The 144,179-nt window shown below is 42.3% G+C and overlaps 3 protein-coding genes and 1 pseudogene across 9 annotated transcripts in view; 1 reads left to right on the top strand and 3 right to left on the bottom strand.

The window, feature by feature from the left end:
* Positions 1-59,113, bottom strand: part of PRTFDC1 (phosphoribosyl transferase domain containing 1) — a 71,150-nt gene extending 12,037 nt beyond the window's left edge. For both annotated transcript variants that reach the window (XM_058297810.2, XM_058297811.2), the window contains exons 1-3: positions 59,025-59,113; positions 51,284-51,390; positions 43,050-43,233 (exon numbers count right to left, since the gene is read on the bottom strand). In XM_058297810.2, the coding sequence (XP_058153793.1) occupies positions 43,050-43,233; positions 51,284-51,390; positions 59,025-59,072 (339 nt within the window). In that variant the 5' untranslated portion in view covers positions 59,073-59,113. The remainder of the gene's footprint in view (positions 1-43,049; positions 43,234-51,283; positions 51,391-59,024) is intronic.
* Positions 59,114-87,214: 28,101 nt separating this feature from the next.
* ENKUR (enkurin, TRPC channel interacting protein) lies at positions 87,215-113,940 on the bottom strand. The gene is made up of 5 exons (XM_004450189.5): positions 113,355-113,940; positions 104,726-104,871; positions 100,204-100,427; positions 95,979-96,125; positions 87,215-87,631 (listed from the first exon to the last, which is right to left on the bottom strand). Exons 1-5 carry the CDS (start codon positions 113,429-113,431, stop codon positions 87,458-87,460), a joined length of 768 nt encoding a protein of 255 aa, XP_004450246.2. The 5' UTR covers positions 113,432-113,940; the 3' UTR covers positions 87,215-87,457.
* Positions 113,941-114,054: 114 nt separating this feature from the next.
* Positions 114,055-125,085, top strand: THNSL1 (threonine synthase like 1). 6 transcript variants are annotated; one of them, XR_009185953.2, is made up of 3 exons: positions 114,055-114,243; positions 117,686-117,857; positions 119,128-124,089. XR_009185953.2 is itself a non-coding variant. In XM_071215490.1 (2 exons), the coding sequence occupies exon 2, from the start codon at positions 119,164-119,166 to the stop codon at positions 121,402-121,404; it is 2,241 nt and encodes a 746-aa protein (XP_071071591.1). In that variant the 5' UTR covers positions 117,738-117,857; positions 119,124-119,163; the 3' UTR covers positions 121,405-124,089. The 6 variants fall into 6 exon arrangements, 2 of the variants coding, with proteins under 2 accessions (XP_071071591.1, XP_071071592.1); XR_011648928.1 differs by having other exon boundaries at positions 114,076-114,243; positions 119,124-125,085; XR_011648930.1 differs by having other exon boundaries at positions 114,096-114,710; positions 119,128-125,085.
* Positions 125,086-132,052: 6,967 nt separating this feature from the next.
* Positions 132,053-132,903, bottom strand: LOC111762145 (signal peptidase complex catalytic subunit SEC11A pseudogene; annotated as a pseudogene).
* Between the last annotated feature and the right edge of the window lie 11,276 nt (positions 132,904-144,179).

Genomic DNA, 144,179 nt, shown 5'->3' with positions numbered 1-144,179 from the left:
AACCACTTCACACCCGCTAGAATGGCTATGACTCAAACATGGGGAAAAACTGTTGGAGAGACAGAGAGAAATAAGAACACTTACTCGTTCAATGTTGGAGGGAATGTAAAATGGCACAGCCACTGTGCAAGACAGTGTGGCAGTTCCTAGAAAGCCAAGTATAGAACCATGCTATGACCCGGCAAGCCCACTTCCAGGAATATCCCCAAAGAACCGAAAGCAGGGACTTGAACAGATATTTGCACACTGACGTTCCTAGCAGATTTATTCACAAATGCTGAAAGATGCAAGCACCTCAAGTGTCCATCAACTGAGGAATGGATAAAGACAATGTATATACATGCAATGGGATAATATCCAGTCATAAAAAGGATTGAAGTTCTGACACATGCGACAACATGGATGAAGCTTGAAGACATCATGTTGAGTGAAATTAGCTAGACATGAAAGGACAAATATTGTATGATCTCACTGATATGAAATAAATGCATTGAGTCAGACACAGAATGCAGGTTACCCGGGGCCGGGCTGGGGCTCGGGCCACTCTGGGGACAGTGCTTGTCAGCTGAGCACCTCCCCCTAACTCTGGCACAGAGACCTTCCTCCCATAGGTCCAGGTGGGGCCCAGCCTGCCCAACGTCCAACAGCTACACCTGAGGCTGTGTCCAGCATCCACCTTCCAGGGTAAGCCAATGCATTCCCTTGGGAGTCTTCTTGGGCCGGTTTGGATAGGACTCTCACTAGCCAGGGAGAGTCTCCCTCTAGACCTATATACAGTTCCTCTGTCATGGAACTGGTCTTTTGGGAAGAGAAAAAAGAACCATCTGTAGCAGTTTGATATGGTTATGAATTCCAAAAATAGAAATTGGATTATGTTTTTTAATCCGGTCTGTACCTGGGCATGATTAAGTTATGATTACGGCCATGTCATTAGGGTGTTGTGGGGACTCACAGATAAAAGGCATGGCAAAGGACAGAGTTGGGGGTTCTTGAAGTTAGAGTTTTGATGTTGGAGTTTGATGCTGAAGCCTTAAGCTGGAGACCCAGGAAGTAAGCTCAGAGAGGAAATACAAGCAAGCCCCAGAAGAGAGGAACCCAGGAAAGATAAGCAAGCCCCAGAAGAGAGGAACTCTGAGCCCAGGAAGAAGCAAGCCCTGGGAAACCCTGGAAAGAAAGGAACCCTGAGCTCAGAGAGAAGCAAGACTGGGGAAGAGAGGAACCCACAAAGCCTGAACCCTCACAGCCATCGGCAGCCATCTTGCTCCAACACGTGAATATAGACTTTGGTGAGGGAAGTAACTTATGCTTTATGGGCTGGTATCTGTAAGCTCCTACCCCAAATAAATACCCTTTATGAAAACCAACCAATTTCTGTTATTTTGCATCAGTGCCCCTTTGGCTGACTAATACAACATCCAATAGCACAGTTTTCCCTATGAAGTAGTTTTTATTTTTCTACCTTCCTGCTCACCAGGAAAAAAAACAACAGCGAAATGTTCTTCCTTTAATTTGGTAAAGCGGTCACTGCAAAGCACTGGGGAGAACACACGAAGGCCCAGCCTTCCCACAGGAGCTCATCTGGGAAGCAGCCCACTACTTTAGATAAAACTGGTAAATTTCTTTTGATGGGGCTGCTTTCAGAGTCAAAGTATATCCAGAATTGGCTGATCTTTTTGCTGTTGGTGCACTGGCATATACAATCATATATTCATAAGCAGTTGAATTGAGAACTTGCCCAAAATGTCAAAGGAGAACATTTTCCTGTCACTTCTAGAGGTGCTGAGATGTAGGAGAATTTCTGCACATCAGACTCAAATACGTTAAAAGCAGCAGGAAAAAGAAAATTTTCAGTACCTGAGAGGACTGGGCAGCAGAATCAGATACAACTACTAAACCACAATGTTTAAGTAACAAATGAGACCAGTACTCTGGCAGATCAAAGCAAATTTCACGATGATTCTACCCTTCTCATTGCCGTTTTATAGATGAAACGCAAAGACATAAAGCGCTGCGGATCAGGAAGCTGAGCAACGTGCTGAATTCCACAGTTAGCCACTGCGTGCTGGGTCGTCTTGAAGCAGGCCTCGCTTCTTCCAAGTTTCTAAACATGTTTTCAATACCAGCTTTGTCTTTAATCAGTCTGGGATTTATAGCTTCCACGTGCGTATACTGTTCATTGCCCCGACATCACTTACGGAGTTTCTTTCTTCCCTGCTGTCATTTTTATCATACCCTTCCTTCACATAAGTGAAGGACAGTTTCCCCATTCTTCTGTTTCATTAACCTTAGCTGTCCTTCTGCCTCCCTCCCTCCCATTCTTCTTCTGGGAATGGCCACCTCTCCGTCCTCTGCTGGACACTGGAGCCGGGACTCCCCTGGTTTAATAAACCTCTATTTCCTGCTGGGCTGCGGAGGCCACCTTCTCCATGGAGGGGCTTTAGCCAGTCTTGCTGGTTTCAGTCCATTCTTTACTCCACTTTCTAAGGACCTGGTAGCTCCAACTCCTAAGCCTCTTAGGACTTCTGAGGCCCAAATCTTTCTCCCCCCACAGGCATTTCGATTTTTGCCTTCTCTGTTTGGAGCCAGCACTCTTCTGGAAAGCACTGCCATCTCCCGCCCACTGACACCTTTCTTTCCTTAGAGGAATAGGCCTTGTTTATGTCTTTCCTTTCAGCCCAACAGGGTGCAGGAGGGAATGGAGCTCATTTGATGAAGTCCATCACTGTGTTTAACCGTGGTATTTTTCTAATGATTCAAAACCAAACTATAGTCATAGGATTGGTGTACTATTATTTTAGAACATCACTGGTTTTGACTTAATAACATTCTATTTGGGATTGTTCACCTAGGTTCATAAGGAAGAGTGGCCTATCGTTTTCTTTCACCACTCCTGTAGAATTTTAAAGCAAAATTATGGTAGCTTCATAACTCGAGTGGGGAGGCTCTTGAGCGTTTTCCTATGCTCTAGATGAGTTTCTCTAAGGTTCAGTAGAGATCAGGATAGGTATTATCTAAACCCCAATTTACAAATGAGGAAACTGAGGCACTACGTCTAAGGAGCTTGCCTGACGAAGCCCCCCCACCCCCCGCCCCTATATTCTTAGAGGAAGGAAGCCCACAGTGCATGGCTGAGACTCACAGGAAGGAGGGAGAGGCCAGGCATTGAAATTCACATGAATGAAGGACTAGGCTGAGGAAGGCTGGCGAATTCAATGTCTTGATAGAATTGCTGATAGGGAATGCGAGGATTTGCTTACCCTGCAAAGGAAATCTCTGACATTTAATCCAGGCATCCTTGGAAAAAATATTTTGGAAACTCCTGCTGTAGTAACCTGGTCTGCAGGTACTAAACAGCGCACACCCAAACAGCCCAGCAGGGGCTCACACAGAGAATGTGGACTGTTTAGATAACGTTTAGGAAAAAACATAACTGAGAAAGGATAAATATTCTGAATATTCTGTCCTTTTGAGGAACCAGAAGGGGGAAAAGTAAACAACAAATCAAAGAAAGTCTCTCTAGGCCACTCATTTCTAAAGAGAGCAACCTGCTTCGCATCTATGTGTGCAAAAGCTTTCTCTGTCTACGCAGCCTGCACAGATGACAACTTCCCCCCTTTTCGTCCTGATTCTCCCTGTCTACTCTCTGGGCTCAGTGAGGTCGTCGATACCAGAGCATGGGTAGTGCCGCAAAACAGAAGCAGTTCCTTATGAGAAATCTTCGTGACTGACCTGGAGAGTCTCCAATTAAAATGGCACAGATGCGCAAATGAATTTTTTTTTAAAGTTCTGAACATTTGAGACCCAGTCCAAAAACAAGCACAGGTCAATTGGCTCTTCTCTCCCAATTTCTCCTCATTCTTGTAGAATTTGCCAACCAGTGGTTGTAGAATTGTGCACCTCGGCCCTTCTAGCTGCCTGGGGTCAAGGTGGAGGGGACGGGCAGCCCTGCTGATGTGCTCTCCTGCCTGCCCCTCACTGCACCTCGAGGAGTGCAACCCCACCTGGATCTGTTATACTGACTGGATTCCATGGAAAGTCTCATTTAGAAATAAAGTCCTGCAACCAAGGAAAAAAGAAACAAAAAAGCTTGAAAATGATCATGTTCATGTTTTCCTCCCTTGAAATGGACTGACCTTCCTTTTGGTTTCCTGTTCATTTAAAAATATCATTTGCCTCTAGGATCCTTTTTGTTTTGAAACTCACTCTTCCAAACTTTGTGGGGAGAAAGCTGTGAGCTGGAGATGAAGTCAACAGGCTGTGCTGGCATCCCATGGACTCTGGAGAAGACTGCCTGGCTCAGGTCCCAGCTCCTGACCAGTAGAAGATCCCGTTTCCTCACCACTACCATGAGTTTTCAAGAAACTTGCACATCTATGGGAGTTTCCTAATACTGGCTTTTGCGATTTATTCTTATCTGGTTCATTCAACATACTAACACAGGCACGCCACGTGCTCTGGGATCAGCAGTCCCAGCCATGACCTGCCCACGAGGCCGTGGCTAAGGAGGAGCCGTACCTTTCCACTGCCAGGTGAAGGTGCTCCGACGTGGGGCGATCACAGCTAAAAGCGAGCTCATCTGCTGCTACCTGGCAGTTTCTCAGGGACAGCCCTGCGCCTCCAGGTCCCATTGCGGTGTCCGACGCTCTCAAGTGGCCCATTAAGTTCCCCTAACGTCTCTCATTCCCATTTGCTGCTTCCAGCTCCCTGGAGATGACGCTGACTCATTTTTGTCCACATCAGCCCTGGTTGGATTCTGGATGGTAATCCCCCAAAGCCACCTCACCGTCTTTACAGGCAGGAGCCAGCCTTGCTGGAACCGCCTCACGAGATGGCAGGGGAAGATCCACGGGCCAGGAGACTGGACACCGGGCTTGCTAACGTTTTCCAGGCCTGGTGCATTTCCATCTCGGGGATCATCCGACACCCCAGTTCCTTTCTGTAAACCTGCCATTTTAGCTTAAGGTTAATTTAAAATAGAACCCCACTACTTGTGAATAGAAGCCTGGCTGAGAAACTGCTTTAATTCACTGGTAAGCCGCTGTTACCAGCCCTCTGGTAAGTGTCACACGGGGCGCAGCCCACCGCTGGCTGTGATCAGAGGCTCGGCCAGCCGGACTCCACCCTGTGGCATGGACTGGCCGTGGAATGACCACTTCTCCATCTCCCCGATGAGTCTGTCAAGACTCGGTTCCTGCGTCCTCGCTTCTAGGAAGCTCTCCCGAACGCCCTGGCCCTGCTGTGTGCTCTGATAAGACCCTGGCGGCCCGGCACGTTGACAAACCACAGCCAACTGAAGTCTTCTGGGCCTGCAGCGGCTGTCCCCTAGGGAAGCCCCTGCACGCTGCACCTTGCTGTCCTCAGACCCGGGCCCTCAGCTGGAGCGCCGTGGCAGCCAGCATCTGTTGGGCCACGCTGCCGCATCTGAGCCACAAGCTAGCTCCATTCTTAATCCATCCACCCTCCCACTTGAGACATGGGGTTTCTCTCGCTTTAAGCTCTGCCATCAGCTGTATCCTCTCATGAAAGCGCTTATTGTCCAATGCAAGATAGAGAAAAAATTAAAAATATCAACAAACACAAATAAGAACACATCTGTAAAGCTAAGCAGAGAGGGACAGAGCCGTAGCTGGCTGGAGTAACTCAGGAGGGGGGAGGCTGGAAACTCCAGGTGATGCTGGCGTGATTCCCACCAAAGCCATGTCTCTTTATTATCGTGGCTATTATTTAACTAACGCAATCCCCCAACAGCCTCTTCAATATTTTTAAAAAATTTAAATGCAAAACATCCATGTGAATTCCAAACATTAAAAATATAAGAAAAGGAAGCATTAAGATATTTTGATATCAGTAATCCATTTCATGTTCAATAAAGGATACATTTTTTTAAAAACCCAAACTAGCATTTTAACCAGGGGGGAAAAGAAGTTAACTTGTCCAATTTAATGTGTTTGGGAGTAAGTCCCCTTACATTTTGCATTTCCTGACTTTGGTGTGCCTAACTTCACAGCTTTGAGAGGACTCGAGAGAAGACAAAATGGCCTTTTCTATTTAATGACCATGATTTCCTGCCTATTTTTGTGGTTGGTACCCTCTATCCAGGTTCCAAGAGGGGTGCTAGTTAGCTAGGAGTTATCCCCATCCAAGAGAGGAAGGCTCTTTTCTTGATGACAAAAAAAGTGATGTTGGGTCAGAAGGGACCATGACGACGAAAAGTGAAAGGCTAGCAGGAATAATGGAGGGTTAGGAAAACACAGAGGGAGAGAAGGAGACCTTCACTGAGATTCAGTTATATTAGACACTAGGAAAGAGGAAACTCAGATTAAAACAAAACAGTGACTCTGCTTAACATGAACTTTGGTAGAAACCTTGAAGCAGGGTATCTTTCTGTCTGAACCCAAGTATGGACTTGTTTCGGCTTAAATTGTGTTTTTAGGTCACGAAGCAGAAGGACAAATAAGCCAAATGACCCCAAAAGACTCAGTAAAATCTGTTTTAAAAGGTAGGCTACCGTATTTCACCAGTGCTGATTGTTTCTTGAAAGAGCACTTTCTCTACACATGTCTTTTTTTCTAAATATCCCAAGGAAGATTTATAATGATAACTTTAAAAAATAACAACAACAAAAAATACCTGCTGCTCAACAGTAATGCAATCTTGGACCAGCTCTCGTGAACGGGTTTTAAGATTGTCCGGGGCTGGGAGGGCAAGAAGGAAGAGCCCAGGGACAGAAGAGACCAGTGGGCAGGAGTCCCGGGTGTGAGGGATCGAACTCCAGAATACACACAGCTTCCCGGCACCAGGTTGGACCTGGATCCAGGGGTTCACGTCCCGTTGCGTCATTTCTCTGCTCAAAATCTGTCTTAAGATGCCGGTGCCTGCGGAACCAAGTCCGGTGCTGTCCTAGCAATGGGCAGAGCTGCCCCGAGACCCAGGCAAGCTATGGCTGCATATCCCATTTGCCGAAACACCGTGGCATTTGTTTTTTCTTTTGGTCTTACAAGGAAGTTTTTGGAAAGTTCCATAACAGGATGAGGTAACGGGACGTGTGTGCTGATCTGACCCTCTCCACTCAGCAACAGCTGGAGGACGCAGGGCTGTGTGTGGCCGGAGAGGAGGTGGTGGAGAAAAGGACAGCCCTGGGCAGCCAGACAAAGGGGGATTTTCAAGTTGGCCCGTTGCAGATCGAATTGTGTTCCCCGCGAAGGCATGTTCAAGTTCTAAACCCTGGTCCCTTGGGAATGTGACGTTATTTGGAAATTGGGTCACTGGAGATGGACTCGGTTAAGTTAAAAAGCCGCAGGGGGTGGGCCTTAATCCAGTATGACTGCTGTCGTTACAAGAAGGGAGGGAGAGACAGACAGACAGTCATGGACAGAGAGACGCCGCCACGGGACCACAGAGGCAGAGGCTGGGCGTTGCACCTGCAAGCCATGGATGGCCACGGGGGACCAGCCAGCCAGGCTGGAGCAGGCAAGGATGGATCCTGCTACAGGTTTCAGAGCGGCCACGGCTCTGCCACACCTTGATGCTGGACTCGGGGGGCATCCAGTTCCTGTTGCTTTAAGTCACCGAGTTAGCCATGCTCTGTTCCCCCAGCTCGAGGAAACTAAGCCAGCCAACCTCAATTAGCAAAGCAGGTGTCCCAGCCACCCCTGGACCAGGTAACCCCACTTCCCCGCTCCTCTGCTCTTGAGTACAGCCTCGGAGGCATTGGCGTTCAAAAGAAGAAGCCAGAAGGGAGCAACCCAGCCACCTCAGCTCCCTGGGAGCCATGCAGGGTCAGGTGCCTGGGGACTCCCACCAACCTCACCAGAGGCCGCCAGACACTCAGGCGGCCTGCAGGGGGCAGGGCTGGCCCTTTGGCCTCCAGGGCAGGTGGGGGTGTGGGTGAGACCCGAGGCCCAGCACGGACAGAGCTACTCAGTCATAAACTATCAGTCCTTCAGGCAGACGCTGCGTGCCTCTGCATTTCCACTCTCCCGTGGGCTCCGAAAGATTCGCGGCCAGCCTGACTCAGCACCGCTCACGGGGCACTTGTTGAGCGCCAGGCAGGGTGTTGGGTGCTTTGCTCATTGGCCCTAACGATGTCCCACGAGGGGCAGGGACTGTGCGGGCCCCATGGACGTCCCTCTGCCCCCAGTCCCAAGGCTGGAAAGCGGTGGGGCGGGGCCAGCCCCCAGACGGCCCCTGCGCACCGCGCAAGCCTCTCCAGCCCTCCGTTCCGCCTGAGCCCATTCCCTGCCGTCTGTCTGGCTGCCACCTTCCCGCAAGAACTGCACAGGAATCCCGAGGATCTCAGGAAGGTGCAAGTTTGGAGCGTGGAGGTCTGGGGACCCCCCGAAAACCGACCTTTCTATCCTGCTCCCGGCCACGGGCGAGCCCGCGCGGAGGGGCCCGCGCCTCTGCGCACCCTGAGCACCTGCTGGCTCGGCCACGCCACTCCCGGCACCGGAGCATCTCGGGACGTCGGCTCCTGCCAGGTGCCTTTCTGCCACACTTGTGCCCGCCAAAACCACCAGCATCTACTGACATGCAAATTAAGATCTACTAACATTACACACTGTCACCCAAACCTCGCCCACCACTGCCGCCCCCCAGGCCTGCGCCCTGGCGCCGGCTGCTCCCGCTCGCTGCCTCTCACCACAGGTCCCCGAGAGCTGGGCGGGGCCTCGTCTCTAGAAAAGAACCCACCATTCTAGAAAACAGGACCCAGACCACCACGCCCCTTTACTTCCACCCCTGATATTGGCCCCTCTTCTGTAAATGGGGACATAACCCCTGTGCGTCCTTATGACATTGAATTAAATGCGAAATGTGAAGGCTCGGCCCTGGGGAGGTCCCAGGACTGTCCAGAGCGGCTCTTCCTCTGTTTCTGAGCTGTGGGTGAATGACCGTCAAGGCCAGAACTAGCCCCAGGAGTCTTTTATTCAATGCCTTTTCCACTCTTTCAAGCTCTGCTTTTCTTAATTTTAGTCATGAGAATTATCCCCAGTCATCCCTATAATGGAAATGTATCTATTTACAGAAGAAAACTAGAATATTAGTTCCTGGCGCAGTTTTTATACAAGTCACTGGACTTAGGAACAAATGGCCTAGATGTATCCTAACATCTTGGTAAACCTGACTGCAAAGCATCCGTAACGCAGCCCTGTGTCCACAGAATCAAAACAATCAAATTTAAAAGTCAGTAACGGAATTCAGACTAAACATGGTTGTAACAGAACAGAGAAAAGACAGTATTATGATCAGACCTAACAATATTGACTTTACCAATAACTCACTGAGATTCCCTGGCAACTCACCTGATTTCTCATTTACGCCACCTGGAAAAGGCAGGTAAAGTACTATTACTTACTTGCCTTATCTGCTTTGCAGTGTTAACGCAGGGAGCAAAGAGAATGCCATATCTGAGACCCCTCTGAATGGTACAGCAAACTATACAATGAAATTACTATTGAGATCTTTAAGCACAATATATAGTGGGAAGAAAAGGCAGTCGACGTGAAATATACAGAGTGAAAGGCCTGAGGATGGGTGAACATGGACTGTTCCATCCACTGTTACCACCTTTTGGATTTACAGCATTTGCGCACACCTCCCCATGGGTCTAATCAGACGTGAGTAATGTGGGCAGGTCAGAGAGCAGATGCTCTCAGAGCCACCTCCACCTTCCACTTCCCAGAGGAGGTGGGAACAGGTGATGTGACGTGGGCATGCTGACTGGCAGTGCAGGCTGGCAAATGCCTTTGGCCTTGAGTCATGTTTTTTTGACACTGGGTGGGGCACTGAGTTATCAAATTTTTTCTTTTCCTCTGGAGGCCAGGGCTTGGAAGGCACTGGAGACCACGTGGGAAATGAGTTGGGTGGTCTTGGGAAAGTTCTGTGTAAACAGCCTTGCTCTTCTGAAAGCAGCCCCGAACACTGCACATCTGTCCGTGTGTATTAAACAAACAGAATCTGGATTTCATTAATGTGCCTGAGGAAGACAGTATCCCTAATAAATCTTTTTTACAGTCACTTTGGAGAGGACGCTTCAGGACACCACGGGAAAGGAGGCACTGCTGACCAACCTGTGGGTGAAACTGGAGGAGTGGGAGAGGGAGGAGGTCACAGCTCCGGCCACTTGGAAAGGCCGTGCCTCCTTTAGAGGTGGGAACGGGCGATTCGCTGGAAGAGGCTTCTGGAGAATACCTCATTCTGGACTCCAACTAGAACTGTGAAGTCACTCAGGGAGGTGGCCCTGGCTCTGGCTCTGGTTCCTGCAGGATGGTCTAAGGATAATTCCTCCATGGGACATTTGGCTGAGACCTGACGGCCTCTGTGCTCCGCTATCAGGTGCGTCCTCGCGACACGGCTGAACCAGCGACAGTGGCTGGGCAACAGGGCACTGCTCTCCGGTTTGGGATTCAGATATTGCCACCCCCTGCCCCTACCAAATATTGTCGTCATTGGCCAATGGCTCAGGGCCTTTCTTTTCTGGTGTATTAGGGATGAGAGGCAAGGAGGGTGGAGGGCGATACGGGGTCTGCTTACTGGGCTCCTCGGCTGTGCTCGGGCTGATGACCCGGGGACCGTGGTGGGCTGGATGGCCTTTGTCAGAGCGGGTATGATTGTGGCAGGGGACAAAGGCTTGGAGCAGAGTGTGCTCAGAATTGTTTGGGGCCCCAGTGGCAAGACTGAGCCGGCCCCTGCCTCTGAAAAACCAGTCTGGTACCCAAGGTCTGGCAGCTCTGGGAGCATCCGTGGCACAGCGGCAGCCCGCTCACCACGGGCACCTTTAGGGAGTGCCTTGAGAGCGACCCTGTAGGCGACTTTCGGGGCAGAAACAGGTGGAGAACTGGGGCGCGGGGTGCGGGAGTCTGCGGCAGGTGCTGGGGGGTAAAACTGCCCCTGACACGGATTCACGGCTACATAGGAGCACCCACTGCAGACCCTCAGAAATAACTGGAGAATACATTCTGGCTGGGGCAGGTGGGAAAAGGGCCACCCGAGTCAGTGTACTGTGGGCATTTCATAAAGAGGACCCAATTTTGTATTTGCCAACTAGGTTATAGCTAAGGAGAAAATGGCATTTGGGTTTTAGAAATGTCCTTGATTATATAAAATTCACTTCTGGTTTGTGTGATCTTAGGATGGGCAACTGTTTGCTAATATTGCACCTCATATTTTAATTAAAATTGTTTTTAAGAAAAGTGATTTTCATTGTTGCTGCAGAGAAAGGTTGATTTTTATAACTCACTTGTATTTGGCTAAGAGAGACAGAAAGAAGGCACTTTCAAATTCTCTGAAAACCCTGAGATTTAGCTATCAATAGATAATAAAATCTACCCAGACTCTGACCATACAATATCTGTTTTTGTAATGGCACACTGGACTGAAAGGAAAATGGAAGTGGCACATCCCATATTACATAATGGTACATTTCTGAGAAAGAACACTCCCTTGAAATTCAAAGGCAATTCAGAAAGGAAGTATCTAAGATAAAAAAAATTTTTTCCATGGGTCCATCTTTCAATGATTAGATGACCATATATATATTAATAGAGCTTTGGAAACACTGATTCTTATTTTCTTGTAATTAGTAGAATATTTTTCTGTAATTTTCTGTAATTAGTAGGATACGTTTCATTAACGTAAAATAATAATAAAATAATAACGTGATGGGCACCGTCAGGGTATACTGACTTCATCCCATTTTCCGGATGAGAAAATGGAATCCTAAGGAACTGGCCCAAGCCCACCCGGCACGGGCAGAGCCAGCGAGTGAACTGAGGCCCATCCCAGAGCAAAGCTAGCTTCAGGGAAATGGTGCAAATGCACACGAACCAACTCGACAACCTGGAGCCTTTCTCCGCTGCAGAGCTCAGAAATGGGGACCCACAAGCTCCCACCTCTTCACATCTATCAGAAACCTCACGGGGTCGGGACAGAGGAAGTGCCAAAGCGCCATCACTGTGGTCCTCAAAGGACGCATTAAAATAGGGTGGCTGGCCGGCCCCGTGGCTGCTGGTAGCACCGCCCAGGCTGTGGGCCACATGCGTGGACCTCTGGCTCCTGGACACAGAGAGGACAGCCGTGACCATGTGCACTCAGACAGCATGGTGCTTTCTTTCTCCGCTTCAGCGGCTGAGGGTTGAGGGAAAGCACCGGGGCCGACTGAGGGCGTAGACTTGGCAGCACGGGTGAGGCAGCAGGCTCCCATTCTACCTAGCCCAGAGCAGCCCAGCTCCTGAAGTTTTACATAAGACACCATTTTAAAAGCGTAACAAAATGTGAAAGCGAATATTTAGGAGATACCATTGATGACAACCAGAAAGTGGAAACGACCCATGTGTCCATCAACACATGAATGGATCGACAAAATGTGGCAAAGCCATATGGTGGAATGTCGTTCAGCCATAAGAAGAAATGAAATGCTACAACATGGATGGACCTTGAAGACACCATGCCGAGTGAAAGAAGCCAGACTCAAAGGCCATGTGTTACATGATTCCATTCATATGGAATGTCCAGAATAGGGAAATCTATGGAGACAGAAAGTGGTTGATGGTTGCTTAGAACTGGGGTGGAAATGGGGGCATGGAGGGGAATCTTTCTGAGGTGATGAAAATGTCCTGATATTGATAGTGATGATGGCTACACAACTCTGTGAATATCCTATAACCACTGAGTTGTATATTTTAAATTGGTGAACTGTATAGTATTGTTAGTTCTATCCTAGTAGAGTTCTTAAAACAAATGAAAAACCCAGCCTGGCTCAGAGTAGGCTTCCAGAAATGTTCATTGTAAACACTACTATGTGGCCTGATTAGTGGATGCTGAGCTAGAGGGGAAGCACGTTAAAATTCAGAAGAAGGGAAAATGCACAGCAGTTCATGAAAGAAGGATGTGGGCCTGGCTCCACAAACAGGCTTGAAGTAAAGATATTTATTCATGTCTTACCTGCCAATAGCTTCTAAAACCAAAGACCGGATGAGACCTAGAGGAAATTCAATCTTTCTAGGGTTCCGGATTTGAAAACTGAGGTCCAGGGAGGTTGTGGCTTAACCCAAGTTTAAATTAGAAATGTTATCTCCTACAAACCATACTGTTTCTATAACTTTAGATTGTTCTCTTCCTTCTGAAAATCTCTAAACTTTCTTATTCAAATAAAGTATTTTCTCTGCTTTAGTCAGAGAATACAGGGTGTCTGGTGTGAGTACATGGGAGAGGCACAGCACTGGAATAGAAGTGAAAGAAAACTGAAGAAGGATAGAGCTGAAATTAGCTACATATGTATTAAGATTTATTGAAAAAATAGAGGTGGCAGATTTGGCCGGGTGGTTAGGGCGTCCGTCTACCTCATGGGAGGTCCTCAGTTCAAACCCCGGGCCTCCTTGACCCGTGTGGAGCTGGCTCATGCGCAGTGCTGATGTGCACAAGGAGTGCCCTGCCACGCAGGGGTGTCCCCCACGTAGGGGAGCCCCAAGCGCAAGGAGTGCACCCCCTAAGGAGAGCCGCCCAGCGCGAAAGAAACTGCAGCCTGCCCAGGAATGGTGCCGCCCACACGGAGAAATGACACAACAAGATGATGCAGTAAAAAGAAACACAGATTCTTGTGCCGCTGACAACAACAGAAGTGGACAAAAGAAGATGCAGCAAATAGACACAGAGAACAGACAACCAGGGTGGGAGGGGGGGAGGAGTGGGAAATAAATAAATCTTTAAAAAAAAAATAGAGACTGACTTTAATAGAGATAGAATGAAAATCAACATGCCTTAATGCAATCTTTTTCACCCACCAGATGAATAATGATACATTAGTACAGACCCTATTGTATTAAAAAAAAATACACATATAATTTTAAGTCCACTAGAAGTTATGTCAACACATATTTAATCTAAAAATAAAAATAGCTGCTCACCCTCTTCTTTCTTTTCTCTTTTGACGTACACTGAAAAATAAGCAGCAGATTTCGCTGTAGTGAAAAATTAGCTATTGGCTTTGTCACTCTCTTGCCATATACATACATTAGAGGCTTTGGGTACTTGAAAATGGACACAGAAGTCAATCATATGTATTCTAAAGGATGAAAGTTAATCATATATTCTAAAGGATGTTTCCCCAAGCTTTTGATTATAAGAAACAGTCCTTTTTTTTTCTTTTTCACATGGAGCCTCTTGAAGAGAATCCCAGAGTTCACTAAATCTAACTTCTGACAACGTAATGCTAGTTTTAGTCTGTTTCTAATAGAAGGGGAGAAAAAAGATGAGAGCAAATATACCCTATTTGGAACTGCTTCTGAGGAAAGAGAGGAACTGTGTGCCCCCAGGCTGCCAGAAGAGCAGGGTGGACAAGCATCACAGACTCTTCCGACAAGAATGATGTGGGAGAACTGAAAAGTCCCTCTGTGACATCCAAGATCATTCTAATCCCACAGAAAAAGGACAAAAGATGGTGAGCCCATGACAACATGTGAGAGCAATCTAAGTCAGAAGAAAGTCTGGTCAGGGAAAGAGCTTTCCCATGTTCTCTCTGATCTTTAATTCTGAATGGAAACAAAACAAAAATGCTCCTACTACCTGCTATCTTATCTCAGGATGTTTACTAGGGGATTTCTCTTCTCCTCTCTCCAGAACGAAGAAGGTTGTTGGTATTTTGCCTCAAATTTAGGCAATGTAATGTTCTAATAAAACCTTTGGTTGGCAGGAAACTCTGTTAGCATTTTGATAAGAGTGAGTCAGTGCAAAATTGAGGCATGCAGTGGGATGATAAAGTGTAACTCCTGCATGAGGCTCTTGAGGGGGTTGTAAATCCAAGGCTTCACTGTATGACTTGTTCTTCCCAAGAAGTGCAAACTAAAAAACAATGAGTTGGCACATTTTGCCTGTAACATCGAGAAAGATACTAAAGAAATAGAATGACAGTATCCAGAATTGGTGACAACATGGAAAAACAAGATACTTTCATGAACTGCTGTTGGAAATATACATTAAGTACAACTTTTGGGTGGGCAATGTGGCCATAATGTATCAAAAACTTCAAGAGGCATGGCACATGGTTTTAGGATCAAGCCTATTAGAATAATCAGAGATGTGCATATTCATCTTGTGAATATGGATGTTTATCACAGCATTATTTATGATCCAGGAAAACATTAAACAAGTGAAATGTCCAATAACAGAGGACTACTTGAAAAATCTCTAATATTAATATGTGCATGTAATAGGATGTCTATCAGCCATTAAAAATGATTGTTAAGTCCTCCTTTGAATAATGTGTCCAATTCAGGATTTTCTCCAGTGCAAGTGAGTGGAAGCCAATTTGAACTAATTTAAGCAAAAAGGTGATTGATGGAAAAGATATTGAGGTAGCTCACAGATTCCAAGGAAAAGCTGAATAAGCTTAGGAATACAGGGTATGAGAGGAAAGGGTTTCCGCCTCCAAATTCCAGTGTGAAAATTCCAAGGAGGACCTGACTGGTGTGGTCTGGACTGAATGTCAACCCCTGCACCCGTCACAGAGGCCACTTACACGTGAGCTGTGAGAAGTCTACCTGGTGTCAGTATCTACCCTTAGATCAAGAGCTGCCATCAAGGGAACAATCTGGACCCTGCCCCCCACCCCCTCCCCCAGCAGCGCAGCGGGTAGAGCAGTACTTTCAGGGCAGCCGCAGGTCTTCCACACCACGGTGTGTCTCCCAAACTTCAGACGATGGCATTATTTCCCATCACAAAAGCTTTCTTTCCACAATAGTTGAGCCCAGTCTTCTTGTGAGGTTAAAGAACAACTCTGTCTTGCTTTAAGTGGGACAGAAGGACTCCAAACAGGGAATGCCTTAATGGAGCTTTGCACGGCCACCACCGCCATGTTTTCAGAGATGGGCCAAACAGACTGAGCTGCCACCGACAGGCTTCAGATCCACCACGAAACTCAGGAAGTCAGAATCTGAAAGGGCAAACAATTCACCTTTTGCACAGAAATCTAGCAGAGCATTTCTACAACATCTTGATTTCTAACCAGCCAGAAAGTGGACGGTACATTCCATCATGCTCCCATTAGAGATGCCATATTTGAACCACATCCTTCAAGAGACAGAAAATGCAATATGACCCTTTAAAATCCAGCATCTCAAGAAAGAGAAATCGATGACAATGACAAATGATGGGGTCAGGTTAGGCATGTCACCACAACAATAGAAGGCTCTAATTCTGCTAGAGGATAGCCAACAATGTAGCAGGAAGCATCCCATATTAAACAATAATGCTGCTTTTGGGGAGTTTCTCTATTCAGCAGACGTGGCTATCTGTGGACCGTCATCTGCTGGTAGAGGGGGAACGAGGGTACTGGGTAGAAGACAGGAAATGAATGCACAGATTTTATTTATGAAGAAAGTGTTAGATATGTACAGACTGGTAGTGGGTGGAGGGATGAAAACGAATTAAGAAAACCTTTAGCCATTTCATACGCCCCATCAATAGGCAGAATGGCACAGTACACCAATTTCACAGATGCAAACTAATTTTCCTTTTTGAAAACCACACCCCTTATTTTATACTATTGCCCCTTTGGCTAGGTTAGGAGAACTTAGGTACTTGCCTCTTCAGAACTGTTTTCCACACATGAATTCTTGTGAAAACCTAAACCAGTATTGAGACGTGAGGAAGAGAACATCGTATGGGTCAGTCCAGGGTCCCTTCTGGCCGGGGTGTGGATTCCAGGAACTGGGGCGCTGTGGCTCCAGGATCTCACAGCTGAGGAAGGTGTCCTCCTACTCTGGCAAATGAACAGAAAGGCAATCCCTTGGACCCCTCTTAATCTTGAGTGGAGTCAGAGGGGGAAGGAATGTGCTCACTGATTTTGTTTAAGAGTAGCCTAGTGCAAAAGAAAATACGTGTCTGGCAAGCATAGCTCTTTATTCTTTTAAACATTCTCATCAAATCCACTCTTTGAATTTTAAAAAGTCAACTATTTTTCTTACAAACCAAATCATCAAATCTATTTAACATTACTTGCAAGCCAGTTGGTTTAGATTTTTATTGCTAAATTTTCAGGATGTTTATTTTTAGAATTAAAACACAAATAGGTAGGGAAAGTGCTGTTTACAGAGACTCAGGATACACATATAATTAAAAGTGATGCCTAAAGTCTACCTTCAAGAAGAAGAACCCCATTTCTTTTGGGTTCTCTAAGAAGGGAGATTTTTTCGTGACAACTGTCATTAATAGGTGTTTGAAGTAAGAACTGGAAATCTTTAGTCCAAAAGATGAATCTCAAACTACCACAGTAGAAAGCAGTTACAACCCAGAAATCATATTCTAGTACTGGAAATGGGTCTAGTCTTCTGAAATTCTCCAGTGCCACGTGCCTCAGGCATCATCGAAGTATTTGAAGGAACTTGCATTTTGGTTCCTTTATATACATGCTGGTGATTAGGACACAATTAAAATCCCTCCATTGCTCAGTGGCCTTGTCAGGAGCTTGCTTCTTGAACGGCAGAGCAAGGGTACATTCAGTCAGGAAGGAAAGAGGAACCTGCAACTACATAAGAAAGAAACCAGGGGGTGTCTCTCCTGGGGCAATGTCAGCTGCTGGAAGACACGGGCACACTGGCAAGGGGGAGAGAGGCATGTGCTGTCGTCATGACAAAAGGAGAAGTTATGGATGGAAAATTGCTTTTAAGGAAAAATGACTACCATGGCCTGTCCTCTCTAACATACACCAGAATGTGCTTAAAAAACGGGGACACAACTACTTCCTTTCTAATATTTCCCACGTTGTGGTTCTAGCCACAAGTGAATCTCACTGCTGTGTGGCATCTTGGTATTGGCACTGCGTTTCTCTTCCTGAGCGTATATTACTGTCCACCTCCCCAAACAGAGATGGCCTCGAGGTATGGGGTCAAGACCGCAGACTCTCACCTTGATCACAACTGCAATTCCCACCACGTGGGTGGCAGCTGGGTCAGCAGGCAGGGAGCAAAGGAGAAAGGTGTGCCCAGCTTATGGTCCCTGTGCACTCTGTGTTGCCACTGGCAGTGAAAGAGGGTGCAAGTAAGGGGGAAGGGCAAAAGAAACCTGACAGATAGCTTAGAGCAACAGATGAATGGCTCCCCAGTGCTGCCAGTTTAGCCAAATTGGTACAGGGACATGATTGCCCAGGAATGAATTCTAATCTTTATATTCCTCTTTGGCATAGCAATAGGTCACATGCTAGAGTGGCATTCATTTCTGCCTGCTGAGCTTGATTAGAGCCATGGGCCGATGCCAGTGGGCCCCCACTGCTTTGCCCAGATTTGTATTCACCTGCTCCCTGGTCACAGACTGTACCCCTAACTACAGCTGGTCATCTTAAAAGACATGCACCTTTGGAACCTGAGAACAGGAACAAACTAGCAACTGTCCAGTTCCACCCCTTTACAGATGGTAGACCAGTCAACTTCTGTCCAAAACTTCGTGGTCCAGTAGGTCACATCAGAAGAGGACGAGAATTCAGTTCTCATAAATCCAGGCTGGTGAAGACTGCCGCCCTTAGCAACCAGTTTCTGGAAAGCCCCAGGGGAAGTGGACTTTTACAGCTGGGCTTCACATTTGGACCAAAGAGTGACCTATAAGCAGAGAGAGCTTTCTCCTCTTCCCATGCAGTGACATGGTAACAGTAAACAGGTACTCTGAACAAAACGTAACCAGAAGACTGCCGGTAGAGTGCCTTCTTCGCAGTCTTGGAACGCTGCCATAATGACTGGCTGAGACACTCATTCTTTCATTGTTTCAGCTAATAGCTGCTGACTTAACAAGACCATGGAGACAACGACCGTTCAGCACAAATTCCCCATGACAGCTGGAATAACAATGCGTAGAAGCAGTCGTGAGAAAAGACGTCTGGATCATCTGCACATACCAAGTATTAATACATTATTTATTGTGCATACCCTATAAGCCGAAAACGAGTCGCACACAGAGCTGGTAGCGTTCTATTTTTGTGAACTGGGTGATGGCTACACGAGTGTATCCACCCTGGGGAAAATTCACTGAGCTCTCAGGGCACCTTTCTGCATGTATGTCACACTCCATTCAAACGTTTTCAAAAGCTGCAAACAACAGGAAGCAATTACTAGACACAACGCTAGTTCTCAAGGAGATTCTATTTTAGCACCAGCATCCGATTGGAATTATGGACACGGGAGTTCTCCTCCTTCATTTTACGGAGATCAGTGAGGCCCGGGGAGGTCCACGGTTGGCTCTGGCAGAGCCCGGGAGGCGTGGGCCTGCGTTTCCAGGCAAGGCTCTGTCCCCACGGGTGCTGTCCAGCCCAGGCCACTGAGGAAGACGCACGGTTTTACTTCTTCTGGGCCTTGTGCAGTCCTTCTAAACTGTAAACTGAAATTTCTCATCTTTCTTTCGATTTACGGAATTGTCTAAGTCTAATGGCAGTACCTCGTTTTGATGAAGTTCACGGGATGGGAAAAATTGAGGGTTGGCTCGGTGACCCCACGGAGACCACGAACTCACCCTCCCCAAGATTCTCTTTCTTCTGAAATGCTCCTGTTGTCCATTTGCCAGTCTGAGATTCTCCTCATTGCTGAAGTCGACAAGAGACCAGTATGTGGGAACTGCCAGCTTTTCTGAGTCGGGCCACGATGCCATATGTCACCGCTGAGCTCTCCCTCCCCAAAGAAGTTTTCATGCCCCGCCATGCCTTTCCATCCAGGTCCACCAGCCTCCCGCAAGGCTCTGTGCGAGGGCACAGCGTGAGGGTGTCGGGGTGACCGCTCCCAGTTCCACGGAAGGCCCGTGAGGCTGTGCCAGGGTCACCTGCTGTGCCCCTGGGTGCTCTCTTGGGTCCCCACCCAACCTTCTGCTTAAAGAACACAAAAGGCTGTCTTCGGCTATGGATACCCCTGGCATTTCTAAGGGGCCAGTTAACCAGAACATTCTTATTTATCAAGGAAATAAACATGAACTTTCTACAAGACCTCTTTTCACGGGCGCACCCGTGGCCACGGAGCCCGTGTGTGCTCGAGAGCGGGCGTAGGGTCTCCCGGCCACGCTGCCCCATTTGAGCATCGCACGCCGGGTTCTGGAGGGGCGAGAAATGGGCAGGATGTCAGGGGAGCCGGGCACTCTTCTCGGCTTGCTGCACTGCCCTCTCCTGGGAGGGATTTCTTCTGAATCCAGGCATATCATTAGAGGTATAAAGGAGCTCATGGTGTATTTTCCTAAATGTAGAATGCATGTGCTGTGAAATGAATCATGCCTGCAAATGAAGTTCAAGTCCTCACCCCTGGACACCTGTGATGGGAACCTGTTTCTAAATCTTCAACGATCCTATTACGATGAGGCCAAGCTGGATTGGGGTGGGCCTCCCCCCGACATGACGGGAGACCTCAGGAGGAGAGGAAATTGGACAGGAGCTGTGACAAGGAGACAGCAGGTGACAGGAAGAGGCTGAGCGATGTATCACCAGCAAGCGGCCGCCAGATCTCCAGAGCCCACAGGGCGCACAGCCGGCGGACACCCTGAGTTTGCACTTCTGACCCCAAAAACCGTGAGCCAAAAAATTCTTCTCTAAGCAACCAGTCTCTGGTACTTGTTACTGCGGCTCTGGCAAACTAAGACAACATGCGAATAGAAAACTAGAATTGTGTCGCTAAGTATAAAAATGGGAAATTATTCAGGAAATGGAGATGGCAAGATACTGAGTTGTGTGAGTTTAGAATTGCCACAGGATAAAAGAATCAGGCAGGAATCACTTCAAGGCAAATTCTTAAAAAAAAAAAATCACTTCTACAAAAAATTTTAAGGCAATTATATGTCCCCTGATTTCAGAAAACCTGATAAAGTCCACCAAAACAACTGAAGAAGTCATATCCCTTCAAATGTCTTGTCTAGCATGACAAAAAACAATATTTGGAGTGATTGTTTTCTTTCTTTTTCTGTCCTTTTTTACTTAAGACTACAACTGACTACATTTCAAAATGAAGCATTCTAACCCAGTATAAATAGAGAACACAAAATAAAAGACTGTTTCATTCTGGAGCCAGTGACCTTTGTCCTAAGAGTTTGATTTTCAGTAAAATTTCTTTATAGAATTTTCCAGCAACCAAGCATTGTGAACATTTGACATGGGAAAATTTTACTTGAGCAACACTGCTTTCTAGGATATGGTCCAAGGCATTTAAAATGTGTGTTGAATGGGCCTTTTATAATCATGCTTCACTGGGTCTTGCTGGAGCCACCACCCAGTCTAGAGAGGCCCCGAATGCCATCCCGGGCCGGTGGCCCCAGCACGGGCTTCAGGACATTTTTTGCTGAATTGCATTTAATCGGGCATGTTGTCCATCTCTGAAGAACACGACCTTGTATGCAAGACAACACCCTTCATGCCTAACCGATGTCTCTTTACCTCGTTTGATGTTTTTCACCTTCTCAGACGAGAAGAAATACACCACTGAGTGGAGAGTGTTTGCTTTCTGAGGCTGGCTGGCACAGCCAGGACGTAAGGGCCCCAGGGCCGAGTACTGGACTTGCCAGCTGCTGCTGTGCACCACATTCGGCTGAGATCTCCCTCCCTCCAGCCCTGACACCTGCAGCAGGACATGGAGGCAGGTGGTGAATGTTTGGAGTTGGGGGAGCCACGGTAAAGCATCAACTCTCACCCTGGGATGGTCAGCTGAAACAGGTGTCCCTCCTTCCTGAGCTCCATTAAGAGGAGATGATGGTGCCTCCCTCAAAGATTAGAATGAAAGACTGTAAGACTTTGAACAAGTAGCTGGGGTGCAAGCTGTATGTTTATTATTTAAAAACTCGATGACCCTTCCTTCATTGTTCTGCATTCATTTGTTGGCACCTCTGCTTCCTGTCCTACGCTGCAGTCCCCTTTAAGTGAATGGCTTGGATTTTCCTTGAATTCCCAGGATTGAGCAGGGGATGCACTTTAAAATATTGCATAAATTCTTTCTTAATTTTTTCCAATAGTGAAAGACTGATGTGCTATGTTTGGCACAAAATTTGCATCTCAAATGTTCTTTTTCCAAATTTAGCCCCTTTGCCCCATTATATTGAAAAATGCCACTTTGCTTCATCTGACCCACTAATGAAAGTCCTGAGGGCCTTAACACCACCGTGGAATTGGGGGGCTCCTAATTCAGCAGCACAAATGCCTATCTCAGTGCCCAGAAGCCAGACCTCGCTGGTGTGTCTGGGCTCCTGCGCAGATGGGGCTACTGATACTGATCTCATAGGCCGCTAGAAGATCAAGATAAACGAAAACAACATGAAAATGCAGCATATGATCAAGTTAAATACTGTCATCTGTGTTAGCTAAGTGTCAACCAACTAAAAACCAATTTTGAGCGTGCAATCCATTGGGTTTTGCTACCATATAAAGTCCTGCATCCACTGCTACAATTATCTAGAACATTCCATCACCCAATCAGTTTCCTTGTGCCCCTGTGCAGGTGCTTCCCTCCCCTCTGTCAGCCCCTGACAAACACTGTTCTGCTTTCTGCCATTATAGCTTTGTTTTTCTAGAATTATATTTAAACGGAATCACATGGTATGTAGGCTTTGGCGCTGGCTCTTTGACTTTGCATAATGCATTTGAGTTTCACCCATGTTGCTGCACATATCAGTAGTTCATTCTTTTTATTGCCGAGGAGTAGTCCACAATCTGGATGTACCAGTTTATCCATTCGCCAGTTCATGGACATCTGGATGGTTTCCAGTTTTGAGTTATTGTGAACCAAAGTTGCTATGAACACTTGCACACAAGTCTTTGAGTGGACAGGTTTTCAGTTCACTTGGTAATGAACTGGAAGTAGGACTGCTGGATCATGTGGTAAGTGTGTGGTTACCTTTATAAGGAACTGCCAAAATATTTTCTAAAGTGGCTGTACCATTTTACCTTCCCATCAGCAACGCCTGAGAATTCCAGTTCCTCCACATCCTCACCCACACGTGGTACTGTAAGTCATTTTAATTTTAGCCTAGAGTGTATGTAATGGTAAATCATTATGATATTAATTTGTATTTCCCTAATGACTAATGATGGTGCGCATCTTTTCATAGGCTCATCTGCCATTCATATATCATTTTTTGGTAGATTCTGTTCAAATCTTTTGCCTATTTTTTAAAAAATGGGCTGTCTTCTGATTAATGTGTTGTAAGAGTTCTCTATATATTGTGACACAGGTACTTAATCAGGCATATGTTTCATAAACAGTTTCTCCCAGTCAGTACCTAAGCCCCAAGCCTTGGAGTCAACCTTGATTGCTCTCTCTCCCCCTCACCTCATGTCCAGTCCTTCTGGCTCAACCTTGAGATGTACCCAGAATCTGACCATTTCTCCCTGCGTCCGCTGCTACTGCCTAGTCCATCATCTCCCACCTGGATTCCTGGTCTCCCTGATTGTGCTCCTTCCCCTTCATTCTCTTCTAAACTGAGCATCCTTTTAAACTCTCAATCTGATCGTTTCACAACCTTCCAAAGGCTTCCCTTTACTAAGTCAAAACAGATGCCAAAACAGAGAAAATGCCGTTTACATTTTTTTGAAATCAGATATGAAAATAGAGGCTAATACAATCTTTTCACTGAGTAAAATATCAAGGGTTCTGAGTGCAACATCTAGAAGTTCTATTTATGACACCATTTGCCATTGCAATTCCAGCCAAGCTGAACCATTTTAGGAAGAAAACACTGACCTCTCTGGGGGCCGCCCAGCTGTCAAAGCAGAGTCACGTGGTGTAGTCACTGTGCTGAAAACAAGATCGCCCTGCAACCAGTTCCCTTGTTGGGTGGACGCTGGCAGTGCAATGCTGTCAGGGCAGTGCCGGGCACTCCTCATGCTCTTACTGTTCCTTTCAGCTTTGACCCTTTAGGTACTATAAAGGGTCTTTATTAGGCTGATGTGATGAGTAATTATGCAGCTTTTAATTGCAATAAGGTTCTCTTCCGGGTGTACTTACTGACATGCTTGTTACAGCAACTCCAAACACTTTAACCTATTTCAGGCCCAAGCCAACAATGCTTCATGCCCAGAGAATTTGTTAGGTTAAATTCCACTATGAGAAGAACAAAAAAAGGTTAGAGTCAAGTCAGCCTTCCTACAGCTAATCTAAGTATTTAGTAATTGTCAGTTCTGCCAGAGATGACCCTTTTAAGTCAACTTAAGTGACTTTCAACACCACTATTAGAATGTATTTCCATTCAGATTATAGTCTCAAATGCTAATGAGAGTAAGGTGACTTGGGGCAATGATTTTAGAGAAATTTTTAGAATCTGTTTACTTCTAATAGAATCAAGGACTCATGTAAGTGAGGTCAGGAAACAGCATCTGTGGATTCAAGGAGTCCCAGCAAATCCTTTAGAGTCTCATGTGAAGAAATAGGATGGTTATTTTAAACAGCGTTAGGAGATTTTTAAATTTGGGGACTAACGAAACTTTATTTTTTCTCTAGGGAAATTACATGACTTCTGGGAATATCCGTTTTGTTTGAATTTTATCCGTTTTCATCCATTTGAATTTTTTTATGTTGATATATTTAATGACTATGAACTGTAATACAAAAACTGAAATCCAAAACTAGCAATGCCCTAAGAATCTCTTGGCTAAAGTGTTTTAATGCCATGAAGTCTCAGTAAGTCGGCTAGAAAAAACAAACCAGAACTCACAAGTATACATTTAAATAAGAAAGTGAAGTTAATAATAGCTACAGGTAAACAGTGTTTTAGGGCACAACTCATTTGCTAATTTCTAAGTATTTTACTCAAGTGTGAGAAATGTGACTATTTCTACTAGAAATATTTCAACTTGGTCTGAATTACTATGAAAACAAAAAGGAAGTCACAATGTCCTTTCACAAAATTGTTTCTTTAGGCATTTGCTGTCCACTTTTTATTTTCTGAATCAATGAGAATAAAACCAACACCCATTGTGTACACTGCTACAAAGTAAAACTAAGGGTGAGAAGCGAGTCAGAGAGCAAAGGTCATCTCAAGGCCATTTAGTCTCGCCCAAAGATGTGCTTCTTGGCCTGGCAACATTCTTAGCACCCCAAGGGTGTGGTAGGTTAAGAACCTTCACACATATCATGAGCAGGTGTAAAGAGCAAATTTAAGAGGAATCAATGAAAACTGGTTTTGGAATGTATCAAGAAAATATGGCCTTGAGGCCTCCTCTGCTTCCTAAAAAGTGTAGCTCATCATATATGCCTTTTAAGGAATTTTATTAAAACCATGGGCATAGCCAAACTCCCTCTCCAGTTAAGTTCATATCAACAGATGCTTCCATCTTTCTCTACAGCAAAGCAAGTAGCCTCGCCTGCAGTCCTCATGAGGATGTAATGATGACGACGATGATGATGATGATGGCTGTCATTTGTCAAAGACCTGTTGCATGATGCTGTACGAGGGCTTTCCGTGCATCATTAGTTTAGTTAAAAGTCCTCTTAACAATAGTTATGATCAGCTGCATTTTATAGGTGAGAACACTAAGAGACAGAAAGGTTCAGTAACTTGGTATCACAAATTAGTGTGTGATGTTGGGATTTGCATCAGATCTGTCTTCTTTCCAAAGTTTGTGCTATTAGCCTTGCCTTTTCAAAGACCTCTGCCATTTGGAAGGGTCATCTACCTTCCTTGAACATGCATTCAAATAAATAAGCACTTCAGAGAGCGTAAGTGCTCAAACTTCAATGGTAAACCCAGAGCTTCTTGTTTTCCTATAATAACCCTTTCTCACCTCACTGTAGGAGATGTTAGAATTGCACACACCTCCTAGGCAAGGAATTGTCAATGTTCATGCCACCTGCTGGGGCTGGGTGTTTAGACGAGCTGCTCCAGCTGGCACATCGTTCTTTGAACCTGTCCTTCCTAAGGACATAGATTTATTCTAGACTTTGGATTCCCTGGGCCCTTGTCAAGGCTACCCATGAGCTGTATGCATCCTGTTAAACTGGGTAGTGGATTTTAGCTCTTGCCTCACTCGTTCCATCAGTGCATCTGACGGGGAGCAGGGACACTTTTCCTGGCTTCCAGGCCAGGGCTCCCCAGCTGCTCCTTCACAGATGCCTTTGCTAGTTCCTTCTTGTCCTCCCCATCAGTTAACACTGAGATGCCCAGGGCTCAGGCCTCTTCTCCAGCTGTCCTTACTCCCTGGGCTTTCAGTCCCTTCTGGACTTAAGCACTTTGAAACCTGTAGTGTCCTCCTCACCTTCTCCCCTGAACTCCACACTGGTACATCCAAGTGCCTGCTCATCTTGGATGCTGAAGATGAAAAACAGCTGCGAAACAAACTCCTGATTTCCACTTCCAGACTTCTGTTCACTCTCTCCCACATTCTAGTAAACGGCAACCAAGTTCTTACTGTCAGGCCCAAACCCCCGGAGTCATTCTTGACTCCAGACTCTTTTACAACCCACGACGAATTCATGAGGAAGTCCTCTGGCTTTATCTCCAGAATACAGATGGATCCAAAAGCTTCTTCCCACGTCCTCTGCTACTATCGCTTCAAGCCTCCACCATCTCTCACGGCGGTTCCAGCAGTGGCCTTCTACGCCTCTCCCTGCTCCAACCCTTGTGCCCTTCAGTCTATTCTCAACACGGCAGGCACTGCTTCAAATGGTCCCTAATAAGAGCTCATGCACCCTGACCACTCTTCCCACACCCCCTCAAACCCACCCTACCCCTCAGATCCAACTTCAATTTTCTCCATATTTTTTATCAGTATTTGGCATACTTCCCATTTTCCTTTGTGTGTGTGTGTTTAATTTTTAACTTCCTGTCTGTTTTACCTAGAATATAAGCTCCAGAATGGTAGGCAGCTTGTTTTGGCACTCCTGAATCCCTGGCACCTAGAACGGGGCCTGGAGCACTGTATAACTATCTATGGAATGAATGGGCTTTGGCAGCCAGTGTTCATGAGCCCCCACTAGCAGCAGCTCCACTGTCTTGCCAAGGTTGTCTTCTGCACCTGCCCTCTGGCCTTTCTTTACAGCCACGATGTCTTCAAGCCTTCTCCTTGCCCTATAGAGCAGGGACCTCTATTGGAGGAGGCCGCTCAGTAAGTCTCCCTGAACTTTCTCCCACCATATACCTTCTTTTTCATCGTTTACTGCCTCATTTTCCTGAGGTACATCCTCTATTAGCTTTCCAAGAAAAGGCTAGAGGTATAATTTGGGGGTCTAGAAATATTTTATTGTTCCTTCACATCTGTCTACTAGTTAGATGCTAACTATTACACTAATAGTTAGGGTTATAAGTGTAATTTGAGGTTGAAAATGGTTTTTCTTTACAATTTTCAGGCACTGCCTCACTGACCTCTCTAGCTTCTGTTAGAGTTGTTGAGGCCATTATGGTTTATGCTATACTTTGTATGTGAATGTTTTTCCTCCTTGGAAATTTTAGTCTTGCTTTGACATTCTAAAGTTTTACGACGTGTCTTTTTATTCATTGTATGGACCATTAAGTGCTTTCTCTTAATTTCGTGACTGATGTCCTCCAGTTTGGGGAAATGTTGAGATATACTATATGTTTGATAATTTCCTCACTTTTTGCTGTTTTCTGTATTTGCAACTTCAAATAATGGGATGATATATGTCTAGGATTAATGTTCTATGTCACTTATCTTTTTGTTCACATTTTTCTTTTCTTTGTTTTTTGGTCTGTTTTCTGGAAGATTCCCCTGACTTTATCTTCAAACTTTCCTACCGAGTTTTTATTTTGAAAATTTTAGCTATCATATCAGATAGAATGTTTTTGGCTGCGAGTAAAATAAATGACAAGCCATTTCTGTAATGGATTTTAAAACCTCTTTGAGAATAAAGTTTATTATATTAAAAAAGAAACCCAAATGAAAAGTATCTTAAGCAATGAGGAAAGTCTATCACCTAAGCATCAAGTCTGGAAATAAGTGGTACTGGAGTAAGTTTCTTGGCTTGGTGGGGCCATCAAAGACCCAGGCTCTTTCTCTCTTTCTTTTCTGCCAGCCTCAGAAATTAGTTGAGTCCTTGTGCTTCTCTTCTCATGGTCTTAAGAAACTGCTGCAGTTCCAGGGACCACTTTCAGACACAATTACAGCTTGTTAAAAAGAGAGGTATTTTTGAGCAGGGATGCAAACCTTTCCCTCTGGGAAGACCTGCAGCAAGCTTCCCTTATGGAATCAAATGCCCATTTCCTAAGTGCCAGGGAGGCCGGGGCACCACATTGCTGGCATTAGCAGTCTGTCCTGGAAGGCTGAGAAGTTTTGGTGTGGGGTCAGCACAGTTGCTGCAGGCCAACAAGCCTGTCTACTGCAGGGCTCTAATTTTTTTTTTATTTTTTTAATTTCAAGAAAGTTTTCGCCTTCTCTGAATATTCTGTTGCAAAGAGTCTTGTTCTTGCCTTAGAGATGCAATGGGAACATTAAACATAAAACTTTGAAGTTTTTTTCCACTCTCTGCTTTATCTCTATTTTCTTAGAATTCTCTTTTTATGTTTTGGGGTTTTGCTTTTGCTTTGTCTTTCTCTTTCATGTCAGAAAATGTTCTTGTTTGTCTTTTCATATTTAAAAATGAGACACCAACATAGCTGTTTAGGTATGGGGTACATATCTGTCCAGGATCAGGGATGGAGGATGGGTGGACTTTCCTGGAGAGTCCCTGTGGGGAGAGAGCCCCTTTTTCACGAAGGACTCCCAAATGCAATATGTGCTGGTCTTATTTTGGGGACCACTTGGTTTCTTCAGAGAAGGACACTCACTCAGCCTTGATGCCTCACTGATGGGGGTGGGGGTGAGGGTGGTAATGGACCTAGCTGCTCAGGAAGGGGGCTGATGGTCCAAGGAGCTCATACGTAAATTTTACCTTAATCCCCAAAGCCTCTGCTGTGCTTGCTGGCCACAATTTTGGCATCTCTTTGGTTCAATTTTTCTGAAGAATTAATCTTCAGTTTCTTGCTGAAGAGTGGAAAAGGCTGAAGAGAGAAGGCTGGGAGGGAAGATAGCATCACCTGACTTCAAACCGTGGGGTGGGGTCTTCCCAAAGATGTCAGCCAGCGCCGAGCTTCCAAGCACCCTGTAAGGGGATCCCTGGGGGCCATACTGCATGCACCAGGTCCTGCCCCCACCCACCACTTGATGTCAGCAGCACCCTGACGCTCTTTCTCCTCCCCATTTCAGGTCGTCATTTGGGGTAACACATGTTTTTTAACGTCATTTTAGTGGAGAAAGCAAATCAAATACTGTGCGGTCAGTGTGTCAGTTCTCTAACAGACAACCCGGGATTTCATACAGTATATAAATTCAAATCTGCCAGGGAACTTACAGATCCTGGACACTGGTCTCATTGTTTTACAAAGGAAGGGAGTAGAGCCCAGAAAAACAAGGTCCTTGCAAAGGACAGTGATCACGGGCCCCTCTCTTGGGCGGCAGTGTGGGAGGAAGGCTGAGCCTTTGAGCTCTGGGGTGCATGGCCCGGTCTCTGCTCCATTTCAGCCACGTAGGTGACTTGGGGATAGTTCAGTAAATTCACTGTGGCTCAGTTTTCTCGCATGTACAACGGGGATAACAAGTGTTACCATTGTGTTTGGCATTAACGGGTTAATATTTGTAAAGCACTTAAAATAGTACTTGACACACAGTTATCCATCAGTATTATTATTAGTTTGGACAACTAACTCAACTCAAAAATTGTACCTAGTACTATTACGATAGAAAGACTATCTCAATTTAAGACTACCGTATAAAATTATTAGGGCTCGTTTTTTCTGGTATATGTGTTCTGTATATAGAGAGTCATCCAACAGCACTGCCAATGGAGAAAAATGACTGTCCCTGGAAAATTCTACATCAATCCATCCATTTGATATATATCCAAATTTATCCAATAAAAGAAACAAACACTGAATTACACTACTGGTTTTCAAAGTATAATCTATTCATGAGTCTTCTAAAATTACTAAAAAAGTCTAATTCTTACAAGAATGCTACCTTAAAGAAATCTAAAATGTCATTCTTTTTTGGTCCAAATTGATCTGCATTGAGAGGATTTGGCTTTAAAGACAGAAAGAAAATGAGGATAGGTAAGTAGTACCCTGCCACAGAGCAACAGCTGTCCCCAATAACAAAGAAATAAAGCAAGGGGCAGCTAAGGAATATCTTTCTCGTGTCCGGGTTGAGAAAACAGAAGAGAAGGGATGGGCTTAGGTTGTTTTTCACCTTAAATGATCTTACGAGGTGGGTTGGCATGACATGTTTTTCTTGGATCCCTTGAACGCAGGCCACGGTGAACTTGGGAAACTGCTCTTTCCAGGATTCTAGTGTCACCCCCACCTGCCTTTCCGGGTTAGAAGAGGCTCGACACACCAAAACAATGATGTACAGAGATCTTTAGCGCAGCAAAATGACCACAGTAAACGACCCGGGGTTCAGGAAAGATGCAGAGAGGAGGGTTATTTCCTGCTTCCTTGGGTCACACATCCGCAACACCTCCCACCTCTGTCGGTAAACAAAAAAAGAATATTTTCAACCTTATCCTCCAAATGAATACCCAGTTAATAAACTGAGAGTTAATTAACTCTCGTCCTGGAAAGCTATGTATCCTACACATTTTAACATACACTGGAACTATCTGAGTCATGAGCAATAACAGAGCTTTTAGCGATGGCAAAATCATGCCACACAGTCATTCACAGTAGAGTCTCAAACTAGACTAACATTACATTCAAACTGTCTTGTCGTACCACGACCACCACAACCGATTTTTAAAACGATCCTTTCCCCCCCCCCCCGGCCATGTTATTTTACAACCAATGAATTTTTTTCTTCCAAATTCAAATTATTTCATGGTAACCCTCCCAGGATATAAAATCAATGTGTCTTACAAAATACCTATGAAATATGTAATTTCATAAGGATTTTTATGGCTTTCTGCTGGGTTTTATATTCTGCATTAGTTATAAAATGTTGAGACCGAGCATAAACTAAGGGCAGAAATTTTGCTGCCTGTAGTTAATTTTGTGCAGAAGAGGAGAAATGATCTGGACACAGTTCATATAACATAGTATTATATCATTTTTGGAAAAAGTGACCGATGGCCTCCTTCCTCGTATCTGCAGCGTGCTTAAGTTGGAGGGACTAGCACGTGTGGGAGAGGGAAATGGGGCGCACACGGGGGCTCCACTGGAAAGCCAAGCCATCCGATGCAGCCGCTTCTCCCACGTGGACTCCTCTGCCGAGCCAGGCGCCGCCCCGTTCCCAGGCTCTGCGCGGCGGCCCCAGAAGGCTGTCCCTAGACCTCCACCCACACCTGCCGCCACCCCAGCAGCAAACCTGACCCGGGACGGACCGGAACTCTGTGGAGCAGCTGGGCTGGCAACGGCCCCGGCCGTGACGTGGGGTCCCCTCCCGCCCGCTGGCTCGGGCCGCCTGCCTCCTCAGGGGCCAGCGCCCGCCTCATGCCCCAGGTTTGTGCCTGGCCCTCCCTGCGCCCAGAAGAACTGGGGTGCTCCCCTTTCCTGCCTAAGAATCGGAGGCCTTTCCCCCACTGTACTGGCAGGGTTCTCGGAGAAACAGCGCTGCGAGGATATATACATGATTCCTTCTCAGGAAGTGGCTTCTGCAACCACGAGAGCCCCGGGAAGTCCAAACGCCACTGGGCAGGCCGCAAGCTGCAAACTTGAGGAAATTCAGGGTCCTAGTGATTCTGACGTCTGGCAGGTCCAAACTGCCCAGGGGGAGCTGGCTGACTGAACTGCAGAAGACACTTTTTTCTAAACTCGGAAATCCTCAGTTCTAGCTCTCGAGATCTCCAACTGATCGGACAAGGAGACCCCTACATTGCTGAGAGCAATCTTTGTTAATTGTAGATGCAATGAATTGATTATAGGTGCAAATTCATCTATGAAATACCCTCACAGTAACCATCAGGCAAGATCCTGCTTAATCAAACAACTAAACACCGTAACCCAGACAAACCAACACACAAAAGTCACCGTCACACCTACCCACTGCCCCAAGAGGCAGCTGCAGTGCTGCAAGTAAGAGCACTGGTTTGGGAGTCCTACAGACCTCTGCTAGACCAGCTGTGTTGCCTTGGCAATCGAATTAATCCCTCTGGTCTCCATGTCCTCACCTGTTAGGGTAGACTGAGTCATGTACTCCAGGAAAAAGACGTGTTCTTAATCCTCTTCCAGTGAGTGTGAGCCCATTACATAAATAGGACCTTAGGAAGATGCTGCTTTTAGTTAAGATGGGACCAACTGGGTCAGGATGGGTCTTAATCCTATGGCTGAATTCCTTCTAAGGAAAAACCATGGGGTGAGCCAGAAGCCGAGTCAGTGGGAACCCGGAAGAGACAGGAGAGGACATCTCCATGTCAGGTGCGACCCGCCCCGGAGGAAGCCAGCTTCCCGCGCTGGACATGGGGAGCCCGCCCCTCCCTGATACTCAGCCAACCCACTGTGTGACACTTGTCATTGTGAGCAGCAACGACTTCACAGAGGTCTTGTGAGGGTTTAACACCCCTCGTAAAAATAGTGAGCCAAGATAAGAACTCCGCGAATAAGTGGATTTATCCCTGCAGCACCAACTCACAAGCCGGCTGGCGCGGCCTCCGAGCACTGGGCGCTCCGTGGGCTGGACTGCAGCATGGGCAGCCCCCGGCTCACTGCCCTGCGCCAGGGCTGGGGCCCGACCCTTTTCCTGGATTCACCCCTGCCCTGCTGCAGTTAGCCGCGTGAAGCAGCAGGATGCTCCCAGCGGGATGTCTCAAAACTTGGCTGCCTCCTTAATTTAATAATTCCTTCCGCGTTATTCTCTTACTTGCCTTCTCAGTGTTTGCTTCTCATAAGGAAAGACAAAACCCAACAAGCGTCTCTATTAACATACAGAAAACTAAAATCAAATATGAAGCACACACATTAATAAAATGCACAGATGTTTATAAAATTGGAAGAAACTGTAGCACTGATGTGGAGAAAGTGGCCACGGTAGTTGCTGAGGGCAGGGAGAGGGAAGAAGAGATGTGATGTGGGGGCATTTTCGGGACTTGGAGTTGTCCTAAATGATATTGTAGGGACAAGATGTTGGACATTATATATCCTGCCATAACCCAGTGAATGGACTGGCGGAGAGTGTAAACTACAATGTGTAATCCATGCAGTGCAGCAGTGCTCCAAAATCTATTCACCCAAATGCAATGGATGTGCCACAATGATGAAGGAAGTTGTTGATGTGAGAGGAGTGGGGGTGGGGGGAGTACGTGGGAACCTCTGATATTTTTTAATGTAACATTTTTTGTGATCTATGTATCTTCAAAAAATTACAATAAAAAATGCTCATTAAAAAAACACAAAAAACCTCTTAGGAGATGGGAAGCAGATATGGCTCAACTACTTGGGTGCCCTCCTGCCACATGAGAGGTCCCGGGTTCAGGTCCCGGTGCCTCCTAAAAGAAGATGAGCAGATGCTGCCTCCCGCTGCAACAGAGCAAGATGCTGCCACAACAGAGCTAGATGGCAGCCCCGCCACAACAAGCAGAGGCCACAAGACAGCAGCCACCACAGTTGGTCGGGAGCAGATGTGGCTCAGGCCGTTGGGCACCTGCCTCCCATGTGGGAGGTCCTGGGTTCAGTTCCTGGTACCTCCAGCAGAAGGTGACCAGACAGACGAGAGAACCATCTGGGGGCAGGGGCATAAATAAAAGTAAAATTTTTAAAAAATCTTAAAAAATAAAACAACTTCCTGGGACAAAAAAAAAAAAAGGCCAGGAGAATAACTAGAAAGTTTGCTATAAATCCTACATTAACCTTTTTTAAAAAATGGCTTCAATTTGTTAGAATTATACACCTCAAAGTAAACTTGTCCAGGGCAATGCTAACTGATCTCTTTTTAGGCCAAAGGCCACATTTATGTGATGTCAAGTTTCTTTACCCATGCAAGCCAAAACCCAGCAGTAAAGACATCTTGAGAACCAAAGGTCAGAGAAAAACAGGTAATATAAGCACCCTTTGACTCAGTAAACATTTCACCATGACAGCGGTCTCTACACAGAGGGCACACAGAAATTGGTTTTTCATAAATGCTTTTGATTAATTTTAAGGGTGCATGTACAGTGATTCAAACCACCTAGCCCTACCCCAGATTTATTCTCCCTTTAGAATCTGCAAAATTATTTGCAGGATGTTAAAAAATATTTTAGATACTAAGGTGGAAAAATCTGCAGTCTCAAGGGAATATCATGCCATTTGCAAGGGTACTGGTATAATATCATAGGACTCAACGTTTAAGAATGACCAGAGTAAAGACAGGTTTTCTGTTAAATTTCAACTTTTCAAACAGTTGCAAATGGTATGGCTTTTTAAAAAAAAGGGAGTGGAAGGAGAAACTAATGATTTTTATTAATTCCAAACTGCACATTTTTTTCATTGTTTACTATTTCCCAAATCAGGACATATCACATAATCTAAGTCATGTCATGGTTTAATTTATTAACTTTGAGCACTTTTTCTTTCTCAGCGGTACATAAAATAAAGGTGCACTTTACAATCCATGATTCATAAGAGTTCATGAAACACGATAAGTTTGGAATTTCTTTTGTCTCTCATCTTTTCCTTTCCTTTATTTTACCTCCTTGTTCTCACTTAAAAAGAAATACATACCCACACACACAGCTCTATCTCCGACCCATCCAGTACTCCTAAAGAATGGCAGCTGCCTTACTTGGCTGACCATCTCCAAGGAACTGGAGTCCTTTCCTACCCCAAGATGGACTTCCTGTCTCAAAAAGAAAAGGGGCATTCGCTTCAAAGCACTGTAACTCCAGCGGAACGCCTCCCTAAAACGGAAGTGGCTCCATCTGGTTTACCCTCTGTCCCATTTGTTACTAGCGTGGCTTGTCAAGAATTAACTCAAACCCTTTGCTCCGAATGCTGGAAAGGAGGAGAAGAACCTTACATCCAAGGACTGTGTTAGCTTTTTTCTTCCTTGTGGGAGCAGGTCTGTGGCCAATCCGCAGCCCTCGCAAGCTTCTTTGAGCTGCTCTGATAACGGTGCCAGCATCCCGACTGGGCCCCCTTCCCAGCATGGCAAGTTTCAATCCTGCTGCGGTCATACTTTGGACTGTATTTTACCTCCAAAAGCTTTCTCGTGGGGCTGCCCACATCCAGGAATCATTAATTAATCCAAAGCAGTGCACATTCAAACAACACAGGGAATGGATCCAGGGCAACTATAGCCCGCTTGAAATAGAATTCCTCTCCAATTTTTACAGCTGTGATGTTTAATGAAGATTTTACTTTGCTCACAGATTAGCTAGCCAAATTGGTGGGAAACCAAGAAATCAGAGTGTAGCACCCTGAATTGCACTTTCTTCTCACAGTGGATTGTATACAAATTCGTGAACCTTTAAATCAGAGCAATATCTAAGAGTGAATAAGGGGGAAAAAAACCTGGCAAATAATACATCAAGTACAAAAAAAGCTGGCACCTAACAATACTCTCCTCCAGGGTCTCTCAAATGCTTCTGTTTCTCCATTCCCAAATCCCTTAGAATAGGTATCCCCAAGGGCCCCTCGCCCCTACTCCAAGAGCGCTTTCTCACAAGCATGCTGAACTGTGCGGTGCAAGGGGCAGCGGGACTGCGCCACATCTCTTTGATCCAAGCGTCTACATCCTGAGGCACTGCGAGGGGGCTTGGAGCTCCAGGCTCCTTTGCAATTCTGCTGGATTTGGTTTCCCAAGAGCCAGACAGCAAACAGACGGAGTGAAAGTTCAGATCTTCTGGAAATTCTCCATGAGAGAGAGGAGAAGGGTGAAAAGAAAATCAGAGAATCCCACAATTTACAGGGAAACTAATGTCACTGTTTATTGTTTTCTGAGAAGATACTTCTTCATAGTCTTGCAATACAATGTATAAGACATTTCAGAAAAATAAACAATTTTCTATTTATATAGAGAGAAAGGTAACACAGATTCTGTTGGTATTGTAAAACAAGATAAAAGTTCAGCCACTTATGTACAGTAGGAATGTCATGCCAATAAGTTCTTTCTAGTGCAACTTCTAGATTTTCTCAGCTAAGGCCACCGTTTCTTTTTTTTTATTTAATTTTTTTTATTAGAGAAGTTGTAGGTTTACAGAACAATCATGCATAAAATACAGGATTCCCTATTATTAATACCTTGTATTGGTGTGATACCTTTGTTAAAATTGAAAAAAGCACATTTTTTATGGTCATACTATTAACTATAGTCCATGGTTTAACTTACAGGTCACCATTTCTTAAGGCAGATTATTACATAATGATAATAATGCTGTACATATGTACTTACTATTTCTCCTACATATATTTTAGGAGAAAAATATAACCAAATCCTTTATAATTGTTAGCAAACATAAATATTTCACATTAAAGTTTTGTGAAAAACCCTTAGAAAATTCTATGGGAACTTCTGATGTGCCACAAAGGGCACAGGTTTGATAGACGACAGGTCTGGGCTCTGATGCCATCTCTGTATTTACTGGCTGTGTGACATTAGGTGAATCAATTAACCTCTCTGAGCCTATTTCCTCTGCAGTAGAAAAAGAGATGTGAACTATCTGGTAGGGTCTTGGTCAGGCTTAAATGAGATAAGGAATTCATGTAGCAAGTGCTGAATGAACGTAAGTGGAAAAAAGGAAGGAAGGACGGGGGGAGGGGGCAACTCGAAATGTGACGGAATTCAGGCTGCCCGCGCCCCCTCGGTGCGCTGAGGGACGGGAGGGCAGCGGCCGCCCTCTCACGAGGCCGGCAGCGCACTGGCCGGCCCTGGCTGCTCGGTGACGATTTCAGGGAAGGCCTAATGAGAATGTCTTCGCTCCGTTCAAGTCTTCAGGAAAACTTTACACAACAAGGACAAGCAAATGGCCTGGAAGCCTGAGACGTCCGGAGCCACCCCTCCTTAAGGGGGCCCTCAGGACACTGCGGGGGGCCGTTGAGACCCCTCAGGGAAAAGAGCCCCGAGTTCCTCGTGAGCACTGACGGCGGGACAAGGGCAAGCCTGGCCTCCGAGGACACTGCACTTGGGTCTGCTTTGCTCAAAAGGGGATTTTTCAAAGGAATCGCAGTGGGGGGGCGCGGGCAGCAAGCCTGTCTCGTGCTTTCGCCCAGAACCCACAGCAGGGCGGACACACTGCGGAAGGAGCAGACAGCCCCCGTGGTGGCCGCTGCTCAGGTGAGCTGGCCTCAGGCGTCCACTCCCCAGGAACAGGTCTGCAGGTACGCAGGGGCACCACACGCCCCCGGGGGACGGGGCTGGGCCCCTCGCTGGGCGCTGTTCACTAGTGCGTGGCTTCTGTGGTCAGTGACCTGCGGAATGTGTAAAGGGACGAGCGGCCCAGCCTCACCTGGCCGTGGGATGGTGTCGTCCCTGGACAGGCGGCTGTGGAGGTTTCTTGCCCGTCACAGCCCAGACAAGCACGAGGCTCCTCCATCCACCTCCAGGGATATCAAGTGAGAGGCAGGGCCTGCAACGCGCCAGCAGCCAGGTGTGTGGGCAGGTTTGCAGGTGAGGTGGCTGCTCAGGGAGGACGGTGTCCCTGGGTGAGACCAAGAGGGCGCCCATTTCCTGAGCCCGAGGAGACGCCGCATCAGCCTCGCGTCCTCTGGGGGGGATGTGGTGGCCTGACCACGGCCAGAGCCGGTGGACTGCCGGCCTCCCCCACTGGAGCCCAGAACGAACCCCACACCCCAGCCCCGTGGGAAAAAGGCTGGCTTTGAACGATCATTCTAGACACAGCAGTAATGACCACATTTTTACTGAGTTTTAGAAATGCTTAGTGTCACACACACTCGAGTCACAAGGTGTGCAAGGACTAGAGTGTACCTGTAGGTAGGGCCTCGGTGAAAAGAGACGGCTTAGAGAAGAAAGTAGAAAGCAGTGACAGCGTTGTTCAATCTGACATGGATTACCGAACTCTCAGTCTCACCAAGATCTACCACAATCTGGGCCAGAAAACAACGCTCACCAAATTTTAAATAACTGAAATCTAACCAAATATGTTCACCGAAATAAAAGAATTTAACTAGAATTCATAACAGAAAGCTCTCTAAAAATCCCCTAGTATTTGGAACTTAACATTTAACAATGTTAACCTACATTCACAAGGGAAATTAGAAAACAGTTTGAACTGGATAAAAATGAAAACACAATATGTCAATATTTGTGGGCTGCAGCTAAAGAAGTACCTTATAGTAAAGAAGTTCGCTTATAGTGTCAAAAGAAATGTCTCAAATCTAGGGCCTAAGCTTCCATCTTCAGAAACTAGAAATAGAAAAGCAGATTAAACCCCAAACCAGCAGGTGGAAGAAGATAATAAAGATATGAATGTAAACAAATGGAATTGAAAATAGAAAAAAAAAGAGAAAAAATCAAGGAAATCAAAACTAGTTCTTTGAAAAGATTAAAAAAATTGATAATCCTCTAGCCACACTAATGGAGAAAAAAAAAGAAGATCCAATTTAATAGTATCAAGAATGAATTATCACAGACATTAAAAAAGATAATTAGGGAATATTATAAGCAACTTTATGCCCATACATTTGAAAACTTAGGTAAAATGGACAAATTCCTTGAAGGACCCAAAGTTCATTCAATAAAAAAGAAAAAGAAAAACAACAGTCATGTACCTACTAGAGAAATTGAATTCATTTAAAAACCTTCCAACAAAAAAGACTACAAGCACAGATGGTATATTAGTCAGTCAAAGGGGTGCTTAAGCAAAATACCAGAAATTAGTTGGTTCTTATAAAGGGTACTTATTTGGGGTAGGAGCTTAAAGATACTAGGCCATAAAGCATAAGTTACTTCCCTCACCAAAGTATATTCTCACGTGTTGGAGCAAGATGGCTGCCGATGTCTGTGAGGGCTCAGGCTTCCTGGGTTCCTCTGGGCTCAGCTCCTCTGTTTCCTCCACAAGGTCAGCTGTAGACTGTCAGGCGAATGGCTCTGTCTCTCTCCCCAGGGCTCCAGCTTAAGACTTCAGCATCACACTCCAACATCAAAACTCCAACATTAAGATCCCTCAACTCTGTCCTTTGCCATGCCTGTTATCTGTGAGTTCCCACCCACCAAGGGGTGGGGACTCAAAGCCCTAATGATGTGGCCCAATCAAAGCCCTAATCATAACTTAATCATACCCAGATACTGACCAGATTACAAACATAATCCAATATCTATTTTTGGAATCCATAACCATATCAAACTGCTACAGATGGTTTCACTGGTGAATTCTACCAAATATCTATGAAAGAATTGGCACCAATTCTACACAAACTCTCCTAGGAAAGATGATGAGGAACACTTTTTAGCACATTTTATTAGGCCAGCACAGCTAGATACCAGAATGACCCAAAAACTTCACAAGAGAAGAAAACTATGATTTAGATGCAACAGTCCTAAAAAAGGTTATTAGTAAACTGAATCCAGCAACATATGAAAAGTAAAATGTATCATGACCAAGTAGAAAGATGGTTAAACCTTAGACTAATAATCAATATAATTTAATAATATAGATGCAGAAAATACATTTGACAATATTCAACCTTCACTCATGAAAAAAAAGTAGGAATAGAAGGAAGCTCCTTAACCTGATAAAGAACATCTTCAAAAAACCAAGAGCCAACATAATACTGCATGTGAGCAAGGTAAGGATATTTTCTTTCACCACTATTTTTCAGTAATGTATATATTACTTATAGCTAGTGCAATAAGGCAATAAAAAGAAATAAAAGGTATACAGATTAGAAAGGAAGAAGTAAAATGTCTCTTTTCACAGATGAAATAATTTCTACATAGAAAATCCAAGCGTCTACAAAAAAGCAACTAGAACTAAAAGTGATTTTAGAAAGTTTGTAGGCTTCAATATAGAAACCAACGGTATTTCTACATAATTGCAATAAACAATTGGAATGTTAATTCAAAGAAAAATGGCACCAAATCTAACAGGACCAAAAATATTCAGTATTTAGGTATAGACTTAACCAAATATGTGTGAGATCTCATGGATGTAAACTACAAAACAATGAAATAAAATAAGACCTAAATAAATGGGCAAACACACCATGCTGATGAATTGGAAAACTAAATAATGTTAAGAAGTCAATTCTCCCCAAATTGATCAATAGGTTCAAAGCAATCCCAACAAAAATTTTAGCAAACTATTTTATAGAAATTGACAACACCATTTAAAAATATACATACAAAGGCAAAGAACTAGAATAGCCAAAACAGTATTGAAAAGAACAGAGTTGAAGGATTGACACGACCTGATTTCAAGAGTTATTATAAAGCTACAGTAATCAAAACAGTGTGATTTTGGCAAAAGGATAAGCACAAAGATAATTAGAACTGGAAGGTATCCAGAAATAGAACCACACTTATATAGTTAAATTGATTTTCAATAAAAGATCAAAGGAACAAATTTTCCAGCAAGTGATTCTGGAACAATTAGGCATTCATGTACAAAAATGGAACCTTGGCCCTCACTTTATACCATCTTAAAAAATTAACTCAACATGGGTCATAGACTTAAATACAATACCTAAAACTATGAAACTTCTCAAAGAAGACATAGGAGAAAAATCTTTGTGACTCTGAATAAGGCAAAAGTTTCTAAGTTACACCAAAAGCATGATCCATAAAATGATAAACTGGACTTATTAAAAAATATTAAGGTATGCTCTTTGAAACGACTGTTATAAAGATGAAAGAAACACAAAGCATTGGCTGGAAAAATATATTTGAAACATATGCTTCATAAAAGCTTTGCATACAAAATATATCAAGAACCATCAAAACTCAATAACAAAAAAACAAGCAACCCAATTTTTAAAATGCGCAAAATATTTGAACAAACATTTCACCAAAGAAGCATATGAAAAGCAAATAAGCAAATGAAAATATGCTCAACATGATTCATCAGTAGGAAAATGCAAATTAAAACCACAATGAGATCCTATCACATACCTATTAGAATGGGTAAAATAAAGAGAAACTGACAATACCAAGTGCTGTTGAAAACCTGGAGCAACTGAAATGCTCACATATTGCTGGTTGGAATGCAAAGTTATAATATCGCTTTGGAAAACAGTTTGGCAGTGTCTTATACAGTTAAACATAACTCACCATATGACCTAGCAAACCTATGCCCAGGTATTTACTCAAGAGAAATGAAAACTTAAGTTCATCCAAAATCTTGTATGTATGTGTTCATAGCAGCTTTATTCATAATCACCTCAAAGTGAAAACAACTCAGATATCCTTCAGCTGATGAATGGATTAAAAAACAGGTATACCCATATAATAGAATCCTTGACAATAAAAAGAAACGAACTACGAATACACATGATATTGATGAATCTCAAAGCCATTGTGTGCTATGTGAAAGAAGACAGACTCACTAAGGCCACGTGGTTCATGTATACATTTATACGACATTCTGGAAGAAGCAAAATTCTAGGGACAGAAACCTTATCAGCAGGTTCCAGGAACTATGAGTTGACTACAGAGGGATATGAGGGAAGTTTGGGGGTGCTGATAGAACCCTTCTATATCTTGATTGTGGTGGCTTACATGACTATGCATTTGCCAAAACTCATAGAACTGTGAACTAAAAGGGATAAATTTTACTGCATGTAAATGATACCTCAACGAATCTGACTTTAATTTGAAAAAGGTCTTAGAAGATTTTTTAAAAATAGCCATTATCCAGGAAGAAATACAATAACGAGCGAAAAAATCTTATAATTTAGTCCAGGATGAAAGGACCCTAAACGGGGAAAATGAAATCAATAAACTAGTGTCACAAAAAAAACAGCTTTAACTTGGCCTGAGAGATGATCAGGAAAATAAATACAGAGTAATTTAAGAAATGAGAAATCATTTGCAACTGCTCAGGAACTGAGGTGACTAAAGGAGAGTCCCCCAGAGTGAGGGAGGCAGGGTTCTAAGAAGATCCTCGAAAGTCCCATCCCGTTGAGCAGGGTGAGACTTGTGAAGGTGATGGGGCTTCACTCCCACTAGTGAGAAGTCAGTTGGATGCTGGTTAATCCCAGAAGAGATTATCCTGGGTGAACCCGACCTAATCAGGTGAGCCCTTGAAAAAAGGTCAGGGCCCTTCCTGAATGGACAGGTTCTCCTCCTGGCTCAGAAGATGTAAACAGCCTTGCTGTGAACTGCCTCTGGGGAGTCCACAGGACAAGGATCTGGAGGAGCCTCTAGGAGCTGTGAGCCATCCCTTGCTTACAGCCAGCAAAGAAATGGGGACAGAATTCTGCCAAACAATCAGTGAGCTTGGAAAATGACCGTGAGCCTCAGATGACACCAGATAACACCTTGATTTCATCCTGATAAGATTCTGAACAGAGAATCCAATTATGTCACGTTCAGACTTCTGACCCAAAGAAATCACAAGGTAATATGTGATAAGCACTAAATTTGGGGTGATTTGTTACACAGCAACAGAAAACCAATACAAAGAGTGATTTATGAATTGAAATGTGTCAAAGCTACTTGAACCAACCGGACTACTTCCATGATTTTGACCCTAACATTTCTTCATCCAATAGTAAGTTAGGTTTCATGATTTTCTATACATTAGGACCAAAAGCATCTCAAAAGGTAACCCCCTAAAGAAAAGCAGGGAAGATTAAAGAGACAATATCTGCAGAGAACCAAGAATGAACATTCTCCTCTGAGCTGGACCTCCCCCCATCAGGTTTCCAAGGACATCAGGACAGCCAGGAAGGAATCTCTGCAGTGCTAACTGGAATTTCTTAACACCAAGGCTTCACAGCTGTGAGGCTGGGCACTGTGGAAATAACCACTCATCTTTATAACCATCAAAGAAAGGACGAATCACTCTTGAAGTGTCTTTTCATAAATGTGAAAATAGAAGGTTTTTTCTCTTACAAAGAATATTATTTGAATTACAGGTTGCAGTATTCTCACAAAACTAAAAAAACATTTACACTTCACTTTCATAATATTAGTACTTTTATTCTATAATATTGTCAATTCTAAAGATCATATAATTAGAGTGGAACATACAGTAACTTACCCTGTAACTTTTGAGTCTGATGAAATCCACCTTCATGGAGACAAATTGGTCTGAATTTCGGCTGATGTTTTTAAGATGTTCGACCAGATCAGCACAGAATTGGTAGCCTCCTTTAAGCACGCAGAGGACCATAATGTCACAGTATCCTATGTCTCTCATAATGTCTTTAGCCAGCCTCTCAATTCTAAAAGAAGAAAAGGATAAAAGGCATATTAAAACACAACTACTTCTGAATAGTTTTGTTTTCTTCAAAAAAAGAGAACAGTATTAAATTATGCAGGAGAATGTGGAAAAGAGCTTGGGAGAAAGAGGCTGCAGATAGAGAAACTTTGTTAAGGTGGGACAAAAAGAGTGTGTTCAAAATATACTTCTGATAACCACGTCACCTATGGTACATTCTTGTTCCTCTGTATCACAAAAAATGAAAAAAGTATAAAATATAACATGAGAGACAATGAATGCTATTACTTTATCCTGACAGAGTCTGGTTGTTAAACTTAATGATGTTATGATGGTATTTAATGATATTATGCTCACCTTTGGGCAGAGAAAAAGGAAATGGAGAGAAGGACTCATCCACCTTACAGCATGACAGGAAACTGGAGGAAAAGTCAACCCCATAGTAACTATCAAAAGGTAATACCTGGGAAGCGGACGTGGCCCAGTGGTTAGGGCGTCCGTCTATCACATGGGAGGTCTGCGGTTCAAACCCCGGGCCTCCTTGACCCGTGTGGAGCTGGCCCATGCGCAGTGCTGATGCTCACAATGAGTGCCCTGCCACACAGGGGTGTCCCCCGTGTAGGGGAGCCCCACGCGTAAGGAGTGTGCCCTGTAAGGAGAGCCACCCAGCGCCAAAGAAAGTGCAGCCTGGCCAAGAATGGCGCTGCACACATGGAGAGCTGACACAAAAGGATGCAACAAAAACACAGATTCCCAGTACCGCTGATAAGGATAGAAGCGGTCACAGAAGAACACCCAATGAATGGACACAGAGAGTAGACAACTGGGGGTGGAGGGGAAATAAATAAAAAAATAAACCTTTAAAAAAAAAAAGGTAATACCTGTCAGATTCTCAAAGATAGCATGTTACTTGTATGAAGTGGACACAGAGTGTAATTCCAGGAGGCACAATTTGCAAAGCACACAATGTCAGTAAGGCATCGTGGAGCTACACGATATGCAGCAGCCTTGGGCACTTGATACCTAATTTGGATCTGTCTTCGTAATTTTTTCTAAGTGTTTCACATTCGTAAGTCCAGTTGCCTATTCATGCAAATAGGATTAAGACCTTGAATGAGGACAGGATCAAAGGAACGTGTTTTAAAAATCCTCGCTTATACACATGCATTACATATTAAGTATATTTTATATGCATATGAATATGTAAACACTCTATACACCCTCACACATACAGACAGAATGGTAAACACAGTGTCAGACAATGTTTCTCAAAATATGATCAGTGAGGGAAGTGGATGTGGCTCAAGCAACTGGGCTCCCATCTACCATATAGGAGGTCCAGGGTCTGATACCCAGGGCCTCCTGGTGAAGGCAAGTTGGCCCGTGTAGTAAGCTGCCCCATGCAGAGTACTGTCCCACGCAGGAGTGCTGCCCCACACAGGAGTTCTGGCTCACGCGGAGAGCTGGCACAGCAAGATGACGCAACAAAAAGAGACACAGAGGAGAGATATAAGGATCAGGGAACTGAAGTGTTGCAAGAGAATGATCACCTCTCTCCTACTTGGGAAGGTCTCAGGATCAATTCCCAGAGCTGCCTAATGAGAAGACAAGCAGACACAGAAGAACACACAGCAAATGTACACAAAGAGCAGACAATGGAGGGAGGGGGGAGAAATAAATAAATCTATAAAAAAAAAATCTATGATCATTGAAAATTGAGTATCTAGCATGCTTTTAAAAAATGGAGTAAGGATCAAACAATCCTCTCCACAAAAGCAACTATAAAGCTGGACAGACTGTCAAAAACAGCCATTTCAACAGTGTGGACAGCGATCAAAGGTATACAACAAATTGAGAAGCATTTATTCACAAAAACACCGGAAGCTGGGTAGGAAGAGCAAGAGCTGTGGCATTCTTGTCCAGGGATGCTCCATCCCATCCTTCATCCCCACCACCAGGTCTGCTGTTCCACCACGTAGTTCACCCAGGATGGCACACTGCTGGAGGGAGCCCACACGGTTTCGAGGGCTGTCAGTTAAAGGAGCAATCTTGGTGGCTGTGAACGGGAACAGCAAGTGGCTCCATTATCTTGAGGTTGCAGTCCTGTGTGAGATAAGCAGCAGACTGGGAGACCAGTCAAGGATTTGATAGGGAGGGAAACGGACTTTGGCCCAGTGGTTAGGGCGTCCGTCTACCATATGGGAGGTCCGCGGTTCAAACCCCGGACCTCCTTGACCCGTGTGGAGCTGGCCATGCGCAGTGCTGATGCGCGCAAGGAGTGCCGTGCCACGCAAGGGTGTCCCCCGCGTGGGGGAGCCCCACGCGCAAGGAATGCGCCCGTGAGGAAAGCCGCCCAGCGTGAAAAGAAAGAGCAGCCTGCCCAGGAATGGCGCCGCCCACACTTCCCGTGCCGCTGACGACAACAGAAGCGGACAAAGAAACAAGACGCAGCAAATAGACACCAAGAACAGACAACCAGGGGAGGGGGGGAATTAAATAAATAAATAAATCTTAAAAAAAAAAAAAAAAAGGATTTGATAGGGAGCTCTGGGAGGTGATCGGTCATGGGGGACAGGGGCAGCTCTTCATATACCCTGGGTTGGTCCCAGCCAATGAGTCCAGTGGAAAATGAGAGCCCCGGGGAGACCTGAAAATGGCGGGAAAATTGAATGCACTTGCCAGTTCCCACACATCCATCAGCAGAGAGTGGAAGCCTTACTGGTGTTTGAGCACAACTTTGAGGTGATCCTTGGAGTGACACTAAACTACACACACGTGGGGTATACTCTAGTAAGTGAGGTTTAAGGATAAAATCAGAAAACTAAACCGCACAGTCAGTGGCCGCACATTGTGGGAGAAAATGATTTCATAGATTTTGTCCAGGCAAGTAACCAAACAAACAAAGAAACAAAACAGCAAGGAAAACCCTCAGGGGTAAAAGTCTGAATCCAGAGCTGCTATAATATATCACCTAAAATATCCAGTATTCAATAAAAAATTACAAGACGTATAAACAAAACACTCTTTAAAAAAAAAAAAAGCAGACAAGAGAAACTGTCTCTGTGTGTTCCCAGCTGTTGTTGGATTTAGCAAAGATTTCAAAGCAGGTTACACACACACACACACACACACACACACACACACTATTTAAAGAATAATGGAAACTCTCAGTGAGAAGATAGAAACTATACAAAAAAACGAATCAAATGGAAATTCTAGAGTTCAAAAGTACAATAGCCGAAATGAAAAATTTGTTAGGTGGGTCAACAGCAGATTTGAGATGACCGAAGAAAGTATCAGTGAGCTAGATGACAGATTAATAAAAATTAAGCAATCTCAAGAACAGAGTGAAAAAATACGAAAGAGGAATAAACAAAACCTCAGAGACCTGGAGGAAAACAACAAGCATACCAACCTATGTGTAATAGGAACTGAAAAGAGGAGAGAGAGAAAAGAGCAGAAAAAACATTTGAACTTATGGCCCAAAATGTCCCAAATTTGAGAAAAACAGTAATCTACAGATCCAAAAAGCTCAATGAACCCCAAGAGGTAAACACAAAAAGATTCACACTTACACACATCATAGTTAAACTGTTGAAAGGCAAAGACAAAGAGAAAATCTTGAAAGAAGCAAGAGGAAAATAATAAGTACAGTGGAATTAAAATATAATTAACTTCTCAGCAGACACTATGGGGGTCAGAGGGCAGAGGAGTAACGTATCCAATGAGCTGAAATTTAAAAAATGTTAAGAATTCTATATCTAGTAAAAAAACAAAAACTTTCAAAATAAAGACAATCCCACATAAACACAGACCAATGTAGAATGTGTTGCTGATAGATGCACCTTACAAGAAATATTAATGGAACTTCTTCAGGATGAAAAGAAGGGACCAGATGCTTACTCTAATTCATAGGAAGAAATAATGAGACCCAGAAAGGTAAACATTTAAGGATAAGACTAGGAATATATATTTTTTCATTTCTTAATTTCTAAAGAAGACAAAAGAGCATATAAAGCAATAATTATTACACTGTTTTGTTAGGCTTATAACTCTTACAGATGTAATATATATGATGATAATAGCACAAAGTTTCAATATTTCATCAGATTTAAGTTACTAGTATTCTAGTATAGATTACAGTAAGTATTTTAAGTATACTATAACCCCTAGAGAAATCACAAGTCACTCTAAGTATATTGTAATCCTTAGAACCAACCATTAAGAAAATAAGTTTTTAAAATATATAGGGAAAAAAAACAGGAAGTAAAATGGTATACAAAAAAGAAGGCAGTGAAGGAAGAATAGAGGGCAAAAAAGACATGAGATAAATAGAAAACATATAGCAAATTTGACATTTACTCATATTAATAATTGTATTAAGTGTGAATGGACTAAATTATCAAAAGGGAGAGAATGTCAGACTCAATGAGAAGAACAAGACCCAATTATATACAGTCAACAAGAGATACATTCTAAAATTCAAAGATACAAATAAGTTGAAAAGTAAAAGGATAGCTAAAAGATACCATACAATGGTAACCATAAGTGAACTTAACAGACTATACTAATTTCAGACAAAATAACAGTCTTCAGGAGAAAAAGTGTTACTAGAGGAAAAGATGGGTATTTCATAACAATAAAAGGGTCACTACATCAGGAAGATATCAATTATTGAGAGAGTACTGGGATCCCTAACTATTATTGCTTATTTGCCATCTCTTCTTTCAATTGTCAGTTTTTGCTTCATGTTTTTTAGGGTTCTGCTATTAGGTGCATATACATTTCTAATTGTTATATCTTCTTGATGTATTGGCCCTTTAATTTCATGAAATGATGAACAACTTTATGCCAAAAAAAAATAGACACATATATGAAATGGCCAAATTCCAAGAAAGACAAAAATTACCAAAAAAGTACTAAAAAAAGAAATAGAACATCTGAGAGACCTGTAACAGTAATTTAAGAACCTCACAAAGAAAAGGCAAGGCCCAGATGGCTTTGCTGGTGAATTCTACCAAATCTTTAAGCAAAAAACATTTTCCAATCCTTCACAATTTTACAGAAATAAAGGAGGAGGAACATCTCAAACAAACCTATGAGACCAGTATTGATACCAAAGCTAGATGAAGACCTCACAAGAAAAGAAAACTATAGTTCAATAACCCTCATGAACACAGGTTCAGAAATCCCTAATAAAATATTAGCAAACTAGGTTCAACAGTATATAATAAGGAATCTATTTCACAAATGCAAGATTTATTTAACATTCTAAAGTCAATTAATCTAAAATGCCATATAAATAGAATAAAAGAAAAAATCACATTTCAATAATGTACAAACAATGTAATAAAATCTAACATCTATTCACAATAAAATCCTCAACAAACTATAAATGGAAGGAAAGTTCCTCAACCTAGTAAAAGCCATCTACAAAAAATATTGCTAACATCATGCGTAATAATAAAAACCTGAATGCTTTCCCCAAAGATAAGGGAATGAGATAAGGATGTTCAGTGTAACTATTTCTACTCAACACTGCATTGGAAGTTCTAGCCAGTGCTATAAGTCAAAGAAAAGAGAGAGAAGATGAAGATGAAGATAAAGGAACTGCACACTGGAAAGGAAGACGTAACCCTGTCTTTATTTGCTGGTGACATGTTCATACATGCAGAAACTCCTAAGGAATCCTCTGTAAACTAGGCAGACTAATTTAAAAACTCAGCAGGGTGGAATGATAAAAGATCTACACTCAAAATATTGATTTTATTTCTACATATTAGCTACTAATAATCTAAAAATAAGATTAAGAGAACAATTCTATTGACAACAGCATCAAAAAGAATGAAATATATAAGGATAAACTTAATCAAACCAGTACAAAATTTATATACTTACTATAAAACATTGTTGAAAGAAATTAAGGAAGCTCTAAATGAATGGAGAGACATTCTGTGTTCATGAATTAAAAGATTCAGTATTGTGAAGTTAGCCATTTTCCCCAAATTGATTCATAGATTCAGTATAATCCCTATCAAAATCCCAACAGGCTTTCTTTAGATAGAAATTGATAAAATAATCCTAAAATTTATATAGAAATAATAAGAACTTAGAGTAGTAAAAACAATTTTGAAAAAAAATAACCAAGTTGGAAGATGACACTACCTGATTGGAAAATGGTCTGCAAAGCTACAGCAATCAAGTTAGTGTAGGCTTGGTACACAGAGAAGCATCAATCAAACAGAACCGAGAGTCCAGAAAGTAACCCTAATGCTACGGTCAAGTGATTTCTGAGAAAGGTGCCAAGACACTTCAATTCCAAAAAGATAAAGTTTTCAACAAATAGCACTGGAATAACCGGTTATTTATAGAAAAAAAATATATAATAATTTGGACCCTTATATAACACCATAAACAAAACCGAATTCAAAAGACATTGTAAGGCTAAATGTAAGTGCTAAAACCATAACTTTTAGAAGTAAACAAAAGTCCAAAGCACAAGCCATAAAAGAAAAAACTGATAAATTTAACAACACTAATTATTTAAAATTCTGTTTCAAAGATACCAATAAGAGAATGAAAAGAAAGTTCACAGACTGGGAGAAAATATTTGCAGATCATTTTTTTGGTAAAGGACTTTAATCCAGAATATGAAAAGACTCTTACATCTCAATAAGAAGACAAACAACCTAATTTTTAAAAAAGACTTGAAAGGCCTCTCACCAAAGAAGACATGTGGGTGGCAAACGAGAACAGTAATTATTAGGGAAATGCAAATTAAAACCACGAGATGACACTACACATCCACTAGGATTGCTATAAACCAAAGGACAGACAATACCAAGTGTCGGGGAATGTAAGAAGATAGGAACCCCTCGTGCATTGCTGGTGGAAATAGAAAACAGTTGAAGCCACTTTGGAAAACAATCGGTAGTTTCTTAAATTTATCATATAACCCAGAATTCCACTCCTAGAAATCCATTCGAGAGAAACTAAAAGATACGTCCATAGAAAGACTCATACGTGAATGTTCTTAGAAGCATTACTCACAGTAGCCCAAAACTAAAAATAATCCAAATGTCCATCAACTGTGAATGGAAAAACAAATGTGGTAAATGGATATGGTGGAGTAGCATTCAACAGTAAAAAGGAGTACATTATTGATACATGCGACAACACAGAAAAACCTCAAATACACTATGCTACATGGTAAATGCCAGATACAAAAGACTAGATATTGTATGATTTCATTTATATGAAATGTTCAGAAAAAGCAAATTTATAGGGACAGAGAGCAGTTCAGTGACTTTCTGGGGCTAGGACTGGGTACAGGGACTGACTACAGGCTTAAGGGAACTTTCCGGAATGATGGAAACGTTTTGAAACCAGATTGTGGTGATGGTTGCTGAGCCATAAAAAATTTGCTAATTATGACGGAATTAATTTCACCTGCGAGACGTGAATTTTGTGGTATACAAATGTGGTATACATTTATTTTAAAGGTGGATGGGGCACTACGGGGCACATCCCCGACCACTGACTCAGTTCACGGACAGGGAGCGTAGGAAAGCACATCTCAGCCAGCCTCCCAGGAGGGTCTCACGCACAGGGAGCTGTCCGGGGTGACCTCGCCCTTCCTTCTCCTAAGGCAGCAAACTGGCCAATCTGTGACACCCCGCTTGGTCTGAGATGCAGGAGAGTCACGGGAAAAGCCAGGGCTTTGGGGGTGGGGCCACGAAGGCAAAGCTCACCTCCTGACTCTCCCTGGCTGAAACCCCAGAGTCTGTGACAAGGGTGAGAACACGGCTTCCCCAGCCCCGTTCACCACTCCTTACCCACACTGCTGCCACTGGGAGGCCGCTGCCCTTAAAACCCGACGAACTGATGGCCCACACCATTAGCCCTGGACAAAGAGCCAGAAAAAAGCTCAAAGCAGAAATCCATTTCTTTAATCCAAATTCGCAGTCCTGTAAGAGTTCCCGGTACCGTGACAGGAAACGGCTCGGGCACAGGCTCCTCCAGCATCCCGCCCAGCCCGGGAGGGGCGGCCTCACCTGTCCACGATGACCCCGTGAGGGATGAGCACGTAATCCAGGTCTCCAAAGTAGTGCTGCGGGTATGTGAAGAGCTTCAGGTCGTACCCCGGCCAGTCATCCCTGATCTGCAAATCAAATTATTTCGGTTACGGTATGTTTCATTGGAAATTTATTTTTTAAAACACAGAATATGGGAGGAGCACGTGTAGCTCAGGGGTTGAGTGCCTGCTTCCCATGTACGAGGTCCTGGGTTCAATCCCTGGTACCTCCTAAAAAATAATAATAAATAGAATACATAGTATGTGGGAATTCTCTGCTCTCAATTTCTGGCAGTATTGTCCATAAGAGACATATATATCTAAATATATAATTATGTCTGGATTATAACTATTATAAATTTCACCATGCATGTATGACTGTAAACAGCACATTTATAATTACATTGATTATAAATTCTGTATCATTGTGACACATTATTATGACATATTTTATGTTCACTAGTCTATTTATATTATCTTAATGGCAAGTGCCTCAGCTGTCTGAGAAAGATTATCCATGAAAGGCCCATAAGCTTAGAGTATATAGAAACTTCCAAGTCATCTGTCATTATAAAGAGAGGCGCCACGCTGGGAGCTTAAGGCAGTCGTGTGGGGAGCTGATGCTACAGAAAATTAGCCTACTCAGAGAGCGGACAGACAGAAGGCACGTCTAGCTCTGGGTACAAGCTGATGGTGAGAACAGTCAAGAGGTGGGAGAGAAAATGAAGGGGAAGTGGAGTCACTTTTACTTTCAGATCATCAAGATGCGAAGACCAAAGCGCTACACACTCAAACCATACTGCATCCTGTTCTGGGCGACGCTGCTCTGCACATTCCCGCCCACTCTGGCAGGCCCCTGGGGCAGCCGTAGGCTCTCGCAGCCCTCCACGGCACAGACCCACCCGGAGTTTCCAGCCCAGCTCCACGACCACCCCTCCCTGCCTGCGGAGTGGCTTTGGGTCAGGTCAGCTCGTTGCCAGCCCTGTGCTTTGTGCATCTCTCTGTCCTGCACCCTTTCCCTCTTTCCCCCTCGACCTCTCAATCCCCAGCTCAACTCCCTCCTCTGAAGCACAGGGTGGGTCCCACTTCTTCCAGGAGGCCTTGTGGACCAGCCTGGCCCTCTGATCTTCTTCCCTTGGCAGCTCCGTTCTCCCAAAGGCTCCCATTCGGGCCCCTTGAGAAGACACCCATCCCTCCCATTCTCTTGGTCACCCAGGTGTGTCTGTTTCCTCACTTCAGAAATCATTCGTGCCTGACTGAATGCCTGGAAATCCCTGCTTCTCGCCCTCCTCCCATGCAGGACTTAAAACCGCCTGTCTTTTGCTCCAATTTTGGACGAAAAGCTTATAGTCCAGCTCCCACCCCCCATCCCCATGCCATGCCAATCATCCCAAACTCGTGGTGGTCCCCCTCCGGTCGACTCCCCGCGGATCTCAGTCAAGGGCAGCTCCTCCTTCCCGTGGCCGGCCTCACCTTGCCGCTGCTGTGGACTCTCTGCCTTCAGACCCTGATGCGACCCACTGGCAAATCCAAGGCGGGGCAAACCGCGGCCAGCTCGCCTCTGCACCTCCAGCCCCCACCGGGCCATGCTTTCCCCCTGAACCCCGGCAGGAGCGGCTAGCCTGCCTGCCCACGCCCCTGCACCACCCTCCACGGGGCAGCTGGAGTGCTGCTTTGAAAACGTCCACCATCGGCAGTCCAGTGATCACAACTTTTCAAGGGCTCCGGTCCTCAACTAAATCCAGTCCTCCCCACTGGCCTGTGACTCCTCCCCAGGTACCCCCCCCACACACGGCTCCAGCCACTGCCCCTGTGGTTCTCAAGCATGCCCCTGCCTCCAGAGCTTTCCACCGGTTTCTTTTGCCCACAATATGCTTCCCCGGGGCCCCCCGTGGATTTCCCTTCTCCCTTCAAGTCTCATTCGACGGGCACTGCTTGAGGGCTCCCTGACCACCTATGTGAAAGCAACACCCGTCCAGTCTCGGCCTTCCTTCTGCTGAGCTGGCTTTTCTTCTCGGCATGGATTAGCACCACCGTGCCGTGGGGGTGCCTGTGCCCGTGTGGGATCTCGTCTCCTCCCGCAGAGCACCAGCTCCTGGCACAGATGGTGTCTCGTCCACATTTGAATCCCCGGCGTCCTGAACGCTGCCTGGAAGAGGGAAGTGCTCAGAACAGCTAAATGGATGAGGGCCTTCACCCAAGGTGGCTTGCGTCCTTGTGATGAAAAGCACCGCTGCCCAAGGCTCTGGAAATTTGGATGGTCCAAGGAGACGCACAGATCAACACTGGCTTCCACCCGCAGAATTCCTTGGGCCCTCTGCCACCGTGGCTACTGCCACGGCTGGCCCGAGCCTGAACGGCCAGGCACACGTGAGGACACGCAAAATCCATGCAAGGAGACCTGCCGGCCGGGCAGGGGGACAGTCCATGCCCACCGCTTTCCGCGCCCCCCAGCAGAGCACGCACACACCCACGTCACTTCCTGGATCTCCTGCAGGTGGTGGTCCTTAAGGAGGGGTCTCTGAGCCCGTCCTCCACCACGCACATCCTTTAGGGCCCCTCCTCTGGCTGCCTCTCAGGGGCCACACTCCGCTCTCTGCTCAAGAGCTCAGACCTGACACATCCGAACTGTGACACCGGGGGAAACTCCCTCCGCTCTCTGAGGCTCAGGCCCATAGTCCTTTCAGGAAGACAGAATAAAACCCAGGCAGGCTGTGAGGATTAAAAGTGATAGCACAGAGTGTATCGGGTGGCTCCTACATGCCGGAGTGATGCCAAAAAAGGAATTTGTTAAGAAGTCAACAAATAAAATCAGCCTCGATGGGAAAGCAGTAACCGTACCTGGGAGCTCAGGGGCAGCGTGGAGTTAGGGGCAGAGTCCCAGAAGTGGGACGGGGACCTTGGGCGCGTTAGCCCCCACGTCTCAGTGCTATCACCTGTGAAATGGAGTCAAAGCCAACCTCACACAGCTATTGTGAAGATTAGTTAAGACAGACGATGATAACATAAAAAATTAAAGAAAAAAGATGATGGAGATAAAACTTCTATCAGTGTACGGTCTATAGCTAAAGCATGCAATAAATGTCAACCATTTAAATGTACAAAAATCAATGTTCTAATTACTAACTGCATCATTTAATTAATTAAAGAGGAGGAGTCCCAAACCTATCTGCCGACCTTTTTTAACCCGCCTTAAAGTTGTGAATTTAAAAGCAGAAGGAACTTATTTCTCAAAAAGTATTCTAGAATCCCAGTCGGCCTTATTTCCAATTAATCTGCAGTCGTGGGTCCTCACTGTTGTGGAAACAGCCAATTAGAGTGAAAGGCATCCAAGGGGCTGGCAAATTTCCCCGTGATTAAATCCTCCACGGGAGGAAGGAGGGTGCTATGAACTGAAGGTAATTGTTATTCACCTGCTTTTTTAAAGCATCGAAACAAGACATCTGGACATAGTTTCTGCATCACAGATAATACGGTCTAAGCTTACTCAGAACAATGCTTTCTCTGTTGAAAGAGGCAAAATACCGCCCAGGGAGGGAAGTGACAAACCCGGTACCCTCGTCATTTTACGTCACATCCAAATCCCAGAACGAAGGCCGAGTCTCTTTTTCTCATTTGAAGACATCTTGAAAATCTCCAAGTCAATATAATAGAGTACTTTTGGCATTATGCAGCAGGGTTCCCCCCAGGAGAAAAACAGTTTGGTGACACACACAAAAAGCTCCTTTCTGCTCCTGCCTGTCACTGGGCCCCACCTGCCTGCCCCACCTGCTCTCTCCCAGGCAGGAACCGAGACCAGCCAGCCGGGGTGACGCCCCAGCGGGTGTGGGGTGGGGCTTGCCCACGATGGGTAGAAGTGCTCTCCCCCCTAAGAGAAGGGGCCCAGGCTCTGCTACCAGAAGGGGCTGGGGAGACAAATATCACCCAGGCCCCCCACGTGCCTTCCTCCTCCAGGCGGGTTCCGCGCTGAGGGTGAAAGGTAGGGCAACCAAGTACAGGCATCTCCCCTAGCTGATGGACACCTGAAGGCCTGCGCCAATGTGCCACCTGCCCACTGGGGAGGAGGGCGAACCGGAACAGAAACCCAGCAGTCCTTTCAGATCTTCATTTTCTCCTTCTTCCTACCAAACGCACTTGCCTAAGGACTGCCGAGAGCTCTTCTGATAATGCTTTGGTGAAAATAAACCAACGACAAAACCAAAGGCATCTAAGAGCCTGCCCCAGGAACGCCAGGTGGTGGAGAGGCGCTTTGGCTCTGCCAGGCTCCGGGGCCCTACCAGCCCAGCGAGCTTCCCCTGAGCAGCCAGCCCTGCGCAGTGTCGGAACTCGGGCTCTCCGCCTCTTCCTTGGCACTGGGCATTTGCTACCGTTTACTGGTAATAATCTACTTATGTCCTATTTCCCAGTTCAGCGGAGAGCCACTTGCAGGCAGAAGCTGTCTTCACCCTCCTAAGAGAGGCTCTTCTCTTGCACAAACTCTGCTCGCGTGTGCTCCAGTCTTTCGGCTCTGCCCGCCTCCCTCGCCGTCTTCATCGCCAACTTTCTACCAACTCAGGATTCGCTTCTGACCTCTCTCTGGCCGGCTGCTTGGCAGGCACTCCAGCGCCCCCCTCCCGAGCCTTCCAGCCACTCCATCTTCCAGCTCCTTCCCCGGCCTTGCTCCAGCCACTTCCTTCACTCCACACCTGCAGTCCATTTGTAGAAATACAGGTGGTCACCCGAACGCGCGCCGCTGCGAAACGCCTCCCTGAATCCAGCTGCTGTTGCAGTGCCGTGCACGGCGGCGAGGCCTGCCTCTGCCGTGTGCTAGGTTTGTGGCCTTGGGGACATATTATTCTCTCAGTGCCTCAGTTTCTTCCTCTGTAACATGGAAATCAAACAGACCAATGGGAAGCGCACTCTGCCCCACAAATGGGTGCGATTCCTCCCTGCCCCCTTTCTTCACTGGCACCACAACTCCCCCGTGGGTTTGGCAAATCCACTGCTGGGAGGGCCTCTCCTCTCCCAGGGAAGCTGCCCCCTCCAAGCCCCCTTTCCCTCCTGGCCCTTCCTGCCATGGGTTCCCTCCAGCACCTTGAATTCGCTCTGAACTTGCCTGCCTGGACCCAACGGGAGGGTAAATCTAATTACCCCAAGTTCTGGGGGAGAAAATGACATAAACGCGGGAACTGACTCCATCACACATGGATTATGCCCACCCTCTGTGGGCCCTCACGCGGCTTAGCAGCTGCTCACTGCGCCCCTACCCCACAGCAGCTGCTCCAGTGCCTACCCTCCTTCCGACTCTCTCTTTCACAAGAGTACCTCGCCCCTACTTCACGGAAAAACCCCAGCCATCGAACGTTGACTTCCTCTGCAGCTCTCCCCTACTCCCCCTCCTCCTTCTCCCAGTCGTGGGGCCTTTTCTTCCTAATGCAAAACACCCCTACGAAAGTTCAATTTCCACACAGGCTTCAGACCCACTTTCTCCAGGCTTTCTCTGGCAATTAACCCCTTTCTCACATACCATCTATCTCCACCGCTTCTTTCCCTCCACCAAAAAATATACATGCATGTCTCTGCTTGGGGCTCAATCTTTTAATTTTTTCCTTCGTTGCAAACTTCCGCACTCGATGCCTCCCTTCATCCCCTTTCTTTCCTCACCCCCCTGAAATCCAGGCTTCACACCCCGTATGCACTGGCTGAGGCACCCCAGTACCTCGCTGGGTCGAAAATTTTTCCCTCCCTCTCCTTCCTTTCTCCTACTATAAAAGCAACACAAGTTTGCAAGAAAGTCAAATTTCTAAACCTCTCCCGCCCTCCCCATAGGGAGGCAGCGTTAACAGCTGGGTGTGTAACTTTCCACCGGTTTCCCCAGCACCTCCTTACACAGATGTAACAACAGGCGCTGCTACAGTGCCCACCATGGGCCAGGCCCTATTGTTGAGGCAGCGCAGAGAGCTACGCTAACTTGCCCAAGGTCACACAGCTCAGAAGTGGTGAGGCTGTTTCACACTAATAGGTTAAACTATTAGCACCATCATCTGCTTTTTAAATGGTAACAACTTGCCCGGTCGTGCAGGTAGATTTGCCTCATTCTTTTCAGGAGAGTCTGGTAGTACAGGGAAGCATTGTGTTCGAACCATTCTTCACTGGGACCGGCGGGGAGGTGACTGTAAAACGCCATGGCGGCTCTTCCATCTTTATCCTGCCTTCTGTCCCCGCAGCATCTGCGTCTCCAGACCCCACTCCCAAGGCGCCTTCCACCCACCTGCTGGCTCCTGCGTGGCTGCCATTTCTTGGTCCCTTATCTGGCTCCGCCTCCACAGCCCTACATTTGAGGCTTTCGAGGATATTACCTTCAGAGTGGGGTCTTATTTTTTCCCCCATTATCACTGGGCATTCTCATCTACTCCCAAACGCCACCTATTAGTCTATTTGACGAGGACTTCCAAATCTAACCAATCACCGTCCTGGGTTCCAAGCAGGAATTTCAAACTGCCTGCAGCACCTGCCCGCCCAAGGGCCCTCCAGCCACCGCCCACTCACCTGTCCACATGGAAGGACAGATTCCTACTTGCTTCCGCCCCCTGCCTGTCCATTCTCACAGGGCCCCGGAGCCACCTCCAGGTAAGCGGGAGGCCACTGTTCCTTCGCAGGCTGTTGCACCTGGACCCCAGCTCAGCCTGGAATACACACCCTCCTCTCCCCAGAGCTGCCCTCCTCACCCTCCAGACCCGCTGGGACCCCAGGCCTCCCTGCAGATGTCAGGGCCGCCGCCCCTCCAGTCCATCGCGCCTGTCACCATCTTTTCTCCTCCGGGTCCACATCGTCTGGAATGCCCCTCTTCATCCTTTTCCACACAGCTCACCCCTCCCTTCCCTGGGAGCTAAGTCCCAGGAGGACAGGGCCTGCGTCCCATCCCTGTCGTGTCCCCAGGGCGGCCACACGCTCCTTGTCCTCAGGGTCCGCCGGGGCGGCACCTTTCCACCTGCCCCCGCCCCACACCCCACTTCCAGGCGCTGTCAGAGCGCCCGAGAATTACAGGCGGCCTCGGCCGAGGGGACCCCAGTGCAGCCTGCGTGCCCCACCCGGCACCCTCGCGCATTCTGCCTTGACACCGACACAGGGGAACCCTCCAGGGAGCGCGCGGCGACGTCGGGGGCCACAAGGAGGCCGCTTTGACCCAGGACACTCAGGGCTGAGCGCGCTCGGGCCGGCTCCTCGAGGAATCCCCGGGTGCCAGGGCCTCTGGCCCGCGGCGCCCTCCCAGGGCCCCTCACACCCGAGGGGACGGACACCCAACTCCTAGCACGGGGCGCCTCCAGTCCTAGCCGCCCTCGAGAATCCTCGGTCTTCTCTTTGAAAGCAAAAACTCGGAGCCCACGCTGGGGAGAAGGGATGGAGGGGAGGCCCGGACCGGAAAGGAGACCCGCAGGCCCGTCCCCAGGACACGCTGGTGGCCGGCGGGGTGGCCCCAGGCCGGGGTCGCGGGTTCCTGGCTGAGGGGAGTAGGGGAGGGGGGAGACAGGGGCTGGGGTAGCGTGGCGAGGAGGTGGCGGGAGCGGGAGGCTGGGTGGGAGCACCCGCGCGACCCCCGGCGGGCGGCGCGCGCGCGCCCCGGGCCTTGGGGCACCGCGTGCGCGCTCCAAGCCTTGGGGCACCGCGTGTCAAAGGAGGGTGCCCGGGAGGGGGGAGGGGCGCGGGGCGCGGTCGGCCCGAAAGCGGGAGTTTGCATTTACCACGACCCCTCGCCCGGGCTCGGACGCCTCCTCACGGCTCCCGGCCATGTTTCTCCGGGGAGAGCGGGAAGGAGCGGCCGGGCCGGGGGGCGGGCAGAGACGGGGCGCCGGGGGCGGGCGGAGACGGAGCTCCGGGGCGCCCCGCCCCGCCGGGGCGGGGGGGGAAGAGCCCGCGCCCGCGCCCCTCCCCCGGCGCCCGCCACGCGCCGCGGCCCCGCCGCCCCCAGGCACCCGCCGGGTCCCCTCCCGCCAGGGGCCGCAGCGGTCGGTCGGTCCGTCCGTCCGTCCGCGCCCCGGAGCCCCGCCTCGGAGGAGGAGGCGGCGGCGCGGCCGGGGCCTCCGAGGCCGAGCGAGCGCCCCTGCGCCCTCCCTCCGGCGCCGACCCCGGCCCGGCCTCGCGCGGCGACGGGGGCAGGAGACTGCGGCCTCTGTTCCCCGCGTTCGGATGGGGGGACAAAAGAGGTTTTCCCCAAGTCCCCACTTTCCCACTTTGGCCACTTCGGCCGGGTTTCGCGTGCTGTGCGCTGCCGCTGCAGGCGGGCGCCCGCCGCGAACTGGAAAGCCCCCGAGGGACCTGCCGCCGCCCCGGGCCCGCCGCGGCCCGGCCCTGGGGCGGCTCCTCGGGGGTCCCGGCCGCCCCACGCGCTCTGGCTCGGGAGCTCCGGGCTCCACCCGAGCTGGCGTTTTCATCGGGGTCCTGGCGCCCCGCGAGGCCGGCAGTGCGGATTTTGCCAGACTGGAGGGGAAAACAGTTATCCATCCGTTGGTGTCGCTCTCGGTTGGAAAATATTCGTCATTCAAGCGGCCCCCGCCCCGCCCCGCACCTTCTGCTGCCTTGGCCCGCGGTGGAAGGAAGACGGCCCGCGGGGGCTGGCGGGCGCGCGTCAGCTGCGAGGGAGTTGTGCCTGGTGCTCGCTTTCCAGCATGGCCAGAGGCCCCTTCTAGATTTTCAAAGGCCATTTAAAAAGTCTGCCTCGCACTTCTGCCCAAAGGTGACGGGCCGCGCCTGCGTTTGCCAGGGCTGCCGTGACAAATACGGCAGACGCGCTGCTTTACTTACCGTCAGGAGTTTGTTGTCTTGGAGAGTAGAAGTCCAAAGTCAGGGCGTTGGCAGGCCCGTGCTTTCTCTGACGTCTCCAGCGCTTTGGCGATGGCTTGTGGCGATCCAGAACTCCATTTGCGCCTCCGTCTTAGGGCTGTCCACCTTTTACACTGCCCCCAATTTCCTCAGCTTCCGAGCATTCTAGGCAGGTAGGTTAAGGCCCACCATGCCTGAGTGTCCAGGAGCTGAAAAGCGCCATCTCTGGGGCGATGCCGAGGCCTTGGTGTGCGCAAGACTGTCCTGGAGAACTGGTGTGTCAATGAACGACCAGCCCCCACCCTGCCGGTGATGTGGGCAGGGTCTGCCGTGGGACCCCGAAAGCTGCGCCTTGGAGAGGCACCCAGACACGTGCGGTGCAAGGGGCTCATGAGCCTGGCTTCAGAGTCCCGGGCTCCACGTCCTCCTGCTTTGGCTCATCTTACCCCTAGGAGGCTCCATGTGGGTACAGGGCAGATGGGGGGTCACCGATTTCAAAGTACAGCACTAGACAGAAAGCACCCACTGTGGGCCCAGCTCAAGCACGTGGAAGACGTAGGGAAATGATAGATACAGCTCCTGCTCTCAGACAGTCATTAGTCTACATCAATCCCAATAGGGTTGCAATTTTTAAAAAAGTAACTTGCTTGAAAGGTAACAGAACTCTACTGAATGCACACCCAAGAATACCCTATGTAGAGCCAAGACCATAGAATGATGAGCAAGTCCACTTTTTAAAAATGAGATTCATTTTACATATTACCTTTGTATATTTTGATAACATGCTGTGTGATTTGATTAGACCTACTTTGGACAATATATATGTAATACAATATATATGCAATATATATGTAAATATGTATGTAAACTATATTTGGACAATATATATGCAATATATATGTAAAATCAACTATGTTACTTGATGTCACAATAGGCAACATTTGCATCAGGGCAAATATCCGCAAATAATAGCTCCTCTGTCCAGGCTTTATTCCTAATCTTGCTATGAGGATTTAGGGACAGAAATTCTTTTTAGACCTCAAATTTCTGTTACATGTCTTTGGATCAGGATTCTGATGTTTCTATTCACAATCTGTATGAACTATAATCCAGTGCAATATGCCTCAATTTTCTTATCTGTAAATGGGGCACTATATTTCTGCATCTCCCAGGATGATGAGAGCAATGGAGATAACATGCAAGGGTGTCCTTTAAACGTGCTATAGAACCGTAAGGTATTATTAATCTGAGATGCTGTGAAAATGGATGACCAAATATCTGTTAATTCATTTGATGTGGAAATTGACAGCGAACTAACTGCCTTTTAAGATGGTTGTAGGGTGGCTAGTCAAGGATGACTGTAATCGATGAGAATGGATATGAAAAAATTAGAAAATTATTTAAATAATGGGGTTTTCCTTAAAAAAGGGATTTTTAGCTCAGACTGCCCATTTTTTGATGTTCCTTTCATGAAGTTGTAAACAAAAAGGATGTGCATTTTGAAATTTTAATACGCAGTGTACTTGCATTTTCCTGTCTTTCTCTTTACCACCTTTTAGTTGCAAGTTCCCTAAATTTTAAAATCTAAAATTATCTTGTGCCACAACCAGGGTGAAAACACAAGTATTTATTTTATCTGAATTCTTCACCGGCCTAGAGAGTTTTGTCCTGGCAATACATACTAATCTTTTGACAGTTTAATTCCTTTACTGTTGCCAAAATTAATCTGTAATTGAAGAAGCAATTCATTCTGTCCACTGAATTATTCAGAACCAGTCATTCAGTGATACGAGATTCAAAATACAGGAGGACATTTAATTTTTCCTGAGTCCAGAAATATGAAAATAAATAAAAATGTCCAGCCTGCGATTGGGTTGAAATACATAAACATACGAAACTAAGTGACTCAAGTTGTTAGTCCAGATTCACGGGTTGGAAGCTGGATGAAATTCACTGTGAACAAAGGCCAGTAATAATGAGGCCGAGAGTTTGCTTTTCCTTCGTGAACAAAATGCTCAGTACATGTTACAAGGACAAATGAAAAAGTGGCAAGATATTTTCCTCCAAATATTCAGACTAAGTAAGAATCTTGCAACCCTTGAGAGATGTTCTCCCCTCTGCATAAATACGGAAGAAATGTACTTGCAAAGAATTGAAACAAAAAGCAGCTTAAGGAACAGCCTCTTTAGTATTCAATTAGCATAGCCACCCCTCCTTCCTGGCCTGCGGTTTGAAACTGCCTGGGTCTAAAGCGTGGCCCTCGAGTTAAGAAAATAATGGCTCTGTAGTAGCTCTCACAGATAAAGCCAGGAGCTATGCTCAGAATTGGGCTTTGCATGGTCACACTTCTTTAGCAGTAAACCCTCCGCTGAAAACGCAGTTGGGGGGGGGTTGTGTTTCAAACGCTCTCGCAGGGACGCTGGCACAGCCAGTGCTGGGCAGCCACAGTGGCACCCACCGCCTCTCCCCATCTGACCGGATGATCTGACGGAATGGGAGAGCCTCAAAGAAGAAGAATGTGTCCATGTGTTCCTCCAGCTCCAGAGTCCTGGCAGCGGGCTCCCTCTCGGCCACCGCCAAGCAGTCATTGAAAGGACACAGCTGCAGGAGCTGGAGGCCGAGCACTGAACAAAAGCACAGGGCGGGAGGCAGGAGTCCTGTACGTGCCCTGAACACAGTACCCTGCGGTGTGAACAACGGACTGGAATCAGACAGGGCCGTGGCAGCCAGAAAACAAACAAATAAATAAATAAGTCTTCCTGAATCCGCAGCGACTTGGGCTGCCGTCTGTCAGAGAGCAAGGACCAAATGGATGGGAACTGAGCTACGGATTCTCTGACTGCTGGAGCTCTGCCACGTCAGAGCTGATGGGTAGCAGCACTGGCAATAGCTCAGAAACTACTCCATGGAGTGCCAGGTTCTGGGGTGTATTTCAGAACTGAGTAGGGGGAGCTTGGGAAAAAGGGTGGGGGTGGCACCTGAGGTCTGCCATTGCCTTGCCTGGGGGAAGAGACTGACGAGAGGCAGGGAGTGAACACTGACCTGCCCAGAACAACTCAGCCCAAAGAGGGGTTTGCTTCTTTTTGTATTTGAAGAAGATGATGTCGCTGTGATTCATCAGGTGAAGAAACAATGAGGTAAACAAAGTGACATGGATTGCTCTGTTGTAGGCCTTTAATATGCCAACACGCACTGTCAATATTCAAGAAGATTGTTGCAAAGTGTAACGTTTTAACACTCCTTTGCACTCTTCCTTTCCCACCTGATCCAGGCAGAATGGTTCCCGCAGAGAAGGGTGGCGAGAAGAGGAGGCGCTCTGCCATCAGAGTGGCGGTGACCAGGCGGCCTACCATCAGCTTTCACAAGCACCTCCAAGGAGTGGGCTTCATGGGGACTCCAAGAGACCCGGAAATCTGCCAGGAGATGGGAGTGCCAGAGGTGCACATGAGCACGAGGCTCAGCCAGGGATAAGGAACGGCCCGTATGGTAGCTGTGTATGGTTGACCAGAAGACGTAATGAGGATGAAGGTTCCCCTAGCAAGCTATCTACACTGTTTAAACACCTATGTACCTGTCGCCACTTTTAAAAACCTACAGTCAAAGTGGATGAAAAATAATAGCTGATTATCAAATAAAATGATAAAATGACTGCAAGAAAACACAATGTTTCCCCAAGATTTTTGGTCATGAAAACCTTTTTAGGGGTGTTTTATAAAAGTTTTTGGAGATTACATTGTTATGAAATATGTAAACATACACAGGAATATGTATAACCTGCGTGGTCTAATGATAATGGAAATAATAATACAGCAGCTAAGTTTCTACCACCCATCTCAAGAAATAGACCATCACTAATATTTTTTACTAATATTGTTGAAACCTCCCACGTGCCCCTCATCAATCCTATTCCTCTTTCTCTGCTCCCCCCACCCGATATTCTCTGTCCTGAATTTTATCATTTGTTTTTGTCTACCGTTTTACTATATATGAATCCATCCCTAAAAATACATATTGCATAGTCTGGCCTGGATTTGAATTTTATATAAAGGAAATCATACCCTATGCATTCTTGTGAATTGTTTCTCTTCCTCTACTCAGCACTATAAGATTTTATAGCACTTTTTGCAGATAGCTGTAGTTATTCATTTTTAATGAGGTAGAGCAGTGATCGTCAGATATTTTTTAAACTATGCGCCCCTAAATTGTCATCTAACATATTTCATCATGTTCATAATTCCTGTGAACTGTAAATATTGTCTTTTCTTAAAAAATAAAACCATTCAATCACCCTATCAAATATATCTGATGAAATATACATCCATAATGGTTGATACCCATCTCTGTCAATTTTTAAAGTACACCAATAGTCCCCTGAATATTTGGAAATTTTACTTTATTTCTTTTTCCTTTAATCTTGTTTTTCCATTCTACTTCCCCAACAGAACTTTACTTATGTGCTAGAAAGGCTTTTAATAATCATGCTAACATACTTCTCTGCAACAAATAGTTATAGGTATGTTTATTTTAAATTCCCAGTGCTCATAGAGATTGAAATATCAAAGTATTTTTCCTGACTTATCTAAAATTGTTATTAGCATGCCATTGATTCAAATAACACAAATATATGTTTGCTTATTTTGATAAACAATATCTTCATATTAAAGCATTCCCCCTCAGAAGAACATTTGGCTCCGGTCTCACATTTAAGAAGGGCCTCAAATTTGTACTTTCAGTGTATCAGGGGCTCTTAACAAGGGGTCCATGGGCTTGAATTGAAATCCAAAAAAACATTATTCTCATGGGGATATGTTGGTGTGGGTGCGATATATTTATTAAATAATACACAGTACAGTGTGGGTTTAATAAGGGGTCCGTGGTTTTCACCTGACTGGCAAAGGGGTCCATGGAACAAAAAAGGTTAAGAACCTCCGGTTTATATGGTCCTCAAAGTCCACTGATAGGACTCGCCATTTAAAATATAGCATTTGTGTTCACACCGTGCATTGCTATATTTTCATATTGAAGCTATGTAATAGGAGCATAACCCGACATGGCTCAGAACTCCCTCCAGTTTGAAGGACCCTGGCCTTGGAACTCGGGGTGTCTTTCAAGTTGGTGTGAAACTTGTATGGTCCTAGAAGGCAAGGAACTAGTCCCATCCCGGATTCTTACCATCTCCTCTCTCCCCAAACGTGAACAAAGTCTGCCTTCAGGTAGGAATTGAGAGGATAGCCATGCCCTTGTGGCCATTCACTTCTGTGTCTCCCAGCGGCAGTGTGGTGACTTCCAAGGGCAGTTGTTGGTGGCCTCTGCTAGCGTGTAGCATCTCCCAGTGAACGGAGATGCCAAGCCGCAGGGTGGCTCCACAAGCCATCCAGGCTGGGCTTCTCCCCAGGCAGCTCTCTGTCACCTCCAGGACAAGGGGGCACCCTGCAGCACCCACCTCGTTAGTCCACAGCTTGTGCTGGAAGGACCTGGGTTCTTTGTGTCTTCCAGTGGGCGCGCTCTCAACCGCACTGCCATCTTTCCTGTGCCTGTAGGACTCACGGCACGGCAAACCTGACCCACGGGAAGTCAGATTGACTAAGTTTCAGCAATTCCGCTGATGATTTTTTAAAAAGAAAATTAAAGTGTATTTTTCCATTTAAAAATATGTGCAAATTATTTAAAAGTGGAAAATCTAGAAAGAAGATGTAAAATATAAAGGTATTCAGAATATTTTTTGGTGTCTTCTTTCTATTTTGTGGTTCTGGAAAGTTATTTTATATAATTGTGACTAAATGTTCTCTCTTTATATGTTTCTAAATACACCTTGCTTTTCTCCTTCACATTCTGGATAGAATAAATGTAGAAATCAAGGATTTTTCTGTTATATAATAAACTATAAATATCATTTGAAATGCAATGCCATCATTTACTTAACCATGCCCCAATGTACTTCAATTACTTAAATTTTGATTTTATAAATATATATGAATAAGTACACTTGTGATAAAATATTTATATGCATTTTAACTACTTCTGGAAGAAAGATTCTCCAGAAATGGAATTTCTAAATTAGAGAGTATAAATATTGTAAGGCTTTTGATATACATGCTAAATTTGGCTTATGATATTAACGTCTTTTGAGGGAAAATTAGAGTAAATTCTAAAGGATTTCTAACAGAAAGTGAATAAAAGTTTACTGTGAAACACTTTGAGGTTTGAGGGAAAAGTATTAGCTAACATATGCTAAAAGCTTAGTCACTGGAACTAATAAGAAATGTCTGTTTGGCTTTGTGATTAATGCTTAACTCTAGACAACTTGAAGATAATGTGGTTTTTTATTGTTGCAGTCCATAAAGTGATACTTAGCTAGTGAGAAGCTTCTGGTGCACACTTTCAGGCTTCTGACTGCAAGCCAGGCAAATCTGGCTTTTTAATTTTTTAAAATTTTTATTTATTTTTTTAAAGACTTATTTTTTATTTACTTCTCTCCCCTTCCCTCCCGTTGTCTGCTCTCAGTGTCCATTCTCTGTGTTTTCTTCTGCATCAGCTTGCATTATCTGGTGGCACTGGGAAACTGTATCTTTTTGTTGTTGTTGTTGCGTCATCTTGCTGCGTCAGCTCTCCGTGTGTGCGGCGACACTCCTGGGCGGGCTGTGCTTTCTCACACGGGGCGGCTCTCCTTGTGGGGCGCACTCCTTGTGCATGGGGCTCCCCTGCATGGCACGGCACTCCTTGTGCACAGCAGCAGTGTGTGGGCCAGCTCACCACACACAGGTCAGGGGGCCCTGGGGATTGAAGCCTGGACCCTCCCTATGATAGATGGACGCTCTGTCAGTTGAGCCAGGTCTGCGTCCCAGATCTGGCTTTTTTAAAAGCAGGCTCCACCTCTTATCCCCTCGCCTTGGGCAAGTTTGACTCCTTCACCTCATTTCCTTCATCTCTTTGATGAAGGTAATATTCAGTGCCGGGTAACTAAGGAATACTCAATACATTTTTTTAAAGTTTTAAAAATATATACCTTTATTACGGAAGTTGTGAACTTACAAAACAATCATGTACATGTGTGGAATTCCCATATAACAACACCACCAACACACCATACAGTTATGGAACATTTGTTACAGATTATGAGCATCACACTATTACCGCCAACCATAGTCCATAGTGTACATTTGGCATATTTTTTCCACACCTTCCTATTATTAACACTGTACGTCTTTGGGATTCATGCAAGAACATTACAGCATTGCTGTTAACTATAGTCCATAGTTACATTAACTATTTTTCCCATGCTTCTTCACATTCCCACCACCCTGCAAGAGTGACGTACATCTGTTCTAGTTCACAGGACTTTGCCAATACACTTTTTCTATTGTTAAAGTGGAAGCGTTTTAAATAGAATTCCTGGTCTGGTAAAAGTTCTGCATGGAGGATGTGGCTCAAGTGGTTGAGAGCCTGCTTCCCATATGGGAGGTCCTTGGTTTGTTCCCCAGTGCCTCCTAAAAACAACAAGCAGACAAATGAAGAAACCAACTCACGGAAGCTGATGTGGCTCAGTGGTTGAGCTCCAGCGTCCCACATACAAGGTCCTGGGTTCAATCTCTGGCCCAGGTACCTAAAAAAAAAAGTTCTGGTATATATATGTTTTCATGTATGTATGTATGTATGTGTGTGTGTGTATGTGCATATATACATAAATTATATAAGTAAATTTAAAAAGCAATCTACAAACAAAGCCTGTCTAATTAGTACAAACAGTGTTGGAGTCTGAATTAATGAGCTCTATTTTTAAATCATTGCTCTTTTAATTTTACATTAGAAAGAAAAAAACTAGCTTGAGCTATTGCCCTTCAAGTTTGGACCGTAAAGGGCAACAAAGAAGTTAACTTTAAATTAGTGAGCATACTTAAAATCAGCTCTATGTCGAACAGAAATACATTCCTAATCTCAATATTTATAGTTTATTCCTACGGAACAAGTGCAAATGGATCAAATAAGAAATCGCTTAACATTTGTCTAAGCGTCTGTGGAAGGAGGATGGGAAAATTCCAAAAAAAAAGGTGGCTTCTCCAGGCAGAGGCAGCCACTCCAGCTCTTGCGGCCTTGGGCTGAAGCAGTTTTCTATTTCCAGAGGCATTTTAGATACTCTTCAGTTAGCATGCTCAATTCAATGGTCCCCTCACCTTAGCCCTCACTTTACCTTAAAATCTCCACTGTTTCTTGGTGCAGCAAATTTACCATTGTCTTTTTTTTTTTTTAGGTAGCAGGGCTGGGGATTGAACTTGGGACCTCAGCCACTGAGCCACATCCACTCTCATCATGGTCCCCTAGAGCCTGAAGCTCAGCCCAGCATCGTCATTATCTGCCTTTGTCTCTTGGCTTTAGAAACCACCTTTGGAGTCTCTCTGATTCCCGCCAAACCCAGCAAGCGCAAACAACCCTAAAAGTCACAATGGTGAGAAATTGCAACCCTGCTTTCAGGAGGTTTGAAGGAATCAGAGAGAACAATCTAGGTTGTCTTTGAAGGACAAATGTTTAACCAAGAAAAAATAATTTCTGACTCTAGGATTGATGTCATTTGGCTTTTTCTTCTCAGATTTCTCTGCACGTGCAGCACAATTCGTCACAGAGCATACATCCAGGTCACCTTTCACGTGGAGAATGAAGGAATGAGACGTGGGTGACTCAGACTCCTCTATGGGTCTGGGGATTTTGCCAAAGCTTAAGCAATGTAGATGGCCTGCCTTATAAATTGTGAAAGCCATTCCTGGACTTTGTATCATTACCTTTTCACCTCAGTGGTCGAGTCCTATTAGCTTTATATTATAATTTTTCTGTGGTGATACCTATGAGCTTTCTGCTTTCTTTTTCAGCTCCCCCTCCCACCCCCAGTCTTACAATGAATCTGTTTTGGAGTTACTGATTTAGGCATACTGCCTAGGTTCTGGGGCCAGGTATCTAATCAACTGGATTGAATTTTGTAAAGTTGCAGACTTTTAAAAATTGGTTAATATTGAGAATGGTTATTCAAGTTGTCATTAGTTGTGTTGATCAGGAAACTTGAAACATAGGTTCCCAATGATTTGATTTCTCCTTAGGAATGTTAGACATTTGAAAAAAAAATTCCAAACTGTCTTCCATGCTTTCTTCTTGTAAAAGGAAACTAAAAAGGAAAATTCTGACGTTAAAGTCAAGACATGGAAAACGATGGAAAATGACAGGCAACCCCAAATTCCACACAGCCCCTTGTACGAACTTCTAAAGATTCATGGGAAAAGCAGGGAAGGTCTTCCCTCTCCACCTCTCAAATCTGTCGATAGTGCTGCCTTGCTAAGATTCTCTCAGTTCGGATATCAGGATTTTCCCAGTAGTGTTGCCCTGGTGTGTAAACCACCATGCATTTACTTGATCTTGGAGCTGGTTTCCCAACATCAGGGCTATTGACATTTGGGGCGGGATAATTCTTTGTTGTTGTCAGGGGCTGTCCTGGGCATCGTAGGATTTTAGCAGCATCCCTGGCCTCTATCCAGGAGATGCTAATAGCACCCCCAGTTGTGACTCCAGACATTGCCAAATGTCCCCTGGAAAACTAAATCGCCCCTCCATTTGAGACCTGCGGTCCTAATATGGCAGCTCTGATACTGGTCCAACTGTTTCCTACTCTATCTGGAGGAGGTAAAGGAAAACTTTAGGTCCATAGCCAATAGACTCATAGCTTAGAGGTCCATGGAATAACATGAGCAGAGTTTATGGGATGGTCTTTCTTTCTTCCACACTTCATGGAACAGGAATCAAAGAAAGTTCAGGTCAAAAAGCAAAGCAGCATTTGAGATCTGTACTTTCTGATGTGGACTCAACCAATTTCCATTTTCTCCTAGTTCTTCAAAATAGGAATTTAAGTTTGTGGTAATAATAGACCTCCGAGGCCTATTAATAGCTTTTCCACTTCGTGTAAAGGAAGGCAAGTCCCTGGGGGACTGAGCAACTTACCAATATTATTCCTCTTTCCTTCCCCCCACCCCATCTCTCTGCCCTTGCTTCCTTACTCAGCCCCTGTTGGGTGTCCCAGCACTGCCCCTATATGGGCTTTTTAGAAAATTAAGTTCACTTGCTTCATAAAACCAGCTGATAGCTCTGCCTAAACTTTCTCTTGGACTGAAATAACCCCTGGTTTCCTTCAGTCTTTCCCCAGTGCTGGCGGTCTTTCTCTAGACCCCAGAACCAGCCTGCTTGAGACATTCCTGGCATCGCCTGAGTAGCTCAAGTAGTTGTCAGCCCGATTCCCTCTCGGTCTTTCCTATGTTCCATCATCCTGTCAGAACGTCCACTCCTCACTGTGGAATTAAGGTGACTGAATGTGGCACAGGCACGAGGCTAGAGAGGAAATGAAACCCCCAGCTCTGGGTCATGTGCTCCTCAGCCCCCCGTGTGGTTTCCCCCTCGCCCATCATCCACATGGCCGTGAGATCTTGGGCACATGACCAACCTCTCTGCGCTTCAGGTTCCTTGTGGTAAAAGGTGCCAGCATCATACTTGGCTCTCAGGGTTATTACAAGGGCGAAGTGAGTTTATTTAGGGCAGGGCCTAAGAACAGCACAGATTCTGGAACGTGCCGTCTGGAGATGCTTCTGTGGTTATCACTGTCCAAGAGAAGAGCGTATGGCAATGTCTGTTTCTCATTCTATTGGCTATACAAGGCTTCTCTTTGAAAATTCATATAACAATTTATACAGTTTTTGGTTTTTTTTTACCTCCTTTAATAAACAGATTTAGTGCCTGCTAAGAGCAAGACCCACCGCTTCGTTCAACGTAACAGACCAGGGAGATTTCAGATCCCAGAGATACTCCATCCAACATCTCCAGCCACGATTCCAGAGTTCCTGAGTCTTCTTTTACTAATGTGTACATATGTGTGCATGTGCGCACATGTGCATGGTTGTATGTGCCTGTGCACAGGTATACATGCCTATGCACATGTGTGGGTGTGAGTGTGTGCCTGTGCATGCTCATGTGAGTGAGCCTGAGTGTGGGTGTGTGCACCTGTGCTCAAAGAGTGGCAGAGCCAGACGCAGCAGCCTCCGCTGCCCGTTCTGCTGCCACTACACGAAGAAGCCGGGTGTCTGCTTCTGTCCCGTGCAGCTGCTACCACCTGGGCTGCCTTTAATGGAGGCCACGCTCAGAAATGACGAAAGGACGTGGCTCTTACGAATGAGCATATCCCTCCAGATGCGCCCAACACTCACCCTGGAGGTAGGACAGGAAGGATCATGAATTTTCTTTCTTTTCTTTCTTTCAGTTAAGCCCTGGTATTTCTCAATGTAGTGCTGTATTAGTCAGCCAAAGGGGTGCTGATGCAAAATACCAGAAATTGGTTTGTTTTTATAAAGGGTATTTATTTGCGGTAGGAGCTTACAGATACCAGGCCAGAAAGCATAAGTTACTTCCCTCACCAAAGTCTATTTCCACGTGTTGGAGCAAGATGGCTGCTGACATCTGCATGAGTTCAGGCTTCCTGGGTTCCTCCCTTTCAGGGTCTTGCTTATCTCTGGGTTCAAGTTTCCTTCCTTCCCAGGGCTTGCTTCTTCCTGGACTCAGGGTTCTTCTCTTCCTGGGATGGCTTTTCTTTCCTCTGTGAGCTTACTTCCTGGGGCTCCAGCTTAAGTCTTCAGTATCAAACTCCAGCATCAAAACTCCAACATCAAAAACCCTTAACTCTGTCCTTTGCCATTCCTTTTATCCATGAGTTCCCACCCACCAAAGAGTGGGGACTCAATATGTTACTGGCACAAGAGGTTTACATAATTATTTAATCAAATAAACCTATGAATCCAATATAATCTATTATGCCCAGAGGAAAAGATAAATTTACAAACATAATCCAATAATTCTTTTTGGAATTCATCAATATATCAAACTGCTACACTCTACCCTCTGAATTCCCAAAAGACATTAAAATAGAAAAATTTTTAAAAAGTAGATCAATTACAATGCAAGTACTAAATCATATCATAATCAATTTAAAGAAATACAGTTTGTCTTGGGGCAAAACCCCATCTGCTATAGACCTCTGAAACTTACAGAACAATTCATCTGCTTCCAATACACAAATGGCAAAGGATAAACATTTTTATTACAGTAAGGAGAAATTGTGAGGGAAACATGAGTCACGGTTTCTCTACAGTTCAGTAGACCTGCAGGGAATCCTCCGTTCGATTTTAAGGTCTGGGAGTCATTCTAAAGAAGATGGTTTCTTCTCCTTGGGGCTATATGGGGACCCACCCTTTCCACTGGCTTGCCCAATGGCCATTTTCTTCGTTGCACCCTCATCAAGCATCTGGGTGTCAGCCAAGCTCCAGACCTCTCCCTCCAAGAGTGTTGGGGTGATTGCCACACCTTCCCCAACCTTTGGATTAGAGTCTTAAGCCCCCTAGTACAGTGATGTAAAGATAACATTCCCCCTAACCTTTGGCATACAGGCTCAACCCTCTCAGAGCAATGAGTTGACCATTTGGCCTTCCCTAATTTTGGGGGGACAGGTCCACCCCTTTCAGACCTGTGGGGTGCTGATCTTAACTGCCCTAATCCTTGGGGAATGTGTTCTACCCTCTCTGTACCCTGGGGCAGTAAAAGTCTCCCAGAACATTAGACAGGAAAATCCACCCTCTTCAACTGCTGGGGCAAACTCACCCTCTCTGTACACATGGGTGGGGTGCCTCTCTTGGCCCAAGGTGATGTCCATATTCCAGATCTCAGCTTCCATGGTTTTCCTCTTACAGCTGTTTCTCCTTCGATCTCACCTTTTTATGTCCTTTTTATTCTAGGCTGACAGTGGTTTTGTTCATAAACCTATGAATCCAATATAATCTAATATGCCCATAGGAAAAGATCAATTTACAAACATAATCCAATATTTCTTTTTGGACTTCATCGGTAATATCAAACTGCTACAAGCACCCTTTGCTTAACTGTGTGTTTAACTCTGTGAACCAATTTCTGTGAGACTTTTCAGCAGTCCTGTCATGATCCCGACGCCTGTGAGCCTTATTTGGACAGTACTGATAAACACCAAATCATTATGGCTCGACACGCCGAAGACAGGAACATGCCCAAGATGGAAAGAAAGTAGCCATCGCCTAAAGATATAAGGGAATAAAGTAAAGCAATACGTAGTTTTTTAAAAGAGTTGAACAAGTACCATCGACTGGGCTTTTGATATTTCTGACCATTGGCTACACCGGAACTAGTTGAAAGTATGGATAGAAAATGTGATACAGTCGATTTTTAAAAACCTCTCTCCAGGTAAGACTCGGGCTATCATTCCTTCTGACTTCTGACCCCGATATGGGGAGGGCATTTTCCCCAGGGCCAAGAGGGAGAATTTTGCTTCCCTTCTGGGGGCGGATGCATGAGGAAAGCAAAGCCTACGCCCAGCCCTTCTGAGGTGCTCCTGCCCGTGGAATTGAGGCAGCACAAATTCAATGTCCCGGGCAGCATCCAAGGTCAGCGGAGCCACACATCTCCTTCTCACCACCCCTCACATGCCCCGCTCATGAGCATCTCCTGTCCTTCACACCCCACTCATGAGCAACTCCTGTCCTTCACACTGTCCTTTGGTTGTCCAAAATCTTCCCCAATGCTGCCCAGGGCTCTGCTGTCCCACTCTTGCCCCTATTCCTTCTGTGCCCTCTGACGTGTTCAGGTGGGACCTCAGGTGGTTACTTCCATGTGCCAACGGGGCCGGGCTAAGGCACCCAGTTATTGAATCATGTGCCAGTGTGGAGGTGTGGTTGACATCCGCAATGGTTGACTTTTAATAAAGACCCCCGGATCGTGAGGGTGGGCCTCGTCCAATCAGCGAAAGTCCTTAAGAGCAGAACAGACATTTCCAGAGAAGAAATTCGACCTCAAGACTGCACCATACAAGTCCTGCCTGAGTTTTGGGCCCGATGGTCCACCCTGTGGATTTCAGACTCAAGACTGCAATATCCCCTCGGAGTGTCCGCCCTCCAGCCTGTCCTACAGAGTTCCGGCTTGCCAGTCCCCACAAGTACACGAGTTGACCTCTCAAAGTAAATGTCTTGCGCATATTAAATTACATTATATATGTATATTATATATACATTATATATGTATATTAACCCTGTTGGTCGTGCTTCTGTAGATCTCATTCCATATGTGACTCTGAAGAAAATTTACACAGAAAAGAGGATAGAATGAAAAGAAGATCATTGTGCTAACTTTGGTAACAAATTTTTAAAAAGTGGTACCTTTTGTGTATTTCTTTGCTTTAATAAGCTTGTAGCATATAGTTTTTATAAGGAAAAAATTCAGAGAAGGTGGCGAATTTGAAGAAAAACTTGGAGAGGGCATTTTGTTTGCAAAAATAAAAAAAAAAGCACTTTCCAAAACTGCTGTGTAAGTGCTGTCTACAGTTACAAAGCCCCTGGAACTGATGATTTTTATCATGTGGAATGACATTGTAGGCCATTATTGGCATTTATCTTTTCTTATCATGAACATTCTTTGGTATCCTCCAGGGAAATCTGAAAACGTCCTAAGAAATGATTGCAGGATCCCAAACAGGCCTTTGCTCAGCTTGATTGCCTTAGAAAACCCCGTCTTTTCTGTCTGCATAGCAACATCCCAAACACAGCAAATAGGATGCGGCATAGAAAATGCAAAGGGTCTGGAGAACTACACCCCGAGAGGTACTGGGCTTGTGTTCCCAGAAATCACTCGAGGGCTGTGTTGCTGCTTTCCCATGACAGCTGCAAGGGGCAGAGCCCGTTCATGTGTCTCACTTCCTGAAGCTCTTCCTTAGCAGTTCTGAGAAACAAAGCTTCGCTTTATTCTGAAATCAGGTGAAAGGAAAAATATCAATGCTCACTGAAGGGGGAAATCTTTCAAGATGATGTGTACTCCCATAAGGCTGGGCTGCATATTTTTGAAGTATAGTAAGGATGTGCTGTTCTCAAGCAGTTACCATAGGAACAAAACTTTTCCCCCATGAAATGGAAAGGGCGATTGCTGCCGTAAATTTCCACACAGATATCTGAGCTACACAAATTAAGTACCCATTAGGAGTCAAGTCCAACAGGCAGGTATCAAGAGCTGTAAGGTAGAGGGCATTTCTCTCTAAGAAGCATCACATCCAACAATCCGGCTACGCGGTTATGAAACCAACCACCAAAGTGGGAACTTGGGTGCTCACTGCTCTTTTATTCTGCTTTAATTTCCCAGGAGGGTCTCAGCCGAAAGCTCTGTGAGGCAATACCAAAGAGGATTCTTGAGCCTGGATCACAGGAATTTATTCTGAAGGCGAGAGCAAATGTAACACCCCACTGCCATACAAAACAATCATGGAAAACTTCCATAGTGTGCTGGATTAGAGGCAGCTTTTCAAAGAAGAGGCAGCTTCTTGGAAGCAGGGGGGATGTTTTTGGTAGAGATCTTGAACCATATTTCATCTACCTGCAGATGGACACTTCTCATATTGGAACATCTCTGAATTTATTTCAATCAACCAGGTGGCAGTTGCCATGTAAGTTGATGAAGTGCACAGGAACAAACTTGGTCATTGCCAACATCACCTGAGTTTTTTCCATTGTTGGTTCTGCAGGTGTTTACCTTAGCTGACATTTAAAATGCCTTGCTATTTATCCTTGAAAAGTGTTTATGTACACAGAAAGTTGTGGAAACAGAGCAGAGGGATGACATTTGATATTATTAATAGTAAGAGGAAGTATTTGTCATTAGAGGAAAGACTGTCATCATGAAAACTTGTAGAAGAGGTGTCAGGAGCTTGGAATAAAATCCCAGAGACCTTAGTGGAGTCATGTTGCATGAAATGTTCTATCACTAACGTTTCTGTTGGCACAGAAAACATGGGAAAATATGGGCATTGACAATGCTGAGTAGAAAAGTGATAAAGATGAATCTGGCTCTGAATTTAAAGACATTTTAGGATCTGCATCTAAACAAGTCTAAAAGAGTTCATTCTACTAGTATAAAATAAAAATTCTAAGTGGTCAAAAAGCATTATGACAGTTTAATTGATAGAGTTTTTCCTTCCTTCGTGGTTGGTGGTGACATTTTAGATTTAATGATATGCAGAGATGTGAAAAGGACAAATTAATAGGCAGTGGACTTGGCCCGGTGGTTAGAGCGTCCGTCTACCTCATGGGAGGTCCTCAGTTCAAACCCCAGGCCTCCTTGACCCATGTGGAGCTGGCCCACGCACAGTACTGATGTGTGCAAGGAGTGCCCTGCCACGCAGGGGTGTCCCCTGAGTAGGGGAGCCCCACGCGCAAGGAGTGCGCCCCGTAAGGAGAGCCGCCCAGCACGAAAGAAAGTGCTGCTTGCCCAGGAATGGTGCTGCACACAGGGAGAGCTGACACAGCAAGATGACGCAACAAAAAGAAACACAGATTCCCGTGCCGCTGACAACAACAGAAGCGGACAAAGAAGACGCAGCAAATAGACACAGAACAGACAACCGGGGTGGGGGGGAAGGGAAGAGAAATAAATAAATAAATCTTTTTTTTTTAAAAGGACAAATTAACAAAGTATAAGCTCAGAATTTAGAATAGTGGGGTAGAAGTGCAGCATGTGGGGGGCAAATAGCAATACATGGGAACCCCAGAAAAGTATCATTTGGCAAATACAATTTTGGATTAAACATTTGAATACACTGTCTAGAATACTTGAATTCTGATGTGACTTTTAAAATAATCTATATTAAAATAGTTTAAAAATCTATTTTAAAAGATTAGCCTCAAGGTATATTGAAAGGATTGTAATAATAAAAAGATCAGTCTAAACACTTAAGTATAATTTAATTCCATTTCATGAAATATATCTTATTTCTAAAAAAAGAAATTTCATAGGTGTCAAAAAATTAGATAATACTTAAAAATGACAAGATAATACTAGAAACATAAGGCTAAACAAGAGAGTAATGCATCTTTGACAAAGAGGATTACTCTGGTTAAGTTAAGGCCCTTAAGTTATGTTTTTACTTTCTGAGAATGTTTCGATTTTACTCACTTTTTAAAATAATTTTTTTCTAGAGAAGTTTTAGGTTTACAGAAATATCACACAGAAAATAAAGTTCCCATGTCCCCCCTGTTATTAATGCCATGATTTAGTGTGGACTTTTGTAATTATGCTATTAACCACAGCCTGCGGTTTCCATTAAGGTTTGTTGTTTGTGCTGTACAGTCCTGTGGTTTGTTTTTTAAATTTTTATTCTAATAACATACATGCAACCTAAAATTTCCCCTTTTAACCACATTAAAATTATATTTCCATGCTGTTAATTATCCTCATAATGCTGTATTTTTTAAGAAGTATAAGGGACAGTTTTCATCAACTTCTTTAATGAAATAACCAGAAAAATTTAAAAGTTGGAATCTTGGCATGTTCTTCAAGTTATAAAATACATTTAGAAGAAAGAGTCTCAGGGACTTACTGCTGTATTTCAGTTTCCCAAAGGGTGAAAATCTTTGGGTGCATTACAAAAGAACTAAGGCAGTTTAATGATATAGATTCAAGTTCTAGGCTGATGTTTTAATTTGAGGCCTAACTCGCCAGATTCACGATTTATATCCACCATACCAATGTGGCACTCATGGGAACCTAGAGATCATCCTAGCTCTGGGTGAAAGCTGCCTGTCATCTCAATAATTCTGAAGAAAAGCCAGGGAAAGGGTTTGTCCACGTGGGACCCCATGTGGCCTCTGGGGTACTCTGGATCTGAAGGCTGAGCCTGCTGACTATGCAGCCAGAGAGCTAATTCAGAAGAAAATTGGACTGCCTCCTCAAAGCCAAAAAAGATGAGAGAAACCTGCATTTGCCCAAAAGAGAACAGCCCATGTGTGAGAACTGCACAAGATCAAGGTTTGTCCCCTGCATTGGCCTCAGAAAGGTCAAGGATTGGAGACAGGAAGGTAGATATCAGTTGGGTCCCACTGTCTTTTCTTTAAAAGAAACTTTGAATTGGACAATTAACTTTTTCTTGAAACACCCTGTTGGTGAATAGAGAACCTGGAGTACACAAGAGCAAACTAGCTATCAAGTCTGCGAAGGCAACTCAATAGCCACATTATCGAATCAGAGTCCTACGGAAGGTAAGACGTGGAGGCTTTCTGTGCGTAGGAATTCCAATTCCTCCTCATAGTCATCGAATAGGGTGGCACGTAGGTGATGAGATTCTTGGGCAGGCTGGGATGCTGTTGACCCTTGTTATTCCATGGCAGAACATCAGATACAAGTGTCGCTTGCACTGTCTTGGAAGAGAAACTCCATGTCTATCTTGCCCCTTTGGGGGTCTGGTTGGAAAATTTCATTAGGTTGTGATAAGTTGCTTGTTTCTTGAAGCAAGATACCATGACGGGCAGGGGGGGGTGAGGAGTCAGGCAAGAAGTGTGCAGTGCAGTTTGCATAGAGAGATAGAGGTGACTAGAATTCCGTTGTTGAGGTTCAGTCTGCCTGATGTGCCTGATGCTTGCAAACTGGACTAAACGGGTAGCCTCCCAAGATTGGACAAGATAGCCAAGAAAGAGAAAAACACAAAATGTGGGAAAGAGCAGACCCTGCCACTAGGATGATGAGACAGATTTTAGGATGGCTGCCATGAAGCAAGCATAGAGGACAATGAATCCTGATTGGAAAATTCAGCCATTTGTGGTCAAGGACAGAGCAGGATCTTATATTCATGGCTGCTCTTCCATCCAGAATAAACAAATAAGTGGAGGTCAGTGAAGCCATTGCATAATGGAGAGATTCATAATTATGGATGGTTTACAGCTGATGAACGATGAGCCCGTAAAATGTTATTCCTAACATAAATGCCAATCTGATGATAGTCACTTGGCACCTACCTGCTAAATACAAGGGATTCTCTTATAGACACTTTAAGTGATTATTTTTATATCATATGTTTGCTCATGCACAGACACATTTGGGGAGACGCACAAGAAGCTGGTCACTGTGGTTGCCTCTGGGAAGGGGAGTTAGGTGGCTGTCAGGAAAGAGATGTGTGGGAGATGTACTTCTCCCTACTTCCTTTTGGATAAATTATGAATTTTGGACCATGTGTGCGCATTGCCTATTCACACACATACACAAACAATAAAATGGAGGAGCAGGTGTAGCTCAGTGGCTGAGTGCCTGCTTCCATGTACAAGGTCCCTCATTAAAAAAAAAAAAGATTAAAATAAAAATGATTCCTAATAAATTTACAAGAGCATATACATTTTGACCCAGTTACTTCTCTCGGTTACATATATACACAAACACAAGATTTTTCACTGAAGAATGGGTTTCAGTAGAAAAAATATGAACACATAAATGTCCATCAACAGGGCACTGGCAAAAACCATTATACATACCCATACAATCCAATACCATGCATCTGCAAAAATGAATAAAGAGCATTCTATATTGGTAAAAATCATCTACACAATTTTAACTGAAAAAGGCAAGTGTTATTGAATGCTCATATTCAGGATTTTTTAAAAAGTGAGGGGCATACATACATACACACATACCCGTACATGCATGTACATACCCATATACACATACATACAGGATATACATACATACAGGATATGCATACATACGCACATATACATAGTATGCATACATATATATGCATTTGCATTTATCACCTATTTCTGAAAGGTACATAAAATTGATAACATTGGTTGTCTCTGGAAAAGGGAACATGCTGCCCTGGGTCAAGGGTGGCATGCATGCTTTTTATTCCAAAAGAATTCCATGGATGTTTTGCGTGTCGGTGGCATCATTTAGATAAGTGTGCCCTTGCCTCATGGACAACACTCACTTAAATGCTTGAGTGAAGACTGTTTATTAAAAGAAACCAACAAAAACATCTTTCCAGTCTCCTTTCTGATGCAGACGGCATCCTTTAAAACTATCTGCGATAGGTGGTCTCCGTATGTGCAATTTTTAAAATAGTTAATATATGCATGGCCTTATTACACCGATCCTGTGAAAAAATCTTTCAGTTTGCAGGTATGATCAGCATTCCCTTAGTCTGTTGCTGTTTTCACTTCTTTCTCTTTATCACATATTATGTGTGAGGGAAAAAATGTTACCACACCCCTGACCTCACTCAGCAAATCTGTATTATGAAGAAAAGGCTCTTTTGTTGGCAGCCACAGATACTGTCCTCGGAGCACAGAGGTGCTGACATGGTCTGAGAGAATGCTCCTCTATAATTGGACCCACTCTTTCTAGCTAAAAGAACATCTCTCTCTCTCTTTTTAAAATATCTTCTCCCCTCCCTCCCTTCCTTCTCTCCTGTTCTCCTTTCTGCCTTCTTCTCTGTACTAGTTTAAAATCCTTAGAGGAAAACCCTGTGATTGAAAACCTGAAATGGCTGTTACTAAGGAAGTTTTCATCTGGAAAGATCTAAAAACTAGTTACAGTTTTCGCATTACTAACATCTTTCTAGCATGTCAAAGACTGGCTTTTGGGTTGATGAGGGTGAGTGCGAGGAATTGACTATGGACTCACTGACTCTTTTCTGCACTCTCAACAGTTTGGAAGCCAAACATTTGGTTGAGCTCAGTAGAAAAATGTCATACAGGGTTATAGTTATGAACCACTAGAATTGGAAGGAGGACTGGACATAATTGAGCTGAATTCTTCATTTTCCAGATGAGAGTGACTAAGAGATTTTCCAAAGGTCACGTAATTTACTGCCAGAGTTGAACCTGCTGATTTTTTTTTCACAATGCCATATCTTGCTAGAAAGGAAAAAACCTCCAGAAAAATTATCTTCTCTTTTTCTCTTACCCATGTTTGTCTTCTACCTGCAGTAACCAATGTTTATGAATAAATCAGCTCCTGAGAGTAACTAAGAACTCGGAAATGTGGGAAATTAGATTGCACTCAAGAGTTGGTTATGAGATAAACAAGCAGCAGCCCTCCTTCGCTGCTGAAAAGTTTCCTCCAACTTGATGGTCAAAGGTCGGCTATATCTGATAGCATGTTAAGTCACTTGCCAAACTAGTGACATTGGCCAGTGGTATGAACAATCCAGAGTGATAACAGGATTTCAGAGTAAGTGTTTGGACAGGAGCTGGAGGGAGGCATGCAGATGTTGACTCAGCAGGGCAGATGAAGGGCTGGTGAATTCTTGAATTCTCTTGGCGTCCTGGTAGTCTTCTGATCTCTTTGGCCTCTTGCCTCAGTCTGTCTATGCTTGCTCCTGCTCTCCCATCTGATCCCTGAATGGTAGAGTTGCTGAGAGCTCATTTGTTGCCTTGGACTCTACACTTTTCTCTCAAGGTTATCTCATTCATGCTGATAAAGCCCCACATTTATAACTCTCCTCCAGGCCACTCTTTACTTTCTTTTGTTCCTGCTCCCTTCTTCCCCCTTCTCTTCCCTTCCCTTGCCTTCCCTTGCCTTCCCTTCGCTTCCCTTCCCTTCGCTTCCCTTCCCTCTCTATCTAATCCATCCATCAATCCAACCATCCAATCTATGAAAATTTCCTAGATGTTACAAGGGTGTCACAAACTTAACATGCCTAAAATTATAGTCTTGTTCTCTTCCTCATGTCCTTCCCAACGTGCTTGTCCTCTAAACTTCCCCAGGGCACAAAGTGGCCCCTTCATCTGCCTGGTTACTTAAGTCGGAAACTTGGTCATCAAGGGAAGGAGGAAAAGGAGGGAAACCTCCTTTTCCCTCCCCCTTCAATCCATCACCACATTCTACTTTTACCTCCTAAATGTTCTCGAGGTCAACTGCTTCTCTATCTTCACTGCTACAGCCTTGGTCCAGGTTACCACCTTCCTCACCTGGACGGCTATAATAACCCTCTAATGAGTCCCCCCACTCCCCCCATTCATTCTTCTTCCTCTTCACCCTATTTTGAATCCAGTAGAAAGTGTTCATTTAAACCTACTGATCCCATCACGCCACCTCCCTGCTTAAAACCTACCCATGGCCCTGGTCCTTCTGGCCCTCCAGCTTGCACCCCTCCCCTCCTCTGAGCACGGTCCTGCCGCAACCCCTGCCTCTTCCTGTGGGTCGGGGGCTTCCCACACGAGATGCTTCACACGCTGTGTCCTCTCTTCTTGGAACTCTTCTTCCTCCACAAGCCTCCTCTTCCCCACGGCCCCCGACTTCTAGGGACCCTTCCGTCTAACTTCAGTGTCGAATCCTCAGGCAGGCGTTCCTTAACCAGGCATTCCGATTTAGGGCTCCCTTGATATTCCCTGGCAGCGTCTTCTACTTCTTTCTTTTAAAGCACTGATTTCAATTTCTAACTATAAATGTATTTGTGTAATTCTTTCTAACTTTTCATTATATTCCCAGCAACTCGGAGGGATCCTAGCATGTAGTAGTACTTCTACATTTGTTGAGCGACATTGAAGCAGTTACGTTGGCTGAAGGATTTTTATAAGATAATCTAAATGTCTTACTCTTTTTGACTGTAGCTATAGTACTCTTGATTATGATTTGTCCTCCCACCTAACTTGGCAGGTGGTGAGAATGCATTCATTATGAGGATCTACTCAGGTAAGAAGCATATCTTCAGATAAACTTAAAAATTGGTGTGCAGGTGACAACTCAGGGTCATGTGCATTTTCATTCATGTGCACCAGCCTTGAGGTCCTGAGAGCAGTAAACCTGTGACCTTAAGACTGAAAGGCAGGGGCTGGTGCACAGTTAATTCACTAATATCACGTGTGAGGCCTCTTGTTCCCAAAGAGCAGAGTCACTCAGGGGAAGAGGGGCAACCTCTTCCCAGAGAGACTCTTTGACATCAAGAGACTCATTTAAGCTTATCTTTCACTTTGGAATGCCAGTGCTGAGTAATTTAAGAGGTATTGCCAAATTTCTGTCGGTTCCTGAAGATAGCAGTTACCAAATATAGTTGCCATCATCTGTGTGAAACACTGAGAAGATTGGCCAGGCCATGCTCGGGCTGAATTTCTATGCTGGTCTCATAGGCCCTTTTCCTCAACAGGATTTTATGGGGTTGGGAAATCCTAATCTCTACTGACTCATGCTAACAGGTCTAGCGCCAATTAGATAGAAGTACTACAGAAATGAAGGTTCTTATTGATAACTCTTACCAATAAATGTACTGTCTTTTTACATGCCAGGGACTGTGTTAACTGCTACACATGTACTGAATTACTTGATTTCTCGTCATGACTCTGCACAGCATGGCTGTGCGTTATGACCCCCATTTTAGGGATTAGGGAAATGTAGCTTAGAGAGGATTTGTGCATAGTTAGGAAGTGGTTGAGCTGGAATGTGCTTGAGCTTACGGACATGCCGTGAAACTTTCTCCTCCTGACCTGATCACACATCAACTGGTTGGTTGAATGGCCCAGATCCCTACCTTCTAAATCTCATTTACATCATAATAATCCTATCAATGGGTCACATTCAAATACACGTTTGGATATCACTAATTTATTCAATAAAGATCTGAGTACCTTCTATATACCAGCTGTTATGAAGACTCTAAGGGATGTAGATGAAATGATACACAGTCCCTTCCCCCCAGAAGCTAGCAATCTTGTGACAGACAGGCAAATATCCAGATGTGCTCCACACAGCGTGATCAGGGCTATAATAGGAGGCCCAATTCTGTGGACTCAGGGTGTCACAGAAACGGGGTGTGTGTGAGTGTGGCCCTTTGAAGATAGGGGATTTGCCAGAGAGATGTGCAGGAGGGGAGACAGAGGAGGGAACAGGGTTCTGGGCAGAGGAGGCAGTGTGTGCTCAGACATGGAGCCATCACGGAGGCGGGGATGGGAATCTTCTAGCACTCAGGGTGATGGGAATGACAGGTCAGTGGGTAGGGCAGGAAACTGAGCTGAAGACACAGGCACAGGCCAGATCACACTGAATCTTGAATCTATTCAGAGAACTTTTGAGCAGGGATGGAAGCCAAGGCAAACTAGCTGTAGCAATGAAGCTTGACCTTACTGGCTCAAGTCTGACTGCAGTCCTGTGTCTCTTGATCGTGCTTTGAACCACCACCTGAGACAGGTGTCTGTCCCTCCTGACTGACTGATAGGCTGGCCCAGGTGTGTGTGTGTGCACGCATGTGTATAGGGGGAGGTTGACTGGAGCTATTTAAGGTTGGGATCCCAGGGCAGGCTGGCCCTCCTGGACTATGGGAGCAAAATTTTCTTCTGGGGGGCCATGGGAGACAAAGGCTTCAAAGCTATATAATCATCTATGCCAACACTGTGTGCCACGGAGAAGTCTGGATTCAAGTTTGGATCATCTAGTAAACCACAAAGTTATTATTTGAACATGTAAACTCACTTTGTGACCCCAAAACCTACCAAACATAAGGCTGAAATAATCAGAATATTTTTTGCATTGCTACTGATTTTGAATTACTTAAAAAATGAGTATGCAAAGAAGTCATCTCACAACATTTTACCCTAAACCTCTTATCCCTAACTGTGGTGGAGAAGTTGTGCTGTACTAGCAGAGCCGCTTGATAAAAGAAGATTGGATCCCTGGGTGACTGCATGGAGCTGATCACACCCACCATCCTCATTCCTGCAACACTGCTATTAAAATGATCGATTTATCTTTATGGTATCAAGGAACTAAGATTTGGAGGTGGTGTGTAACAGCAACTAAGTTTGCTTGCTTAGAGAATGCGAGTGGGAATGATGTGCACCATTTTCAGGCCTGGCCTGCTCACAGCACTCCCCAGCTCAGCAGAGATGGAGCCCACCCTCTCAGGAGTCTGGGTCCCTGCGTGACTGCGTGGAACAGGGCTGCCTGGCTGATCTGTTCACAGCATGGCTCTGTTATGTGAGCAAGGCTCGGGTTTCAATTATGTTTAAGTAATCATGTATTTTGAGGTTTACTGTTATTACGGCTGTTAGCCTACTCTAAAGAGCAACCAACCATTCTGGATTAGTGAGAATTTATCATATACTATGTTATTTTGTATCTTCCTTAAGGGAGTATAAGATTAAACAAATGATGCCCACAAAGAAACGTGAAAAAAGTCTAAAGTGAGTTTTCAAAACTATTTGTATATAAACATTTTTCTTTGAATCACAAAATAAGCTTGCACCCCAATTCTGTGTTTGAGAAAAAACTTGAAAAGATCATCGATTTTGTGTCATTAACAGTACAAGAATTAGGGTGAGCAGGAGAAATTGTTATTGCTCTGATATTTTAGTAGTCTCATATATGAATTTTACTGCATTTCTCTAAGTTAAAATTTCTTAGAAGAATCTATTCCTTCTTAGAAATTTATAGACTTTTATTTATTTGGAGTTGAAGACAGCTCTACCTATATAAATGTATTGCTTAATAAATAATCTTACAAATAGACACTGTAGCAGTGTGATATGGTTATGAATTCCAAAAACAGATATTGGATTATGTTTGTAATCTGATCTGTACCTGGACCTGATTGAGTTATGATTAGGGCTTTAATTGGGCCACAACATTAGGGCACTTTAGAATTCACAGAATAGATAAATAGAAAGGACCAAAAAAAAAATTTTAATAAACTATGTATAGCGAGTCTTGAAATAGCAAAATTTTTTCCCCCCAGCGTGGGACATGACACCCGGGGATGAGCCTCCCTGGCACCGAGGGATCACTACCACATACCAGCTGAAGAAGCAACTAGAAAATGACCTTGAATTAAAGATTCAATGCGGAACAGCAGAATATACCTGTCTACATATAATGACATGACTTCGGGAAGCTGTTTGACCTAATGTAAGGGGGAAATGGAAAGGAGAAATGAGATTATAAGGCTGTGAGTCTCTAAAAAAGAGTCTGGAGGTTGTCAGAAGGAATACCCCTATGTACAACTGAACAGAGTCTAAGAGACAGATAAGGTAGATACAACCCCAGGTATTGGTTCTTTTGAGGGATAAAGAGACCCACGGGTTCTATGGTCATGGCAGAAGGGGTTCACTGCCATGACAGATAGCCCTTCTTTGGAGCTGGTGTTTCTGCGTGATGGAATTGGACTCAGAGGTGATCTCTTTTCACAAGACTTGCATGCTACTTTATTGGAATTGTAGTCGGTGCTGGGTTTAAGATATATGTAGGGGATTCGAATCTCTGGACTAATAATATGACACCCAGGCCCAGAGCCTCAACAGACTTCAGCTCCTACACTTTGATTTATTGGACTTACTCCACTCAGCTAACATGGAGTTGAAAAAGGTCAACCACCACAACATGGAGCCTAGAGTGTCTACAGCTGGAAGCGGGAGGAGTGCATCCAGTACCCATATGGAATATAAGCCCTCACTTGACATAGATGTGCAATGGACACAACCAATCCAATGTCCACAGAGAAAATGTGGAATGGGTGTGGGAACGGTAGCCATGGTGGCTGCTGGGTGTGGGGAACGGGAAGAAGAGATGAGATGTGGAGGCGCTTTCAGGACGTGGAGTTGTCCTGGATAGTGCTTCACGGACAATTAAGGGACATTATAGATCCCCCCAGGACCCACTGGATGGAACGTGAGAGAGTCTGGGCTATGATGTGGACCATTGACTATGGGGGGCAGTGATGCTCAGAGATGAACTTACCAGGTGCAATGGATGTGTCATGATGATGGGAGAGAGTGTTGCTGTGGGGGGAATGGGGGGCGGGGGCGGTGGGGTTGAATGGGACCTCATATTTTTCATAATGTAATTAAAAAAATAAATAAATAAATAATTTTTTTAAAAAATAGCAAAATTTTAAAAATTGGTAGATCATGAAAATGGCTGTTCTCTTTATTTAGTCAGCCCCAATGCTACATTTTACAAGCTATCCTAATTTTTCTCCATTGGAATATGGATATCAATGATATCCATAGTTGGGAATAGCTGTCCAACGCCATATGCTGAGGAGAAAATATGCTTTTAAAACCCGGGGATCTCTGAATCGATATGCAGAAAATATTTTAGAGTGGCAAGAAAACATAATGCCACTATTACCAGTTCAAAATACTTAACAGCTTTTAATGATGTGTACCTTGTGTCAAAGAGCGTAGGAAGTTTTTGAAGTTCTAAGCACTAACTTCATTTTTCAGGGTCCAGAAATGAATGTTTGCATAAAATCACATAATAATAATGAATTACTGTATGGAACTGAAACACAGAACATCAAACTTTAATAGGTTTATACGTGGAAAAGCTGACACTGGTAAAACATTTTTCTTTTGAATAAGTGAATAATTCACAATATTCTTTGACTATGCCTAAGTATTTAAAAAATTGTAGGGCTATTTTTATTCTTGTCATAGCATTTTCCTTTTTGAAAAACTTATAGGTTCATGTTTATGTTTTTCATGCTTCTTCCACCTTAAAATTACTATAATAATCCACATTACTTATTGGCAATATAAATGATTTTATGCTTTTCAATTACACCAATGTCATGTTCCAGTTGCTTCATTTCATTTTCCAGCTTCTGCTTGCGAATCTTCTTTGGGATGGAATCTATGAATACTGAGAGCGACTGGAACTCTTTGTGCACTTCTTCCCAGTTCTTTTTCAGTCCCTGTAAATGGGAAAGAAAACTGTAAGTACTAAAGTACACTGCAAAAATAAAGTAAGCTCTAAGTGGTAAATAAAACCATACTGGAAAAGAAGAACGTAAAAAGAAAAAGGAAACTGATGCAAACAATTAAAAAATGATATGGATTCATCAAGTGCTTGGCCACAGTTACAAAAGAAATACTGTACAGATGCCAAACTTCGTCCTTGATTGTGTGCTCAGCTCCCACTGGGAGTATTTATTTGCTCTGTTTTTCATGTTTCTCTACTTGTTTTTACCATCAAATACACATTTGCAGAGTTATGAGTAGTATGAAACCCAGCTCATAGCAAACGATTTGGTAAAAACAACTTGGAATTGATATCCCCAAGCAAAAACATTTTTAAACTTATAAAAGTTCTGCTAGTTTTATTTAGACTTTTCTTCCTAAACCATTCTCCTCATTCTACAACAAAGAGATCACATTGAAATAATTGAGTCTGACTTGCATGGCTGTATTTTCTTGTAGCTGGCAAAATGGGATTATACAAGATGCCAAAATTCAATTTTATGAGACATGATCTTTTGTATATTTTTAATATATTAGAGAGAATTCTTTCTCTATATAGTTGAGGAATCTATACTTCCCATTAATGCATTCTAGAAATCACAGAAATGTCATTAAATATAAAACATTTGTTAACTCAATGGTCTAGGAATGTTCTACATTCTCAGAAACAAAAAAAAAAAAAGCAAAATTAGATATCTTTTAGGAGGAATGAAGGTTATTTCCATCTCTGCAGAGGTACCATTTCTTATCGCAGTGCACAGTGCACATTGCCCAAAGGGTCTTAAACTAGTTAAATGTCTGCAACAAAATTTTATATAGTTACACTTCTTATAATTCATTATGTGTGCACAAATAATTTTATTATGCAAAAGTAGAAAGCAAAAATGTAAATGCAATTTAAAACATTGCTTTGAAAACAATGGTCCTTGAAAATCATGGTTGTACATTTCGGTTTAAGAGAGGGCTAGAAGTGTCTTACGTAATAATGTCTTCATAATAGGCTCTCCTAGTACACATTTAACCTTGTAGAAATATTTGGGAACAATAAAAAGACAATGATTTCTTTCCAGGCTTGGGTAAAAATGATCATAGAATAGGGTACACTGTATAGAATAGGTTGGTTGGGAAAAAAGGGCAACAAATTTGGACCCCTAGTTGAGTGGGATTATATCAAGGATTTGGGAAAAGTACAAGGAAGAGGCATCCAGGTTAAAACAAATTAAAAAGAGGTGGATAGATAAGTAAAATTGTGTCACATCATTCTTAGTAGTTTATGAGATGCATTGCCAAAAAGAAGTCTACAAAAGAATTCCATTTTTCCCTAGTCTTCCATTATGAAATGTAAAATAGGTTTCCGTGGTGCTCCACAGGGATGCCTGTTGCATAAAGGAAATCTATATATACGCTTTCAAACAGCAAAGGTTTCTCCTGGCTAGTTGGTTGATATTTTCATATTTCCTGTAGTCACAGCAACTATACTTATTCTCTGTATTCTCTTTTAAAGGATAGTTTGCTTTTATCTTCTCCTGTGTGAAATAATGTTTGGATCAAAGGCAACAACAGCTGGGGATGGAATTAAACGTAACTAATCTTTCATATTATGTTGAAATAACCACCTTGCTGTTTTTGAGATATTTTTTGGTTATTTCACTGAAATAAGTTTTATCCAAGGGCAAGGCAATTTCCCCTTATTTTTATTTCATAATTTTTCTCTTTCCTATTTTAATGCCAAATAATATTGTTTAATTTTGGAAAAATTCATATAGGAAGAAGCAGTCAAAAAAATCACTGAGCAAGCAGTGCTTCCCTTTTAGGTCAGTTGAGCTCCATGCCATCCCATCCATTCTCCCCTCTTGCCCTGCTCTGTGTCTTGGGGTGGCGCTGGGGGCCACTTGGCCACTGATGGGAAAAGACTTGGAGGTGCTGGTGGGAGGAGGGGAGGTTGCCTGTGTCTCCCCTGCTTTGGCACCGCTTGGACAGGAGTTCTGACTGCATCCCGAATCTACACTGCCTGTTGGGTGGCTCCTGCCTGCCCCAGCCCTGGCTGAGTCCTAGTAGCCCTGCTTCTTCCCCCTGCCCCATCCAGCCAGGCTGGTGGTGGACTCCCGCTGCCATCAGTCCGCGGCTGCCTTGGTGGTCCTGGTTGGCTCCCTCCACCCTATTTCACCTCGGCAGATTGTTCCTTCATTCCGTTCTCTTCAAAACCCCTGGCAGAGGGACCAAGGCAGCATCCCTGTTACCCATTGGGCATGTGTGGATAACTCAGTGGGGAAAACACCTGCCTGAGAGCTGGTAGATGTGGGCTTCAGTTCCCATTTAGCCACTTGGTAATTCTGTGACAAAGGGCCAATGCAAACCAAACTCCAAGTTCAATGACAGTAAGGGTCATTGTTTGTGTATTCCATTATCTGTATATACCAGATTTTATTTATCTATTCATCAGTAGCTGGACACTTGGGTGGCTTCCACCTTTTGGCAGTGTTAAATAATGCTGCTATGGATGGTCGTGTGCTAACATCTGTTGAGTCCCTGCTTTCAATTCTTTTGGGAATATACCTAGTAGTGGGATTGCCGGGTCATATGGTAGTTCTATACTTAGCTTTCTGAGGAACTGTGGAAGTGTATCCCACAGTAGCTGCAGCATTTCACATTGCCACCAGAAAAGAATGTGTTCCTGTTTCTCCATATCCTCTCTGACACTTGCTATTTTCCATTTTCCCATTCTAATGGATGTATCTCATGGTGGTTTTGATGTGCATTTCCTTGATAGCTAATGATATTAAGCAGCTTTTCATGTGCTTTCTGGTCATTTGTATATCTTTTTTAGAAAGATGTCTGTTCAAAACTTTTGCCCATTTTTAAAAATTGGGTTGTTTGACATTTTGTTGTGAAGTTGACAGATTTCTTTAAATACATTGGATATAAATCCTTTATTGGATATATGGTTTCCAAATATTTTCCCCCTTTGTCTAGGCCATCTTTTTACTCTCATGATAAAGTCCTTTGAGGCACAAAAGTTTTTAATTTGTTGAGGTGTCATTTACCTATTTTTCCTTTTGTTGTTTGTGCTTTGGGTGTAAAGTCTAAGAGACCATTGCCTAACATACGGTCCTGAAGAAGCTTCTCTACATTTTTTTCTAGGACTTTGATGGTTCTGGCTCTTATATTTAGATCTTTGATCCATTTTTAATTGATTTTTGTGTATAGGGTGTGAGGTAGAGTTTCTCCTCCTTTTTTTTTGCAAATGAAGATCTAGTACTCCCAGCATCATTTGTGGAAGAGACTATTCTTTTCCAATTGAGTGGTCTTTGCCACCTTGTCAAAAATGAGTTGGCGATAAATATGAGGGTTGATTTCTGAGCTCTCAATTTTATTCCCTTGGCCTATATGTCTGTCCTTGTGCCAGTACCATGCTGTTTTGATTACCGTGGCTTTGTAATAAGTTTTAAGAATGGGAAGTATGAGTCCTCCAACAACTTCTTTTTCAAGATGACTTTAGCTTTCTTGAAGATTTCTTTTCTCGTGTTATCTTTATCAGGCTTTGGTATGACAGTGATGTTGGCCTCAAAAAACGAGTTAGGGCGTGCTCCCTCCTCTTAAATTTTTTGGAAGAGTTGAGCAGAATTGGAGTTAAGTCTTCTTGGAATGCTTGGTAGAATTCCCCTGTGAAACCATCTGGTCCTGGGCTCTTCTTTGTTGGGAGGTTTTTGATTTCTGATTCAATCTCTTTGCTAGTAATTAGTTTGTTGAGATCTTCTACTTCTTTTTGAATCGATGTAGGTAGTTTGTGTGTTTCTAAAAATTTTCATTTCATCTAGGTTATCTAATTTATTGGCATATAGTCATTCATAGTATCCGCCTATAGTCCTTTTAATTTCAGTAGTTTTGATAGGAATGTTCCCCTTAGCATTTGTGATTTGCATTATTTGTATCCTTTCTTTTTTTTTGTCAGTCTAGCTAAATGTTTGTCATTTTTTTTTTTTTTTTTTAGGGAATTGAACCCAGGACCTGTTAGATGGGAAGCTGGCATTCAACCATTGAGCCACATGGGCTTCCCTGACTTGTTTTTGCTTGTTTGTTTGTTTGTTTGTTTTCTTTTTTAGGAGGCACTGGGGATCGAATCCAGGACTTCCCATGTGGAAAGCAGGTGCTCAACTACTTGAGCCACATCTGTCCCCCTGCCAATTTTATTGATCTTTTCAAAGAACCAACTTTTGGTTTTGTTGATTTTCTTTATTGTTGTTTTGCTTTCTATTTCATTTATCTCCATTCTAATCTTTGTAAAGTGTTGCTTTTCTCTTGCAGTTTTCAGAACTCCCTCTTGTCCTTTGCATTTGACAGTATAATAAATATATTACCGGGTATATTTTTCTTCACATTTATCCTGCTTGGTGTTCTCTGTGCTTCTTGAATAAGCATATTCACATCTTTTGTTAAGTTTGGGAAACTCTCTGTCATTATTTCTTTGACTATTCCTTCTGCCCCTTGCACTCTTTCTTCTCCTTCTGGGACTTCAATAATGCATATTTTGGGGTACTTGATGGTGTCCCATAGGTGGCTTGGGTTGTTTTCACCTCATATGTTTTTTTCATTCTGCATCTCAGCCTGAATCATTCCAATGTTTTATCTTCAAGCTCACTGATTCTTTCTTCTGCCAGCTCCAATCCGCTCTTGAAGCCCTCCTGGGCTTTTTTCATTTCAGTTATTGTGGTCTTCAAGTCCAGTAGTCCAGTTGGTCCTTTTTAAACTTTTTTCTCTTGACTTGTACTTAGTGTTCATTCACCATTTTCCTAATATCCTTTAAGTTCTTTCTTCTGTACTATCCTTCATCTCCTTGAGCATTTTTAAGTTAATTTTTTAAAAGGCTTTGTTTGGTATGTCCACATTCTTGCCTTCTTTGTTGTTATTTTCTGTATTTTTAGCCTCTTCCTTTAAATGGGCTGTCATTTCCTGTTTCTGTTTGTCTTGTACTTTTTGTTGCACACTGTGCATTTTAGTATTTTAAACTGTTCATTCTGGCATCATTTCTGTTTCTTGGTTTTGTAACCAGCTAGTGATAAGACAGAGGTTTACTTGGGCTTCAGCCCTCCAGTCAGGAAGGCAAATGCACTGTGCAGGGTTCTCCCTGTCTTTCTGGGCCTCTGTCTTATTCTGCTTGTTAGCTGTTTTGGAGTTCCCCTGTTTACAGGAGCTTGGTTGTTCCCTCTTTTCCCAGAAGGTAAACCTCTCTCCTGGGTATTTGAAGCCAGCAGGACTTTGTCCCAGACTTCTGCTTCTATAATTTTTTATACTCCTTTCGTTGTGTCAGGCTGCTTTTGCCTAGAAGGCAAATTCTGGGAGGTGAGTCACACCGGGGAGTACTTTCCCAAGTTAGTCTTTCCCAGCCAAAACAGGCCCATGAAGGTTGCACAGACGAGCTCCAAGGTGCCCTGTAGGAAGGGTGGTGAAAGCTTCTCTGACGGATCCTTGAGGCTGTGCTTTCCTGGCCTGCCCAGCAAATGCAGCCCTTAAGCAGCTAACTGCTCCCAGCAGCCTGGAGCAAGTGCTCCATCTTTAAATCTCCACCACCTCTGCCCCTGTCTGGGGTGGGGTTGAAACAATGGCTGCCTCTGCTTTTGTCCAGGGTGGGTTGAAACAATATCTGCCTTCAGGGCCTAAACCCACTGATCTAAATTCACTAATCCAAAGCCATGATCAGTGATCAGCATGACCACCCCTCTTCTTGGAGAAAAGGATTTTTATGTCCCTGTCATCAGCAGAGAGCCAAGGACTGGATTCCACCATGGCCTGTCATGAGAGTGGGGGTTGGGTGCTGGTAGCTACCACCCAGAGAGAGCAATTTACAGTTCTTTACCTTAATTTACTAGCTTCTTCTGCTCTTCTGCTGTACAGTGTTCCTCTGGCCTCTGGTGTTTGAAAAAACAGTTGCTTCAGACAGTTCCTGCCTGTTTAATAGCTGTTTTCATGAAAAGATTGAGTCTTGGTGCTCCCTACTCTGCCATTTTACCTGGAAGCCTCCTTCCCCTCTCTGTATTTCATACCCTTACCTGTAAAATGGGGGGCTTGGAATCATCAGGCTAGACTCCCCCCTCCAGGTACAAGGAGGTGGTTATTTCAGGAAGACTGAGCAGAATGTGGTCTCCTTGGGGCACCTGACCACATTGACCTAGAACTATATGCAGTTCTTCACCAGTGAAGGGAGCTGGTTCAGAACTTGTCAGGAATAGAGCTAGAGGGTTTATTGCTCCGGCAACTATACTCCCCAGGCAATAAGGCATCCAATGGAAGACGATTTGCTATGGTAGCATCAAAGGGTATGAAAAAAATTCTGTAGTGACCACGTGTGATGTTTAAGTTCATGTGTTAACTTGGCAAGGTTATGGTGTCCAGTTGTCCAGTCAAGCAAGCACTGCCTTGATTGTTACTGTAAGGACATTTCACAGATTTAAATCTTCAGCCAGTTGACTGCATCTATGGTTGGTTAGACTGACAATCAAGGAGATTGCTCTCAGCAGTGACAGAAGTCTCATCCAATCTGCTAAAGGCATTAAAGGAAGAACTGATAATTTCAGCAGTCGGAAGGGAGAATTTCCACCTCCACTTCAGCCAGTCAGCTTCTCCTGGGGAATTCATGGGAACATCCTGGGAATTCCTAAATTGCAGCCTGCCCTGATGAACTTGGACTTATGTGAGCCAATTCCTGTAATAAATCTCATAGTATTTAGATAGCATGTATGTATGTGTGTGTGTGTATCTCCTGTCAGTTCTGTTCCCAGGAGAACCTTGACTAACACACCACGTTAGGAGGTAAGGGCTGCCTCTACAGCTGAGAAAGTATAGGACAGAGTGGCCTTCCCATGTGAGGCGAGTCCTTCCTCTTTCTTCTAATCTTTAGCATCACTTAGATATAAGCACCTGAGTTTCACAAAAGCATGTGCACTTTCTGAAAATGGTAGAACGAGAGAGAGAGGATAGGCCAAAGACCAGACCCCTCCCTCTAATGAATGAAGGAACTGACTTAATCAGTAGAAATAGAACGAGTCATGCTCTGAGTTTTCGGTTACTGCAGAGCCTCTCTGGCAGCCAGTGCTCCCCGGAAGTGACCAGCCTGCCCGCCAGCCCCTCCCTCCTCCTTCCAGCACCCACACAGCAACTTGGCACCATGGCGACAGTGGACACAGCATTGGGCTTTGGGGACATGGTCTCCCCCCATAGGACCCTCCTGCTGGCTGTCTTCCTCCTCCTTCCTCTGCAGATGGGGGCCAACTAAAGACGTCTGTCTTCAGGGGTCCATGATGCCTCAGAACCTTATAAAACCTCGGGTCTGCACGTGTGTGCGCACATACGTTTATTTAAGTGCACATGTACATATCACCTCTCGTCAATTAGAAGACAACATTCCTGAGCACAAAATTTTTCCTTTTGCCTTTTTAAATTTCTGCCAGGCTTAATGTTGTATCCTATGTGAAATAGGCATTTGACAAATATTTACTGATGAAATATGATGGCGTTGATAAAATGTTAAGAATTTATTATTACATAGGACTCCAATTTCTAACAGGAATTATTAAGGTAAAAGAGGCTTTATTTCTGTTTTTAAAAGGTTACTGCAAATGACTTTGTTGAAAGTTCTTAAAATAAGAAAACAAAGGATAAAATACTATTTTTACCTTTACAAGAAGCAGCATAAACATAGAATCCTACAAGTAGATGCTTAATAAAGACTCTAAAGATAATGATGGAGCACAGCTGTGCTCACATCCCCCAATATTTTAAGTGCTTTAGATAAAAGTCTTGCATTAAAAGCTGAAATGTAAATATGTCTTAAAGTCTAGTTTATTCAAAATAAGGAAAATATATGTAAAATCTAACATCTGGTTATTCTAAAATTTGGGCATTTGGGTTATAGAAGAAAGAAAGGTCTAGGGACAGTTTTAATTATTCTAGAGCTCCATCTAGTGAAAACTAATTTATGGATATTATTTTTGAAATATTTAGGGACCTGGGGATGAAATAAAAATGCTATTTTTGCCTTGTCTGTGCATCTTTGTGGTAGGAGAAGGTGGGCTTCCTTATGACACTTCAGGAAGTTACAGAAGCTCAGCACTTTGGAAACAAAATGTCAGTCAAGGAATCCCTTCCCAGAGGAGTCAGATTTCTAAGCATAGTTTGTCATTTAATGAAAGGAGATTGTTTTCATTTTAAACTCAAAGAGCTGGCTTTAATAACAAGATGGATGGTGAAACTTTCTTTCAGAGATGTTCCAAAGAGTTACACAGCAATCTAAGTAACACCACTTACCTGCAGAACCGCCTCCCTTTCTTCATCGGAGAGTCTCTTCATTGCTGCTTTCTTAAGGTTTTCCTGGATATAATTATCATATTCTTCTTGGGCTTTCTTTATGTCCTCATTTCGCTTACATATATATTCAGGTGTGATACCATAATCCTGTAAGGATTTTTCAGACAAAAATAATCGGCATCCTGAATGCAATCTTATTTATGTGTATATACCAATCAATGGGGAAAAAATTAATGTTAAAGATTCACAACCCTTGCTCAAAACACTGTAAGTGGACAAAATTAGGTGGGTTTTGCCCATTGAGAACATGATGACTCTGGTCACTATTTTCCTTCTTATCATTGTGCAGGGCTTGCTCTGGACTGATCTATCAGCTCTTGTTTTACCCCCAATAATTGGTTCTTCTTTATTTCTTTTAGGTGCTTTGGCTTTTGCCTCAAAATACCTTGAATTTCCAAGCCCTCTTTTGCATGGTTGTGTTAAATAAAAGAAGACAAGTGGGGAAACGGACTTTGGCCCAGTGGTTAGGGCATCCGTCTACCACATGGGAGGTCTGCGGTTCAAACCCCGGGCCTCCTTGACCCATGTGGAGCTGGCCATGCGCAGTGCTGATGCACGCAAGGAGTGCCGTGCCACGCAAGGGTGTCCCCCGCGTGGGGGAGCCCCATGCGCAAGGAGTGCACCCGTGAGGAAAGCCGCCCAGTGTGAAAAGGAAGTGAGCCTGCCCAGGAATGGCGCCGCCCACACTTCCTGTGCTGCTGACAACAACGGAAGAGGACAAAGAAACAAGACGCAGCAAATAGACACCAAGAACAGACAACCAGGGGAGGGGGGGAAATTAAATAAATAAATAAATCTTTAAAAAAAAAAAAAAAAGAAGACAAGTGTTTCCGAGGCATTAAAAGATATCACGCATCTCAGCTTTACAAGAAATTGACTACATTCTCTAATGTCTAAAGAAATAGCACATTGTCCACTCTTCAAAAAATTATTTGAGAATGTACTTGGTGTTGGGTATTAAAGTGAATAAGAGAGGCAAAGTCTCTCTTCTCATGGCATCTGCGTTCTATTGGAAAGTTGAACTCACCAACCAGAATATAAAATATCTATCAGTTCCCGGAAGCATAATAAAGGACAGAATGAAGGAAGAGATGATGGGGGCTATTTTTAGATAAATAAGGGATGCCCTGTCTGAGGAAGCAGCAGCTGAGAAGTGTGGTATCATGGAAACTGTACATAGTCTTCTGATTCTTCCTCTCTGAGGCACTTGGTCGGACAACCTGTCTTGCTCCCCTTGAAGGAGGCCGTGACACACCTTGGCAGTGTGTGGGGAAGTGGGCTGTGCCGCTTCTGTGGGCGTGTTTTCTGCTACATGCTGAGCCATGTTTTCTGCTACAGCAAGTGACTGGTAACACGCCCTAAGGACCAGGGGACACTGAGCCATGTTCTCTGCTACACTGAGTGACTGGCAACCTTTTGGGCTGCAGTCAGGAAGAGAGGATGACAGAGGGCATGCAGCACAAGCAAACGAAAGTTTCTTGCTTTAAGTTATTGGACTTGGGTGGTTATTTGTTATGACAGCATAATCAATCTAGCCTACTCTAAAACGAGGGACAGAAACCCTAGATAAAAATGTGATCTGGAAAGCTGCACACACTGTGTAAATAAGCTAGGAGGGCCCAGTGTGCTGGTCAGTCAGTGAGTGGTAAAAGGTCCAGTCCCCTGCAGGCATCACGGATCCAACCTCCCATTACAGCTCAGCCCAAGAGCTGACTTCATAATGATGGCTCTGAGTCATCAATAACAGAGGAATTATATTTGGCAAACTGTTTGAGAAAGGGCACTGTGCAATATATTTTAGGAAAAAAACGATCTCACAGATCTTATGGAGCTCTGAAATATTCCCATATGTTGGGACATTGAGACATTAATGCATATTACTTATACTAATAATTGAATATATTACAATACCCATGCCTTACTGAACTTTTATTAGGTGCCAAGAATTATGTCAAGTACTTAATACTTTATGTCATTTCACCCTCACTATGACCCTGGGATAAAGCCAATGACTTATTAAAGCTCTCAGTGCTTCTTGGCATTAAGAATCTGAAATGTTTTACTACTATTGCTATAAACTCCACACAACCATCCCTGCTGGTTGGTTTCCACAACTTGTTTCTTATGGCCTAAATGGGCACAAGGCATTTTCTTTGGAACTAAAACATGAGATTCACTCTTTTTCTTTAAAAAAAAAATGGCACTGCCCTTAAAAGGATTTACCATCTTACTTACTGTCACAAATTTTAAAAATTTAACCATGAGAAGTGAAAAGTGGAATGAGTCTTCATGAGTCCTACTTGCTTTGTCAGCAACGCCAGGAGGACGACAGGCACACAGGAGAACGAGCAGGTGCAGGCATTCCAGCCTAGGAGCCTGCTCTCTCTGTGACGGATACTTGCAATTTTCTGTTCAAGGCAGTACGTTTACTGCAGTGGCCGGGCAAGCACAAGGCAACCAGGAGGAGGGCTGGGATTGCGTGGCAGCTGGCGGCATGATCGTGGAGAAAGTGTGGACTGCAACTGGCATCAAAGGGCCGGGAGAGTGAAAGCTCAGCTTTTCCCCACCCTGTGGGACGAGGAGGACGAGCAGCCTCCAGGACCAGGGAGCAGGAGCCTCGTGGAGAGCCTGATGCAGCCTCTTCCACAAGTGCTGCTGTGTCCTAGGTCCCTGCTCAGGCCTGCCAACGTGATTTTTACCTACTGAATGAGAAAGCTGCTCAGAGAGTAAGTCGCGGCCTCTGACAGCAGCTTTGGCATTCCTGTCTTGATGTTGAATGGTTTATTAGTCAGCCAAAGGGGTGCTGATGCAAAAGACCAGAAACTGGTTGGTTTTTATAAAGGGTATTTTTTGGGGGTAGGAGCTTACAGATACCAGGCCATAAAGCATAAGTTACTTCCCTCACCAAAGTCTATTTTCACATGTTGGAGCAAGATGGCTGCCAACATCTGCAAGGGTTCAGGCCTCCTGGGTTCCTCCCTTCCAGAGTCTTGCTTCTCTCTGGGTTCAAGGTTCCTCTCTTCCCAGGGCTTGCTTCTTCCTGGGCTCAGGGTTCCTCTCTTCCTGGGCTGGCTTCTCTTTCCTCTGTGAGCTAACTTTCCAGGGTTCCAGCTTAAGGCTTCAGCATCAAACTCCAACCTCAAAACTCCAACATCAAAAACCCTTAACTCTGTCCTTTGCCATGCCTGTTATCTGCGAGTCCCCACCCACCAAGGGGTGAGGACTGAATGCCCTACTGGCACAAGTGGTTTACCTGATTAAGGAATCAATATAATCTAATATGCCCAGAGGAAGAGATCGGTTTACAAACATAATCCAATATTTCTTTTTGGAGTTCATCAATAATATCAAACTGCTACAAATGGGATGGGTCCATGATTGGACAACCTTAATGCAAGACCCTCATACACTACTACTGCAATTTCTTTCTTCTTTTCTTCCCCCCTTCTCTTCTTCTTGCCATATCTTATTAATATTTATTATTATTCTTTAGGACTTTGCAGTCATATTTTACTAGGTGTGTTTCAAGCACTTTTAAGCTTGAAGTAGGGTTTGTAAAGTTTTCCTTGGTAAGCTTTTTTTCCCCTTAATTTTAAAGAACCTCTATATTTAAACTATTTAACCCCAACATTTATAATTTTCCCCAGTGACATTATTATATGCCTAACTGGTAAACACCTTTTTGGACAGAAATTAGGACACAATTTTCTTTAATATCCGAAAGGACTAGATTATTTTAAGGTACTTTCAAGGCCTGCTTTTCCTCTAACTAAAGCAAATATTCAAGTTGAAATAGGAATGGGAATTATTTTCTTCATTTCTCTCAATTTGCTGCAACCTAATAACTAAATCTTAGGATCTTCTGAAAAGTTTACAGTGCTAACTACTGTAAACCACTGCTTTTAATGATGTTTCCACCTCACCAAAAAGGAATATCTTTTAGAGAATGTTAGCCATAATTGTTAAATTTATTAATAAGTTCTCTGTACTTTCATTGCATTAGATTTGGATCAAACACAGTTTGCAGAGGAATGTAAACTGGCAATCTAGATCATTTGTCCAATGAGAGCACTGATAAGACAACATAGACACTCATTCTGAACACTGTACTTAGTATTTAAATTATCTGAACCCCAAGCCTCTCATTAATATATCACAAGGCTACCTTTTTATTGATGTACTTTGGAGCTAGTCCTGAAGCCTCAAGATCGTGCTTGTCTCCAGTTCTTTTGTCAACATAAATTGGTTTAGGCCTTTTAGCCACTCCCATAATGACATCGGCTGCATTTGTATTTATAAAATTTTTTCCACTCTGTATTCCCATGATTGGATGCTCAGTCCTCAGTGGCACGGGAGGCTTTTTGGGCTCATTCCGATCAAACTTTTTTTCTGTTGAATATAACATCTTCATGTTAATACTCAAATTATAAACCTTGCTACTCCATACTATTTACAGTATTGAGATAGTTTAGCACTAAAATATTTGTGTTTTACTAATAATACACTCAATAATTTAAGGTAAAAGCTAGCAATCATAAATGCAAACAAATTAAGTGCAACATAATCAATTAATACATTGAAGATAGTTGAGAACAGCATAATAATCTAAGGTAGAAGATAAATATCCCAAATCATATGGTAGCTAAACAATGTATTTTTTTACTGGTGATTGTGAAAATATTTTCTAATAAAGATTTCAACAAACATGTTCAGCTTTCTCATTTAAATAAATTTAAAGAAACACTAAAATTCATTTCTGAGAACTATTAATGTTACCGATAATTCCTTCTACCAAGGAAAATTACTATAAAATCACGAAGTAAATCCATCAAAATTGATGTATTAAAAGCCCAAGAACTTGGATGTTTTTTTACTAACAATATGCAAAGTATAAAAATAATGTAATACCTGTGCATCAAGAGGCGGCTTAAGAAATAAAATGTTACCCATACAGAGGAAGTTTCCTTATCACCCCTTACTGATTGCATCCTGCCTCCTAAAAATAACTCCTATCCAATATTTATCTTTTTTTAAAGATTTATTTCCCCCTTTCCCCCCGCCCCCCGCCCTGCTGTTTTTGCTGTTTGTGTCCATTTGCTGTGATCTTCTGTATCTGTTTCTTTTTTTGTCTTCTCTTCTCATCTTTCTCCCCTAGGATTCACCAGGATTTGATCTGATATGGAGAAAGTTTCCCTGTCAGCTGCGCCACCTCAGTTCCTGGTTTCTGCTGTGCTTCACCTTGGCTCTCCCTTTCGTCTCTCTTTTGTTGCATCGTCCTCGTGCTGCATGACTCACTGTGTGGGCACTGGCTCACATACGGGCACTTGGCTCACCATGCGGGCACTGGTTCGCTGCATAGGCACTGGCTGGCCACACAGGCACGCTTTCTCTTCTTTTTCACCAGGAGGCCCCAGGGATGGAACCCAGGCCCTCCCATATGGTAGGCAGAAGCCCTATCATTTGAGCCACATCCGCTTCCCTTATCTTCTATTTATTTCTCTGTATCACATTCTCTTTATTTTATTAATAGCCAGTGAAACTGTTTTTTTTTTTTTAACACGGCCTCTTCAACTTGGCTATTTTGACTAATCTGTTTTGATACAGCTGCATCAACCAAAATGCTAAATGCTAAAATGCAAAAATTGACAAGGCCTAACCAATCTTAACCCCATCACAATTACTAGAGACACTGATTTTATTCACTTCTGTATTATTTGAACTTTTTATGGGTTTACTTAACTTTTATTATCAGAAAAAAAAATATTCTTAAAAGTCTATGGACTGGGATAACTTCGATCATATAAAGGACTTTTAAAATATTCATTAATTTATTCAATATATTTTTGTTAAGCAATTATAATGTGCTCAGGTAATGTTCTAGGAACAGGAATACAACAGTGAACCAAAGAGACACATCCCTGTTCTCATGGAGTTTACATTATAGTGGGAAAAGAAAAGATACTAAGTAAATAAAAATATTTAATATGTAAAATATCAAGTATATATTTGGTTGAACCATATGATATCCTTTACTGTTTTGACCTACAAACATGGCACCCTCTTTCTATTTTACATATTACTAAGAAGGCTGTGAGTATTGTTAGAAATGGATAGAGGGAAACGGATTTGGCTTAACTGATAGAGCATCTGCCTACCACACAGGAGGTCCAGGGTTCAAACCCTGGGGCCTCCTGACCCGTGTGATGAGCTGGCCCACACGCAGTGCTGATGTGCACAAGGAGTGCTGTGTCACACAGGGGTATCCTCCGCATAGGGGAGCCTCATGCTCAAGGAGTGCACCCTGCAAGGAGAGCTGCCCTGTGTGAAAAAAGCACAGCCTGCCCAGGAGTGGCGCTGTATACACAGAGAGCTGACGCAGCAAAGTGATGCAATAAAGAGACACAGATTCCCAGTGCTGCTGACAAAAATGCAAGCAGACACAGAAGGGGGAAAAAAAGGCCAAATTATTAAAAAAAAAAAAAAAAAGAGAGAAAAGAAATGGATAGAAATCCTGGAGGAGAATGGAGCCTCCTATTGTAACCTAAATAGTGTCCTTTCATCTGGTACACCCAACCCACTAACGCTTGCTTCGTCAGTGTGCCTGAGAAACCAGAGGTAAAGCCTCGAGATGTTCACTTAGAAAATATTCAGCAGCCAAGTTTAATTATGAATGGAATGTACCAGCAAATGACTCCTGTAACTATGAAGGAATCTATAGCTTTTGAAACGATGAAAGGAAAGAAATTGTCAGAAAAAGAGGAAATGGTTTAGAAGAACTTAAGTAAGTAGAATAAAATTATAACTCTTGGTTTATGTGGTTGTCCACTGGATGGTACCTAAATCACACTCTCCCTTTCCCTTATTTATCTAAACACCAATTGGTACCTCATCCCAGGAGCAGGGGTTGGCAATGGGGTAAAGTTCAGAGAATTGGGTGAGAATGTCTATTTCACAAATTATTTGGTGGTAATGATAATCAAACTGAAAAGCAAATGGTTTATTTTCTTTACGCTGTATCAAAATGCAATATCAACACAGCTTTGAAATCATGCAGATGTGCTATCAATTGAATTTAGAGAAATGTTCATGTATTAAGTATTTTTGAGTGTCCAGCAAATTACTGTCTTCTTTAGGAGGAGGGGATAGGTTCAAAATGGTGGAATATTAAAAAAGAGATTGGCAGCAGCTTTGCCCTGTATTATCTTCAACTTTATCACATTGGACTGGATTTTTAAAGCTCTTGAACCCTCTGAATTTATTTACTTATTCTTAAGGCCAATCAAATTTTGTTTTATTTTGCCTTACAATGTTTCTAAGAGAGAGAGAAGCTTTTCCCCTTTCTTCTTATTTGATTCATAGGATTTACATTGTTTGGTAGTTGTTACATAGCAAGCTTAACTCTTCGAGGATACAAGAGGGCCCCAGGCACATCATTGGTAATAATGCACTGAAGGCATCTCATTCTATATTAGGATTTTCCAGTGTTCTCAAGAGGTTGGGAGTGACAAAAGACCAGACCCCACTAGAATAAAATACAAAAGAGACTTCCAAAGACAAACATCTCCAAACTGAGCATGAATGTTGTATTTTCAGGCTTGCTTTTCCCATCTCTCTTCATAATGTCCTCAACCTTTGTTATGGAATGTGGGTTATGAGAGCTAAAATGGTACTATAGGTTGAAGTAGTTTCACTTTGTCAAAATGTACATTTCTAGTTGGGTTTAAGATGTTGCATTATTTCCTTGATGCAAGCAGAGAGAAAAAGGCCAACTCTTTTTTAAAGATATAGACTCATCTGTCTCTTCTCCAGATTACCCTAAGCCACGAGGAACTCATGGTAATTAAGGGAGTAAGCTGCTTCCATGAACAGATCCCTTTTCATCCACTCTCCATTTTCATGATAACCTTCTTTGCTGATATCCATATACTCTACTATCAGGACTGACTACATACATTTTCCCAGGGGAAAATAAAAATGCAGGAATCTTAGGTAAAAAATTATTAAGAATTTCAAGACAGCAAAAGAAGAGGATTAAACCAAGCATGGGGTCTTTCTAACCCCAGGACCCTTTATGACTTGAACAGGTCACTCGCCCTGGAAGCCAGCTTGGTCCACCACTCATCCATGAATTCTCCTCCTTTGCATCGAACTCATCCACAGTCTTAATGGGCTTAGAGATCTGCAAGAGTGAAAGCCCACACTCAAGCCACAAGTTACACCAGGTAGTTGCTTCACCAACTTATAGTAACTGTTGTGTTTTTCTTTATCTCTTACCAGACAGCGTTTTGATGCAGGTTGCCCATTAATCGGAGATTGCCTCTGGGATGTAGAACTCTTTATTATGATTATTGATCGCAAGAGAAGTCACATATCTAACAAGAAGTGAGATGGTAAGGTAAGTGGTGCTGCAGGTAGGACTTTACTGGAAAGTCCAAGATGAAGTTCAAGATGTTTGGACCATCAAAATGATAGTCTATTTAGGGGGGCATTTTATTACTTCCCTGCTCTTTTTCTACACATTCTCTACTTGTGCATTCTCTTAAGTCACCTAAATTTTGCTTAATGTGAGGTAAAGTTGCTATCACTTGTGCACATTTAATATCCAGAGGCAATAAAATAAGTTTAGTTAAATTACCTGATAACATTTCTAATACCAAAAAAAAAGGCAGCAGAAAAAGAAAACCTACTGGGTGGTAGGGTCTTTTCCTTTGAATGTTTCTTTAGAAAATCCTTTGGAGAAGGTAATTCAAGTTTTGCCGGTCCCATAGTTTTCATTGCAGTTTTAACTTTTTGCATGTCATCTTTCACAGATGTCTTAAAAACTGATACGTACCTAAAATAAAATTTAAAAGTTGTACCATTTATATGTTTAGTACAAATTTTTCAAAGTTTTTAAAAAGGTTAATATTTGTATTATGTATGTCTATATTCATATGGGGAAGAATAACCATAAAGTACAATTATTTGAGACTCCCATCAGGTTTAGGCAAGCTAAAGGGAAGTTCTCTCTTAATGAAGAGGTCCTGGGGTAAAGTAGTTCATAGTGTGTCCTTATTATCTTTTGAGCTTCTGTAGAATTGGTAGTGATGTCTCTCTCTCATTCCTGACATTTTAAATTTGTGTCTTTTCTCTTTTACCCCTGACCAAAGTAGCTAGGGATTTTTAATCTTCTCAAAGAACCAATATTTCTCTGATTTTCTCTAATGTTCATATGTTTTCCATTTCACTGACTTCTACTCTGATCTTCATTATTAATTCTCTTTTCTTTGGGTTTAATTTGCTTTTCTTTACTTAAATTTTTAGTTGCTTAAGGCACAAGATTAGATTTTTGATTGTAAACCTTTATAATTCTCTAATTTAGGTGTTGAAAGCTATAAAATTCTCTCTAAACAATGTTTTAGGGTAATCCCATAAATTTTGACATGCCATGCTTTCATTTACATTCATCTCAAAATAAACTATCTTTTTAAATCCCTTCTGATAAATTCTTTGACTTACAGGGTATTTCTAGATGTGTTTTGACTAGTTTCCAACTATTTGAGGATTTTTTTGATATCTTTTAAATTAATTTATAATTGATTTCCATTGTATTTAGAGAATATACTTTCAATGAGTTTAATCCTTTAAAATTTTTCAATACTTGTTTTATGGAACAAAGCATGATCTACCTTGGTAAATGTTCTATACACATTTGAAAAGAAAGTATATTCTGCTGTTGGCTGGATTGTTCTATAAATGAAACTAGATCAGTTTAGCTGATAGTATTTTTAAATGTTCTATATCCTTATTGATTTTCTGTCTACTTTTTCTATTAATTATTAAAAGAGAGATGTTGAAATCTCTGACTCAACTTGGATTTGTCCATTTCTTCTTTCACGTCTATCCGTCTTTGCTTTATATATTTTGAAATTTTGTTAACAGGTGCACAGCATTTATCTTTTGAGCACTATCTTTTTGAGAAACTGACCCCTTCATAATTATCAAATAACTTTCTTTATCCCTTTTAATATTATGCACTGTTTTATTAATTTATTAATACTCTGTTTTATATTAATATAATCACTCCATAACTCCTTTGATTTCTGGTAGCATAATCTGTTTCTACCTTTGCATTTTACTTCTCTGTGTATTTTTGAAATGGGTTTCTTTTAGACAGCATAGAACTTTTATATAATCTAACAATTTCTTTCATTTGGTATGTTTAGATCATTCATATTTGATTTTATTTTTAAGATATGTTTAAATTTGCCATCTTGTATCTGTTTTCAACATATCCTCTTGTTCATTCTTCTTTTTATTCTGTACTTGTTTTCTCTGTGTGTGTGTGTGTGTGTGTGTGTAAAACTTAGGGTTTAGAGTATACATGTTTAATGCACCACAGTCTATTTTCAAGTAACAATATACCACTTCACATATGGTATAAGAACATCACAAAAGAATACTTACACCTATACCCACCTTTGTCCTAGTGTTGTAATATATTTTACTTCATGTGTTATAAAACCCACAGTTCATTGTTATTACTTTCCCTTTAAATAGTCAATTATACTCTAAAGAGATGTGAAAAGTAAGAAAAAACATACCCATATATTTACCATTTCTAGTGCTCTTCATTCTGTTGGGTAAATCCAATTTTCCAACTGGTACCATTTTTCTTATGCATTAAGGGCTTTCTTTAACCTTGGGCTGCATTGTTTTGGAGCAGAAATTTGCTTTGCCTCTTTCTGTATCAGGCTCCTTTAAAGAATTTTCTCTTCATTATTGGTTTTAAAATTTTTGTACCTTGGTATAGTTTTCTTCATTTTTTTTTCTGTTTGGGATTCATTGTCAAGTCTTGAATTTGTGGAATGGAGATTTCCTTAAATTTGACAGATTTTTGGCTATTATTCAAATATTTCTTCTGTTTCCCCATCTCTCTCTTCTCCTTCTGGGATTCTAATTACACTTAAGTTAGGCTGCTTGATGTTGTCCCACAGTTCACCAATTCTGTTTGTTTGCCTTTAAAATCTTTTTTCTCTCTTTTAAAAGTCTTTTTCCCTCTTTAATTTTGGATTTCTCTATTGCTTTCTTCAAACTCACCTATATTTTCTTCTCTAGTGTCTTGGCTGCTGTTAATTCCATTCAGTATATTATTTTTCATTTTAGACATGGTATTTTTAATATCCAGAAGTTTATTTGGGTTTTTATTTTTCTTTCATTTCTCTCCATATTTTGTTCTTGTTTTCCTCTTTTTTTTTTTAACACATGAAGAATATTTTAAATTGCTATTTAAAAATATATAGTAGCCTTTAGTTTAGTTCTAATTTGGCCACACTATTGAGGCAATACACTTCTGAATGCACTACTAAATGCTATGTGTGTTGGGAGGTGTTTCTACTCTGATGGAACAACACAACCAATACTTGGCTCTGCTGCTTTCTGCTGGTTATTTCCCTGGCCCTTGTAGTTTCGTCACACACAAGGGCTGATGACTTCTCAATCAAAAACTTGAGGAGGATCCTCTTGTAGCTCTCTAGAGCACTCTCCCTATATACTCAGTTCTCTCCTTTCTGGGGCTCTGCACCATGAATTCTACCTGCTCTGGCCTCCCAAAACTCTGAACTCTGTTCCCTGTGTATTAGTCAGCCAAAGGGGTGCTGATGCAAAATACCAGAAATCGGTTGGTTTATAAAGGGTATTTATTTGGTGTAGGAGCTTACAGATACCAGGCCATAAAGCATAAGTTACTCCCCTCACCAAAGTCTTTTGACATGTGTTGGAGCAAGATGGCTGCCAAAGTCTTCCAGGGTTCAGACTTCCTGGGTTCCTCTCTCTCCAGGGTTTGCTTCTCTTTGGGTTCAGGGTTCCTCTCTTCCTGGGGCTTGCTTCTCTTTCCTCACAACCAAGCTCCTCTGTGTGCTTACTTCCTGGGGCTACAGCTCAAGACTCCAGCATCGAGGCTCCAGCATCAAAACTCCAACATCAAAGCCTGAACTTCAAAACTCCAACACTTTCCTTTGCCATGTCTTTTATCTGTGAGTCCCCACCCACTAAGGGACGGAGACTCAACACCCTACTGATGTGGCCCAATCAAAGCCCTAATCATAATTTAATTAAGTAAAAATGAAACTTCAGACAGACCAGTTTACAAACATAATCCAGTATCTATTTTTGGAATTCATTACTATATCAAACTGCTACACCTTGATTCATGGAGATTGTGAGGTTTTGTTTTAATCCCCCCTCTCTGAACCCTGATCTTAAAATTCTCCCAAGGGAGTTACATTGAAGTAATCATAGGGCTCACCTCATTTGTTCCCCTTCTGCTAAGGATGGATTCCCTATGCTGCCTGTTCTCTGAAAACCTTTCTTTCATATATATTTTTTCTGGTGTTTCAGTTGTTTAAGGTGAAAAGGTAAATCTCAACCTTGGTTAGAATCAGAACTTCAGCTATACTACTGTTAATAACTCATCTCTTCTTCCTTATGTAGATAAATTTGTCTAGAGAAACATTTCATTGTTTTTACTTTTAGGAGCATTTCCTCGATTTTTAACTCAATGGCTGGGCATCGATTATGTATGGTCCAAACTGAATGAGCACATTAGTTACCTCCAGGAAACTGCACTCAATTAAAATCTGTGTTTTAAAATTCTTATGGAAGACATGGTCTCTTAATTAATAAGTTCATTTCTTTTGGTGTAGAATGGGTGTGTACAGTCCCACCTCTTTTTAATTTGCAGTCTTATTGTGATTCAATACATTTCTTTTGGTGAGCTGAAAGCTACCCAAGTATTTCTGAAACCAAGTTATACATTCCATTCTATATGTATACTTCTTATTTTTCCAAATTATTATAAAAGTTAAGATTAAAAATGGATAAAATTTAGGTTCCCTCCATCTGATATACTTTCCTGACCTACAAAAAACAGATTTTCCACACATTATCCTGACAACTAATTTTAAGGAATATTGCTGGCATTTTTTTCTTCTCTCAACACTTTAATGAATATGCGAAATGCCAGAGAGGTATGCTAACAATTTTTACCACAATGTTATATCTATAAAATCTAAATGAGAGCCAATAAACCACAATGAACAAATATTAAACTGGTAAATGCATATGGAAGCTACAATTCTCTCTGCTGACAAAAAATGCCCTTTGGGAATTTCCTTCTCCCCATCCACCAGTCTGAAGGAGAATAAAAAGCCTCCTTGAATTATTCTTCCACTACTCAAGTTTCTCAGGCCTTCGATTTTTCTATGTTCTTCAGGTGATTCTATTCACTATAACACATTTTTAGGTGTGTGCTTGCTTTTCCTGGTGATTTTGAGATCTCCTATATGGACAGTGAGATCTAGGTCAAGAATGTGTGTGTACATACAGATAGGTAGATTTTATATTATATATATGATTATATATCTAAGATCATTTATCAGGAACGTGTTTATATATGATTACATATCAATAATGTATGCATATATGAGATTATATATAATAATTATAGATAACTTGCTATTTCATTATAATTATAAGATTATATTAATAATTGAGGAAATTAGCAAGAGAAGAATATTTGGGTAAAAAATAATACCAGTGATGAAGATAAGTGTTATAATTGCAGAAGACTGCAAAGACTGCCTGGCCAGCTGAACAATATGAACAACAGTTTCCAAGAGTAATCATAAAATTCTGAGACCATATATTACAGCAATGGGAATTTTAGCATGAAATTTCATAATGCTAAAAACGAAGACTTTGGAATAATCTGGACATTATTTGAAAGTATGTTCATTTAAAAGAGCTACTGCTTTCCCCAACTGAATTCTGGCTCTAATTAGTCAGCAAAGTAGATGAGACAAGTGACTCAGGTGAACATGCCATCTGAAGAGTTTACAATAGTCAAGGAAGAGACTGCTGAGCAAATTCACATACATAACCCGACTTTAAACAAGGAGATGTTACAAAGATTTCAGAAAACATAGGTATAATAGTATGGAAATGGAATAAAATGGAAGGTAGTCCAAGAAGAACGGGAAACTCCAAAAATGAAATCCTGACTATATGTCACAATTAACCCCAGGGAAAAACAGAAAGGCATTTAAAAAACTAGTGGGGGCTTACAGCATTACATATTCTCATTTTCCAAAAGGATACATCCAGAAACTATACTGGTGAGCCTGATGTCACGTTCTACAAGAGTTTTATGAATCTTTAATAAGTTCGTAGTGAAGCAATGATTGCATGAGCCCATTTGGAGTTTCAGCTCAAAGTATATGAACATCACTTTAAAAAAAATAAGGTTATTAGATCCATTAGATCAGGGAAATAACTTAGACATAGTAATGTGTGTCTTGATGTTAGCAAAGCCTCTTATTAAATTCTTGGTGATAAGGAAGAGAAATATGAACTGGTTGATGGATCCTTCTGGGTGGCTGACTAAACACTCAAAGAAGTATTGCTCCCAGCCTAGAGGGAGATGTTTAGTAGCCCACTGAAGTTCAAAGTACTTCCCTTGTTAAATGATAGATGGAGATACAAAAAATGATAAATGGAGATACAAAAAACATACTTATTATATTTGCAAATGGAAAAGATGCTTAAAAGAATGTATGAAGGACTCAAAATTCCAAACTATTTCCAAAGATTAATGATAAATTGAGATAAAAGAGAATCAGTTACACAGTTACATAATTGGAGAGACCAACCAATAGTCATAATTCATGCAGGAATTTCAATGAGCCAACAGTGGGACATGATGTAAAAATGCTAATGGAAACTTAAGTATTATTAATAAAAGTGTTATGTGTCCATGAAAGGAGATATAAGAAAAGAAGTCACTGATTTCCATGGGCTATTCAGACTGTATCAGGAATTTTGCCTTTAACAAAAGGGAAAGAGGGAAACAGACTTACTTGGCCCAATGGTTAGGGCGTCCGTCTGCCACATGGGAGGTCCGCGGTTCAGACCCCGGGCCTCCTTGATTCGTGTGGAGCTGGTGCTGATGCGCGCAAGGAGTGCCCTGCCACGCAGAGGTGTCCTCCGCGTGGGGTAGCCCCACGCACAAGGAGTGCGCCTGTAGGGAGAGCCGCCCAGCGCCAAAGAAAGTGCAGCCTGCCCAGGAATGGCGCCGCCCACACTTCCCGTGCTGCTGACGAAAACAGAAGCGGACAAAGAAACAAGACGCAGCAAATAGACACAGAGAACAGACAATGGGGGTGGGGGTGGGGGTGGGGATGAATTAAATAAATAAATCTTTAAAAAATAACCAAAAGGGAAAGAGAGAATCACCTGTAATTTAGAGATATTAAATTACAGAGCCATCAATAGAAAGGTAGCATATTTGGTGAAGATATTAGAAACCACCTCATGCATAGTAACTCAGATTTTGAAAATTAAAACATGGCTTTCCATTGACTTTAAGACTTCAGCTTTTAACCCCAGGTCATAGCTCAACTGCAGGAAAGTGCTCTTTCCCCCACTTTAATCACGAGGATCCATCTTTTAAGTTCTTGCATTTAGTATCTGCATCTCATTAGGGTTTTGAATATCTTGTTTTGTTAATGAACACTTTAGTTTTTATATTTCGATTTCCCAAGGAGACTGTAACCTCGGAAGTATGGCAGATCACAGTGGAGTCAGTTGTTGGTTTCCCCAAGGAACCCTCCTTTCTGTGAAAGCTGGACAACTGTCTTGCCAGTGCTGCAAAAGAAAGCTATTGTGAGCTTCCCTGGAGCTGTGTTTATATCACTGGGTGATGCAAATAGATCTTGTAGCTCAATATGCTTTTTTGGTGTGTTTAATTCTTACTCTTACTAAGGATATTGGGTCAGGACAAGTTTGTGTTAGTATGGCAAGAAAGAACTGATTACATGTTTTACAGTGCTTTTTTTAAAAATTTAAATAAGCAGTTCGTATGCATGCCATCTTGCCAAATTAAACCCCCCCCCAATGGGTTCTCTTCAGGCCGTCTTCCATGCTGCCATAATGGTGGGCATGAGTGTCCTAGCCATGCTAAACAATGCTGAGAGAAGAGGCAAATGCTAGGTTCTTATCAGACCATGCTCCAAAGTCATTATCCAGTTTCTAACTATGATGATTACACTGGTGAATTTGAAACCATTGATGATCACAGAGTTGGGAAAATTGTTATGAACTTCACAGGCAGGTTATACAACTGTGGTATGATGAGTCCCAACTTTGATGTGCAACTCAAAGAGCTAGAAAAATTGCAGAACAATCTGCTCCTGTTCCATCAGTTTGTTTTCATTGCACTGACAACCTCAGCTGGTATCATGACCACAAGGAAGTAAGACTAAAACACACGGAAGGGAAAAGCCTGGGACTCTTTTTCAAGGGATGTAATAAGAACAAAATGCCTAAATGGGGGTATGGTCATGTGGGGACACAACTGCCAACTCAGAAACTAGTTAAAAAAATTTTCAAGGTCCCAAAACAAATTAGTTGCAAGTCTGTTTTTTTTTTTCAGCTCAGCACTTTCAATGACTTGCATAAGGAAAAGGAGAAAGGTAAAAGACAGCAAGCACTTAAAGTCCTATGAGGAATGTGATTTTCTCTACTATCTATCTCATTTTCTCCCCACAGATTTAAGTAAGTCTAAGAAGTCCCCACACAGGAGAGTAAAAGAGTGTTTACTTTTTGGTTACCTATTTGAGATAACTTAAGGGGTCATATTAACTCAAGTCTATGTATTTTTGTCTCTATCCACTCTTCCTTCCATCCATTAGATCTGAAAAAGACCTCAGAGATTATCTAGTCCATCTACTATTCCCCCCATCTACTTTTTCTGATTAAAAAAAAAAACGGAGACTCAGAAACAAATGGGAATTTATATTTGACAATAACGTTGGAGGAAAATATCCCTTTAGAAGGGGAGCAAAGTGCAGTTAGGAGTATAACACTAAACTTCTGAAACCAAATATCAAGTATCTTAAAAACAGGATAATAAAATTGTGATGTGATCTTTTCAACAGCAAAATGAAATTTCACAATATGTTTACCACATACACACCACATCAGGTACGAACAATTAGCAAGATTACAGGACAATTACATACCGTATTAACAGGAGGCTAAGACTAACATGATAAAATAGCCATCTTACAGCACCAGACCACCCACTCTGTGAATTGTGAGACACTAAATACTTTAGATTTTACTATCTTTTCTCTTTTAGAGAGTTATCATCCACAGCCACCTCACCGAGACAATACTTTTTATTCCTTTTTAAAAGTCATATAATGTGTGCTTATTTAACCTTGAGGTTGAAAAACTATTCCCATTATTTCAAGTGGTGATCTTTGCTTATCCACATACCTAGGAGGCTGGGGAGGCTCCTTGAAGTCACTGGGTATGAGGTTATAAATGCTCTCTGAGGAGCACGTTGGATCCATGGTCACCAAATGACTCCTTAAAAACTACTATCTTCAACTTTTTTCTCACTGTACCGATGTCTCGTCTCTTTCTTCACTCCTTCCCTTTCCTTTCCTACTCCCTTCTGAAAGAACTCTGGTTTCTCTCCTTCACGTAATTCCTCTTTGATCCCTTTTTAAGCTGCCCTCTCTTGGGAAGAAAAGAACATAGCCTTTCTATTCCTCTTGGGATGCTTAGCTTTGTTGACAGTGCGGTTGCCGTGGAAACAGTTACTAGGCGACGGGGCGCTGGACCGCAGCGCAGGCAACCAGGTTTCTTTTCTTCCCTTTCTGCAGTGCCTTCCTCTGCCTGAGAAGCTTAAAATGTGGAAGCCACTGTTGGGGATAGCGGGGTGGAGAAGACCGTCCCCCTAAAAAGTTTGCTCTTTTCTGCCGCTTCCTATTTGGAAAGAAAGAAACATTTCTGTTAAAGTTGCTCAGCTTGGCGTAAGCATCTCTCAAGACTGCTTTTCTACGCATGCCCCAATCCCGGTGGGGGCGGGCCGAGCGGCTGAGACCACGCTGACGCACCGTTACGTCAGAGCGACAGGGGGCGGGCCGAAGCCCAAGTAGCGTGAAGAGCCGGTGGGTGGAGCGCGGGCGCCGCGCGGAGAGCGGCGCGAGGCGACTCGGGCGGTGGGCGTGACGCACGGGTCGGCGCAGGCGCAGAGGCCGGGGGGAGGCGCGGCGGGCCGTGGGCGAGCCGGGGTCCAAAGGGCGCCTTTCCGTCGAGGAGCGGTCCTGGCGGCTCTGGGCTTCTCCGTCCCTTTTCCTTTCCTTTCCCTGTCTTTGTGGTGAGTTACGTGAGGAGGAGCAGGGGAAGCTGTGGAGAGCAGGCCGTTTCCGCCGTATGGGCTGCTCGGCGGTTGCCTTCCCTTCCCGCACCTGGGGTGTGATCCCGACTCGCTCTCTCCCGCGGCTCTTGCCGCCGACACCCTGCGCCCCCAGACCCACGCGGGCTCGCCCCCTTTTGCGGCCCTTCGTACCCAAACCCATGCAGCCCAACCCCCCCGCGCCCCCAAACCCGTGCGGGCTCGCCCCCCGTGACGCGGGCCCTTTCCCTCACCGGCGTGGAGCGGCTCGAGCCCGAGGCGCCGCCTCTTAAATGGGCCCCTGAACCTGTGCCCACCTTTCTTGTCCCTTTGTGAAAATTGTCGTCTTTCTGAGACGCAGTTTTACTCGGCTTTGAACAGTCTGGCCTTCCGTACATCTTTCTAAGCGGATGAAAGCAGCCCATTGGGGACCCTTAAACGACGCTCGGGTGAGAGGGTTTGGGGAGGAGGTTGATGTCTTGAGCCAGCCCTGCGAGGGCCACGCCGCCCCGAGGGAGCGAAGGCGCCCGAGGGAGAGGCCGGCGCCGCGCCGGGGCTGGGCGGAGGGAGTGGGCCCGCTCTGGGCTCCTGCTTGGGCGCACTGCTGAATGCGAAGGCCCTTACCAGTTCAGGCTGCTGCTGCTTTTCCTTAGCTAAGAATAAATTTAGTTTTTTCTTCCCCAGTGGATCAGATTTTTATTTTTATCCCGGGCAAGTAACAGTCATTTCATTTCAGATGACGTTCCTGTTTTCTTCACATCCCACTTTGTGTCTGCCAACATTTTATATATGTATTCTATATATAGATAGCTAGATAGAAATAAACACAATTACATGCATGTTTACACACACAGTCATGTTCGTGTATATATCATGTGAAGTACTTTCATTTTCCCTTTGGGTGCTTTGTAATTTTGGGTTTTGTTAAACATGTATGGAGAAAAATTCTTTGGAGAGCTGTTCTCCACACTTGGTATTTGAAATAAGCGGTCATAGAATGATGACACCATTAGCCAGTAGATCGTCCTTGGCCAAAGCTTATAAAATTTCTAATGAAAAGAAGTATTGGAGCTAGTTATGTTTAATTCCTGAAAGACAAAGGGCAAAGCTTGATTTCTTCAGTTGGTAGGCACTAATTGGCCTTAACTAATCTTAAGTTTCAGGCATTATTGAAATAAAATAATTTCATGCATGCCAGTATGTTTGTAGTGCTTTTAAAATACTAAACAATTTCCTTAAGGTCTCGTGACCATAGTAAATTTAGATTACCATCGTGATGAAACTTAAATTATTTGGAAAGGAACTTTTCCTTAGATACTTGGTTTTTAAATTCTGCTTGTCTTTTTTTCCCCTCTATTTTAAAAAAAAAATTACATTCAAAAAATATAAGAGGTCCCCATATACTCCCCATCCCCCTCATCCCGCTGCTCCCCCATCAACAACCTCATTCACCGTCATGGCACATTCATTGCATTTGGTGAATACATGCACTGCTGCACTATATGGATAATGGTCTACATTGTAGTTTACACTCTCCCCCAGTCCACTCAGTGGGCCATGGTAGGACATACAATGTCCAGCGTCTGTCCCTGCTTGTCTTTTGAATGTGTATTTACAAAAAATAAATTTCTAATTTCGATAGGCCCCTTGAAATGGTAGTACTATTCAGAAAAATGCCTATGTCCAACTTCATGCCCACAGGAAATTAGTATTGGTATACAATCGGGGTCAACAGACTTTTTTCTATAAATGGCTAAATAATAAATGTTTTAGACTTTGCAGGCCAGGTGGTCTCTTGGCAGCTACTTGCCTCTCCTGCTGTAGCAGGAAAGCAGCCTTGGGCAGTAGAGAAAGGAATGAGCAAAGGACTAGCATAGTTGGGTTTCAGTGAAACTTTATTTAATTACATGAACTGTATTTGCACAGACTACTAATGTAAATAGTAAGCATGTGTAGTAAATATTATGTATGTGTTGTACGTAGGCAAATTAGGGGTTTTGGCTGAACGTTATTTTAATTTACTTAAGTGAATAAAATGGGCACAGATGGAGATAGAAGTAAGACACTTGGGAAGAAAATAGGTCCTATATAAAGGATTTCTTTACAATATTTTTCAGTTATAGACTTGAGAAGGGTACTTAAAAAGTCTTGAATAAAATGCTAGGGTCCATTGGAGGATATCTAACAACAGGAGGCCAGAATAGAAGACTATAACCATTTAGTCAGCTCTGATACTGAGATAAAGGCAGAGATAAAAAGGTAAACTTGTAAATTTATTCCTTTAGCTGTAAGGCCTCTGTGCTTACCTTGTGGCACTTGCACTAGAGTGTGTGGCCCTCCCACCCTCTCCATTTCTGTATTTCAGACAGTCTTAGAAAGGCTGGTTGCCAGGATTTTTGTTCGGTAGTCAAGAGAGCGGAGCTTTGCCTCCCAGGTTAGCATATGTCCTAGTATATCTCCTTTTTTTAAAAAAAATTTATGAAATACAATTTATTACTATAAAAAAATCTTCGTAAGAGAGCAGGCTGGTTTTAGTCACCTTTGTAAAATTTAAAGAGATTGCGTTAAAATGGGATGACAGGCATAACCATGGCCTTGGTTTTTTAGGTCATTAAACTATAGCCAGCTGTCATTGTGAAATAATTTTGACATTCTGTATATTATGTTTTATTTTAAAAGGATGGCAAACACTAAATCCTTTGACTAGGGTGTTGAGAAATTGGTCATGTAATTTCAGGAGTACAATTGTCTTTAGTCTCTGGTTTACCCCACGGAAAGAATTTTCTTCCCTAAAAGTTTATAAACAAGCCAAACCATAAAAATACGTGCTAGACATTCTGTTACAATGATATATTTTCTTAGTCCATTGTCATTGAGTGACAGTGATTGATATTAAGATATATATTAATATTCTTAATGTGCTAAGTCCCTTTGATAAGTGCCTTGAATGTATTACGGACTTATTTAAATAGCTAAGAGATGAGTGTGAAGCAGACCCTTCGTTTGGACTTTTTAATGGTAGCTATTACATATAAATCATACAGTGATTTAAAGGGATAAGACAAAAGAATAGTTGAGACACTCATAGCCTTAGTCTGTTTATTTTTTTTTCTCTGCTCATTAAATGTACAGTTAAGATTAAAATTTCTGTTCTTCATGAAAGACTTCATTATTTGGTTCTATTTTCTTTTGTGTTGCTTAGTGGCAAAGTTCAGTATTCAGTAAAATTATTTTTGATACGATACATGTTGAAATAAACCAGTTTTCTAATGTTTTAGTAATAGATCTGGGAAACATGAAAAAGATCAATTCATTATTTTTCTGTACTTAAAAAATTTCAGATAACTTTTTGAATAATTGTCTATGTGTAGATGTTTATGCTACTGTATATAGTTATGATTGACTTGAATTTTTCCCCTTATAGACTCTACCTTGTACAAAGATCAACTTTGCCTCAGAATCAGCAAACTCTTCATCTAAGATTGGTTCCTGTGTGTCATATGTTTGGAAGTCAGTGGGAGTTAAGCACAATACATACAAGCTGAAAGGTCAAATAAGGAAATGAGTTCATTCTCTTGACAATTGTGTTTGTACCTGTAAGTTAAATTCTCTGTTAGCTTAAAATGGTTGAATTCTTTAATTACAGAACACGATTTAAATAGCATAGATAATCATTTTCAAATCGATTGAAAAATTTCAGAGCATATTTAAACATACCATCTAACCTGTAATAACCTGTTTACTTGCATATTGGTTCTACCATGAAACATGCAAAAGTCCCACTAAGTGTCTGTAAAACTATTATAGTCAATTTAAATGAACATTGTGGCAGTTATTAATTTGCATTTTATATTTCATTAAAATCCGACTTGTCTGGCGTAACATTTTTGGTTTGATGGTGAGTATATTTTCAAATTTAGGGACTTGAATGATATGGAGAATTGAAGATTTTCTTTGGATGCCAGAGTAGTTTTTTCTTCTCATCATTGGAAATGTTTCTGAATTTTTTGGCTATTACTCTGGACTGGAGTCTGTCTGGAATTTGAGTTAAGTCCCTCCACTGATGACATTTAGAGGACCAGAAACAAAAGTAATAGTTTCATTGCATATGAAGTTACAGATATGTAGCCTCTGACCTTGTTGCTTAGTTACCAGTTTTTCTTGAGTCTTTGGCATACTTTTACATGTTTTACTTAGACTCTTTTTAAGGTCTTCAATATGAAAAAATATGTAAGAATGATTCTTAATAGTATTTAATAGTTGCATGTAAAAGACAAAATGTCATATCTTTGCCCTATTGTTTGGGAATTTGTTTAAAAATTTTATAAGCTAATGATGCTTTTTTATTCTGTGCCCTGTTGTGAATTCTACAATTAAGAAATTTATGGTTTAAAATGATAGTCTATCAACATTTATATCTTAAAGAGAAATTAAATTTTAATATTACTCAACTTTCAAGTAAATAGCTCTCCCAACTTGAAATAGCCCTTATTTACAGGTGTTTTAAACATATAAACTATGAACCATAATTTTCATTACAGTATTCCATAAAAAAATACCAACTGGATTTAGTAATTATTTTTTAAGAAGCTATGATAAGGTATTTTCTGAATAAAACTGCTGTTTGTAGTTACCAATTTTTAAGGGTTTGATTTTTCAATGTCTTGAGATTTGAAAAACACTAAAAGAAAAATATGCAATATCTGAAAATTTGGGTTAAAATCTGTTTTTTAAATGCTGCATAAACTTGAAAGACTTTTGAACACTTGTTATACCACAAGCATGGTTATATTGGGATTTTATAGTCTGTTGAAATTAGTAACCAAATGTGTTTTTTGTTTTTGTTTCAAAACGGGCTAAAGCCAGTTTTTAGGTTGGCTTGGGCAGAAAAGTGAAAAGAGAATGCTTCACTTAAACCGATGTCAGCATCTGAAACAAATAACACAGAAATATTTTTCTAGTATACATGTTAAAACGGATAAACATGTACAGCTAATTCTTTCAAGAACCTTTGGGCTTACAGAATTAAGGAAGTCATGGCATTCAACTCACTCTCTTGCTGGAGACAAAAATATTATCCTGATGGGACCTCCTGGTGCTGGGAAAACAACAGTAGGCAGAATAATAGGTCAGAAACTAGACTGTTGTGTCATAGATGTGGATAATGATATCCTTGAAAAAACCTGGAATATGAGTGTGTCTGAAAAATTACAGGATGTTGGTAATGAGCAATTTTTAGAAGAGGAAGGAAAAGCTGTGTTAAACTTCTCTGCATCTGGAAGTGTGATTTCCCTTACTGGGTCCAATCCAATGCATGATGCTACCATGTGGCATCTGAAGAAAAATGGAATAGTTGTATACCTGGATGTACCTCTAACAGATATAATTAACCGTCTAAAATCAATGAAGGTAGATAGAATTGTAGGTCAAAATTTGGGAGCATCCATGACAGACTTACTTAAATTTAGAAGACAGTATTACAAAAAGTGGTATGATACTCGTGTTTTTTGTGAAAGTAGGGCTTCTCCAGAGGAGATAGCTGACAAAGTGCTTAATGCAGTTAAACGATTTCAAGATGTGGATTCAGAAACATTCATTTCAACAAGACACACTTGGCCTAAAGACTGTGACCAGAAGGCTTCGACAAAATTCTTTAGTGAAACTGTGATTGAGGGCTTAGCGTCTGATGGTGGGCTCTTTGTTCCTGAGAAGGAGCTTCCAAAATTAAGCTGTGGGGAATGGAAACGCCTGGTAGGAGCAACCTATGTAGAAAGAGCCCAAATACTATTGGAAAGGTGTATACATCCTGCTGACATTCCTGCTGCCAGATTGGGAGAAATGATTGAAACTGCTTATGGAGAAAACTTTGCCTGCTCAAAAATTGCGCCTGTCAGGCACCTTTCAGGCAACCAGTTTATCCTGGAGTTGTTTTATGGACCAACAGGATCATTTAAAGATTTGTCTTTACAGCTTATGCCTCATCTCTTTGCATACTGTATTCCATCAAGTTGTAATTATATGGTACTTGTAGCTACCTCAGGAGACACAGGAAGTGCAGTCCTGCATGGTTTTAGTCGTCTTAATAACAGTGATAAGCGGAGGATAGCTGTCGCCACATTTTTCCCTGAGAGTGGAATAAGTGATTTTCAAAAAGCACAAATAATTGGCAGTCAGAAAGAAAATGGATGGGCAGTAGGTGTCAAGTCAGATTTTGATTTTTGCCAGACTGCAGTAAAAAGGATTTTTAAGGATTCTGATTTTAATGGCTTTCTTGCTGTTGAATATGGAACAACCTTAAGTTCAGCTAATTCCATAAACTGGGGCCGGCTGCTTCCCCAGGTAATTTATCATGCTTCTGCATATCTTGATCTTGTTAGCCAAGGATTTATTTCTTTTGGAAACCCAGTAGATGTCTGTATTCCCACAGGAAACTTTGGCAACATATTAGCAGCAGTGTATGCCAAAATGATGGGAATCCCTATTCGAAAGTTTATTTGTGCTTCTAATCAGAACCATGTTCTGACTGATTTTATAAAAACAGGGCTTTATGATCTACGGGAAAGAAAATTAGCACAAACCTTTTCACCAGCGATAGACATTCTCAAATCTTCAAACCTGGAACGACATTTATTCTTGATGGCTAATAGAGATGGACAATTAATGACAAAATTATTTAACCAGTTAGAATATCAGCGTCACTTCCAGATAGAAAAGATCCTCGTTGAGAAGCTTCAGCAGGATTTTGTAGCCGACTGGTGCTCTGAGGAAGACTGCCTAGCAGCTATTAATTCCACCCATAATGCTTCCAGATATATTTTGGATCCACACACTGCTGTTGCAAAAGTGGTTGCAGACAGAATGCAAGACAAAACTTGTCCAGTGATTGTCTCATCTACAGCTCATTACTTGAAGTTTGCACCTGCTATCATGCAGGCTTTAAAGATTAAAGAAATCAACCAAACTTCATCAAGTCAGCTTTATTTACTGAGTTCCTACAATGCATTGCCTCCACCACACGGGGCTTTATTAAAGAGAACAAAACAGCAAGAGAAGATGGAGTACCAGGTCTGTGAAGCCGATGTGAATGTCCTGAAGAGTCATGTGGAAACACTAATACAAAAGCAATTCATGAAAGTTCTCTGAGGAAAATATCACATTCTTCTCTGGTGATAGGCATGCAGTAATAAATACCTCAAAAGTTATTTGGAGTACAATGGCATTTTTCTATAAATTATCTACTATCTTTTGGAATTTGAATGGCCTAATCTCTATGACTGTACCTGCACATGCTCCTTGTAATCTTAATCTGCAAGGGATAAAATGGAGCATAATGCATGGACCTTTGTGTTATTGTGTTTTCTTTTGTGCTCATGAGGGATTTGTTGGTTTCTACTCCCTCACACCTGCTTTTAAAGTGGACCAAAATGTCTGGTAACCATTGGTGACTTGGCAGTTAAAATATTTAAACACAGTTGTTAAGTACTACATCTGTAACCATTTACTAGATCTCTATTTACTAAACTGCAAAATTATTTTTACACTCAAAATGACTCAGTTTATGAAGGTAATGATAAGCTCATTAAGATTAGGGGCAGTGTTTTTCATCTTCTCAAACTCCATTTGGACTGTAGTTACCTCTGTGTCCTACACTGTCCAAGTTAGGTAAGTCCTCTCATTCATGTCACTTTGGATGTTTATCATTAGAGTGACATTTGAAAATCAAGATGTGATTTAAATACAGGATATGATAATCAAAATAACTACTTAGTAATGGATACAGAAATAAAATTGCTTGACCTATTTCAAGAGGAACGTTTTCCAAAATTAAGATTTTGAATAGTATTAATAGCAGTATGTAGTTTATAGATAGCTTTCCTATATTATTTGGAGTCTGATGTCTCTCTTTTCAATGAATTTTGTCTTTCTGACAAAAATGTAACAGGTACATATTTATTTGTAAGTAACTTAACATTTGTGAATATTTGATGTTTTATTTCTGAATTAAAGGTTGGCATTGAAAGGAAGTATTAATGTAATGGACTATTCTCAACCACAAGATGGCATTCCTAACATAATTTGTCTTTGCTGTTAATGTTTATCTTGTGGGAGAATACCTACATGAAGAAATATATTAAAAGTTGTTATGATGGAAAGCTTTTGGTAGTTGAATGAGCAGGAGCAATTTGCTTAATTTAAACCAATTGTTTTATACCATGGGCTCTCTGGCTTCTAAAAAGTTCTAAAATCAAAAGTTGAAAACCAGGAGCAGTTAAAATAATGGAGAATTCAAAATTCTGTACTCATTCATGTATGCCTTTTATTTTATCATTTACATTAAGTGTATTTGTTTCAGTGGGTGTTATATTTAGAAAATACGTCTAAGTGTTCACTGCATGAGAATACACTTTTTCTCTGGAAGAGGAAGAGAAAGTTAAGAAAAAGAACAAGACCTGATTTCTGTCCTCAAGAGCTGTAGTTAAGGAGACAAAACTTGAAATTAAAACTTAACAATAGAGTTATTCCAAAATAGTGTGATTTAAATGAAAAATACTGATACAGTCAAGTGCTATATGGTTTGAAAGGGAAGGGTTACCATGCAGTACTCAGAAGAGGTTCCTGGAGAATATAGAATCCGAGGTGAGTCTTGAGAGTTGGGCAGATTTTCTAGGTGAAAAAGAAGGGAATGTGTTATTCCAGGAAAAGGAAACAATTCAGGTGAAATGCCCAAGAGTCCACTTTCATTTAGTCTGTACTCTTACTGACCAAAATAGCTATTTCTTACCTTCAAAACTAACCCTGGCCTTTCATTCTCACCTAATGACCTGCTTTATCTTAGAGGAAAAAGCTGTCAGATATGACCTGCCTCAGCTTCTCATCACCAAGTCTCTGAATCTATTGCATCTGTTCCTGGGTTTGCCTCCTTCTCTGGTTGAGTTATGTAGTAACAGCCTTTCAAAGATACACAGGTGTATCTTGGACCTATTCCCTTCTGCCCACTCAGATAACAGCCATCAGTTATCTCCTCTCCTGTTTGATCAACCTCTCCCCCTCTATTGGAACCTTTATTTCCGTGTCATTTGGACATGTTCTTTTTCATGTTTTAAAAAGTATCAGAGCAAAACAGAATCTGAACATCCATACTTCCCCTCCCCTCACCTACTCTTATTTCTTTATATTCCAGTCAAGGTAAAGTCTTTCAGAAGTGATGTCTACATACAGTGTCTCCAATGTCTTAAAAGGGTTGTCTACATATATTGTCTCCATTACCTCCCATTTTCTCTAGAGTCTAAAAAATGTATAATTCTAGGATATACAATAAAAAAGCATCCATGTACTTGCCCCCTGGCTTAAAAATAGACTATTACCCATGCCTTTGATGCTTGCCAGTGTTCCTCTGATCACATTCCCTTCTCCCAGAGCCAGCCACTATTCTGAGTTTTCTGTTAATCATTCCATTGTTTGCGTTAATAATTTTGCATTGTTTAGTTTTGACTGTAAATTTTATTTAAGTGGAATTATGCCTTATGTATTCTATGACCTACTTCTCTTGTTCAGAATTTTTAAGATTTATCCATGCAGATGATTGACACAATTCATTGATTTTTATCACTAGTGTTCTGTTGTATGAATATCACAAGCTATCTAATAATTGCTGAATTTGGGGATTGTCTAATTTTTACCTTAAATACAATGTCACATTTTTGTTTTAAGGCAATGAATATGGACTTCCAAACATTTGTGATTATTTCTAAAGACATTTTAAGTAATAGTTCTCATGTCCTGGTGTTATTAAAATAAAAATTTATGATTTGTTTGTAAAATGAAAAATTAACAATTTTACTATCTGAAATTATTTTACAGTATCAATTTTTATAGTGATTTGTAAGATTTGAGTAAAAAGTAAACCAAAATTTTAATATTAATGGAAATGTTAAAATTTGTTTCCATCAAAGAGTTTACAAGACAATTTTTTTCATTAGATTTTAATAGCAATTCGCTTTCAAAAGTAATTATTGCTGGCAAATATCATCTCCCCCAATCCATTATATCAGATTCATTTATAAACATTTTATAAATCAGACTACTTAATGGTAGTAAAGAAAACAAATGGTTGTTTTCATGGGAAACTCGCACCCCATTGCAACAAATAATACTGTTTTTGTGGCCATCCAGGAAGATGAATAAAATCTGCTTATGAAGTGGTTAGTTTGGACCCACTTTGTGTCCACCACTGCTAAAGTCATTAGTTTTTTCTCTTTGAAACTTAAAAACAGGCTCTTTCAAAAACAAAATTAGAACAAATAAGCCCTTTTGGTTCAAAAAAGCAAAGCCAAGAAAGTTGCCAATGTCATGGAAAGGGGTCATGTCTGAGACAACCAAGTTGGAATTGCTAGGTGGCAAGGCTCTGCTGTTGGCGGCATTTTGACAAGAGCCCGTGTCAGAACTTATTTTGTGCAGAAGGATGATCTAGTCCAGTTAGCTGTTTTCCTTTTTAACCTGAGAATTCATATCTCTTTCTGAGTTCTTATGATTTTATCTAATTGGTAATAAATATTTTAAGATATCACTGCTCTGACGTCTTAGGTGCAGATGTGGCATTACTTTTTATGTTATATCCTTTATTGAGATTTTGGTGGCCTCTAAAATACAGAGTTGCTAACAGCAAGTTTAATTTAAAAATCTGGAATTTATTTTAAATTCGTAATGGTTTATTTTCTTTTATTGAAGTGTATCATTCATACATGAACAAACATAGTAAGTGTATAGTAAAAGTTGTAAACTTGAAAAAATTGTGAATTTATGAAATAAACATGCAAAACATCACATGGGTCAGTATATCAGCCCACCACCACCACCTTGCATTTGTTACAAACTATGCAAAAGCATGGTCAAAATATTGCAACTAACATAGTCCATATCTTATATTTGGTGTGTTTTTCCCCCAGCACACCCTGTTTTAATGTATTTTTATTTTAGGGGTTGTGAACTTATATGAGAACCATACACGTGTAGAATTTTCATACAACACCCCTTTACCAACACACCACACAGTGGTGGAATATTTGTTACAGATAATGAGATAATACCAGATTTACCAACAACCATGGTCTATAGGGTACATTTGGCACACTTTTTCCATACCCCACCCCCCACATTATTAACAGTATATTTTTGGCATTGATGGAAGAATATTACAGTATTGCTGTTAACCATAGTCTGTAAGTCACACCAATTGTGTTTTTCCCATGCTCCACATTCTCACCATCCTGCAATAAGGACGGATATCCGTTCTAGTTCGCAGAAGAACACTGTTCTATCAGATATCACAATCCTCATCCACCTCTGGGTGCACTGTTTTTCAGTCCCTAGATTGATTAATCTCTAGTTTTCTTTCAATTGGCATTTGCATCCCTAGACTACACTTTTCATCTACAATCCCATTTATAAACCAACTTCTACTCGTTATAATATGTTATCATCTACCATTTCCACACTTACATTCAAGTTCATTAAAACTTCAGCATTAAGTATTAGCAGTCCTTCACAGCCCTCCTTTTATCTCCTAATAACCTATACTCTGGGTTTTAACTCCGTGCATTTGTATTTATTTCTTATAAGTGAGACCATACAATATTTGTCCTTTTCTGTCTGGCTTACTTCCCGTACTGTCTTCAAGACTTGTCCATGTTACCATATGTGTCCCAATTTCATTTCTTCTTACTGCAGCATTAGTATTCCATCATATCTGTATACCACATTTTGTTTATCCATTCTTTGGTTGATGGACACTTGGGTTGTTTCCATCTCTTGACAATTGTAATAACACTCATGTGAACATCGGTGTGCAGATGTCTGTTTGTGTCACAGTTTTCAGTTCTGGATATATTCCTAGTAGAGGAATTGCTGGATTATGTGGCAGTTCTTTATTTAGCTTCCTGAGGAACCACCAAACTGTCTTCCACAGAGGCTGCACACAATGGTTTATTTTTAATAAGCAGATTCTCATATTAGGTGAATCATAAAATGAGTCAATTTACCACTATGTCATAGTAGATTCAATGGTATTTTTGTATTTTTTTTAACAAATGGTTTATTGCCATTTTTTCTGAAATGGATACTGAGGTAGATATTCCAGAGCTCATAAGAAATACTGAAATAAGAAAAAAAGCCTCCAGGAACTGTTGAACAATCAGAAGAGGTAAAAATGTTTTCTTGGTGCTCTTTTATTAAAGTGCAAATATCTACATATTTACTTTTAATCAGTAAATGTAGCTTTATTTCAGATTAAACTAGGTTTACTTGCATTCATGATGATATTAAAATTTAATTTATAACAATATGCCCACCAATTGGTTTTCTCTTGAAGCCAGGTAAAAAGTATTTTTGGAATATCTTAACAGTACATGCCCCAGGTTTACAATCCATGTTATATCACTTTTAAAAAAAAATTACAGAACTTGTTTTCAAAATGTTTTGTTTTGTTTGTAGCACTCATTATCTTGTGTGTGTTCTCATTGAATAGACAGTATTTTTTTAAAAAACTGGTGTAAGATTTAAAGTTTTTGTTTTATTGTTAGTTCTTTGAGGAAAGAACTTGAATATCCTCATCCATTACCTAAGATATCTACTCTTTGGTAAAATAAAATGGAGAATCATCTAGAAGGACCTGAAATTAAGATAAGTAGTTTGATTTTGATTCTGAAAAAAAAATTGGCAAGGACATCTTTTTTTCTTCGACAGTCTTAAAGTTGGATTAACTTTGACCTCTTATCTAATTTTAATTAGTTCCATTCTCTTGATAAAATGCCATTGATTGTATTTATCAAGCATTTTGTTTAACATGACAAATTGCCTCATTAAAAATATGGTTTACAGAATTAGAGTAGAACTGCGAAAAGGAAGGGGTAAGTATGCCGGCCATTTGGCTCAGAAAGGGCAGGGGGTAGATGTTGGAGTGAGGTTAAATGGTAAAAAGAAGTCTTTGATCTCCCAAGGCCGCTTGATTATTGGTACTGCTATTTGAGCTCTTTGAATTTCCACTGTAGCAAACATAGTGTAGGGATTACTAAATGTTGTTTGAAATATTTTACTCCATACTGTAATTTGGTCTTTTTCTGAACAATTAATGTTTTTGTACAGCAGTTTCTCTATTTGTGGTATACGAATAATACCATTTGCCTACTCTTTGGAGAACAGTGGTTATTGTTATCAGTCAATAACTAAGTACTCTTTGGCAGTAAGTTGCTATGTAAATAACTGCTATGTAAATTGGAATGTTCTTTTTTTTTTTTTAAAGATTTATTTATTTATTTAATTCCTTCCCCTGTCCCCCCCCCGTCCCCCCCGTTTGTCTGTTCTTGGTGTCTGTTTGCTGCGTCTTGTTTCTTTGTCCGCTTCTGTTGTCGTCAGCGGCACGGGAAGTGTGGGCGGCGCCATTCCTGGGCAGGCTGCTCTTTCTTTTCACGCTGGGCGGCTTTCCTCACGGGCGCACTCCTTGCGCGTGGGGCTCCCCCACACGGGGGACACCCTTGCGTGGCAGGGCACTCCTTGCGCGCATCAGCGCTGCGCATGGCCAGCTCCACACGGGTCAAGGAGGCCGGGGTTTGAACCGCCGACCTCCCATATGGTAGACGGACGCCCTAACCACTGGGCCAAAGTCCGTTTCCGTGGAATGTTCTTTAGTGATTTGGGAGTGAATTCCTCAGCTGGGGATATATGACCTTTTTTGGAAGCTTATAACATCTCTTAAATGAGAGTTCTAACTTTTCATGATGATATTTATTGATGTGGGCCTTTTTTGCTTGTTTTGCTTTTGGAGGACTTTGCTTTCTCAATCTGGAAATTTATGTCCTGCAGTTTTGCTAATGTGGAAAACAACAAAATCTGTGTGTTTTTTTTTGTAATTTCCTATCCCTTCTCATTATTTCTGTTTTTCCATGAATTCCAGTTTTGTGGGATATGAACATCCCGAAGTGATCTAAAGATAATGGCCAACAATTCCTCCCATTTATATGTGCATTTTGCTCCTCACTTTAAGAGGTGGAATTTATTTCCCATTTCTTGAATCTGGGCTGACCTTGTGACTTGTTTGAACAATACAATGTGGTATAGGTAATATCAGGGATTTCTAAGCCTGGGCCATAAGGGAATGGAAGCTTCTACTTCCTTATTTTTCTTCTGTAAAGAAGCTTCGAGATGAGAGGCTGTGTGGAGAGAGACTTTGGAGAGAAACTATATTGGATTGTTCAGCCTTAGCCAAATTTCCAGGTTAATGTAACTATGCAATTGACCTGAGCAGAAGACCCACCAAGCTTAGTCCAGTCAACTCACAAAATTATGAAAAATAATGTTAATTTAATCCACTAAGTTTTGGAGTGACTTATGCAGCAATAAAGTAGGAAACATTCTCTAACATTTTATTTCCCATTTTCCATTCTTTTTTTTTAATTCATTCATTTATTCATTTTTTTTGAGGAGAGTGGAAGTTCCACTTTCTGGTTTATTTCTCAGCCCTTCTATTAAATGTTGAATTTCTATTACCATATTTTTATTTTCAATATTTCTATTTTGTCATCTTAAAAATTTTTGAGGGTTTCTATTCTTGTTTCTTGGGTACAAAAATCTTTTATCCCTTTAAGGCATTTAATTACAGTTTAATTTTTTAAGACTTGTTTCTGTTTAAGTCTCTATGTTCATTGTTTTGCTTTGGTCTCTATCTTTCATATTAAGACATTTCTCTAATATTTGGTGGTCCTCTTATTCAAATTTAATTTTCAAGTAATGAAAAGCTGATTGGGAGGTGAACAGATGTGGCTCAAGCAGTTGAGTGCCTGCTTCCCACATGGGAGGTCCCAGGTTCAGTTCCGGGTACCTCCTGAAAAAAAACCCAAAACAAATTACAAGCAAAACAAATGAAAAAAACAACTCAGGGGACTGATGTTGCTCAGTGGTTGAGCACTGGCTTCCCACGTTCAAGGTCCCGGGTTCAATCCCCAGTCCCAGTATATTGGGGGCGGGGGGGAGTGGAGTTTATTGGGAAATATTTCCTGTGCGAGGCTTGTCAATTGCTGGATTTCACTGTAGGATGCTCTGACTGATCCATTTCAATGAGTACCCTCAACTCTATCTGTAGGGCTTTTAGTTTTGGACTGGTTAGGTTTCCTGGAAAGACTACAGGGAGGTATAAAGTCAGTAGAGAGAGGGGGAGGTGATGGATTGTTATCTTTCAATATGTAGATTTTTCAGGATGGAACTTCTTCCAATTATAAATATGGTACTTCTGCCCATACCTGTACCTGGTGTTCCAGAATTTGAAGTCTCTCCATAGCGTAAATCTATAGTCTTAACCAGCTTTCACCTTGCTTCATGGCGTGGAAGCTTTCCAAGGATCTAATTGCTTTTCATACAGATTTTCAAACAACTCACCTGTTCTCGTCTCCACATTCTCTCCCACACCCTGCTCAGTTTCAGAGATAAATAGTACCTATAATTCTTGAACCATTTTCAGGTCCTGATGTGCTAATCAGTGTGTTTTTGGAATTCCCCTACTGGAAGCAAAGATCTCAGATTTCTCTGATCTTTTAAAGAGGTAAGCAGTCATCCATTCAATTTCTGGCTTTCAAAATGTGCTGCTGCAGGTCTCTTCACCAGCTGTCCTTGTGGGTTTATGACTTTTGATAAACTATTCCTCTGGGTGTGATACTCCTTTTTTTTCTTTTTTTTAAAGGAGGTACTGGGGGTTGAACCGTGACCTTGTATATGTGAAGCAGGCACTTAACCCCTGAGCTACACCTGCTGAAGGGTTTAAAACTTTTTTTATTGCCCCCCCCCCCCCCCCCCCCCCGCCCGCTGCGGCTTTTTGCTTGCTGTCTGCTCTCTGTGTTCGCTCACTGTGCATTTTTCTGTGTATTTTATTTTTTGTTTACTTCCCCCCCCACCCTGTGTGGCTTACTTGCTGTCTGCTCTCTGTGTCCATTTGCTGTATGTGTTCTGCATTTTTTCTTGTTTCCCTTTTTGTTGTGTCACTTGCTGAGGCGGCTCTCTGCGGGCTGGCAGCACTCCGTGGCACCCAGGCCGGCGGCTCACCACAGCGTGCGGGCGAGCCAACCTTCACAAGGAGGTGCCGGGACCCCAACCCAGGGCCTCTCATACGGTAGACGGGAGCCCAGCTGATGAGCCACAGCCGCTTTCCAGCTTATGACTTTTTAATAACTTTACTGTCATTTTTAATGGTGACAGAAAGTAATCCAGTGATATGACCTGGGCACTGTTTCTGGCACTAGCCTCTAAAGCTAATTATCTGGCTTTTCTGGAGATTCTTTGATCAACCTTCAAGTGTTCTTTTCACTTTAGGCAATACATGTTGAGACTTTCCAAGAGAGTGTTGTTAGGTCATTCCTGCTACAGTTCTCAAAATATTTACAAGGTTTTTTTTGTTTTGTTTTTGTTTTTGCTTTTAACCAGATTAACTTATCTGGTTATTTTTATTGATTATTTTACTATTATTTATTAATTTGTTAATAAATTTGAAACGTTCTGAGTGACTTATTATTTTCAATTAACAACCCTAATACAGTACTAAATAATGATTATAAATAAAATTAGTGTTACTGACACCAACCGCTATAGTGTAAACATTTCTAAATTGTTACATGAGAACTAATTATTTAGGGGGGAAAAATCTATGGTCAAATGATTTTAGGAAATGTTGCATTGTATATCTCCTTAAAGATTTACAATGCATATTGGCATATTAATCCTGCATTAAGGAAACTTCTTTCAACTTTTTAAACCATTTCTTCCCAAACGTATTTGTCACTGGAAGAAAACTTGTAATTTTGCAAGACATAGTTAAAGAAATGTTGAAGAGATGAATTTGGAGAGGTTTAATAGTTCCTGAATAGTCCTTCTAAACCATTTTTTAAAAAATCAAGAAACAATCTAATCCAACCTATTTGAGAGTCAAAAGCTAGACAATATGCATGTACAACATAAAATTTGGAATGATGCGTTTAAGAGTGGAACTAGAAATTTATGGTTTGCAATGCACTTTATATTATATACATATATACATATATCTTTATATGAAGATAAATGAACAAGTATTCAATTGAAGCTAGAAATAGAAGTAGTAAACCAAAATAAAGATAATAAGAATAAAGAAAGGCATCAAACATCATTCATGACTGAGGTACAGTACTTCATCAATCACAGCCATAAATTAGCTATGAATATGAGTTAGGCAAAATTCAATGAGAGCATTCTGTGAAAATCAATTGGTTACATAGAATTTACATTAAAGGGTATTGTATGATTTATTATTTGTAGTACTGGGTTTTACAAGGTTTATATCAGTAAAATTAATGATATACCTATATTTGTGTATATATACATATATAAAATATATACACATACATGAATATTTGAGTCATTTTTTTTTCAATGTGCAAAGTCTTATTCAAAATTTTGAGAAGTACTTTATGACCACCTAAGTCCGTGCCATTCCCATTGCGGGGGAATGGCAGCTTCAAACTCGTGCAGAGCTGCATTTTCATCTACAGAACTCTGTAGGCACTTTAGAAGTGAAGCTTGGCTTCAAAATACAAACACTGGGCGCTTTGGCTCAACCTTTTAATATAAAAAATTCACTGATGTACAAAAATGCGAAAACGTGACAATGACAACGTGAAGTCCTGGGATTGAAAGTCCCCTTGAGTGCACTCTGTGGTGCACGTGCATCCGCCCACACATACTCTGGCATGGAAACAAACTAATGCAAACCAGCGCTACCAAGAAGCCAAAACGTGTGTTCTCCATTCCACCTATCACAGACCAATATCTACTCCAAACATTCAGTAACAAAAATTACAGCATCTTCCCAGGAACAGCAAGGCAGACTTCTTACTCATGGACCAGCACAAAGCCAGTAAAAAGAGCACTGCATACTTAAATTTAGGATAGTCATTCATAAGGATCGTCACAATTCCAATATAAGGAACAAATCCCCTTGCTCTTCCCACCACATCTTTTTTCTCTAGCCAATGCTGTCCTTGTTCATAGAGGTCTCGGTCATCAAACGCATTATTATCTCCTTTGGTCAAAAACTTGATATGTCCATTTTACTTGTCATGACTCTTCAAGACTCAGTGGATTATAGGAATCTCCCTTCTAGCCTAAAAACAATTTCTCCCACGCTTATGGGATCTTCAACTCCATTTGTTAGAAAGAGAAGGTATCCTGTATGAAATGCAAGTTCCGTGCTGCCACTGAGCACCACTACAATTGGACTTTGACTTCCAATTATTACCATTAACCCCTTCCAGTTCCAAAATTTAGGACTTGGTAATAGAGCTGCCGCTTGTTCATCCGTCTCGTCGCACATCATCCAAAAGGTCTGGACACAGCACGGCGGGGCCGGCAAGCAAGGCACGCGGCGGGAGGGAGCGCTGGAAGCAGCAGAACTGGGGCTCACTCGCACTGCACGCTGCACTGGCCCCCGCGGCGCCTCCAGAGTCACTTATTAGCACAGCACAGAATACGTGACAAACATTTATTACCTTTCTAAAAATCTGAAAATTTTGTATTCTAAAACACATTTACCCATTGAGTTTTGGAGAAGGGAATGATCATCAGCCTGTTCATTTTTGCACATCCCAGCTTTCGAATCTAGCAAAATATGTGAGAGAAGCTAGCATCTGTATTAGGTCAAGTAACCTGATTAAAATGATTCAATTTCCAAATATGACAAGATTTAAGATTTTTCAAATTTGTTTTGTTTTTAATATTCCTTGGCTTGAGTCATGTAGTAGAAATAATTTTACTTGTTTTTTATATTCTTTCTGGGACTCCAATTTGCTTGTGATTTTAAACATATTTGGTTGACATAATATTTAAACAATTGCCAAATCAGCATGGGTCATTACCAGAAAATAAACCATATCTTATAAATTCCACATCTGTGTAGGGTTTTTCTCCATTAAAGTAATGTAATGTAATCCTAAAAGACCTCAATAGCTTATTTTTTTCACAGTATTCTGTATATTTTCCAGAAAAAGAATCATCAGCTCAAGCAGTCCTGCTTTTCCCCTTAAATGTTATAGCCTACTATGAAGAAACACAGAACATCTTTCTCTTGAGAAAAGTTGAGTAAAATAAAAATATTTTACAAGCAGCAAAGGGAAGGAAAGTATGAGACTGAATCAGGTTAACAGCCTGAAATTCGTACTGGCCAAAAGCAGTATCAAGATAAAAATTATTTTATGGAGAAAACAATTAAAGCTGAAACATACTTTAAGATATATGGGCCATTTTTTTTTTTCAAAGAGGGAAAAATGTATGGGAGCTTTATAATTTTGAAAAGGATTGCACATCTATTATTTGATTTTTCTCAGGACCTTGAAAAGGGTGATGTTGCCTTAGTGTGGTTACCAGCATGAGAAGTTCAGAAATTAAATGTCGTCAGTCTTTGCAGATTTAGTAAGACTCAGCATATCTCCCGGTTATCACACTTATGAGAGAAGAATGTATAAACTAGAGTGTAAGTGTATTGACTTATTATGGTGACATATTTTTCCAGGGCCAGAGATTTGGTCTTCTCCACTGAGAACTCTCCATCCCTTACACAAAGATACCTGGAAAATGGAATGAACAATCAGTAGTTTACTTGATGAGCATGAAGTCAAGTCAAAGGGAGAAGGGTCGTTTTGTGGGATACTTCATTCAGCATTATCTGCACCACCCCATCATACAGAATGGCTCTTCAGTGAACAGAAGGTTCTTATCTATTTGAAAAAGGCATTCCTGTGCTGCACACATTGCTAAATCTTGATCTCTGGGTCTCAGTTTATTTACACTTGAAGATGACATATTTTAGGTTCATGTGTTCCTTTTGCTTGCAAAATGTTAAAGTCATAGTCTCAGTCCTTGGGAAGCCTATGTAAGACTTAGATAAGTAATTGAACTTATTACAGTATGATAAATATTATGATTTGGACCAGATAGAAACCTGGTGTGCCCTAAGCAAGCTAATTAGGTATTTGGTTCCCTTCAAAGTGATATTCTTCAATTACTAGCTCACCTTTTGCTTTGAGGAGAGACTAAAGCCAGTGTTGGGGAAGGATGGAGAAGGGACCACCGCTGGTTCAGTATACCCTCTCCTATATTTTCATCAGCAGTTCAGCTCTCCTTCCAAACAGGTATGCTCTAACTAGTAGAACCAAAACCTTGAAGCTAAACCACAGGCACCTTCTTTGAAAGGCTGTTTTCATTGCTTTTCAAGCATATGCCTGGGTCATCTCGGCCTTCTCATCCCTAAAAGCTTGTTGAATTCTAACCACATACAATATTGATAAACCTAGTTTTCTCTATCTGTGGTGTTCCTAATGTTTAAGTCTTCTTGAAGATTGGTGTCCAAGACCATTGTCCAGCTGGCTCATCCCTAAGCCACCTCAGCTATGACAGTGTTTCAGGCCTGAGGCTCTGAGGAGTGACTGAAGAGGAGAGACCTTGGAACCAGACTCAGGGATTCTAAAAGGCTTTCTAGAGAAGATGACCACATTTGAGCTGAAGTTTGAGAGTCAAGTGACAGTTACTAAGGTGACTTGGTGGACAGAGGTTACAGAATGGCACAGAGTTTGGTGTAAATTGTTCAGTTTACCTGGAACAAAGAATGTGCTGGCGGTTGTGAAGGTGAAACTAGAAGATCAGGCAGGATCCATGAGTCTACACTCTTCTGGAATCGAGATTCCACTGAAGGATTTTAGGTGGAAAAATAATCAACTTTTCATTTTCGAACCTTATTGCTGATGACTGGGTGGGGTGGAGGGCTTAGACTCATGGGCCAGAGACCAAAGAGGAGGCCATTGATTGAGAGCATGGACTGAAGCAGTGGGGACCAGAAAGGAATGGGTGGGTTCAAGGGATATTTAGGAAGCAGCTTTATAGGATATAGTGACAGACGGATTAGAAGGGTGTGGAGTGGGATTCTGACTTCAAAACTCCATGGATGTGGGAAGTGGACTTGACCCAGTGGTTAGGGTGTTCATCTACCACATGGGAGGTCCAGGGTTCAAACCCCAGGCCTCCTGACCCGTGTGGAGCTAGCCCACGCGCAGTGCTGATACACGCAAGGAGTGCCCTGCCACGCAGGGGTGTCCCCCGTGGAGGGGAGCCCCACGCGCAAGGAGTGCGCCCCATAAGGAGAGCTGCCCAGCGTGAAAGAAAGTGCAGCCTGCCCAGGAATGGCACCACACACACGGAAAACTGACACAACAATATGACGCAACTAAAAGAAACACAGATTCCCATGCCGCTGACAACAACAGAAACGGACGAAGAACAGGCATCAAAAAAGACACAGAGAACAGACAACTGGGAGGGTGGGGGGTGGGGGGAGGGAAGAGAAATAAATAAATAAATAAATCTTAAAAAAAAAAAATCTCCGTAGATGGTTTTACCATTCATAAAGATAGAGAATATAGAAGGGAGGTGCAGATTTGGTGTGAATGGGGTGGGGAGGAGATATTGATTGTTTTGCATGCCTAACTCATGGAACATTTAATTATTCCCTTTGTTTTCTATCACATCCTAAAATAAATGACCTCCAAACCCTCTTCAAGGAATGATTCAAATGATTCGATAAGTGATTAAAGTATCTGGGGATTTAGAGAACTTTTCTCTCCAAACAAATACATTTCTACTTCTGCCTCTATATTCCAAACCTATTTTGCTCTTCTTTCCTCCCACCTTTTCCATATCATATTCAATTAAAAATGACTTACTAAATCCTGCCTTTCTATTTACGACCATCAACACTTTCAAGTTGCAATTTAGGATTTAATTCGTTTTACTTTTCCCTCACTAACTGCCCTACATGTTCATTTTAATGTTAGCATTTAAATTTTGTTTATAAACATTCTAATGTTAACTTGCTAAAATCCTGGGTTCCTTCTTATAAATATTTATCATTTCCACAATTTAATTATAAATTTATTTCCAAATTTATATTCCTTGGTATCTGTCACAGTGTCAGTATATTATTGTCTAAAGAGTAAATGTTCAGTTAATTGACTTCTTGGTATTCTGATAACTGGCATTAAAATAAGTTTCACAATAAACTATTGAGTTTTAAGCTTGTTGGGCAGCCTTCTTTAAGTTATGGAACCTTTTAATTTGTTGTCTGTCACTTTCTAAGGTACAGAATATTATATGTTATTTCAAATTCTCTCTGGGTATCTTTACTTGTTCAATATCTACTCCTGATTTTGGTTTTGTCTGTTTGCTTGTCTTTTCCTAGGATATAGGATCATAGGAAATGATGGTTTCCCCCTATAAAAAGTTGTTGCCTTTACTTTTTGGGATGAGGAAAAATAGTAGACTTCTGATGGCTTCTGAAAAATTCCCAGGAAATTAAGGCTTTGAGTAGCCATGGAAGAGTGTTGTGCCTCCCCTTCTTTATCTGTCTTATACTGCTGGCTGTGCATATCTGTTGGGCACTCCACTTATAATAATACACGTTAAGCATTAGATATTTGTTTTTTTTTAAGATTTATTTTATTTATTTCTCTCCCCTTCCCACCCCGTTCCCCGCCCCCCCCCCCCCCCCATTGTCTGCTCTCTGTGTCCATTCGCTGTATGTTCTTCTGTATCTGCTTGCATTACCCGGCAGCACTGGAAAACTGTGTCTCTTTTGTGTTGCATCATCTTGCTGTGTCAGCAAGCTCCTGGGTGGGCTGTGCTTTTTCCATACAGGTAGGCTCTCCTTGCATGTGGGGCACCCCTATGTGGGGACACCCCTGCGTGGCATGGCACTCCTTGAGCGTGTAGCACTGTGTGTGGGCCAGCTTACCCCATGGGTCAGGAGGCCCTGGGGATCGAACCCCGGACCCTCCATATGGTAGACGGATGTTCTATCAGTTGAGCTATGTCCACTTCCCAGATATTTGTTTAACTCTTAAAGGACTTGGGTTTAAAATTTAAAAGAGAAGCAATCCAAGATGGCATCGGAGTAGCTCAGGCAGGGTGCAGCTCTCTTGCAAAATAGGGGAGAAGGTGTAGAAGTCATTCGTTATGTTGAATGAAATAAGCCAGACACAAAAGGATGACTATTGTACGGTCTCACTAATATGCACTAAATAAAATGAGTAGGCTTATGGAGTTGTAGGGCTATGATGTCTATGTTGGTGGGAGATGGAATGTGAGTTGAGAAGGGAGAGCAGAAGCTGGATGTATGTAGACTGTTTAATAAGGTCAATTGTAAATATGTGGTAATGGATGGACTTGATGGTAGCACATTATAGTGAGTGTAACAAACACTGTTGATTTGTGGATGTGACTGGGGCTGAAATGAGTAGTCTAGGGAGGTTAATGTTAGTTGGAGGACAGCTGGAGGATAATAAAGGGAAGGTGTAAGAGTGGCTTTGACAGTAGATGAGGAGTATGGTTAATAATATAAATACAAGAATGTCCTACTACAAGGTGTTAAGAATGTGGTGGTAGATGGGAAAATATAACCAATATAATTTATAGACTAGTTAACAACAATATTGTAATGTTTTTGTAGCAAAAGTAAAGAAGGTATATTAAAGCTAAGAGTCAGGGAAAAAAGAATAGGGGGTTTGGTTTTGTGAGATATGGATGTGATTAAGCCTTTTTTCTCTTCTTCTTTTCTTCATTAATAAGAAAACCTTGACTCTGGCATTTAACTAGTCTGTGTTTGTCTGTGTGTCTTTCTGAACCCTGGAAGAATGATTGAGCTTGTTGTTGGAATTAAATGAGATAAAAGTGCCTGGACAAACTTTTTAGGAGTAATGCTTCCTTAACTTGTTAAGCTGCCTTTTGTCTGTTATTTTATATTTTGAATTTGAAATAAAGTTTGAATTAAAAAAGAAATAGAAGGGCGGCAGACTTAGCTCAGTCGTTAAGGCATCCGCCTACCACATGGGAGGTCCGCGGTTCAGACCCCGGGCCTCCTTGACCCGTGTGGAGCTGGCCCATGCGCAGTGCTGATGCGCGCAAGGAGTGCCCTGCCATGCAGGGGTGTCCCCCGCGTAGGGGAGCCCCACGCGTAAGGAGTGCGCCCTGTAAGCAGAGCCGCCCAGCGCGAAAGAAAATGCAACCTGCCCAGGAATGGCACCGCGCACATGGAAAGCTGACACAAGACGATGCAACAAGAACAAACAGATTCCCGGTGCTGCTGATAAGGATAGAAGCAGTCACAAAAGAACACACAGCGAATGGACACAGAGAGCAGACAACCGGGGCGGGGGGGAAGGGGAGAGAAGTAAATAAATAAATAAATAATAAAAATAAAATGTAAAAGATACTTTTATTATTTATAGTGACAGTGAACATCTTTCTCATCTGTAAAGGTCTGTTTCTTAACCTAAAAAATCGATAAATATGTTTTGTGGAAATATAATAAAATAATATGTGTGAGAAGATTTTTAAAAGAATCTTGGGAGAAGCAGTGATCTTCTCTTTAGGATCATTTGCTTTACAGGGGAAGAATCCCTACAATCCTTTATCAGTTTGGTTAATTTCTGAAGTGAATGCTAATTATCAATTCTGCAGTAGAATAGGAGAATTATGATTTTAAATGCACAGTTTTGTTTCAAACTATGTTTCTCAATAGTTGCTGAGTGATATTTGTTTCTCATATTGTTAACCAAATGGAATGTCCCGGACCTGCATTGCTTGTTTAGGACTGGGAAGGAGAAACAATAGTTGCCAAAGGTAGTGTGAGTAATTGAAATAAGAATATGTAATCTGACCATCATTGCGTTCACTTGGATCATTAGTTTGCATAGCAGATGTCTCTACAATTAACAAAAAATTTTCACGGCCATGAATTATGTTAGTCATTTTAGCAGAACAGTGCTTTAAACTAATGTCTGTTACTGTGGATTTTCACATACACCTTTGTGAAATACATTTAATGCTACAATTCTAAGTGCCTGAATCATAAGGTACAGGAAACACATTCTTATATTAGGATCTCAGTGATTGATACCTGCTTGCAGAGTAAATTCATTCGACTTTGTTTTAATACCTAAATTCAGTCTTCTTTATCAGGACTATTTTGCTCTTGTGCTGTCACTCAAGATAGTGACTAAGTTACATTCCTGGCATTTGCTTATTCTCTAGCTATAGGTAGTGCATAAATTGGCCTCAAGATGTTTATCTGAAAGGCATATTCCAGTCACCTATTATTGCATAACAAACTGCCATGAAGTTTAGTGTCTTAAAACAACCACCATCTGCTGGCAGCCACGTGGATCAAGAGTTCAGGCAGAACTCTGTGGAGATGGCTGATCTTTGTTCCATATGGGGCCAGCTGGGACAGCTCAACTGGAGCCAGAGGGCCCAAGGTGGCCTCCCTCACTGACCTGGGGCCCTGGTACCCCCATTCCTCCAAGTGGCTTCTTTCTCCACATGGCTTCTCATCCTCCGGGCCTCCCTTCACAGAGTCCCTCTCTCCAGGCTTTACATGGCTGCTGGGTTCCAAAGGCAAAAGCAGAAGCTGCAAGGCACTGAAAGTATTGGCTCAGAAATCCAGCAAACCACTTCTACCACATTACACTGGTCGAAGCAAGTCACAAGGCCGGCTAGTTTTTTTCATGGGGTAGGGAAATCAATACCACCCCGTGATGGGAGTGGCAAAGTCACATTGCAAAGGCATCTGTCGGGACTCAGGGAGGCATGATTCATTGGGGCCATTTTAAACAATCTGCCAGTTCTATTAAGTGAGCTTTTTAAGAGGAATTCACTTAAATCAAGAGGACATGGCTTTGCTTCTTGGCTGTGATTTGAGAATTTTAACACCAAGAAGAAATAATGTTGCAAGTAATAGTAATTAAGAACTTAGTGGTAGTTGACCATTTAGTCTTTTTTCCTTAAACAAAGTTGGTATACTGTCTTTCTTACCTTAGTGAGAACTTGCTGTACCTAAGTTCAGAAAATATTTAAGTTCATATTAGGCATGCCCTTTAATAGCCTCCTTTTACAATTTAATGAGATTGTGGTCATCTTTCTATGTCAATAAGTATACGAACAAGATTTTAAAAGATTGCATAGTAATTTATATAGATGTCCAATAATATATGTAACCCATCATCTACTGATAAATATTTATTTACTAAATGGATTTTTGTCTTTAGTGAATACAGTTGTTACTGTTTTTGCAACATTCTGGTAAGCAATCTTATGTGTGTATTGCATTTTTAGGCATTTCATGATTATTTCCTTAGAACAAATTCCTAGAAATGGAATTGCTGAGATTAAGGGTGTAAACATTTGAAAATCTTGATGTTGTCCTTCATGAAAGAAGTTTTGTTTTCATGGTTTTGATGAGAAACTGCAGCCATTCAAATAATTTTTTTGCCTGCATGTTGTGTGTCTTTTTTCTCTAGCAGTTTTCAATTCTTTTCCTTTATCTTTGATTGTCAGCAATTTTATGATGTGCCTAGCCATGATTTTCTTTGACTCTCTCCTACTTGGCATTAGTATGGTTTCTTTTATTTGTACATTTAAGTCTTTCAACAAATTTGGGAAATTTTGGCCATTACTTCTTAAGTTTTTTTTCTGTCCCAATCTCTTTCTCTTCTTCCAGGACTCAAAACACATGTTAAGTATTTTTATATGGTCACATAGAACTCATAGAAGGTTTAGAAGGTTTTGTTTTTTTTGTTGTGTTTTTAATAATCTTTTTCTCTCTAGTCTTCAAATTAGGTTATTTCAATTGATCTAATGTCAGGTTTATGAATGCTTTCCTCTGTGATCTCTGTTCTTAAGAGCTCATCCCATGATTTTTTAATATTGTGTATGTATTTTGCAGTTCTAAAACTTCTGTTTGGCTCTTTTTTTGTTGTTATAACTTCTATGCTGAAATTTCTCAACTTTTCTTTTATTTCATGTGTGTTTTCCTATACATCAGGGACCATAGCAATAATAGCTGCTTTATAACTATATAGGATAATTCCAATATCTGAGTCATCTTATGTGGATTGTCTTTTCCCTTGAGAATGAAAGGACATGTTCCTGATTCTTTCATCTGGATTGCATCCTGGACTCTAATTTTATGAGAATAGAAGCCCAATGTTCATTGACAAGGCTGTTGAAAAAGGCTTAAAGGAGAGTGAAGAAAATGCTATTGAAACTTGGAGGATAGGAGATGTACAGGTGGAAGATTTAAAAATACTGTGGCTGAAGTAATGTGGAAAGTAGAAAATATTCTTAATAATGGATGATCTTGATAAGAAGGTAGGCAGTTTGAGAATATTTTATGAATCCCCAAAAGAGAAAGAGTATGTTTTTAAACTACTCTATTCCTGTGGGGGTGATACCCTTTAACTGCATTAAATTGGGTTGAGTGTCCTTTGATTAGATTACTTGATAAGATCGATTTAGGGCTTTTGATTGGACTACATCAGTGAGCCATGAGCCAGTTTGGGTCTGGCTGGGGATCTGATATAAATGGAGACCCAGAGAGAGAAAGACACAGACACAGATAAAGGAAGCTGCCATATTTGACCCCGTGATTATTGCAGAAAGGACTCCAGCTTTGCCCTCAGCTGAGCTCAAGGAGAGAAGTCCCTGAGAGGCTCAAATAGCTGAGGCCCAGGAGAAATGAGCCATATGCCTGCCAACTTACAGTTGAACTTGGGAAGAAAGCAGAGAGGAGGCCCAGTAAGAGACAAGCCCTATGCCAGTTTTGCCTATAGCTGCAGAAAGGAAGAGCCCTTGGCAGAGATGGGCAGTCATCTTGCTTCACCACGTGGCAGCTGACTTTGGGGAGAAAGTACCACTTACGGTGTCTTGAGATGGACTTTCACAGCCTTGGAACTGGAAGCTTTTACCCCAAATAAATTCCCTTTTCCAACTCATTTCTGGAACTTTGCATTAGCAGCCCTTTGCATTAGCAGCCCTTTGGCAAACTAAAACAGAAGGTGTTCAGGCAGAACACCTGATTTCTTCTAGCTGTATACAGGAAAATGCAAGAGAAGAGAAATAAGCTAAAGAAAGAACTCTTAAATATAAAGGTTTAGGACTTTCTGGGATTGAAGATAAAATTATTTCTCATGTCCAACCATAGACGGCAAACGAGGCTAAAATTAAGAAACGGTTTCTGGGCAAAGATTAAATATAGGGTGCAGCTATAAGACCTTTTGTTGAGACATCACAAAGATGCAAGTTGGTGGCTCAGAAAAATATTCAATCAGGCAAAGACCCTCTAATGTTCTTAAAGGCTTGCCACATATAGTATCATTTTTGCTAAATAGTAGGGCTTCTAAGACTCTAAAGAGCATTGGTCCTCACCAGTCGAGGAGGAGTAAGTCTTACCTTGATGAGATTTGTGGGTGAAATTTTCATCTATTGGAGTGAACCCAATGAAATTCACAGAAAACCAAAGTTTTTAAGAGAATTTTATGAACCATCAACTTGGGCTAAAATTTAAATTGGCTTTTGGACCCCCAAAGTACTTGAGCCAGAAAACAGTCTGAGAAAATTACTCAGATGTGAACAATAGACATTTCTTATGGAAAGGCATAATGAAACAGAGGGTATAACCAGCAGCCCAGAGAGCATAGCCTAAAGTTTCAGTGAATTGCTCCTAGACGATAAGACTGAGTGAGCCTTAATCAAGGATGGCAACATGTACCCAACTGGAACTCAGAAACGCTATGGACTTAGGAGGTATTCCTGACAAAACTGCAAAAAAATTGAATCTACTCTTGAGGAAACAATAAGCAAATACAAATGAGCGATAGCTACAAGGTAACTGGCCTGTACTGTTCAAGACTGCCAACGCCATTAAAACACAAAAAGGCAAAAAAGACTGTGGAAGTGTTTCAGATTGAAGGAGACTAAAGAGACGTGACAACTAAATGTAATCTGTGATCCTGGATTGGATCTTGGGTCTGAAGTTATTTTTTTTTTACATAAAGGATATTAATAGGTCAGGTGACAAACTTGAAATAGGTTAGATAAGAGTATAGTATCAAAGTTAATTTTCTGATTTTGATAATTGTGCTGTAGTTATATAAGAGAAAGTTGTTATTAGGAAATTCGCAATGGAGATTTTAAAAGTAAAGAGGCATTGCATCTAAGGATACTCCGAAATGCTTCAGAAAAAAATAATTTTAGACAGTGAGAGAGAAAGGGTGGAATGTGGTTAAATATTAGCATCATTTGGGGAATCTGGATGAAGATGTTACAGAAATCCCCTGTACTAATTTTGACATTTTTCTAAAGTCTGAAATTAGTTCAAAATAGAAGTTATAAAAATCCTCAAAACCCTGAAAATTAAAGAATGACCAAAAAACAGTTTGACTGTGTAAAATTGATGAGCATTAAAGGTATATAAATGCAAGGCGTGATTTGGACTTAATCCTGACTTCCAAAGGAGACAAAAGGCAAAATCTGTTGGAGATTGAATCACGTACCTCATGAAAGACAGGTTCACGTCTTAATCTGTGTTTCTGTAGGTGAAAACCCATTTATAAATAAGACCTTTAAAGATGTGATCACTAGTTAAATTATGGACTCATTTGTGCGTAGGGTCTTTAAAGATCCCATTTAGATGAAGCCAATTGGATCAGGGTGGGCCTTACTCCATATGACTGGAAAGGAAATTCAGATATAGGGAGTAAGTGAAAGTCACAGAAGGAGACCAAGGAGACAGATCACCATGGCATGAGGCAGAGATGCAAATCAAAGACCCCAAAGGATTGCAGCAAGCCAGAACCAGAAAGCTACAGGCTCTGGGAGAAGCATGAGCTGTCAGGATCTTAATTTTGGACTTCTAGCCTCCAAAACCATGAGACAATAAATTCCTTTTGTTCAAGCCAATCCATTGTGTAATATTTGTCATAGCCCTGGTAAACTAAGGCAATCTTTATGCTTTTTCTTTCTTTGTATTT

This window comes from Dasypus novemcinctus, chromosome 5, assembly GCF_030445035.2.
Source record: "Dasypus novemcinctus isolate mDasNov1 chromosome 5, mDasNov1.1.hap2, whole genome shotgun sequence".
Taxonomy (NCBI): domain Eukaryota; kingdom Metazoa; phylum Chordata; class Mammalia; order Cingulata; family Dasypodidae; genus Dasypus; species Dasypus novemcinctus.
The sequence above is the reverse complement of the archived record's forward strand: the minus strand, read 5'-3'. Positions and strand labels throughout refer to the sequence as shown.

Excerpts from the sequence above, each read along its gene's own strand:
- ENKUR (XM_004450189.5), bottom strand. The coding sequence starts at position 113,431 with ATGGATCCAACGTGCTCCTCAGAGAGCATTTATAACCTCATACCCAGT. Across the intron at positions 104,872-113,354 it reads GAGCCTCCCCAGCCTCCTAG|GTACGTATCAGTTTTTAAGA; the intron begins GTATGTGGATAA and ends ATTTTATTTTAG. Across the intron at positions 87,632-95,978 it reads AAAGGGAGGCGGTTCTGCAG|GGACTGAAAAAGAACTGGGA; the intron begins GTAAGTGGTGTT and ends TCCCATTTACAG.
- THNSL1 (XM_071215490.1), top strand. The coding sequence starts at position 119,164 with ATGCTTCACTTAAACCGATGTCAGCATCTGAAACAAATAACACAGAAA.